The sequence below is a fragment of the Panthera tigris genome, chromosome D2 (assembly GCF_018350195.1).
Source record: "Panthera tigris isolate Pti1 chromosome D2, P.tigris_Pti1_mat1.1, whole genome shotgun sequence".
NCBI classification, from domain to species: Eukaryota; Metazoa; Chordata; class Mammalia; order Carnivora; family Felidae; genus Panthera; species Panthera tigris.
In genome coordinates, this window is record NC_056670.1 from 17,063,889 (window position 1) to 17,192,627 (window position 128,739).

The 128,739-nt window shown below is 44.1% G+C and overlaps 2 protein-coding genes and 1 pseudogene across 12 annotated transcripts; 1 reads left to right on the forward strand and 2 right to left on the reverse strand.

Annotated features, from left to right (window-relative positions):
* Positions 1-6,024: 6,024 nt before the first annotated feature.
* On the reverse strand, positions 6,025-21,841 carry ARV1 (ARV1 homolog, fatty acid homeostasis modulator). The gene is made up of 5 exons (XM_015539211.2): positions 21,581-21,841; positions 13,494-13,613; positions 10,847-11,000; positions 7,796-8,020; positions 6,025-6,995 (listed from the first exon to the last, which is right to left on the reverse strand). The coding sequence occupies exons 1-5, from the start codon at positions 21,788-21,790 to the stop codon at positions 6,853-6,855; spliced, it is 852 nt and encodes a 283-aa protein (XP_015394697.1). The 5' UTR covers positions 21,791-21,841; the 3' UTR covers positions 6,025-6,852.
* Positions 21,842-21,993: 152 nt separating this feature from the next.
* Positions 21,994-103,365, forward strand: TTC13 (tetratricopeptide repeat domain 13). 11 transcript variants are annotated; one of them, XM_042959766.1, is made up of 24 exons: positions 22,484-23,020; positions 40,595-40,689; positions 41,717-41,805; positions 44,465-44,540; positions 48,309-48,379; positions 57,925-57,990; positions 59,506-59,598; positions 62,280-62,396; positions 63,454-63,564; positions 68,755-68,837; positions 70,725-70,866; positions 71,364-71,538; positions 73,571-73,727; positions 80,871-81,001; positions 81,779-81,911; positions 82,746-82,838; positions 84,150-84,233; positions 85,058-85,142; positions 95,202-95,311; positions 97,261-97,396; positions 98,590-98,669; positions 101,317-101,395; positions 101,545-101,624; positions 103,079-103,365. In XM_042959766.1, exons 5-24 carry the CDS (start codon positions 48,371-48,373, stop codon positions 103,191-103,193), a joined length of 2,079 nt encoding a protein of 692 aa, XP_042815700.1. In that variant the 5' UTR covers positions 22,484-23,020; positions 40,595-40,689; positions 41,717-41,805; positions 44,465-44,540; positions 48,309-48,370; the 3' UTR covers positions 103,194-103,365. The 11 variants fall into 11 exon arrangements, with proteins under 11 accessions (XP_042815693.1, XP_042815694.1, XP_042815695.1 ...); XM_042959769.1 differs by having other exon boundaries at positions 22,484-22,986; positions 40,595-40,730; XM_042959765.1 differs by having other exon boundaries at positions 22,484-22,986.
* Positions 52,767-52,906, reverse strand: LOC122232239 (annotated as a pseudogene).
* Positions 103,366-128,739: the final 25,374 nt, after the last annotated feature.

Here is a 128,739-nt window from a genome sequence, read left to right on the forward strand (position 1 = left end):
TTTAACGTTTACTTTTGAGAGAGACAGGGAGAATGCAATGGGGCCGGGGGCGTGGGGCAGAGAGAGAGAGGGAGACACAGAATCCGGAGCAGGCTCCAGGCGCTGAACTGTCAGCACAGAGCCCGACGCGGGGTTCGAACTCACGAACTGTGAGATCATGACCTGAGCTGAAGTCGGGCTTTAACCGACTGAGCCACCCAGGCGCCCCTAAATATGTTGTCTTAAGCCCCCAAGCTTGTGGTAATTTGTTGCCGTGACCACAGAAAACTAACACACATTTCGGGGTACTGTTCGGTTCTTCCCTGCCTTTTCTATTTATGTGTGTCACCCGGGGACATCATCACTCAATCTGCTGGCTGAACACGACGTGCTAACTCCTCCAATGGATTCAGATACGTTTCCTGATGGGCTCTTGGAGTCATTTTAGTCCACAGACGTCTTCTAGCGTTAATATAAGGATAAAAGGACTTATTAATTATAAAGCCCCTAAAATAGTGCCTGGCTCCAGGTAAATATATACAGTGCTCAGCTCAGAGCGTATATAAATATTTGTCAAGTCGGAATAAATAAATAGGATCCTGTTTGGGGTCCTGGGGTTTTTGCTTTTGTAGTGCTTTTCCTCTGTTGACTCTTCGGGAGCCAGAGAGCATTTTAAATTTAGTCTTGGGTTCATAACATTTCCCTTCAGAACGTGTGCCCAATGTTATAAGGAAAGGTTATGGCTAGATGTGTTACATACCAGAAAGAGACAATCCAAGTTTTAAGGCTCACAGCTGTCCCACGGAGAAAAGTCTATGGTAAAATGCTCCTCTCTGTCTACAGTGTCTTCCCTTGGAGACTAATATCTGAATCCAGTCCTAGGGGCTCCTCGGTGGCTCAGTCAGTTAAGCGTCTGACTCTTCATTTCGGCTCAGGTCATGATCTCACAGTTTGTGAGATGGAGCCCTGTGTTGGGCTCTGATGGATGCACCATCAGACAGGGGTGCAGACCAGCACAGCCCCAGGGCCCTAGTTATGCTAGCAGAGGCCAAGGGTTTAGTCCCAACTCTGTCAGTTATCTGCTTGTGACCTTGAGCAAATCCCTTTACCAATCTAAGCTTCAGTTTCTTCATAGAAGACTGTGATTCAAAAAAATACCTGTAGGGGCTCCTGGGTGGCTCAGGCGTCTGACTTGGGACAGGTCACGATCTCGCGGTTCGTGGGTTCGAGTCCTGTGTCAGGCTCTGTGCTGACAGCTCAGTGCCTGGGGCCTGCTTCAGATTCTGTGTCTCCCTCTCTCTCTCTGCCTCTCCCCCCATCAAAAAATAAACATTAGAAAACATTTTTAAAAATGTCTAACTTTTCTGATTGATGCCTCTTTGTCTTACAAATATCTAAAAAAATGCCTTCTGTGACTCTTGTATACAGTGCTTTTGTCCCAACTTAGTTCAAAGGGCTTCATTCACTTTGCTAGAAGTCTTTTTTTTTTTTAATTTTTTTTAACGTTTCTTTATTTTTGAGATAGAGAGAGAGAGAGAGAGACAGAGCATGAGTGGGGGAGGGTCAGAGACAGGGAGACACAGAATCCAAAACAGGCTCCAGGCTCTGAGCTGTCAGCATAGAGCCCGACGCGGGGCTCGAACTCACGGACCGCGAGATCATGACCTGAGCCAAAGTCGGCCGCCCAACCGACTGAGCCACCCGGGCGCCCCGCTAGAAGTCTATTGACAAGACCACTGTCTATTTTCCATGTGCCTGATTAGTCTATATTGTGCTCTCATAAATTGGGCGCTTTCCTCTGGTTCTGGGTGACGTGGAACACTCCAGGGCCAGCGCTGGGGTCTGTCAGAGTAGCCACCGTGTGACCATAACCCATCAGACTGTGAGTAGGGGGCAGGTTTTCTTTGGTGGCTTGAATACATATACTTTTCAATGAAAGTGGGGCTATCTGAAAGGGATTTGATTTTTATAGCTTCCAGTGGATTTGCATATAAATACGTTTTGCTGTCGTTGTGAGACCACATCTCGATCTTGCAGGGAAGGGGTGTCTTGGAAATCACAGGCGCCTTTCTAAAGCTCCAAGTACCACCGCTACCTTGTAACTTCCCAGTGTAACTAACTGAGCGATTCTGCCGTCTCAGGACTTATCATATAAACAAACCTGAAAAGAAGTCAGGGAAAAATGTCACAACTGTAAAATGTAGGTGGTGGATATATGGGTTTTCGCTGCAGAATCCTTGTAACTTTTTTGTATCGTTGAACTCTTTTTCATTAAAACATGTTGAAAAATACGTAGGGCTGCTGACAGGCGAGAAAGATGAACTCCGTGGGGGTGGGGGAGAACTCATCACTAGTTCAAGTGCACCTGCCGGGCACCTGTGGGTGGCCTCTCTGCGGTGTTCCTGGAGTCTTACCCTTTCTGGGCTCGGTCCAAGGAGGATGTAATAACCAATATGCTGGGTGGACTCCGAGTGCAGATTTGGATCAGATGGGTCTCCTCTGTAGTCTTCTACCATACCTTGCACAGCCTTTAGCTGACCGGCTCACCAACACCAAGGAAAGGGTTTAAAAAAAAAAAAAAAAAAAAAATATATATATATATATATATTTTTTTTTTAAAGTTTATTTATTTATTTTGAGAGAGAGAGCAAGCGGGGTAGGGGTCCGCACTGTCAGCACAAAACCCCAATGCAGGGCTCGAACCCAGGAACCGTGAGATTGCGACCTGAGCCGAAATGAAAAGTCAGATGCGCAATCGACTGAGTCACCCAGGCGCCCCTCAGGGAAAGGGCTTCTAATAGTTGTTTTCATAAAAATAAATACCTTTATGGTGCTCAAGAAAGGTTGGGGATGTATCGGGTGTGGATTAAAAGATCAGTGATGTGTTCGTCTTCACTGACGAGCTGACAGGTCAAAGATTCGAAAAGCTGTGACCAGCATATTACATTGTCATTTTTTTTTCTACAGGCTCCATCCTATGGCTATTATGCGAGGTCATTCCAGTTGGTTTTACTTTTTACCTTGGCGTCTTTTTAGCGTTCTGTGTTGGTTTCATCATCCTTAGGATAAATTACAATTCCCGAGGCCCTCTGTTATCTGACCTTACGTAGCTTCCTAAGCTCATTTTAAAAACCCCCAGCACCCATGCTCCACCCAGTTGTGTGGGCTCTTCGGTTCCCTGCACACGTTACATTCTCTGCCCTCCAGGGCTTGGCATGCATGGTTATTTTCCCTCCAGGGACACTGGAAAGTTCCTTTCCTTTCCCCCTCCTCTCAGAGGACCTTCTCGACTTCTAAGGCCGGAACAGGTGTTCCTACTCTGCATTTCCCTAGATCCCCTTTATAGCACTTACCCATGCTCCACTGCAAATACCTTCTCAGGTTTCCAAATCTATCACTACTTCTGTAAACTTTAAGAGGCCTACTCAGCCCTGCATCTATACCATCTGATGCACATAGTAGGAGCTCCATAATATGTCACATGAATAAGTGAATGATGAACAAAAGGGTAAACGAAACAGGGAGAGAGAAAGTGGGGGGAGTGCTATCTTATCTAAAGGCAAGATTATCTTGCTTTTATCTAATATCAGTTTTATGGAGATAGAATCCACCCCTGTAAAGTGTCGAGCTCAGTGGTGTTATTTAGTTTGGGATCAGCCATTAAAAAAAATTTTTTTTTAATGTTTATTCTTATTTTGAGAGAGAGAGAGAGAGAGATAAAGAAGGGGAGGGGGAGACAGAGAGAGAATCCCAAGTCGGCCCCGCACTGTCAGAGTGGATCCCGACCCGGGGCTCAAAATCACAAACTGTGAGATCACGACCTGAGCTGAAATCAAGAGTCGGATGCTTAACCTGCTGAGCCACCCAGACGCCCCTGGGTCAGCCATTTTTAAACAGTAGCTTAGTCACAGGGGAAAATACTGAATTCATGAAAAATTCACAAAAGCTGTTTGACTTTATTAAGAGAAAAATATTTCTGCTGTTGTAAGAACACAATACTAAATACCTTATTTATAGCCAGTAACTTACCATTTAAATTAAAAAGATACAAACATGTCAAAGGAATGAAACGTAGATCTTTTATTATGTGTGGCTCATGGATTCACGTTCCTCCTCCATTTCCAGAGCTTCCCCGAAGTGGTCTAAAGTAGGACTCTCCCCTTGTCCTCTCCCTCATTCCCCAGGCAGCACCCCGGGCTCTGAGCTTGCCTGGGTCTGTGCCTATATGTGGTTCGGTTGTTTCTTATGGGGGCTATGTGGTAGTTTGGGGGGTTTCCGATGCCATAACCATAGCTTTCTTTTTCAGGAAGTGTATCCAAATCTTTGCGTCATTTTGCTCAACAGAAATGAGGAGCTTGGTTTGTATTTTATGTCTTCTCTGTTGCAAGGGCAGTTGGTTGTGCCACAGATTAATAAAGAACACAACTGGGGGCAGTAAAAGAAGTATGTAGGGTGACACATTCTGCTCAAAATCAACTCCACAAATTCTTCTTGGGGCAGGCCCTGTACTTTGGGAAACATGCTGTTTCCTCATGTATAAACCACCCAGTCTCTCCCAGAACCAACCTTTTACCCAGGCTGGGGGAGTCAGGCATAAACGCTTGGAATTGGAATAGAAGATGTGGACAATATAAAACATGAGGTAACGTAATAGGAGGACAATGGTTTTCAAACGGTTGCGAGGCAGGTGACTTTGTTTTCCTGACTGGAAATTACAGTGGATCGCGTGACAAGTGGAAGCACCTGGGGAAGGAGGACCAGAACAGTCTCCGGAAATCCTGGATACGACCGCTGTGGTGCTGGGCTGGGCCCTGGGGGAGGAGGGGGTCAACGGGAGTGAGCCCACAGACTCGAGTTTTTGGAAAGCCTTCCTTCCACAGAGAAACCAAGATGACTGACTCTATCTGGTTGGGCAGAGACGAGGCCACTCCAGGCCCCGGGGAGAGCAGAAGACATATGGGGAAGTGCAGAGGCTGTAATAGAAGATGGGGGTAGGAACACGTCTGCGGAGAACGAACTGGGACCGGAACATTGAGGACCACGCTTATGCTAAGAGAACACACAAAGTCGTTCCTCAGGAAGAGACAAGAACCTCCAGGGTCAGCAGTAAGAGACGATGACAGACACGGAGGGACGCCACCACGGTGCGTGGCGCCGGTCTGGGTGGAGGGCCTGGGAGGAGGCTGTTGTAACCTTTGGGGCAGGAGACAAGAGCTGACCCGGAGTCTGAGTGAAAAGGGACATTTCCAGAGAAAAGCTTCGGGCAAGGATTCTGTTTGGGTGGGTACAGGGCGGTGAGATGGGAGTTCAGCTTCAGAGGGAAAGGCGGGGCCGTGCTGGCACTGCCTGGGAGGCAGTGGACGGGCAGAGGGGCAAGCTGGAGGTGCTGGGTCTGGGAAGCCTACGTCCTGGGAGCTGAACGTGAACGGCAAGAGAGAGGAGAGAAGCTGAGGTCAGAGTCCCGGGGCTGGGAAGCCGGTGAACAAAAGACCGACGGAATGGGCGGCTGGTCTCAGAAGGAGGGGCTCTGGGTGAGCTTCCAGAGCAGAGCTAAGGGAGGAGTCTGACAAAGACCTGGCAACTGGCTTCCCTCTGATTTTTAGGAGGGCAGAGTCAGGAGACTATGGGAGAAAGTATGTCTTACAAAGAGGAAAGGTGGTGAAGAAGCAGGCTTGACCCGTTGTTCTAGAACAGAGAGCTGTGCGTGTACGGTTTGCAGAGGAGAAGCAGCCAGGGCACGGGAGAGGACAATGAAAAGAGCTGTGTCTGAAGACCTGGAAAGGAAGAGCATTGGCTGAGCATGAGGGGAGAGTGAGGTCACAGGAGGGAGGATGGCCTTTCCGCAGTGGAGAAGGTTCGGACCTGGGGTGCTCTCCTGCCACTTTTGTGCTTCCCTCGCTGCCTGCACCCCCACCCCCAAACTGCCCATTGGGTCTGCTCCAGGCCCCCCGCGGCCAGCACAGGCTGCAGGGAGGGCCAGGCTGTGGGCCGGAGCCTGACTGTGACCTGGCGCGGGGGGGGTGGGGGGTGGGGGGGGGGGGGGGGGTGGGGGGGAAGGACGCTTCCAGGGAGCAAACAGCCCAGAGAGGAAGACAAGCATGGGTCCAGGACCAGAGGGAGGGAAGGAGAGAAGAAGGCAGGCGACCAAACGAGTTTTGAGCTGAAGAAGGAACAAAGCTCTAGCAATAGCGTAACCAGCTTGACTCTCAGCAACGGGAGGGCAGACTCGGGAGGGAGGAGCATGGGGGAGGTTCACTGGAGGTGACCATGAAGGCAGAGGGGCATCACGGAGGTCCAGCTGAGGCTCTGTGCACGCGCAGCGCTGGCCTCGTGGGGAAGACGGCCGCGGACTCACCCCAACGGCTCGAATGAGGCGCGGCCGGCAGAAAGGCAAGGGGCTGATGGGTTCGGGGACTAATGGGGATGAATCGGCAGCTGCCTACATTTGCAGGTGGGTAAAAAGCGAAGCCAGGCCGGTCAGAAGTGGAGGTCGAGGCAAGGTGAAGAGGCAGCCCACAGCAGGGACCGTGGAAGGGAGGACGAGGGACTGGGGTGGGGTGGGGGGGGGACAGCGGCCAATGGGGCAGATTTCGGAGTCAGGTCCCGCTACAAGCGACATGGCGTGCCGGTGTCAGAGAGGCGGGGAATAGGGCCCCAGGAAGCAGCAAAGCACGGATGTGGATGTCCTTGACCTAAAGTGAAGGACCCAGAAGGATGTGCACTGAAGTCCTCGAGGGGGGCGGCTGAGGTGACCCAGAGGCAGTCAGGGGCTGGGTCACGTAAGGGCATCTACGGATTCTGCGATGGCGTTGGTCTCATTTGAGGAGGACGCCCGTCTGAGTGTGTGAAAGCTAAGAGGCTTTTGTACCCTCTTCAAAAGTCTTGAGATTTATAGATGGTGCAATCACTTCCCACGTCCCATTCCATCCTCTGGAAGAAGTAGACCATGGTGCTTTCCACCAGTAAGCCACTCACGATGGCCAGAAAGGAGAGCTTTCGGCTGATATTCAGGGTCACTGGAAAAGAACAGACAACTAGTAAGTCCTTAAGAGTTTAAGTGATGTCAGCATGTAAAGTACGTGGCATTCTGAATGGAACTCTTTTGTAAAGCTGTTTTTGAGAAAAATCTCTATTTGTTCTTATTAATTGGTGCTGGTATCCTCTCCCACTTTTTTAAAATCTACAGACCTCTGGAGAGAAACAAAGCATGTGCCGATAACAAACCCACGAAGTTTCTCCTCCTGAAATCAAGACACAGATTTCCATGAATACTGAGGGAGAAAATTAAGAACAGATTTTAAGGTTATAAAGAGATCGACAAAACAAAACAAAAACAAACCAACCCGGAGACTCTCCGTTTAACAGTAAGCACTACGATAAAAGGTATCAGGTAGCAGGCTCATTTAAAATAACCCTTCGTTCTCACAATGGATGGGGAAAACGAAGACCCCCAAGGCTGCTCATCCCTTCTTTGGTGTGGTAGGAGCTGTGCTTCCTGGCTTGACGACTGCCCCGCCACGTACATTTGGACAAGTCATCCGCAAGGCGGAGGTTAATGACGGCTGCCCTACTAACCCCACGGCACTGAGATGTTGCACATGAAGGCATTTTGAGAACTAAAAAATACCACGTGGTTAACGTGAACAAATACCGACTATGCGCTCTGAATAAGGCATTAGAGGAGTGCCAGGCCCTGTTATTATTCTATGAAGAATTCCAGAGTTTAACAGGTTTGGCAAGAGCGTGTCGGAGGTGCAAGGCTTTAAGCTTGTGTGTGGGCTGAACGAGGAGGAGAAGGAATAAAACATAAACATACCTCTGATTGCCTGAAAATTGGATGTAAGGACAAATACTTTGATGAGTCTGAGGCACAGGGATGTGTAGTCGTGCTCCCAAATGACGGCTGGAATCAGCAAGAGTTTTCCGTAGCTCGACAACAATAATGCTTTCAGCAGCAAAATGAAGTCGGGCTTTTTTTTCACTGTCGTCGGTCGTTCTACCCACAGGAAAGTAAAGATGCCAGTAAAAAAGGCAGCTTGTTCTAAGGAGGGAACGGAGGACAAACACATGAATGTCCCTATCTGAACCATATCCCTCTAAAACCAAATAAGCCACAATTCCAAAATACAACTTACTGGCTGACTTCATTAGAATTGCTTTATCAAGATCAAATTTTCTTTTTCCTCTCTCCTTTTTTTTTTTTTAAATAAGCCCCTGCCTTTTGTGTCAAATCCTGCTGGTATGATTTCAGAAACATAGTTCAACAGTTCTTTCGTGGAGTATTTCATCACCCACCGAAGCAAAAGTCAGTCCGTTAGGATTGTGATCATCAGCTCTCTGAAGTTCTTTCTAGGAAGTAAGACTCTGTTTAGGTATTTTCAGTGTTCGAGGCCTCCACAGAAAGAATAATACAGGAATACGGAGGTTTTTTTTTTAAGTCCGAAAGATGGGACCCAGCCTAAGAATTGCATATGAAGATGTTTTTCTTTGCTCATTCTTCCACGATTTATTGAGTACCTAGTATCTACAAGATTTTGAATACTGTTATCTAAATTTAAAACTTCCTTAATTCATGTTAACAAGCTTTCTGAGTGCAATTCCTTATCCTTCCAGAAAGTATTCATAGACAGAGTCCAGTACAGGAGAAGCCACAGTTCCACTGGGTCCACAGAACAGAGCACGGGCTGTTCTATTCCCATTAACTAGGATTTTAACATTTCTTTTGACTGTGGTATTATTTTTATTCAGACTCTTAGTCCTCTGATTACCCAGCTGCATACGTTTTGAGTGATCTGTCCCTAATTCTATTTTTTCCCATAAGCTATGTTATGTAGGTTTCTGCAGAATCTGGTTTTTCTGGAACACGTGTCATCTTATAGGAGAGACAACTGTATCCTTCCTAAAATGTTTTATAACCAGAGTCAAACTAAAGAGGTTCCAAACATAGGTGATTAGAATCAAAAATAATTTTGGCCGGTTGACCTACATGACAGGGACACCAAGGGCTTGTCAACTGCAAAGACCTGCTCAAATAGGCTGATCTTATAGCCTCAGATTTGGACCAAGAAAGTAATAAAAGCAACAAAGAATTCCCTAACAACAAGAACGATCTAATAGTGGGTTGTTTCCTGTGGCTGGAGGTACTCAAACAAAGCTAGATCATTTTGCAGAGCTGAGGGAAGGATTTCTAGCACTGGAGAGAAGGGTGGACCAGATAACCTCCACATCTATCTAACTCAGAACTTGAGAGATTTATGTGTTTGCACCAGCCCTTGGGCTCTGCACAGTCTTTCACAAGGCAGATACTATGAGGCTTTCATGGATCAGCCGGGTTCAGGAGGACCTCCCCTGCCTACAGAGTGCTGCACGGAGAAAACACCAGATGGGGAGCCCGGGGAGCCACCTGTCTCAGTGCTGACCTAACCTGCGGTGGGATTTTGGGGAAATCATTGCCTTCCTGCTTCTATGTCTCCACGGGAGAACCTAACCTATCTACCAAAGAGGATGGTTGTGAACATTAAGTTGATAAAATCGTAAAAGCAGTGTTTAAATTATAAAATGCTATATTTATGTAGGGCATTTTTTAATAACCTATTTTAGGGGGTCAGAACCTAATAGTGGATTAAAAAAGTAACAGTAGAAAAAAATTTCTGAGTGTCAAAATATCCACTATAGAGTAGGTGCTACAGCAATTCTGAACTATTTGAAAATAAGCCTGGTTTATTTTTTATATTAAAAATTACGGACACACAGGAGCTTATCCTCAGAAATTTTAAGAGGTTTTGCTTTAAAGCTTAAAATTACATTAGGTTCTAGTTCCTGGCGTAGGCAACGTTCTCAAGGATGTTTTTAATATTATTATATACGTTTGCGAATTCTTAAAATGTAAATTTTAAAACCTCGGAAACGGATGAGAGGACCAAGGAAGTGAGAACAAACAGAAGAAAATGGGACAAAAGAGGACACACAGTCCAGGAATATGACACTGCAGTGCACCGGAGACTCAATATTGCTAAAACAATATTTCATTATAATCAAAGAGTTTTAGAAGCAGAGCATGGAAGCCTGTAAGTAAGAAAACAGTGGCAGAAATTAATTCAACACAATTCTGACCTCAGTCACAAACTCGAATCCTGGAGAAAAGCAGTTCCTTGAACTTAAGGAACGTGGGACAGGAGTCACTTTTCCTGAATGCAGTCAGAGAAAGAACAAGTTTTCCCTATTAAACAGATTGCATGAGTTCAATGCAATTAGCACAACACATTGGATAAGGTCTGGCAATTATCAGTCTGTTTTAATAAAGATGAGACCTGGGGAGTCTTTCTTTTTTTTTTTAAATTTTTTTTTAACGTGTATTTATTTTTGAGACAGAGAGACAGAGCATGAACGGGGAAGGGTCAGAGAGAGGGAGACACAGAATCCGAAACAGGCTCCAGGCTCTGAGCTGTCAGCACAGAGCCCGACGCGGGGCTCGAACTCGAGGACCGCGAGATCATGACCTGAGCCGAAGTCGGCCGCTCAACCGACTGAGCCACCCAGGCGCCCCTGGGGAGTCTTTCAACTGGACAATCAGAAATTAAATTTAAGAATTTTATCGACGATGGTATGCCTCGACATATTTTACGAAACTCTCTAATCTGATAAACCTAACCATTTCCGTAGCAGATGTGTGGTAACAAATAAAAAAGCAAGCGAGCACATAATTTAGACAAACTCATCTAGCAGCTTAGCAGTAGAGCTGAACGTTTAAGTCTCAAGTCCTATGTTAACCCCCTCCTCTTACCAATGATTAAGCCCACCCACTTCACTTGTGATCAGAATAGTGGGGACTCGTTGGCTGAGAACAGAAAGCGTGGCTTCTTCGTACCTAGAGAAGCAATTGCGAACATTCTATAGAAATCCCACTCCTTGGCATATCTGATGAAGTCGTCGGGATCAGTGTTCTGGTTTGAATCTTGAAGCTGCCACCATCTCAGGTATGCTTCGCAAAGCAAACAAAATATGCAGAGTTTCCCGTGCATCTGGTAGTCAAAAAGACAATGCCATTTACTGGGTAGAGAAACACCTAATTACACGTAATATCGAGTAGGCACAGACGTAGCTAAGTACTTGTGGTTTTGAAGAACCTCCCATCCCACAGCTTTTCAAATTCAGGACTGCCCGGTTAAGCGTGTAATTGTGTTGCCTGTAAACCCGATGGCTCCTCATCAGCAATGACCATCAGAATCACAAGGGGAGACTTTTCAGATTGCAAATGTCGAGGCCCCAGTCCTGACTCAGAATCTTGGGAAGTAAATCCTACACATGCAATTTGGAAACAGTCCTGGGGGCAAGGCGGGATTCTGATGTATGCCCTTCGCTAAGAAATACCGCTCTAAAGAGTAGTTCACCCTTCACACTCTATTTTCAGCATCTGTCCTATACACAGAAGCAAGCACAGAATTCATGTGACTCGTGGACAGGCAGAAGCAGCAATGAGAACACATTTTAACCTGAAGATTCCATCATACCACATAGGAAACTACTAGTCTGAACATAAATTTTTATTTTTATTTTGTTTATTTAAAGTTTTATGTTTTTTAAAAATGTTTACTTTTATTTATTTTATTTTATTTTTTAATTTATTGTTTAATTTACATCCAAGTTAGTTACCATATAGTGCAACAACTGATTTCAGGAGTAGATTCCTTATTGCCCCTTACCCATTTAGACCATCCCCCCCTCCCAGAACCCCTCCAGCAACCCTCTGTTTGTTCTCTGTATTTAAGAGTCTTTATGTTTTATCCCCTTTCCTGTTTTTATATTACTTTTGCTTCCCTTTCCTTATGTTCACCTGTTTTGTCTCTTAAATTCCTCATGTGAGTGAAATCATATGATATTTGTCTTTTTCTGACTAATTTTGCTTAGCATCATACCCTCCAATTCCATCCACGTAGTTGCAAATGACAAGATTTCATTCTTTTTGAATGCCGAGTAATACTCCATTGTATATATATACCACATCTTCTTTATCCATTCCTCCATCGATGGACATTTGGGCTCTTTCCATTCTTTGGCTACTGTTGATAGTGCTTCTATAAACACTGGGGTGCATGTGCCCTTTCGAAACAGCACACCTGTATCCCTTGGGTAAGTACCTAGTCGTGCAATTGCTGGGTCATAGGGTATTTCTATTTTTAATTTTTCGAGGAACCTCCATACTGCTTTCCAGAATGGCTGCGCCAGTTTGCGTTCCCATCAGCAGTACAAAAGAGATCCTCTTTCTCCCCGTCCTCGCCCACATCTATTCTGAACACAAATTTTTAAAAAATGGCCCTATGCTGGATGAGTGTCAATTAATATGTGGAAAAAACAGCAATTAAAAGGTAGAAATTTTTAAAGCTGCAAGTTCTAAAGAGTCTGAAATTTTGGCAAAAATAAAAATTATCAGGTAACAAGAACTGGCTTTTTACAACACGTTTCTCCTGGGGTGCCTGGGTGGCTCAGTCGGTTAAGCGTCCAACTCTTGGTTTCAGCTCAGGTCATGATCTCACGGTTTGGGAGTTTGAGCCTTGCCTCAGGTTTCTGTGCTGACAGTGTGGAGCCTGCTTGGGATTCTCTGTCCCTCTCTCTCTCTCTGCCCCTCACTCTCTCAAAATAAGTAAACTTTAAAAAATAAAATAAAACCCAATACCCATTGGACTTTCTATATCAATATAAAGCGGGGAAAAGAAAGTGTGTGCAAATGCAATGCAGTCCCAGGATAGGCATCAGTGTGGGCTTCTGAGGTTCTTCTAGTTGGCACAGTGGTTCTCCTGGCTGCACTTCAGAATTACCTGGGGGTTTTAAGAAATACTGATGCCTGAACTCATCCCCAAAGATTCTGATGTAACCGATTCTGGGCGAGGCCTCGGCTTGGAAGGATGAACTGCTATCCACCCTCTCTCTCCCAGGTGATTCCATTGTGTACCAAAGTTTGGGAATCAATGCTCTAGCAATTTAAAAACTGCCCTGGTTATTTATTTTTATTTATTTTATTTTTATTTTTTATTTTTTTTCAATATATGAAATTTATTGTCAAATTAGTTTCTGCCCTGGTTATTTAACGTGGGGGAGGGGAAGGAATGCCCTCAATAGGATATAAAATGTAATACATTGTATTAAAATATTTCTCTTTTAATGGTCGCTTACTTCCTCTAGCTATATTTGTCTCCTTACCTGGATATATTTAATTTTATTCTGGTAGAAATAACTGGTATCTGTTTCAAAAGGAAATCCACTAAAAGGCAATATAGATTATAGTTTTTCAATTTCCTCCCAGTGAGTGTATTCTTAAATATTCACTAAACATTGTGTGCCTTGTTTATCAATGCCTGCTATTTCTAGAAACTTCCAGACACTGTTGAGATAAAAGACCCATGCTTAATAGACTTTCTTTTTAAAATAATGTTCTTTAATTCCGTTCAAATTATTCTTTAAAAATGCAAGAGCATTATCAAGTAAAATTAGAAAATAAAAAAATTAGCACAACTTACGTTTATTTTCGTATTGAAAAGAATATGTCTGTAGGCCTGGGCTTTGCATAAAATAGCATTAATCAAGATGATAACAGGATCATACTCGATATATTTGTCTACAGGTTTCTGGCAGGATTTCTGAAATAATGCAAGATAATATTAGAACAAGCAAACTCATACATTCTGAAATCTTAAAGGATTCTGAACTAGTAGAGTCTATTTTGGACTTGTATAGCAATAAGGACATGTCAGCATTTATTTAAATTAACTTCTCTTCAGATACAAAATGTGCACATAAGCTCTGGTTTCAGAAATGACTAAATGCAATCTTCTAGGCTAGAAATATTAATCTTTTTTTTAAAATATTTTCTTAATGTTTTTATTTATTTTTGAGACAGAGAGAGACAGAGCATGAGCAGGGGAGGGGCAGAGAGAGAGGGAGACACAGAATCCGAAGCAGGCTCCAGGCTCTGAGTTGTCAGCACAGAGCCCGACGTGGGGCTGGAACTCACTGTGAGATCATGACCTGAGCTGAAGTCGGATGCCTAACCAACTGAGCCACCCAGGCACCCCAGAAATATTAATATTTTAATCTCATATGTAAGGAAGCTAAAAAAATATTTGATTTTTTTTAGAAAATATTTTCTTAATGTTTATTTATTCCTGAGAGATTGAGAGAGAGAGAGAGAGCGTGAGCGAATGAGCAGGTGAGGGGCAGAGAGAGAGGGAGACACAGAATCTGAAGCAGGTTCCAGGCTCTGAGCTGTCAGCACCAAGCCCGACGTGGGGCTCGACTTCATGAAATAGCGAGACCATGACCTGAGCTAAAATCGGACACTTAACCAACTGAGCCACCCAGGAGCCCCAAAAATATTTGATTTAAAGACTGGATTAGGCAGAAAAGTATCCCAGAAAATGCTTTCACTTTGTAGGACTTGTTATAAAATAAAGAAATACATTTATAATGTACTTCCATTGATAAACTGTTGCCTATTGGCTAGATGGCCACCAACTCTGCGGTTCTTGAAACATGACTTGGAGAAAGGGGTTCAGAGAAGTAAGCCTGCACGCGGAGATTCTGAGAGCTAAAAGCAAGTAAAGAATGTGGCAGATACTGAGAAGCTCTTTTCTTCCCCCGCCTCCAATTAACATTGAGAATATGGGAGGAAAATGCTCTTTCTCTGTGATGAACAATGGTGAAAACGCTGGAAAATGCTGAGCTATACATAAGCAAATGGGGTGCAGCTTGGTTCCAGGTTACCGGAAGCAAGACACCTGGGCTCTCAGTAATTCCTACTACATTAACTTTTTTGGACACAGGTGATTACAATGTTATCAAAGTCCAACACCGGCAGAACACATAAAACAGGTGTACAAGAACGAGCTCATCAGAGGGGTGCTTGGGTGGCTCAGTCTGCTGTTAAGCGTCAGGTCATGATTTCACGGTCCGTGAGTTTGAGCCCTACATGGGGCTCTCTGCTGTCAGCAGAGCCCGCTTTGGATCTTCTGTCCCCCCCTCTCTCTGCGCCTTCCGCATGTATGCTCTCTCTCTCAAAAATAAATAAACATTAAAAAAATATTTTTAATAAAAAATATTTTAAAAAAGAGAACAAGCTCATTAGAAATGTGACATTTCAAAGAGTTTTGGTTACAAAGTTGAGTTAAGGCAACTGTTCTAATAGCTACAATTCAAACATAAAACATTTTGAAATTCTGAAAAGATAAAATAAAAATGGAAGTGATGGATATGCAAACATACTGGGATGGCCTTTTAATTACATCAAAGTGCTAGGGGAAAAAAACGAAGGGCGTTGAAAGATATCAACCCCGCATTCCAAAGGTGAAGAAAAACCACTTCCGACTGAAAGAGTTTCTCCACTTCATTCGTGTCATTTACAAGAAACGCGTATGTTTTTAAGTCATCAAGTGAACCAATGAAGAGAGACGTGCTATTACCTCATTTAAATACACCTAATCACACCGAGGCATAAGATGTTAACGATTTCACAGTTTTTCAGCTGGGCAAAGAGTAAGCCAGTGTCTAGACAGAAGCCGCGGAATCAGACATCCTATATTCATGACGAAGAGCTGTTTTCTAGACACCCTGCCTGGGCTGCCCCTGGGCAAAACACCTCCTCTCTACAAACAACACTGCAACACCGGGAGATGCTACTCCATCGTAAAATGGAACCGCTGGCTGGTCAAGGGTCTTATCTCTGTCCGTTACAAGTTCCCTCAAGGGCACCTGGGTGGCTCAGTGGGTTAAGTGACTGCCTCCTGGTTTCAGCTTAGGCCATGATCTCCCGATTCATGGGTTCGAGTCCCATGTGAGGTTCTGCACTGACAGCATGGAGCCTGCTTGGGATTCTCTCTCCCTCTGCCCCTCTCCCTCTCCTGCTTGTTCTCTCTCTCTTCCTGCTTGTTCTCTCTCGCTCTCGCTCTCTCCCAAGAATAAACAAATAAAACTTTAAAAAAAAGTTTCCTAAAACCCGTATGTATGGAGGCGGCAGTGCAAGTCGAGCTGAGCCAGGATTTGGACAATTTTTGGGAGGAAGTGGCAGAAGACAGCAGCCCAGTTTTCCCTTTTACAATCACTTGGCCGACAGATGTGTCTGTCGCGGCCACAGCGTTCATTGCAACAGCTCTCCCAGCCATTTCTATGGACCAGGCACTTCCAGGATGCTAGACACTCCCCTTGAGAGGTCAGTCCCTATCCTCAAGGACCTTACAGTTTAGAAGAGGACGCATAAGCACGCTACTGCAAACACTACAATGGAAAGGACACAGGGTGACAAGAATCCCCATAGGAGGGGCGGCTCCTGGTGTCACGTGCCCTGTGATGTGCTACGCCCACCTTCCCTTCCTAGCATTCTGAGTATTTTACAAGCACTGAAAGTTCATTAGAGCCCACTGGTTCCCTCCCTATCAGGTTAAGCCTAATTTGTCCCTGTTCTGCCTCTGCTACTTGCTTCTCCCACGAGGGCTCCCTCCACCTTGAATGCAAGGAGGAAACCCACACAGGCACAAAACAAACACACAGTAAAACATCCTAGTGGCAGATGGCTACGTTTAGATTATGTTTTCTTACTCTGGCAAAATCGTTCCGCTCCCTTTACTACTGACTGGACGAGTATCGCGAAAGAGAAAGTTGTCCTCTGAGAAATCCGTAAGCACAAGGGACTATGCACATCCCAGAAACGCAGATATTTCCGCCACCTCTATGTTACCATGGATACGAATTACTTTCTGCTGCTATGTTCTTCAGTGCCCTGGGAAATCACCTCTCCTTCAGCATATAAGCTGGCCGATATTTTATGAACGTTCTTGCTGCTTCTTCCTCCCCATCATCTCTAGGGCCGTCCCCTTCCCCACTCATTCTCAAACCTGTTCCATTTTAGCTCCACAATCAGCAAAACATGGATCTTAAAACTGGAGGCCCCTAGACTTGAAGCTCTTCAGGGTTAGGATACCCTCTCATCCATCTCTGCATCCAGCATGTAAGGGTGGAGGCTCCATACTGTTCGCACTGGACAGAACTCAAACTTGTGAGGATCTCAATGGAGTCTTGTCTTGTTACCATCGTGAACCTATCAAGTATCTGAGCACACAAAACTATCTGGGCACTATAGGATGTCAAAAGCACTGTATCTTTAAGCCTACTTATAAGAAACCGTGAAAAGCTGAAGGAGAGGGAGTGGCTGAAAGCAAGTGACATGCTTCCATTAGATGGAGAAAAATTCGGGAGACACAGGGGCAAGCTGCGGGGGACGGCACTGGAGAGATAAGAGCAAAGGGAAGGGAGGTAAGGATGAGAAATACAGGTAGGAGATCAGGCCGAGTATATTGCTGGTAGCTAAGGGACCGAAGCATGCGTGAGTCACCAGCTTATAGCAACTGTGGCTATTTTTCCAGAACAAATAGCCCGATGTGTAAGAACTGTTTACTTTTTACTCTCACGACTTGGAGGGCCTTTAAAAAATTATTTTGCAATTTAATTTTCAGAGCCCAGCATCAACGAAGTGATTTTCCCTAAATAATGCTACTATGCAGAGGCGCCTGGGTGGCTCAGTCGGTTAAGTGTCCGACTACGGCTCAGGTCATGATCTCACGGTTTGTGGGTTCGAGCCCCGCGTCGGGCTCTGGGCTGATGGCTCGGAGCCTGGAGCCTGTTTCGGAGTCTGTGTCTCCCTCCCTCTGCCCCTCCCCTGTTCACACTCTGTCTCTGTCTCTCTTGAAAATAAATAAACATTAAAAAAAATAAATAAAAAAAAATAATGCTACTATGCATATTACTATGCATTATCATGATAAAGGAGATTACCCACTCTTATCTCATCAGGAAATGGCTGTGTACAATATGTACTGTACCACCATTCATTACCCCAAATATAATTCTAAAATCTGTCTCCTAGGTGAGAGGGGGCAATGTTGGGGGAACGGGTGGGGAGCCAGATGAGAGTGTAGCAGCTGACCTAAACAGCTATCCAATAATTATTTTCCATAAAATTACTTTCCATAAATAAGGTATAGAGAAGCCAGCATCTGATGATTAGGAAAAGGATTTTGTTAGTTTAATGCCAAGAATTTAAAAAAATAGAGATTAATTTATATATAATAATTTGTTATATATATTATATTATTAAAGATTACTAACTTTAGTTAGATGGTTATGTGGTTGTCATCTTTAAGACAGATGACTTAATTGTGCCAGTCCAAAAATTATTAAGTTTAGATCCCATATAACTTACTATTCTCTCCCTTGTACTAGGATGGCCAGGGATATCACCATCTAAAAACATAGAAATGGCTCGTTCATTCAACAAATATTTATTGCATACTTACTACGTGTTAGGCACTGTTCTGGATGATCTAGCTACATTAATGAATAAATTATATGTAATCTCTTGTGTAGCTTGTATTTCAGCGGGAAGAGACAAGCAATAAACAACAAATAAGTCAGTTTTACAGAATATTCAAAGATGATAGGTGCTATGGGAAAGATAATGCAGGGAGAGGTGATAAGGCATACCAGACCTGGCAGGGGGAACCACAATTTGTAATAGGGTGGTCAGAATAGACCTCTCTGAGAGGCCAATAAAAATACTTGAAGGAGGTGAGGGAATTAGCCATGTCAGATCCTGACAGAAGAGTGTTCCAGGCACAGTGCAAAGGCCCTGAGGAAGGAACTTGCCTGGTTTAAGAGCTATCTGGAGGCAGGGGTGCCTGCCTCCAGTTGGTTGAGCATCCAACTCTTGATTTTGGCCCAGGTCATGATCTCATGGTCGTGGGACTGAGCCATGTGTTGAGTTCCATGCTGACAGCACGGCACCTGCTTGGGATCCTCTCTTTCTCCCTCTCAAAAAAAAAAAAAAACCCCAAAAAACCAAAACAACAACAATAACAAAACTATCAGGAGGCAATGAAACTGCAGTAGAATAATGGAAGAGTAGCAAGACTACATGAGCCTTATAAACCAGTGCAAGGATCCTGACCTTAATTCTGAGTGAGATGGAAAATCACTGGGAAGCTTGAGAAAACTTCAATTTTATTTTATTTTTTATTTATTTATTTTTTAAGTAGGCGCCATGCCCAACATGCAGCTTGCACTCACAATCTGGAGATGAGGAGTCTCATGCTCTACTGCCTGAGCCGGCCAGGTGCTCCTCTACCTTACATTAACAAAGAATTTTATATGTTTTAATTTATTTTCACGAGAAAGACAGACACAGTGTGAGCGGGGGAGGGGCAGAGAGAGAGGCAGACCCAGAATCGGAAGCGGGCTCCAGGCTCCGAGCTGTCGGCACAGAGCCCGACGCGGGGCTCGAACTCGTGAACCACGAGATCATGACCTGAGCCCAACTCAGATGCTTAATCGACTGAGCCACCCAGGCGCCCTGTCTAACTTACATCTGAAGAGGAACACTTTGGCTGCTGTGTGAAGAGGCTCAAGACGTTCAAGGGTGCTACAGGTTAAGAATTATGACAATAATCCCGGTGAGACATGATGGCAGCATGGACCAGCGCTGTAGCAGCAGAGGTGGTGAAAAAGCAGAGGATTCTGAACACGATCTGAAGGCAGAATTAACAGGACCCGCCGAGCACCCGAATAAGGAAATAAATGCGGGAGAAAGGAATCAAGGATGACTCCAAACTTGTTTCGTCTTAGGAACTAACACGGCAGAGCCGCCATTAACTGTGAACGTTTGAGATTAACTAGAAATATCCAACTGGAGAAATCAAGTCGTCAGTTGGACATTTGTGTTCTGGAATTCAAGGAAGAGGTTCAGGCTAGAGGTTCAAACTTGGGAACTGTCAAAGTGTAGATGGTCTTTAAAGCCATGAGCCAGAATGAGCTCTTCAAAGGAGAGTGTGTAGAGAAGAGGCCCAAGAACTGAGCCTCACGGCTAAGAGGTGAGGCGGGTGACACAGAACCAGAAAGGAGATTGAGAGGAAACAGCCAACAAGGTAAGAAAACTGAAGAGCCTGGTGTCCTGGCAAGTGCACGCAGCGTGTCCAGGGGAAAGTAATAAGGTCAAGTGTTGCTGACAGTTCACTGAGAATAGACTATTGGGTTTAGCAAAGTAGAGGTCTGTGATCTTAAGAACAGTTTCTAGTGAAATGCTGGGTGGGAAGAAAGTGTGTCTGAAGAAGATTCAAGAGAAACTAGGAAAGGAAATCGAGATAGCAATTAAAAATATCTCTTAAAGGACTTTTGCTGTCAAAGGGAAGGGGAAAAAGAGCGGGAGCCCAAACAAAGGAGGAAGTGCAGTCAAGTTGTGTGTGTGTGTGTGTGTGTGTGTGTGTGTGTGTGTGTGTTTAAATTAAGGAAAGACTGTACATGTATCGGTGGGAATGATCCAGTGGAGAGCAGAAGATTATAGTCACAGAGATGTCCCTAATGGAAGACGACAGGGAAGTCTAGTGCACATGAGCACATTGGTTTTGGACAGGTATACTGAACAGTTCATCCATCCTAACAGCAGGGAAGACAGAGCATATGAATAAAGGGTGCTAGGAATGGATTTATGTGGTTGCAAAGCTTGTGGAAGGTCTCCTCTTTTCTTTTCTTTTTTTTTTTTAGCAAAGAGGGCAGCATATGTGGGGAAACCTGAGGAGCGAAAAGGTTTGTGGGAATGGTGCATAGATCAGTGAAATGCAATGTGATGGTCAGATGGTATCATGGGCTACGTGAGGTTGGTGGTCATGAATTTAGGTGTCTTTTTCCTCAGTGAAATACAGCTGCAAGGGTGAGGAGACAGATCAGACAATATGCTGGACTCAACCAGGGTTGCAATTTTGCCAAGTGAGGGAAAGCACTTGAGACCGGAACAGTGATAATGTCGGCTGACAACAGATTAAATAGGTACACGTTCCTACTTTGTCTGCTCCCTGTGTATTAACACCAGGCCATGTGTTCCGAATGAGGATTATTACTAGCAAATCATCAGATCAGAAATGGGACAAAAACCTATTGACTGCCTACTATGCGGCTGGTTCTTTGCTAATACCGCAAAAAGAACCTCCAATTTTGTGACTTTTTAAACATAAAAAGTCCTGTTAACTCGTCATTTTTGGTTTTTGTGTCACCAACGTCCAGCTTAGTGCTTTGCACACAACACAAACTATACATTCGATCATCGCAAAGGATGAACCCGACATAAAGTGTTCTAGGAAAATTTAATACAGGTTATGGAGTGTATGGATGATAACATTTACCAGTGCAAGGGTGAACAGCTAAAACTTAAAGAGTTTGGGCGTGAACTCAAATGTCAACATAATCCGATTTTTAAATTTCTCTGCACAACGCCTACATCCATCTCCATTCGAGAATCCGTCCGCCGCGTTAGGTCTCACCAGCAAAAACGACGGGTATGAGAAAACCACTGCAGGGTAGTGAATTCTTTAACACTATGGATAACCGCAAAGGCTCGACTGACTCCGGACAGGAATGTCAAGTATTAAACTGAAGACTGTATTACAGGACCCTGAAACTCGTTGATTTTTCTGCCCTAAAACGCTGACATACATATCCCACTGCCTCTCATGGTCCCCAAATCCCGCCACGCCATTTTCTTCCCCAGGACACCCCACGCCTGACAACTCACGCAGATGGTTATCTTCAGCACTCCGTGGTTATAGTCTCGGTACAACTCCTTGGCCTCTTGGTTGCATTCGATGCACCTGTACTGGCAAGAGGCCGAGGCAGCAGTGGGAGTGGGAGTAGCTGCAACCCCATCGGTGTTCCCCTTGCCCGCGACCACCCCTTCTGCGTTGCCCTTGCCTGGCCGTAGCCCATACCGCCCACCGGTGCCCATTTCCACGCAACTGCAGCCGAGAACTTCCGATTCAGTGGCGGGGAAAGACGTCAGACATCAGACCGGAAAGCCTGTCCCTTGCGGTGCTTGCTGGGATTCGTAGTCTCAGCCTCGGAAAGGGGACTCGCGGCTGGCCGAGCCGGGACTACAACTCCCAGCAGGCAACGCCACACCCCTTCCCTCCCCCTTGCCACGGCCCACCTGCCCGCCGCGGGTTAAGGCTGGGAGGCCGCAGCGTGCGGCGAGGGCCGCCGCACATGCGCCTTGAGGAAAGATGGCACCTGCCGGCTGCTGCTGCTGCTGCTACTGCTGCTGGGGCGGCGCTGTGGCCGCCGCGGACGCCGCCCGGCGCGTCCTGATGCTGCTGTTGCTGGGGGTCCTGTCCGTCGGGCCGCGCCCGGGTGCGCTGGCCACTGAGCACTACTCGCCGCTGTCCCTGCTCAAGCAGGAGCTGCAGCATCGGCAGCAGCAGGAGGCCCAGGCAGGCGGCGGCTGCAGCCCGCAGTCCGGGGACTGGGGAGACCAGTACTCGGTCGAGTGCGGCGGTGAGTGGGCGGCGGGCGGGCGTCCGGGTCGCCCGGGGCCGCGGGGACGGCGGGGCCGTGGGGACGGCGGGCTCCCGGGGGCCGATGTGCGGGCGGCCCGGGCCTCGCCGCCGTCGGCCGCGGTGCGGCGTGTGCTCCTGGGGGAGCCGGCTCGGCGAGGTGTCATCCTGGGGCCGCTTCCCGCCGCTCGCACCCACGCCGCTGCGCGCCCTTCTCTGGTAGCTGCCGTGGGGAGGGTGGTGAATAGAGAAAAGAGCTGAAGCATGTTCCTGGGGACCAGGGCGGTCTCTTCGGAGTTGCAGCAATTGTCGAAAGGGTGGAGGAGGAGATGGCAAGTGGCCTGGGGCAGCCCCGGTTCCCGCTCTGTGCCCCACGGTTGCCGGGGGGAGCGAGGGAGGGGAAAACGGAAGGACGGAGGAGCACCGGGGCCCAGTGGGGGGCCCGCGCCCGGAGTGGGGGTCGTCTGGCCCTTCTTAGGCCTGGAAATCAGGTTCTCTGACCTGGGTTTGATGTCTTGTATTAAACATTATCTCTCCAAATTCGATCCCTGGAAGAAAGAAGGGAAGACAAGAGTAAGCCTATTTTATCTGCTCGATGACATCTTGCTGCCAGTTATTTAAGAGTGACCTGTGACCTGTCCGGTATCTCCCAGTGAGTAAGAGGGCCCCGCAGGCCTTCAGCCTGTGTAAGTCAGAGCCCGGGTATTGGAACTAGGCCATCTCATTGATTAAGTTGGGCGCTTTTGCCCCCAATTTAGTAAGTCGTGGCAGATGCCTTAGGGGCAAATACATGCTTGTGGCTTTTTGTTTTGACATTTCCATCGGATCTTTTCACCCTTCAATCCCCTCCCCTTCCTTTCCTTTTCCTCTTCCCCCTAATTCCCTCAAGGCTTGCTTTTGAAAGCTCTGGGTCTACCTAATTCACTAGAAGCTGGCTGGTTGCTTTTGCAGCCCGGACAGCTGTGTTCTTGAACATTGTGTAACTGGGAAGACAATAAGCATTTTTTAGTTGAGAGATGTCAAGATTAGCACACTCTGATTTCCTTTTAGCACAATCTGACTCCCTTGAGGAAGTCTCACTCATTGACTTTGTTTTGTAGTGGGCCTTGGCTAGTAACAGCGTAAAAAACTCGGCGGGCATTGTATAGTGGGAAAAGAATGGCTTTTTACCTCTGTGGCTTCCTGTGACTCTGAACAAGTTAATTGCTTGTCTTGGCAAGCGAAATTGCCGCCTCTGTAAGTTGAAGACACTGTTACCTAATTACCGGGTTTCATTTTCTTCACAAGAGTGCTGCGGGGAAAGTGAGAAATAGCCAACATAATATGGAGTGCTTGCCGTATGCCAGGTGCTGTCGTAAGAGTAGGTTGGTTAGCCTATTTTCTTAAGTCTTTTGGAACACCCGTCACTACCTCATTGAATGGTAGCTCCTTTTCCTCAGATGAGGAAACTGCGACACGGTGAAATCATCACCTTTCCTGCGGGCCCACCGCTGTAAAGGGACGAGGCCAGGTGGTCAGGCTCCAGACAAAGCTTTGTCTTAGACACTAAGTCATTATAGGTAGAAGAACACATCTGTAGTGAGTGCTAGCATATAGGACGTTATGTAAATCTTCATTTCCCCTGCCCTTGTATGGTCATGTGATGCTCACTGGCTCAAGAAGGCACAGATTCTAGGCAGTAGAAGTTACAAATTGATTTATATTATGAAATTGATTGATAGTATTGATCTAGGTGGCTCATTTCACTCCATAGCTTATGCCAGTCTTTGGAGTCCTTATTTGGGCCAACTCTGACCTGTATTATGCTTTTCCCCTAGGTAATATAAGTTTTCATGAACCGGGCGTTCGGAGGAGTTTTCCTGTCCATTCTACCATTCCCTCATATGTGGAAACCATTATCCAGAGTTCTTTGCGTCAAAGGATGAACGCAATCTTAATGAGGCTTTAAGCATAATTGGTCAAATGTTTCAGTTTTTCATTTATCTCCCCCCATGTAGTTTCTTAGTACTCGGTTTCTTAGTTTGGCATTCCACATGTGCTGTTGGAAATGTGTGGCATGAGTCTTTGAGCCAGCCTCCCCTGGGGTGACGTGAATGTCCCGCAGTTGCTGACAGGCGCCGAAGTCACTTGGCTGCTGCTGCTGTTCCCAGTTAATAATTCCCAAAGGCAACTGCTTATGCTACTTGGCACTCCAGCTGTGGGACGTGACAGGAGCCATCTCTGTCATGGTAGAGACTCCCCAAATGTCTCTCATTTCTCCCTCTTCATTTTGGACGAGTAGGTAGAAGCTGGACCCTGTGAAACTGCCCCATTCCCTCACTGTCCTAAGAAGAACAGATGTGGGAACAAATTCAGGATTTACAACTAATCATATCATAGCCCAGAGGTTCTGAATCCAGAACCCCCTTCTGATCAACAGAAGGGTCTAGATAAGTGCCAGGATCCAGAACGAATCAGTTCTTGAGAGCCTCACCATCCATTCATCACATCGTCATCACTTGCTGGCCTTTCCAGCCACGAGCCTGTCCGTGTCAAGCCAGTCCGTATGCAGAGGACAGACACAGAAGCACCGCCACTTTTCAGAAGCCTTCCCACAGCTTTCGGATTCAAATGGCTGAATTGACACCTGCTTGGGTCTAAATCTGCACACCTTCCAATGAGCTGTATGGGTATTCTCGTAAGACCGAACCCCCAGTGATTACAGGGCCAAAGACAATGTGTGTCTTCCTATGGTGGGAGCCCATAGGTCTGAACAGCGCACTGGCAATGGCTGATTGTGCTGTGTGGACCACCATCAAATGGAATCCAGTGCTCTGGGATCAGCCTCGAGCTCAGTGGGCTGAACCCCATCGAGGTCCAGCTGCACAGATAAGCATGGATGACTGGGGCACCAGCGGTCTCAGCCTGACTTTGCTGTTCCCAGGCCCCCTTCAACTTTCTCCCCTGGCACGTTTTTGTATTTTATTTGAAAAACATGTATAGCCACAAACATCAGGTCATCTGTTTTCCTGTGGGAAAAATAATCTTTTTTAAAAAAGTGAACACTGTAATGTACATATTTTTCAAATAAAAATCAATTTCCCGGGGCAGCTGGGTGGCTCAGTCGGTTAAGCATCTGACTTTGGCTCATGTCATGATCTCATGGTTCATGAGTTTGAGCCCCGAGTCGAACTTAGCACTGACAGTGCAGAGCCTGCTTCAGATTCTGTCTCTGTCTCTGTCTCTGTCCCTTACCCCCCCACCCCACAGTATCTCTCTCTCTTTCTCTCAAAAATAAATAAACATTAAAAAAAAAAATCATTTTCCCTTCCTTGCTACCTTTGCCCTGTTTGTAGTTTGGAATTGCAGGAAGAAATAAGGAACAGAAGGTTTTCCCCCAATTTTTCCCCCTGGTTTTATGTGTATACGCACTGTATGTTATTTAATCCTCGACACTGCAGCAGGTACTGTTTTTATCCCCATTTTACCTAAGGTGAAACTGAGGCAAAGAGAAGTTGGGGAAGGTCCCACAGAGGAGTGCAGAGCCAGGGTTTGAACCTGGCCTCCCGACCTTTTGTGCATTATTTCCTTAGTAATATCTGCTGCTCAGTATACTTTCTTATTACTGATCAAGTCCCACTGTCTTCACGTTTGTTGAAAGTTACATTCTTAAGTAACTTCTAGAATTTTTTTGTTTACGTACATGGAAGGATGCTTCACTGCACCGAATATTTTGGACGGTAGAGCTAGGATGGCTCTGTTCTTTTGCGGGGAAGCTATCTGTGTGCCTCCCACTTGCTCAGTGTTTTGGATCCTTGGGGATACAGTAGCAGTGGCTGGCTTCCCCCAAGTGGAGCCTGTGCCGGTGCAGGTAGAGACCAGTGTTCAGTAGGCCCGCTGCTAAGTGCCCTGAAGAAGGAAGAGGGCTTTGCTGCCTTGAGGGGGGCCAGGGAAGGCCTCTGATAAGGTGGCATCAACAGGGACCAGAGCAGAGCGAGCTTGGGAGAGGTCTTACCCCTTAACTTGGCACCGTAATGTTACAGATCAGGCAAGTTAAGGGCTAGATAAGCTGTAACCTGTCCCTTAAGAATTCATCTGTGTCCCCTCTGCTCTTCCTGGGAAAGCCACCTTGCGTCTTTCTTCAAAGGCGGCGTTCGTCCCGTGTGAAATACATCTTTGTGTGTCCTTTATGGACCAGGATGTATTGTAATAGTTCGAACCTGTGCACCTCTAGTCACTGTTTTTTTTTAACTTTTTTTTTTAACGTTTATTTTTGAGACAGAGAGAGACAGAGCATGAACGGGGGAGGGTCAAAGAGGGAGACACAGAATCTGAAACAGGCTCCAGGCTCTGAGCCATCAGCACAGAGCCTGACGCGGGGCTTGAACTCACGAACCGCGAGATCATGACCTGAGCCGAAGTTGGACGCTTCACCGACTGAGCCACCCAGGTGCCCCTCTAGTCACTGTTTTGAAAACACTTTCATTTTCCTTCTTTGAAAATGCAGTATTTATAACAACAGTGATTTCGGATTTTTTTTTTTTTCCCTTTTTCCTGCCTTCTTGAGACTTTTGTCTGCTCCTAAAAGTTAGGCAGTCCTTGTACCTGATGTCTTTCTGGAACCTTTGAAATGGCCACCTTCATCTAGCCAGCAGCATTAGTTCTCTCTACGCTTAATGTCTCAATGAAGTTTGACGGTTAATTTACAACCTGAAGTAATTTTCCTTAGTTTATTGAGATTAATAATCCAAGATTTGAGTTTATTTCCCCACGGTTCTGTGTGAAGAAAAGGGAATTCGTGTCTGATTCGGGAGCTGTTAACTGTCACAAAAATAAGGAAGTAACTACGAACCTGGTTGTGTTTTTGACAGTAAGACCTAAAGATTGTCTGTATCTTTCTAACTAAAGGAGGCAGTTATTTAAAATACATGAAATCAGTCTTGCTCACAGCACTTAAATCATTGCTGTGCCTTAACGGTGGCAGGGAATCAGTAGAGGGAAACTTTTATAATGAGCGCTATTTCCTTTTTTTGTTCTGGCTATGAGGAAGTTAAGAACCACATTTTAAGCCCAGTCATGGTTAACTGTGGTAACCCTTACTGTTAGTAGATTTGCTTGATCCCTTTTTTACCCTCAGCCCTGATTCTCTGTGCATGTTATCACATCCAGTTTTGTGGCAAATCTCTTCTAGTCTTTTCCTTAAGGTCTACAGAAGTAAGTTTGCCAGTATAAGATAACTCGCTTATTTTGAGTAACAGAGACTGAGGCATAGAGTGAGAAAGAGATTTCTGTATCGTCTCCCCCGGCCCTGGCCACTGGGCATCGCCTGGAGACTGCTTGCCTCTTTTGCATCTTTCAGACAGTCTTCTGGTTTAAGAGTTGCTTTTTATAGCATGAGCCCTATGAGGATGACAGCTCTGCTATTTGCAGACTTGTGAAAATTTCTCAAATAGATCTATTGTTCTTAAAAATTACATTTACCTTTTGAACGGTCTGTACCCCAGTAGACCAGTGTTCTGCTTTGGGTCATGCGGGGTCGTCGCTCTCTGGATGAGGGCAAAGGATAATGGGGCCTGGGTTTTAGAACCTACCCTGCATGAAACATGCCTACAGGAACGGCAGAGCACTTTGGGTATACGGACTTTTCAAGAAGTTCTACGGCGCGTAGACACGGCCTGGCGTCACTGGACTCCCTAAACACTTGGCGGACTGACCGGCCTCTGAAGCTTCCCCTTTTCACAATATGGTGTTTCAAAGAGGCCATTTTATCTTTTTTGTTCGGGCCTGTTATCTTGCAGATAGAATAAAGACAAAATTCATTGAAGTAGCAGAATTTGAATACTTCTCACTTCGGGGTTAATGCTTTCTGACATTTTCATTCTCTTATCTTTTTTATTTTTGCCTTTTATCGAAACATGACGTCTATGTAGAAAAACGTATCACAGCTGTTTTCACAAACTGAACCATCTGCATAACCGGAGGGGGTCCCCAGTACATAACTGGTATCTGTGTTTAAGCTTTGCTAATGAAGTCTCCTCCCCCGTTCCTCCAGTTTGGTTTGGAGGTAATTTGGTATGGCTTTATGTCTGATTCAGGAACCAGCACGGTGAGATTTGCTCTGACTCGGGTGCCGGCGCCCTTTACGTAGACACTCAGAAATCCTGGGTCAGACGGTCCGCCTCTTCGATGCGAAAGGCCAGTTGAGTTCGCTCGCCGTGGAATGTTCAAAGTGACCCTGTTCCCTTTTCACTAATGGTTTCACAGCATTGCTTTCCCAGTGGAGTTGATGGTATTTGACATCACGTATAGGTTTATGGACAGAGTCTTCAGCTCTTAAAAGTATGTGCCACCTTGAGCATCTGATGCGTGTGTAATCCATGTTACGACCCCAGGCTAAGTGAATAGCCTTTGTGGCTACAGCGCCCCCCCCCCCCGCCCCCCCCGGTTCTGCTCTTGGGTCAGTGCTACACGATTTACTTCCTTCCCTCTTTTTCCATTTTGTGCAGCTGACCAGCTCCTTTTTTTTTTTTTCTTAAGGTTTTATACATTCTTTACACCTGTTAATACTTTTGTTAAGGTTAATACAGCTTTGATCAGATTATGGTCATGCTTTGTTATAAAACTGCGAAAGATGGCTTTTGCAGATCTTTGTTCTGGTGGATTAATTATACGTTGGCTTTATAATCTCGTTCCCAGTGGGCAGCCTCTATTTGCAAGTTGTTTTATGATAACTTACACATCTGAGGTACTGATGAATGCGATTTTGTTAGAACAAAAGAAGCGTATGAATTCTGAGGAGAACTCTTCCTATTACTTTTCCTGTTACCACATTCTAAAAGAAATTTACCTTTTGGGACCATCAACCAAGGTGATGTGGAACGTCCTCAACGGTGGTTGTCTTACAAATGCAGAAATTGATCAAAGCAACAGACAGTATAACTGATGCTGCGTATCAGCCCCTTGGCCTTCAGGTCGCGCCTCCAGCCACAGTAATTATTTCTGCTCTTCCCAGGTCACCCCACACCTAGGACTAGAATTGCCAGTAAGTATCTGGCGTCTGACTCCCACGTTCCAGCCCATCGGTGGGAAAGGCCCCGTCATCCTGGTTTCCAGGTGAACTTGGCCCACTGTTCTAACTAGGGCACGGTGGTAAGTGCAGCCCAGCAGCTGTTGAATCCCTTATAAAACGTCTTCCTTCAGGGATCGGCTCTGAGCGTGCTGCTTGCAAACTTTCAGGCCCTTTCACCTGCCGACATGACTGTATGACAAATACGTGGTACTTCCAATGCCCCCCGCCCACCCCCCCGCCACCCCCGAGTCTCCTCTCCTCCCTAGGAGGTAATTTGATTGAGGAAGATGCAATCAGCAGAGAACTTCCGTGCTTCCCACCATCACAGCTGCAGCGTGCCTGCAGCCCTAGGATAGCTTCTGCCTTTGGTCCTGGCGCTGTGCGGAGCTGTGGGAGCCTCTGCGGAGCGGGGCACGCTCCCTGTGCGGGAGCGCTCATTCCCTCTTGTCTTCCGTCAGCATACAGATGGCTCTGAGAGCTCCTGTCTGGAAAACACAAGAAACCAGGACAGGACTCCCTGCCCCTCCATCCACCTCTTGTGTCTCTCTCTCCGCTTCCTTTACAGCAGAATTCCTCAGAGGAGATGCTTCTGTGCACTGTCTCCCCATCTCCCATCCTTTGCCGAAGCTACTGCAGTTGGCCCCTCGTGTCTTTACCGAAACCGCTCTTCTTAAAATCAGTGGTCTGTGGGGTTTGGGAGGACAGGAAGGAAGCCTGAGGGCGTTGCTAGGACCCAGCAGGGGCAGAATGAGTGGTGACAAGCGGACCGTGCACCTCTGTTGATGTGTCCCGGAGCACAGATGCGGGCAATTTCTTCGTCTTGTGACTTAAACACGCGCGTTAACACTGACCTCGTTTCCCCACGTGTGTGATCCGCCTAAGGCGTGTCCTCCCTGCCTCAGAGGAGGGAGGACCAGTGGACAGAGTGTTGCGAGGGCATTTCGAAAGCTGTCAAGTTCTGCGAAGACCAAAATAATCTTAAGAAGGAAGAAGAAATTAACAGAAAAAAATGGCAATTTCTGAGATATGTATATAGTGGACCCTTAGGGGGTTAGGGGCACCAACCAATTCCCCCCTGCCCCCCACACCATCAAAAGTCCATGTGCCACTTCCGACTCCCCCAAAACTTAACTGCTAATAGCCTACTGTTGACCGGAAGCCTTACTAATAACAAGCAGTCGAGGAACACATATTTTGTATATGTATTACATTCTGTATTCTTAGACTAAAATAAGCTAGAGAGAAGGAACCGTGGTTACGAAAATCACGAAGAGAAAATACGTTTGCAGCAATATCTATGTTTATTTTAAAAAACCTGCATGTAAGTGGACCCACGCAGTTCAATCCCGTGTGGTTCAAGGGCCGGCCCTACCAACCTGTGACAACCATTTCCTGTGAACTGTGGGCATCACGTCTATTCCTCGTAATAGGCCTGTGAGGGTATGTGGGGGTAGTCGTTCCTGTTCTATAAGTGAGGAAACTGAGGCTACGAGATACAGAAGGACTTGTGCCAAGTCAACCAGTTAGGCATCTGAGCCGGGTCAGTCCGGCTCCACAGCCCGCACTCTGAACGACTCTCCGACTTTGCCTCCACACTAATTACTCTTTCTCTGACTTCAGATTGAATCAAATTTCACTATCAGAGCTGGTTCTTCGAAAGTACTGGTGAAGTTTAGGCAGTTACCTCGCAAGGCTGGTCAAGGAAAATGAGAAGAAACAAATACTTGACTTCAGGAATAAGGGAGTATAATGAAGAATGAAAATCATTATAATAACTCTGTGTGTAGTTTTATGGCAAGGCTGCAGAACAATTCAAAAAAAGTAATTCTGTTTTTCTTTCCATGTTTTAGAGAGAGGGTACGTATGCGAGCAGGGGAGAGGGGCAGAGGGAGAAAGAGAGAAACTTAAGTCAGCTCCGTACTCAGCACAGAGTCCGATGTGGGGCTCGATCCCACGACCCTGCCTGGGATCATGACCTGAGTGAAAATCGAGTTAGGCGCTCAGCCGACTGAGCCACCCAGGCGGCCCTCAAAGAAATGACTCTAGACAGTTCTTTAGAAAAAGGTCATCGATTTGCCCTCCTTTTAAATATCTCGTCCCCACCAGGGTCAGCTCTTTTCTTATTACATTTAAGCTTCCTGAGCTGGCAGAGATCCTACCTACACCGCCTGTTCACTCATCCATCTTAAGTTAATGGTCATCACATTCATATCTGTAGCTCTTGCCTTTCTCTGGAGTTGGCCCTTGACTGCCCCCTAGAACCACTTTTCCTCTCAAACTTGCCATTTCAGTTAATGGCACTTCCCCTCTTGTTGCTACACAAAATGGAAAGCCATGCCTTTGTCCTCTTCCCATGCCTACTTTTTCTCAAAGCCCTGGCTTTTTTTTTTTTTTCCTCATATATCTCTTTGGAGTCTGACCCTCCCTTTTCAACCCGGTGGCCTCTATGTTTGCACTTTTTCCCTGTTTCAGCTGGCCATGGCCTCCTTGCTAGTCTTCCGGCCCTTCTCTCTCTCTCCTCACACAACCTTCCGTGATCTTTCTTCTGCTGGAGCCTTCCGTGGCTTCTTGGTATCGAAGAAAGACGGGAATAAATGAACTGGGTACTAAGCTTGAGCAACAAGAAAACGATTGGGAAATTGGAAGCTTGTCTAGAACAAAGCCAGAATAAATGAATTCGAAACAGAGCAACAACGGTATTGATAAATCGATCCAAGAGTTGTTTTTTTCTTTTTTTTCAAAAAAGAAGAAAATAGATAAACCTGATAAGGCTAACACATAAATAGGTGAGCAAATGCAAACGTACCTTAGGAATGAGGGGCTGTGTGGACAGTGGTAGAGGCCATTAGAATGAAGAGACAAATGTGAAGAAATTCCTGCTAATAAGGTCAAAAATATGAAGCAATAAATAAATGTCCAGGAAGATGATCTGGAAGAAAAAGATGAGATTCTGTAATGTGTTTTGAGAATATTTCTATAGTAATTTTTTTAAATGTTTATTTATTTTTGAGAGAGAGAGAGAGAGTGTGGGGGAGGGGTAGAGAGAGAGGGAGACAGAATCCAAAGCAGGCTGCAAGCCCTGGGCTGTCAGCACAGAGCCCGATGCGGGGCTTGAACTCACCAACTATGAGATAATGACCTGAACTGAAGTCAGACACTTAATTGACTGAGCCACCCAGGCGCCCCACATAGTAATTATCTTTAAATTTTACTTGCATTATCTGAGCAAGGAGGAAAACAGAGGCTTTTCCTAATTGTATGAAAACCTATTCCATCTAAACATAGATTGTTGGGTTGTTATTGTTAGACAATTAAAGCCATATCGAACAAAACAGTTTTAGATCAAAGAAGAAATTTAACCTGTTCCCAGAGAAGTCTAGGTACAACTGTAATAAGCTGTTTTTCTCTTACAGACCTTCTCAAATCAGTGAAAAACATTGATGACAGAACTTAATATAGTGGCAAGTATGGGTAGAAAACTATAGCACAGTTATAAAAATCCTAAGTAAAATATTAATAAGTTGAAACCAGAAATTAAAGTAATGATGTGCCTTGACCAATTAGAATTTATTTTAGAAGTGCAAAGGTGGTTCAACTTAAAAAAAAAAAAAATTGAATTAATCACCTTAGTATGGAGAAAAATCATATGATTACCTTAAAGAAATTCCAAAAGCACTTGATAAAGTTCAGCCAGCTTTCCTGATTTAAAAATTTTTGGTAAAATAAGGAGTAAGAAGGGACACCTGGGTGGCTCATTTGGTTAAACTCATGATCTCACGGTTTGTGAGTTGGAGCCTTGTGTCAGGCTCTGTGCTGACAGCTCAGAGCCTGGAGCCTGTTTCAGATTCTGTGACTCCCTCTCTCTCTGCCCCTCCCCTGCTCATGCTCTCTCTCTCTCTCTCTCTCTCTCTCTCTGAAAAGTAAACATTAAAAAAAAATTTTTTTTAAAAGAATTGCTAAAACTGTAGATTAACGAGCAGAGGAGTACTTTACAAAATTTAATCTATTCAAGTGTTTTATTGGCCTATGTGAAATTTTACAATTTTTCTATAGAATTTATACATTCAAATTTGTTGTGATTGAAAAGAAAATTGGTGGATGGCCATTGATTACGTGTTTGTTGCACATCTACCTTGTTCTATTCACTGCTCAGTGGTCCGCAAAACCAGAAATGACCCCTGTCCTTGTCTGCAAATACTATAGTTCAGGGAGGGAAACCAACAGTAAGCGAAATCACACAGAAATGTGAAATCACGGCAGCTTAAAGACCCTACGAACTAGAGCAGAGTCAGGGGAAGCGGCTGGCTCGGGGTGTTTCCTGCGGATGTGAACAACAGCATCACTGAATTCCTAGCAGCTCTTTTCATGCTTCCATTTATTCAGTGGGTGATTGCATCCTCTACACGTAATGATATCAGGGTCTTTTTAGTATTTATACTCATTTAGCATCTCGTTGAACTAGAGAAAACCTCCAAAAAAGTGTTCAGTACTAGTATTCCTGCTTATTCCTGACATTAATACTTCATTTACTGACCCAGAATTTCACCTTTTGATAAGACTTTTAACATGAGCATCCAGTGGGAAGATGCTCTATATGGCTGTGGGTTAACGTGGATGCATTTTACCATACGAAGGAAGGATTCTCCTATTTGGTTGTTTTCCTTTTTTATTTATTAAAAAAAAATTTTTTTAGTGCTTATTTATTTTTGAGGGAGACAGAATCCAAAGCAGGCTCCAGGCTCTGAGCTGTCAGCACAGAGCCTGAGGTGGGGCCCAAACTCACCAACCATGAGATCGTGACCTGAGCCGAAGTTGGACACCAAACTGACCGAGCCACTCAGGTCCCCCTACGGTTTTAACAATTCTAATAAAAATCACAAGAGGGACTTTTTGGTTTTGGATCCTTAATGACAAGTTTATTTGAAGGAAGAATGTTGATCCAAATAGCCAAGAAACTTTTGGGAAAAAAAATTGATGAGGCTTTCCTTTACGTTAAAATGTGTGCATCTATTTTAAGGATACGTTGTGAAACTATTGAAGTCAATAGGCAGATCATTAGAAGGAGTTAGTCTAGAAACAACAAAATACAGGTTTATCGTAGAGCACTGAAATCCTAAAGATATTAAATTAAAAATGATATATAATCGGGGCGCCTGAGTGGCTCGGTCGGTTAAGCGTCCGACTTCAGCTCAGGTCACGATCTCGAGGTCCGTGAGTCCGAGCCCTGCGTCGGGCTCTGGGCTGATGGCTCAGAGCCTGGAGCCTGCTTCCAATTCTGCGTCTCCCTCTCTCTCTGCCCCTCCCCCGTTCATGCTCTGTCTCTCTCTGTCCCAAAAATAAATAAACGTTAAAACAAAAAATTTAAAAAAATGATATATAATCTCACTAAGTTTAAATTTAAATAGTTTGCAGAAGAAAGTTTAATCAAATGGGGAAGTGTTTATATTATATTGTTACGTTAAAAGGGCAGGTTACAAAACAGTGTATCTCCTCACAACCTAATGGTAACAATAGCAAACATCCTCTGTCTCCTTCTTTGTGCCAGAAACTGTACCAAATACTTTACTTATATCTCCTTGTTTATTTTTTTAAAGTTTATTTACTGATTTTGAGAGAGAGAGAGAGAGGGAAAGAGAGAATCCAGGCAGACTCTGTGCTGTCAGCAAACAGCCTGACGTGGGGCTGGATCCCATGAACCCGGAGATCCTGACATGAGCCGAAATCAACAGATGGACACTTAACTCACTGAGCCACCCAGGTGCCCCTATAATCTTGTTTAAATCAACCACTCCTGTGAAGTAGATACCATCAGCGACCCTGTTTTACAAATGAAGAAACCGAAGATTGATGAGGCCGCTAGATCAGTGGCCAAGAGCTAGTAAGTAGTTGCAGAGAACGGGAATTCAAACCGAGTCTGTCTGATTTCAAGAATTGTCCCTCTTAATTACAGTAATTAACGCCAAGATTTTCACAGTGGATCTCAATGTACGGTAGTATTCTAAATGACTTTTTTTTTATGTTTTGTGATTTTTTTTCTATTTTCCAGAATGAACATGAAGTCCTACTGTAATATTTTAAACATCAGTGCCTGTATAGATTGAATAGTCATCTGTGAGAGCTATTTTAGTTGGATATAACTTATCTCAAAGCTCCCTTTAAGACCCCAGTGACTATAATGTATCGTACAGGCGGTGTTCAAAATCGTTCTGAGAGAACTGGAAAATAGATAGACATTCGCTTCTATACCTTAGGCCGGAATAGATAAAATGACTTAAAAATTAGCAGAGGAAACACGTGATTTACAAAAGAAGAGATACAAATGGGCAGTAAACCAAAAGTTTGGTCTCCCTAGTGCTATTGTCAGATTAGGAAGAGATGAAAAGAACAGAATACTCTGAGCAGAGTGAAATAGACCATCTTCTACACTGTTGGGTGGGAATGAAATTATTATTACATCCTGGGAGGGAAACGGGGCAGCATATGTGAAAGGCCTTAAAGTTATTTACACCCTTTGCCTCGGCAATTGTATTGGTTAGAATTTAATTGCCAGATTGGGTGAATTTAAAAAATACAGGTCAAGCATACTTGTAAAATACTATTTATCAGAAGGGGGAGAGGACAGCCTAATTACCCAAAGATGGTTAGGTTTCACAGAAGGGAATGAGTGCATCCACTTACAATTATACCGATGCGTGTTTATTGAAACCTCAGTGAATCCCACCAAGTGGAGGGATTGTTAGAACAGAATGAGGCCACGTATATGCAATGCTTACTGCAGCGCTTTGCATATGGCAAGGCCTCAAACGTTAGCTTTAAGAAGAAATAGGTTAGAAATTAATGTTATTTCCAACAACCATTACTGCCTCCTCACTCTGGTGAGACTAAAGCCTTTCTCTTGGCTCCAAGACTCCCCAGTCTGACCACTCACGTTCCAACCTTCCATCTTTTATTTTCCAACACCAGCTCCCTCTAGCCAGGGTCGCCTGCTTACTGCTCCTTCGCATTTTCTTACCTTTATACTTCTGTGTACACCACTCATCCCACTCGGAATACCCATTCTCTCTGTTCCCCAGTCTGAACCCACCCATCCTCTTATTATTTACTTAATTTTTTACATTTATATCCAAGTCAGCACATAGTGCAATAATGATGCAGGAGTGGAATCCAGTGATCTACCGCCTACGTATAACACCCAGTGCTCATCCCAGCACGTGTCCTCCTAATGCCCCTTCCCCATTTAGCCCATCCCTCCACCCTCCTCCCCTCCAGCAACCCTTAGTGCTCTGTATTTGAGTCTCTTCTGTTTTGTCCCCCTCCCTGTTTTTATATTATTTTTGCTTCCCTTCCCTTATGTTCATCTGTTTTGTATCTTAAATTCTACATATGAGTGAGGTCATATGATACTTGTCTTTCTCTGACTAATTTCACTTAGCATAACACACTCCATCCACAATGTTGCAAATGGCAAGATTTCATTCTTTTTGATTGCTGAGTAATATTCCATTGTATGTATATACCACTTCTTCTTTATCCATTCATCTGTCAATGGACATTTGGGCTCTTTCCTTCCTTTGACTATTGTCAACAGCACTGCTATGAACATTGGGGTGCATGTGCCCCATAAAAACAGCATACCTGTATCCTTTGGATAAATACCTAGCACTGCAATTGCTGGGCCATAAGATAATTCTATTTTTAATTTTTTGAGGCACCTCCATACTGTTTTCCAGACTGGCTGCACCAGCTTGCATTCCCACCAGCAGTGCAAAAGGATTCCTTTTTCTCTGCATCCTCACCAACATCTGTTGCTGCCTGAGTTGTTAATTTTAGATATTCTGACAAGTGTGAGGTAGTATCTCACTGTGGCTTTGATTTATATTTGCCTGATGATGAGTGATGTTGAGCATTTTTTTATGCATCTGTTAGCCATCTGGATGTCTTTGGAGAAGTGTCGATTCATGTCTTTTGCCCATTTCTTCACTGGATTATTTGTTTTTTCGGTGTTGAGTTTGATAAGTTCTTTATAGATTTAGGATACTAACCCTTTATCAGGTGTGTAATTTGCAAATATCTTTTCCCATTCCGTCAGTTGCCTTTTAGTTTTGCTGATTGTTTCCTTTGCTGTGCAGAAGCTTTTTATCTTGATGAGGTCACGATAGTTCATTTTTGCTTTTGTTTCCCTTGCCTCCAGAGACATGTTGAGTAAGAAGTTGCTGTGGCCAAGGTCAAAGAGGTTGTTGCCTGCTTTCTCCTCTAGGATTTTGACGGCCTCCTGTCTTATGCTTAGGTTTTTCATCCATTTTGAGTTTATTTTTGTGTAGGGTGTAAGAAAGTTGTCCAGGTTCATTCTTCTGCATGTCTCTGTCCAGTTTTCCCAACAGCATTCACTGAAGAGAATGTCTTTATTCCATTGGATATTATTTCCTGCTTTGTCAAAGATTAGCTGGACTTACGTTTGTGGGTCCATTTCTGGGTTCTCTATTCTGTTCCATTGATCTAAGTGTCTGTTTTTGTGCCAGTACCATACTGTCTTGATGATTACAGCTTTGTAATACATCTTGAAGTCCGGAATTGTGATGCCTCCAGCTTTGGTTTTCTTTTTCAGGATTGCTTTTGTTATTTGATGTCTTTTCTGGTTCCATACAAATTTTGGGATTGTTTGTACTAGCTCTGTGAAGAATGCTGCTGTTATTTTGATAGGGATTGCATTGAATATGTAGATTGCTTTGAGTAGTATCGACATTTTAGCAATATTTGTTCCTCCAATCCATGAGCATGGAATATTTTTCCATTTTTTGGTGACTTCTTCAGTTTCTTTTATAAGCTTTTTATAGTTTTCAGTGTATAGATTTTTCACGTCTTAGGTTTATTCCTAGGTATTTAATGGGTTTTGGTGCAATTGTAAATGTGATTGATACCTTGATTTCTCCTTTTGTTGCTTCATTATTGGTGTATAGAAATGCAACCAATTTCTGTGCATTGATTTTATATCCTGCGACTTTGCTGAATTCATGCATCTGTTCTAGTAGTTTTTTGGTGGAATCTTTTGGGTTTTCCATGGAGTATCATGTTGTCTGTGAAGAGTGAAAGTTTGATTTCCTCCTTGCTGATTTAGATGCGTTTTATTTCTTTGTGTTGTCTGATTGTTGAGGCTAGAACTTCCAATACTGTGTTGAATAACACAGTGAGAGTGGACATCCCTGTCGTGTTCTTGACCTTAGGGGAAAAGCGCTCAGTTTTTCCCCATTGAGGATGATATTAGCAGAACCCACCCATCCGTTTATTTATTTATTTATTTTTTTAATTTTTTTTTTTTTAACATTTATTTATCTTTGAGACAGAGAGAGACAGAGCATGAACGGGGGAGGGGCAGAGAGAGAGGGAGACACAGAATCGGAAGCAGGCTCCAGGCTCTGGGCCATCCCAGAGCCTGACGCGGGGCTCGAACTCACGGACTACAAGATCGTGACCTGAGCTGAAGTCGGACGCTCAACCGACTGAGCCACCCAGGTGCCCCCACCCATCCGTTTAAACTCTGCTTGGGCCTTGTGAAATTTAACCTTCCAGCTTCAGAAATCACTCACCATCCAGAGCTTCTTTGGTATATTAGCTCTAGTCTCCAGCTGTTAAGACAGACACAAATGAGAATTTATCTCTGTCGGTTCACATGGTCGCTTGAACACAATTTGATGCTCTTTAGTGACTGCTGAATTACAGTATAGGTTTAAAAATAATTGTTGAGGCAAAATTCACATAACATAAAATTAAATGTTTTCCTATGAACAGCTCTGTGGCATTGAGTACAGTCACAATGTTGTGCAACCACCCCAAAACCTTTCCATCACTCCAAAGTAAGCCCCTCACCCCTCAGCAGTTTCTTCCTCTTCCCTCCTTCAGCCATGGATGTGCATTCTGTCTCTATGGATTTACCTTTTCTGGTTATTTCGTATCAGTGAGCTCACACAATATGTGACTTTTTGTGTCTGGCTTCTTTCACTTAGTTTTTGTTTTGGAGGTTCTTACTCATTACATTTTGGAGGTTCTTTCATGTTATATGAACATGTAAAGTATTTCATTCTTTTTTAAAAAATTTATTTTTAATATTTGAATGTTTCCAAATATAGGCTAGCATTTTAGATGTAGCTTAGAGTGAAAAGTCTCCAAATTTTGAAATGGTTAAAGTATAAATGTAGATTTATTATTTGAAGAGTAAAGTGTACTAATTAATGGTGGTTGTAGTACTTTATTCTGTTTTAAGGCTGAATAGTGTTCCACTGTATGTATATACCACAGTTTGTCCATTGTTTGTTGATGGACATTTGGGCTGTTTCTACCATTTGGTTATTGTTAAATATTGCTTCTGTGAAGATGCATGTTCACATACTTGTTTGAGTTCCTGTTTTTAGTTCTTTTGGGTATATTCCTTGGGATGGAATAGTAGGACCATATGGTAATTCTATGTTCAACTTTTGGATGAACCAGTAAACTATCTTCCACAGTGGCCACACCATTTTACACAGCAATGTACAAGGGCTCTAATTTTTCTACATCCTTGCCAACACTTGTTTGCCTCGACAATAAAAAAAAAAAAAAAGCCGTTATTGTGGCAAACCTCATTGTGGTTTGATTTACATCCCTAATCAATAATGATGTAGAGCATCTTTCCATGTATTCAGTGGCCATTTGTGTATCTTCTTTGGAGAATTGCCTATTCCAGTCCTTTGCCCATTTTTTAATTGGGTTGTCTTTTTGTTGTTGAAATCAGGACTTATTTATATATTCTGGATTCTAGACCCCTGGTACATATCTTTTAACATTAGATCTCCCTGGCTCGACTTTGTTCTCCCTTTTGTAATATTTTTTAACCTATGGTAAACGCTGCCAGGTAGGAGATGTCTGAAAAAGGGATCTTAACAAGTATCGTATTAATGACTGGTTGTGAGGACAGTCATGACAGCTATGCAAGGTATTTGGAAACTGTAGAATGTGACACAGCTGTAAGGTGGAAGGCAAGATGCCCCTTTTGGTGCTTTTTTGCCTTGTCCTTATTTTGGTTTGGTAGATTGTGTGTGTGTGTGTGTGTGTGTGTGTGTGTGTGTGTGCGCGCGCGTGCGCGCACATGTGTGTGTTCCTAACATTATAATTCATAGTTAAGAACCTAAGAACCATAAGTTTCAGGTTCGGAGAATAACCAGGGATGTTTGCTTTTCAGAGTCATCCTTTCTGAACTTCCACGACTCAGACTGTGAACCCAAAGGGCCGCCACCCTGTGACTCACTGCTTTCCCTCAACACTGAAAAGATCCTGGTACGCATCTTCTGTCCATGCTTCTGTCTTTATGACCTAAAGTACAATGATACATGTTTCAAAAGGCACAGGTCACCTCTGTTTACCAACTAGGAGTTGGTTCTAGGTGGTCCTATTTGCATAAGATAAAGATAGGTCATCTGGTATTTTGTCACGTTACATTATTATGACTTATGGATTGGATGGTTGATCATTCTAGACCTTGGCCTTTTTACTTCTCAGTTCCAAGGAATAAAGGGGAGATAATGGCTGAGCCTTGCTTCTAGGAACCTAATGTATTTTAAGGTATAATATATTATTCTTCCAGCTTTTGCCTGTGTGGATATCTTTTATATCTATGTTTTTAACTGTCAGTACCCGCTGAACTGTATAGGAGGCCTCTCCACTCCAGGGATGAGTTCCTGGCACTACATAACATCTGTCTCTGCCTGTTCACGTTAGCACGGACACTCCTCCAGCCTAGCTGCCTCAGGTGCAAGGCTCTTTTTTTTGTTGTTGTTGTTGTTGTTCACACTTAATTCTCTGAGGCTGAGTTGTTCTTTCAGTGCCCAAGGTGAACATATTTTTTTCTCCAGGCCTTTTCCTTCAGCATCCACATAGATACTGTTTGCTTCTTGTGTTTAAAATTTCCCTTTAGGTTGCTCTCTCTTCTCCAGATAAAGCTTTGCCTTTGCATGTGAGAAACTACTGAAAATGGGTAGAGTTTGCAAGCCAAAGAATGATCAACAGATGTTACCTAACTCATTGCATAGCGATCAACTCGATATATGGAAGAACTTGAATTAGACTGGTCCCCAACCAGAATGGGCTAGCTTGTAGTGAGTTGGCCACCAATGAAAGCACTTAAGTAGAAATTGGGTAATCCCCACCTTGGGGAGGGGATTAGATTCTTAGAATTATTAGGGACCTACCGTCTTACTGACAGTAATTCAAATATTTTCTCCGTGTTGCATTTCTAGTTTAAGATGGCACTAGCTAGTGACCAATGGGAGAAAGCTCATCAATCTTGGCCTTTCATTTTCCCTAGGTTGAAAATATGGGAGTTCGACTATTCATTTCTTCATTAATTCTCCAGATATTTATTTTGCACCTATTATGTGCCAGGCGTTGTGCTAAGTAAGTACTGGGAATAATGCCACAGTGAGCCAGCTAGCCTCAGTCCCTGCACTCGTGACTCCTAGTCACTAACCAGATAATTATACAAATAAACATAGAGGTATAGCAAAAGATCAACATAATCTCCCTTTAAATTAGGGGGATCAGGTAGGACAGCTTTCAGAACTTGAAGCGTAAACAGTGACCTGAGGATGGGTTGGAGTTGGTGTCCCAGCAAAGTGGGGCTGTGTGCATTAACGTCTTTGATTGGAGCTTCTCCCCGCTGTCCACAGAAGATATCTACAGATGCAGTATTAGGTGGGAAAGACTCGGGGCGCTTGGGTGGCTCAGTCAGTTAAGCGTCTGACTTCGGCTCAGGTCCCGATCTCGCAGTTCGTGGGTTTGAGCCCCACGTCGGGCTCTGTGCTGACAGCCCAGAGCCTGGAGCCCGCTTCAGATTCTTTGTCTCCTTCTCTCTCCTGTTACTTCCCTGCTCATGCTCTCTCTCTCTCTATTTCAAAAATAAATAAAGATTATAAAAAAATTTTTTTAATAAAAAAAAGAAGTGGGAAAGACTCTTTTTGATCAAGAAGTTAATTTGTCCATATTATACTTTTCTGCCCACTTCTGTTAGATGTTATTTCTAGTAAAATAAAAACACTTTAACTCAGATATGCTCTTCAGTATACTCTTGATGTTGCTTGGTAATGATTTCTTTTTTTTTTTTTAAGTTTATTTATTTATTTTGAGAGAGAGAGAGACAGAGACAGAGGGAGAGTAGGGGAAGGGCAGAGAGAGGGAGAGAGGGAAACCCCAAGCAGGCTCAACACTGACAGTGCAGAGCCCAACACAGGACTGTGAGATCACGACCTGAGTTGAAACCAAAAGTTGGACGCTTAACTGACTGAGCCACCAGGCGCTCCAAGTAAATGATATCCTTTTATGGGATTTCATTTTTGTTTTCTTCCTGTGCCTTTCTGCCCAGAGCCTTGGCAAATGGGAAACTCTCATTGAGTACTGGATGAAACGATTAGACTTTTTAAGTACTAAAAGCAATATTCATAGACTCCTTTCCTTGGCTATATGTAACTTACTAAGCGGAAAAGTATTTTACATCTGCGTGCTTATCTGTGACCGCCTGACAAAGAGGAGAGCCTTGTGTCTGGTCACACGGGATGTATGTACTGTGATGCCTTCACATGTTGTTAAATCTGCCGCTTCTTAAGTCTCTCGAGGGTCTCACTGTAAGGCTCCCCATAGCTGTGTGGAAGCTTCCAGCTATAGAGCAAAATGCGAAAGAGCTGAGAGACTTCCTGTCTAGTCATCAGGTTTAACATTCAGTGTTAAACATTCCCATAGTGGTAGAAGTTTCAGACGTTCCATTTTGTCTGGAGTCCTGCATGGAATGAAGTGCGCATTCATCCCGACATGGGATGCCCTTCTGGCCTCTAGCTTTCAACCAGTGTTTTAACCAGAGGTAGATTATTCTTGACCTGTTTCATAGGCAGACTAAATACCACGCCGTATCTGAGTATCACTCTAGATTTTGAGAGTAAAGGGAGTATAAGCGGAACTGCCTTGTTACTCTGTTATTTGAGTCCATGAAGTCCAAGAGGCCACAGTTCGTCATCTGCTAATGACCACCAATGATGAGCTGGAAAGCACAAACAGCAATTAGGAGAGACTCTCCTGTAAAATTAGTTGGCCATCATATATGCCTATAGGCATCCGTACTATGCATTTTTAAAACAGAAGAACTCAGTTAATTAGGATGCCACTGAGTTCTAATCCTGTGGTCTTGCCCAAAGCCGCAAATCTTTAGTCCCTCACTGTCTTAGCTTCTCCTGTCTCTGTGTATGTACAAGTTTTAATTGTGTCTTAGGTGAATCTCACATGAAGTAATCATTTTAACATGTACCCCGGAGGCTAAGCATATCCCAACTTAGCATCAGCAGTTAAATCTTCTGGGGAAGTGGCCGCTGTAGCATCCGACGTGATTTGTCTCCGGCACCCTATAGAGCCGTCATTTCCCGTGCTGCTTGTAAAATCACTCCGGTTACTAAGCAAACTTACTCATTTTGTCTGCCCCTAGTTTCCACTTTTGGGTCCGTTTTCCTGCCAAATGGGCGTATGTCTGCAGCAATTCTTTGTAGGCAATTTACTGCATTGAGCAGGATGGAGATGTTCACCATCTGCTGTGCACTTTCTACTAGAATGTCTTGTTTCCTGCTCAGATTTTGTGGGTCCCTTTCTGGCGTCATCTCTGGACAACTGGTAGCTCTTTTTTCTAAAGTATTTTTAGAGTTTAAAAAGCAATATTCTATCATCCAGCCGCATCGGAGGACCGATCGCTAGAACGTGATCCTCGTAACCTAATCGAGGCCATTAAATAGTCTCTGAAAACATGGAGGGAGATGGAGCAGCCAGCAGGATAAATCCCTATGGGAGCGAAAAGAAACTTGTTCTTAGAAACAGAACCACTAATGGTAGGGAGGAGGCAAATCAGTTACACCATAAGCTATGTGCTTGAAGTACACAATTGGCATGACTTAAAGTGAACCTTTTCTCACTTCTGTATGAATCAAATGTAGCTTCACTTTGTAAAAATACAGGTTTTCATTGCAAGCCTCGTCTTCGTTTGTGAGAAGCTAACGTGTACGTTTGTTTGTTTTTATTTCAGAGCCAGGCCAAGTCTATTGCAGAACAAAAGAGATTCCCTTTTGCCACGGATAATGACAGCACAAACGAAGAGCTAGGTGAGATTTGAATCTGGGGGAGGGGGCGGTTCCTGGGGTATTTGCCTAGACTTTATGATTCGATGCCGAGCAGGTAGGCAAGGTGGTGGGGTGGGAAGAACACAGACACCGGCTCTGCCAACATGAGTGGTGTGGTGTCGGGTAGGGGACGTTCAGCCCTTGTGTGGGTCCGTGCACCCTATGTCAGGATAACATGAAATAGAGAAAATACAGTAAAACCTTGGATGGCGAGTAACTTGTTCTGCGAGTGTTTCGCAAGACGAGCAAACATTTCTAATAAATTTTAACTTGATAAACGAGCAGTTGTCTTGCAATACGAGTATTACGTGATGCCGAATGTCACATGATCACAACTGAACCAGTTGTTACTGAAATTCACTTTGATACACAAGTGCTTTGGATTACAAGCGTGTTTCTAGAGTGGGTTATGCTCGCCAACCAAGGTTTTACCGTACAAGGTTTGGAGGAAATGATCGGTAGGGACGTGTTGACCTCTGTGTTTCTCTGGAAAGTAATAATGATGGTCATGAGCCCTTAGGAACGGTTGTCATTCATTAAAAGGTCACTTGGGCTGTCATCAAATCGGAGCCGCACAGCAGTGAAAGCCGAGGGGACTCACACCTACTTAATCTTCTGTGTAATAAAATAGCTAGGTGTGGGTTAATTTTACCGTGAGGCCAGTCAGTTATTGTTGTGAGTGCAGAAAAGTTGAGTTCATTCAGATCTGCAAAGGGGTCCTGCAAGTTGGCTGGGTCGTGGCATGTTTTAAAATAGTCTGGTTTCACCAGTGTCTGACGTGCTTTGGGTGTGTCTCATTCATTGCCTAGTCAGCTTACACTTGAAGGAGTGGAAACAAAATTGAAGACCAGACTGAATGGTGCAGCTGGATGGACTTCCCATAAGCACGTGTTCCTACCTGGTACCTGGTGACCCGAGGCACCTTTGGGAATTTTTTCTATCTTTATACATAATTATTTTATCCTTTCTGTGGCCATATGCATTTTATATTAAGACTAAGCACTTCAGGACGTGTGGCTGGCTGAGTCGGGAGAGCACGCGACTCCTGATTTCGGGGTCGTGAGTTCAAGCCCCACATTGGGCCTAGAGCTCACTTAAAAAAATAAAGATTGAGTGCTTCTTGTATTGGCTTCTTTGCTCTGTTTGTGCAAGCAAAGAGTTGACTCTTTTAAAAGTATTAATCACTTCTTGGTGTTATTCTTTGAGTGGGCTTTGAGAATTAATTACCTGTTAAATCAGATTTGGCCTTTTCTGAAATCCTTGGATCTGTTCAGCCCTGTATTCACATACTAAGTGATGTAATTAAAGGCCTGGTATGGGGTCTAAGACTAATCCTAGTGGATCTGGATAGTATAGGCCCTGACATGGCTTAGGATCTTTCATATCACAGCATTTTTTTTCTTGGAAGAACAGCTTCTGTCAACACACACATTGCCAGGAGATGTAGAATTCTGGTCAGTAATGATTTCTGTGAGAATTCCGGTGTTCTCTTTATGTCTTTGTACTGCCACAGCAACATTTGGCCCTAATACTTATTTATATCTTTGCAAGATTTGGATTAAAAAAAATTTTTTTTTTTAACGTTCATTCATTTTTGAGAGACAGAAACAGCACGAGCAGGGCAGGGGCAGAGAGAAAGAGAGGGAGACACAGAATCCAAAGCAGGGCCCGAACTCACGAACCATGAGATCATGACCCGAGCCGAAGTCGGACGCTTGACCAACTAAGCCACCCAGGTGCCCCAAGATTTGGATTTTTTTTTTAATGGATTCTTTTGGGCTTTTCTCAAAACACATTTACTCTTAGAAAGATTTGAGAGCTGTGTTTGATTTTATTTGAGTGGGGTTCAACAGCCGAGCCACGGAGAACAATTGAAACATGTCCCCAAGTACAGTATTTATCCCCTCACACTATATTTGTTTTTATGGGTCGCTTATTCTTTTGTTCACTCAACAGATATTTACTGATTATGGGGAGATGGGTAGGAAATTCGAAAAATTTAGATCTGAAAGGAACCTAAGAAAATGTTCTGCAGGCTTGTTAGGCAAGACCCAGAGAGTAATGAGAAGTGACTGAGGTTCCCGTGATCACCGGTGTTTGGCAGAACGAGAACCTGAGCGCCTATCTTGGCCTTCCAAAACATCACCATCCTCCTGCATTCCAAACAGGATATGTTTATATTTCAGTCCCTGTTCATGTAATCATCAGGAAAGTCAAACCGTTTTGCAGGCCAGCCCGGCACACGGCAGTTTCGGTACAGCCGTGGTCTATGGCAGGGTATGTGTCTGAAGGGTGGGTCCCAGAGCGGGCAGCCTGGGACCTGTGTCACTGCGCATTCTCTTCAGACAGTTTGTTTAACTGCACTAAGTTTCATTTCCTTGTCTTTGAATGGGGATAATCTTCGTACCTGCCTCACTGCACTCAAGGAGCAAATGACTTAATACATGGAAATGTACAGAGTGCCATGCACGTCACCTATTACTCTTGTTGTTTTTCCCGCCAGCTGCTCCTGGCCCGCACCCCAAGGGTGTCTCTGGTCATCTGGTCATCTGATACATCTGAATGATATCCATTCTTATTATTCTGAATATGAGTTTGACCGTAATTTCTCTTTTCAAAGAAATTATGACAAAGACAGCCCTCTTCGTTTTGAAGAATGCCCCCAAAGCTCTTGTCTTGTTATGACATTCAGTGCTTTTGAAATTTGCCTTTTTCAGGTTAACTATAAGGATACTTAGTCTCTTTCTGCATTGAATGTTTTCACTGCTTTTAACTGGCAGGAAATTTAAGCTCTTCAGGACAAGAAAAGATTTAGTTGCTTGTCTCCTTGAACACCTGTTAGGGCCTAGAATCAGAGTGTTGCAGTAAAGCTTTATTTGCAAAGAAATGTGACCAAAATAGTATTGTTTTGAGCGAGGAATACAGTTTTTTGAGGGATATTTGGGGATTTAGGGAGTTAGGGCAAGTTTTAGAGATGAAATGTAATATAGAATATCAATAATGTATTCTAGTTTGGACAGGTGAAAAAATGGAGTCCAAATATTGCTGTGTTTTAGGAGGTTGTCATGGCTCTAATTTCAAAATACCGCTTACCTACACAATTTGACTGGAAACTATTCATCTTTAGTGTATATTTAGAGTAGTGTTTTGGCCCTATTTTGAATACAAGAAGTAGGAAAAAGACTGTTGCACTGCACTGTTGTGAATTGGCTACAATGAAGCATTCTGCTCATATGTATTAATTTGAGCCTCTGTTTTTGTTCTTACTGGGCAACTGGCAGTGAGTTCAGCACCACCACCGCCCCCCTGCCCCCCCCCCCCCCCCGCCCCAGAATTGAGACTTGTGCTGCTATTTGGGTGTTTCTCTTAACTTTCACCATAAAACCACATTGTCGTGTTATGTGGGTTTTGTTGAGGCTTATTACTACCTCTTTTGATGTATAGGTGGGAAACATCATAAAGGTTATTTGGTATTTGAAAGTGAACAATGGGCTTAGAAAAAGATAATTACTTCTGTAGGCAATGTTTTATAGATGGCTTTAATAATTTAAATCTAGAAAGCACCAGAAGACTGATAGCAAGTGGCGAGTGGTGGAAGGAATTCAATTACATCTTCTTAACTTCCAGGTTTTCTTTAACTGCTTCTAGCCCTTGGAGCTGCCTTTTAGGATTCAGCAAAGCATTTAGTCACCGATTCTGGTGTGAGATCCTTTGTTCTTTCTTTTAATATTTTTGTATTTTGTTTCATAGCTATTGCTTATGTGTTGATTGGCAGTGGTCTCTATGATGAAGCCATAAGACATTTTTCAACAATGCTTCAGGTAATTTCTCTTCTTAATTATGTAATTTCAAGCTTATAGTCACGACAGAAATACAGGCTTATGCGTAAAGCGCTACAAGAATACATTGACTTTAAGGTTATGTGAGAAAGTGAAAGAAATCAGCCCTGACTGAGCACTTTCTTGGCGCGGGCCTTGAAACACTGCTCTCATGTCATCTTTGCAGTTTTACTTTATTTTAAAGGAGGAAAATGAGATCAAAGGAGGTCAAGCAATTTGCTGAGAGTCTCCCCACCATCAGCTAGAAGAGATGGGACTCAAATGCAAGTTTAAAAGAAAAGAAAACCATTAGCTTCCGTTCACTTTGCTCTGTACCATGCCATCCCCCATAAGATACGGATGCTGGACATTCAGGTTCACTTTCCGTGCAGGAGGTGATCTGCATGGTTCCACTCGTGGGTTTGTTTCTCCCCTTGAAGTATAATTGTGAGACTCCTCAGTGGCCGCATTGAGCCTTCACTGATTGATGGCTGCATTAAAATCTGGTTAAGATAAAAGGCTTAAACAAACATGTGTAAGAGTTGCAGTGGAGACCCGTAAAATAGCCCAACGTTGTTAGCCTTACACCCTTATCTTTATTTAACGGTGTTCTTGTAGATGCTGACCATTGCCGATTGTCGATGTGCGTGTGTCCAGTAGAGTAGTGTAGTGAAGAAGCATGGTCTTTAGAGTTAAAGACTTATACCCATGTTCTAATCCCCTCTGCTGGTTGCTAGCAGGTTATTTAACCTCCTGGCATATGGGGATAATAACCATTACCTCCAAAAATATTCTTGTTAGGTTTAAATGACATATTCTGTAAAGTACTTAGGACTCAGTGCCTGGCACAGAGTAAGTGCTCAGTTCCTTTTAGTTACTCAAAGCAGCATTCTAGCATGTTCGTCTGTGCCAATACAGTGAGAACCAACAGATAATTTACAATCCAGCAGGTAAACTGAATTTTAGAATACTCATTTGGGAGTTTCTGCACCACTTTTGTTTTCTTTTTCGAATTGATTATATTGACAATCGTGCCTTCATCCTCGAAATCACAGAGATTCAAGCCGTCGTGTGTTTGAGTGCTCATATGGAATACCATTCTTCAGCAGAGTTTGAAGGATGAAGGGTAGATTACTAATGTTAAAAATCGCCTTTCTGTGAAGCCTTGCAATATTGGAAAATATAAGCGAGCACTTCACACAGTTAGCACTTGGCCCTGGTTTGAGAGGGAGGTTTTGGTACTTTTATAGAAGCAAATGTCAGTTAATCTCTGGTAACTGATAGCAGAAAACAGTGAGAGCTTTCAGACATATTATCAATTCATTCAACTTTTTGAAAACTACTTTTACCATTGTAGTTGAAGGCAGTATAAGAGTCATAAAGAAAAACTTTAACAAAAAATTTCCTAATTCTGCCACTGTACCGTTCATTGAAGTTGTTTTGCGTATGACCTTTCAAAGCGTGTATGCATTCGTGTTTTATAATCTGAATACACGTAATATTTCATATTACTTTTCACTGAATTTTATACTGTAAATGTTTTTCAGTAAGTCTCTGTAATCTTATGCTTCCGTTGGCTCTATGCTACTCCTCGTCTTATCTGTTTATTGTTTTAAAACGTATTTCTCTTGCCATTGCATTCAGAAAGTAGATCAAAATTTCTATATGTCCAGGCAAGGTCTTAATATACGGGTATTTGACATAGCATTTTTATCAGTCTGGGATACAATGGGCTGCTTTCAAGTGGGAAAGTTTTCTTTGAGCATGTGTGGTTTATACAGTTGGACTCCTTTTCTGGTGATTCAGGCTATTGATGGGGCAGGAACAGAGAATGGGGAACAGCAGAAATTCAAATACTATGGGCTCACAGAGGACAGACCCGGGTGACCGCTTAGAAACATTTTGATGTAGGAACAAGAATGCCTCTGGCTTTCCTGCTCGTGCTGTTCTTGGTGACTTCTGTCTTCTGTGCCTTTGTCTCGGTGCTTCCCAGCCTTATCCACATCAGGACACGTGTGGAAAAGCCTATTCGCACAACACACTGGAGTAAACAAGAGCAAACGCAGAGGCATTTGGATAGAGCTCAGTGAAAATTTGTTACGATGTCTTCGTGTTCCATAACTACGAGAAACACAGGATATAAAGATTGGTTAAAAAATGCTAAAATTCTTTTCAAAAATTTTAATGAGAGGGGCACCTAGGTGGCTCAGTCGGCTGAGCATCTGACTTCAGCTCAGGTCATGATCTCACGGTCCGTGGGTTCGAGCCCCGCATCGGGCTCTGTGCTGACAGCCCAGAGCCTGGAGCCTGTTTCGGATTCTGTGTCTGGCCCTCCCCTGCTCACGCTGTGTGTGTCTCTCTCTCTCAAAAATACACAAACATTTAAAAATTTGTTATTTTTTTAAATGAGAAACTCAGTCCTGCCTTTCAGGACAAAACTTTTCCGTGTCCAGGGTCCTGAAGAGCGGTTTGCTCACCACTGCTGCATGGATGCTGCCCTCTTGCCTTTCCCTGTCCATGTTAGGACTGGACTGAGTACCACTGCAGGACCATTTTTGTCAGTACGTGCCAGTGGGTGTTCACCTGTTCCCTGCAGGACCCTTTGCACGGGCAGAAACTCTGTAAGCCAGCACACGTCCTCTAGCAAACCTGCAGTGGTAACTGTTTGCACACAAGCGTTTCAGGGGTTTTGAGCTCCTGAACGCTTGGCAAGACTTTTCGTTTGGACAGCCCGTGAGCTCCTCCAGTATCCAGCAGCAGAGTGTGGAACCTGATTCCTTTCACAGAAAGCTGAAAACAAATGGGACCATGAGGGCTTGGATTATATGAGATTTATCGTTTTTATAAGATCGTTTAATGTGCAATTTGGATCTGTGCATGTGGGCTACTTAAATTCCAGCGTGACCTTTTGATGTAAAGCTTTTAAACCTTTTTTTCTTAGCTGCACCATGAGGGGCAAACTTACAAGATGTTTCCACAGTTTCTGTTGCCGTGAGGTATTTGAGTAGTTCTCTAACTAGGGGGTACTTGGTACAGCTATAAAGGGAGGAAAAAAAAAAACTCCTCAAGCATCCAGGTTTCTAACTGAGCATAATTTCAAAGCTTGATAGATCTATCAGACTGCACTGAAAATTCTTGGTTTAAAAGCTTGTGAATTAGTGCTCTCTCTGAGTGTCCTTCCGCATGTCCGTGCATCAAAGACCGTGTTTTTGAAAAGCAGAACCATTCCCTGTGCTTCTTTGGTCCCCAGGCGGGGCTCGGTAAGCTAAGTGCTACAGAAGTTTTATGAAGCCATTGGCCTTTGTTATTAATTGTGTGGGCTTGAGCTCATCTGCTTCGGGTGGAACTGAATCCATAAAAATGTTTCTTATTTCACACGAGCAGACAAAATAGGAAACATGCCTCTCTGTGTGATTTGTGAACATCCTTCATGTAATTATGTATGTGGGTCTGCAGCTCGGGCAAAACTCAGTCCTCATTACCTTGCTGTGCACTGACTTTTTTGACTTATTTGTCTTTGATCCAGTGACTTTTGAGTTTTAATCAGAAGGCCAGGCTTGGTAGTGGAAAAATAAATATTTGTAAAATTTAAAGCCACTCTATAAATGGTATAATGAGGATAGTAAATTAGACCTTTCTGAATTTAAGGAGATCGATGTCTTGGGACTTGAGACATCTAAGTGTACATGATTCCAGTAATGTAACTATCTTATTATACAATGATTGTGCATCCGCATAAAGTAAGTAATATTGGAAGATTGAAATCTTAGTTTTCATTGAAGTCATTTCAAATTCAGAACACTTAGGGGCACCTGGGTGGCTCTGTCTGTTGAGCATCCAACTTCGGTTCAGATGATGGTCTTGTGGTTCGTGAGTTCGAGCCCCACATCAGGCTCTCTCCTGTCAGCCTGTCAGTGCAGAGCCCGCTTCAGATCCTCTGTGTCCCTCTCTCTGCCCCTCTCCTGCTTGTACTCTCCTCAAAATAAATAAATATTTAAAAAAATAAAGTAAAATGCTGAACATTTGACAAAACGTAAATATTATTAGACTTGTAGTCTCAAAAATCTTTTGAAAAATGGGTGTTCTGAGCCCAATTTGTTTTTAGAAGTAAACATTGGTTTTTATCTGAAAATATAATGCATTATGACATTTCTTAAAGATCTTTGACTTCTTGTTAACATCCAAAGCCCATGATAGACAAAATAATAAACTTGTATCAATCAAGAAAGGTAAGAAAATCTGCCCTTTAAATTTAGGACCTCTTAATACTAGATTGTAACTGAAATAACAACCACAATAATCCCTTACAGATTCACACACTATTTAGGTTTCTGTATTCAATTTACTTTTTTTTTTAGAATTACTTTTTTTTTTTTTTTTTTTTTTTTTTACATGTGGCAAGAATTACTATCAAACTCCACTCACTGGACCAGAGACTCTCATGGTGTTAGGGAAAGACTTGCCCCTTATGTAGAACACTACTGACACTTGTGAGTTCGTTGGCCAGCCAGTGGCCTCTAGAATTTCTTTTTATTTTTTTTAAGTTTATTTATTTATTTTGAGAGAGAGTGAGCGCACAAGCGGTGGTGGGGGGTGGGAGGGAAGGGTGGTGCAGAGAGAAAGAGAGACAGAATCCCAAGCAGGCTCCACGCAGAGCCTGATGCGGGGCTCCAACTCATGAACTGTGAGATCATGACCTGAGCTGAGACCAAGGGTCAGATGTTTAACTGACTGTGCCACCCAGGTGCCCTAGAATTTCTTTTTAAACAGTATAGCAGGATGTATAATTACTGTTGTTGTTAAATAATAGATTTTGTTACTCGTCTTGATTGATACAACTTGTTATCTGTCACTGGCAGAACTGAAAGTCACCGCCACAAGCATCAGACCACGTGGGTGACCCAGAGGGAGGGCTGGGGAAGTGAGGCACGTGGGGCCACTGTAGGGTTCTCTGCCAGTGGCAGCCACATATAAAATCCTAAGGGCCAAAATAATGATGACCAAATTCAGGAAGTTGTCAGTGTTCAGATATTTGAACTGTTACAAACTGTTTAATGGCTATCTTTTAAAGGCTTGAAATCTTTTATTGCTATAAAATATTATAGCTGTGATTGCTGGTGGCCCACCTGGAGCCATTCCAATGGCACACGTGTCACCCTGCTTTGCCTTATGGAACTATGAATTGGCTTTTTTTCCAATCACGGTACCCCATTGTTTCTGGCCAGGTCATCTGCTTGCTCCCCCTATGAGAAGAGGAGGCCAGGCCAAGCTGACTTTGATCTGATAGTCTTTAATACTCATTAAAATCTTCTTGTCTGCCTAAAAAATGGCCAGTGATTGTTGTTAACTAACAACTGCTACATATTAAGACTCACGTGTCAGGCTAAGACTAAGTGTCACAAATCCCAACATGAGGATACATTCCCTTGAGGAGATTGTCACCATGGGTGACAAATGTGCAGATACAGTATAATGAGTAATAAGAGAATGACTTCAATGGAATTATATCCGTTAAGAGGCTCCAACTCGACTGCATGCTTTCGCCTGATCCCTCCACACACCCCTACCCATAACTGAGAAGGAATCCCTAGTTGTGTGCCAGTGCCGCCCGGATCAATGGGTGGCACCCTCTTCACTGGCATACGTGAGTCCACCTGCTCCACACATCTGTGTGCTGCTGATTTCAGCACCAACTCTCTCTGGATAGCTCCCAAAGGACCTCTCCTGTCCCTCTGCTTCTCCTGCCTCTGGTCAAACCACAGCCAAGCCACTGTCACCTGCCAGATAGCCGGTGCAGGCATGGTTGTCTGGCTTATCACCTCACACTCTCCACACACATGCACGCCATCCATACACGTACACTTTTGCACTTTAAAACACACACGTACTTTGCTGTTGTTTTTAGCTTAAAGATTAAAATCCTTAATAACGTCCCTGTCTACCTCTCCAAACTCATCTTGGAGCAGATGCTATACTTCCTGCTTGCCTTGGGGCCTTTGGCTCCCTCTGCCTGGACCAGCTACTCTGAGATGCCCTCACCTGTGACACATTTCATCCAAGGCACCTCTTCCTGGGGAAACCTTCCTAACCGTGTCTAGTCTTTATGCATTTGCTAACAGCACTATTTACTACTCTCGTTCTTACTGAACCCATGTAACTTTACATTTATGTTTGCGATTCTTTGGCTAAACTCCAAGAAGGCAAGAATCTTACCTTCTGTCTTTGTTTTTGGTGACTATGGTATTCCTCACACATGAAACCAGACATGGCTGAAAGCTGGCCCTAAGTATTTGTTGACCAAATGACTAATGTCTGTACGGTATACAGTAGGGACCAAGGCAAAGGAGCTTATTTATTTTCCAGGGGAGTCTGGAAGGAGTCAGGGGAGAGGTGGTGTTTGAGCTGAGGCGGTGGGTGAGTGTTCCTGGCAGAGGGACTAGCATGTGTAGCACGCTGAGCTTGGGAGAGCGTCTTGTATCTGGGGAGCTATGAAGTAGTACTCGTCTACAGAGTACGAATTATGAGTGGAAAGTGGAAGGAGATGAGACTGAACAAGGCAAGAAAATGACCGATATTTTCTACCAAAGCATTTAGATGTTATCTCATTGTTTTTCAAATTGTGAGTTGCTGCCTTTTAGTAGGGCCTGAAATTGATTGGCAAGTGAGGACAAACACCTTTTAAAAAAATGAAACACACTAGAATAGAAACTAGAAGACTGCATGTCAATAGGAAGACTAGGTTTGACTTAGTGCAACTCTCATTTCTAATGCGTGTATGTGTGTGCGCGTGCATGTCACGGACATAATGTATGTGTATCCTGGGTAACGACGTAAAAGGCATTTTACTATGAGTTAGAGCCACAGTATGTTTGAATGTGGCTGTTGTAGGTATATAGGGTGTATGGAGATGCCACTTCAGTAGAAGAACTATTTATTTACGTAAACTTTTTTTTTTTTCTGATTTGCCCCTTATAATTTTTTTTTTTTTCAGTTTTAGGAGAAAAGCTTCTTAGATCATATATTTTGAGACATTACACATCTGAGAGCAGGTGTTCCTCTCACTGGAGAATGTCCTCAGAGGGGAAGAGCCATGTGGGCTCACTGCCCCCTGCCCCAGCCTGTACTACTTTCTGTGGACTGTTCTGTCTCTTGGCAGGTGGTATTGCTATGGAAACACATGAAGTCAATCTTACCTTAATTCCTCATCAGGAAACTGTTTTCCCTGCTCTTCCTCTCCCTCCATGCCTGTATCCCTCTCCCTCCAAACTAGCCTCTCTGCCTTTTTTATTTTTATTTATTTTTTTATATTTGAGAGAGAGACAGAGAGTGCATAGGGGAGAGGCAGAGAGAGAGGGGGAGACACAGAATCCAAAGCAGGCTCCAGGCTCCGAGCTGTCAGCACAGAGCCCAACGCGGGGCTCGAACCCACGAACCGTGAGATCATACCTGAGCCGAAGTCGGACGCTCAACCGACTGAGCCACCCAGGTGCCCCACTCTCTGCCTTTTTTATTTTCCAGCCAGGGAGGATATTTAAATGTTTGAAGTGTTATTATCTCTGGGTGGCAGGATTATGGGGTGCCCTTCTCCTTTGTGCTTTTCCTCATTTTCTAGATTTTGCTGTAGTTTATAACAAGTATTCCAACTATTTATTTGAATAAAATGTTTTGTTTATAATAAACATGTCGATATTCTATAACGCATATTACTTAAAACATCTTTTTCCGACTATAAATGTATACATGTTTGTCTTGAACAAGGAAAAGGGATAGTAGTAAGTAGAGTGGGAACATAGCTCGTAATCCCACTCCCAAGAGAAAATTGCTGTTAGCATTTTGGAGCATTCTTTTCTGTGCACGTACGGACCCACACAAATCATTTATAAGTACTGTTTATAAAAGGAAGTGGCATTCCCCTGCAGTGCTATAACTTGGACTTTTTTCCCATGTAATGCATAGCATGGAGCCCTTCATGCCAGTCACATATAAGTTATAAATCCCAACTCCAAACAGAACCGTCTGGAGCCAGGAAAGTGGTTTAAGTGAGCAAAGTGGACTGCTGTGACGTAGAGGTGATGGGTGGGCTTCCGGGAAACTGATGAGTACACACCCCTCATCTAAGGAAGCCGCCAGTACTTAGCTCTAGTTTTTTTTTTTTTCATGAGAGAATGCAAAAAATATGGGCTTATCTTTGCTGCATGTTTTGATTTTTCAAGTGAAGCTAGAGATCTTTCACTGTTTACTTGAATTTTTCCCATTTTTATACACCGTGAGCCAGTCTGCCGGCTGGGTTGAGGCCACTGATGCACCAGTTTGCTGCTTGATACGGGTGTACCTGATTCTGTTTCAAGTAGTCTTTTTTGTTTTCCAATATATGGAATCTTCTCGTTTATTTTTTCTCGTTATTGTTGGAGTTGCTGTGTCTTTTTCTGCAATGCGGGCAGACAACCTATCTCACATTTGAAACCGAATGATAGACTAGTCTACAAAGTGCCTCATCTGGTACAATTCTGTTCAATTCTTTTTTCAACGTTTTTTATTTATTTTTGGGACAGAGAGAGACAGAGCATGAACGGGGGAGGGGCAGAGAGAGAGGGAGACACAGAATCGGAAACAGGCTCCAGGCTCCGAGCCATCAGCCCAGAGCCTGACGCGGGGCTCGAACTCACGGACCGCGAGATCGTGACCTGGCTGAAGTCGGACGCTTAACCGACTGCGCCACCCAGGCGCCCCCAGTTCTGTTCAATTCTTTAGCAGCATCAAGAGTTTCACCCCGGACGATATAGCCAGAAGCTGTATCTTCTTTCTTAAATGCAGAGGAAGGATTCCGAGAAGAGGTAGAAATTGCAGAGGCTAAATGTAGAAGAGAGACATTTCCCTCAGGAAGTGGGATGCTTCATACCACTGACCTGTTTGTGGGGACCTGGTGGCGAGGCAGAGGACCCTGTCCTTGGGCCTGAGGAGGGTTTCATCTAGTCCATCAGGGGGCAGCTTGCAGAAAGGGTCTGATTCCTATTCTGACATACAGCATAAAGGACTGCATTCACCCCAACCGATTGTGGAGTGGACTCGTTTCTTGTTGCTCGATGGAGTTGGCACTGGGAGGTTCTTCCCTTTTCAGATGATTTCATGACTGTGCGAGGGGACAAACTGGGAAGAAGCATTGCCCAGTGCTTCGCGCCTAACCGTTTATTTCCCCAGGCCTCCGTTTCCCCACCCAGAGCACACGATCGCGGACGCTGCGGGTCATAGGGTTGTTGAGAGGATGTTTTAAAGGAGATGACCGTGAGACAGAAACTAGCACAGGGCTCGTTAATGTTGGTTCTCTTTATTATTTTTTTTAACGCAAAGAACCTTCATCACGTGTCTCATTCAAATGAGCCCCAAGCACACTGACTCTTCTGGTTGGGGACCGCGTGTGGACGTATGTGTGGCAGTAGCATAAACTAGAGCTTGTTGCTTGCGGCGTTCACGCGCTTTACGCAGAAACTGATTTGTTTTGTTTTGTTTTGTTTATAGTTTTTGACGTGTTTCTGTTTTGGTCTGACTAGGAGGAGCCTGATCTGGTTAGTGCAATTTATGGCCGAGGGATAGCCTATGGAAAGAAGGGATTACATGTGAGTATGGAATAGCTCCTCTTGCCATAGTGCCTAACATGACCTGACCTGGACCAGGGTTCCGACAGAACCTCTCCCTGTTGATTGAGTGCCGACGGACACACAGTGGGGGCACGCCAGTTCCCGCCTGAGAACGTGGCTTTAGAGAATGTACTCAACATCACATGGCCAGGAAGGTGGGAGCGGGGGACTGGGGATCTCTACCCAGGGCTCCTGGGGGTCCGTCTTGCCATGTGCTCTAAAAGGACAGCCTTGCCAGCCTAAATTGTACTTCATGATGAGCTGGACATAGAGCAAGGAAAGTATGAGACCTTAACTGAATTCCCAAGAAATATTCATTGGTAGAAGTGGAGTCTAGGGATGCATCATGCAGGAGGACTTAGAATCTGAGTTTCTTTTACAATTTTTAAAGGTTGGATAAAAGACCAAAAGGGTTTGTTTGGTTTTTTTTTTTTGATAAAGATTATTTTTATTTGTTATCATGTATTATACTCTCCCCCAGATAAGTATATCGTTTTCACCTTCTTCCCCTTATTTCTCCGGGGAATGCAGAAGGAGGGTTGTAATAGACATATCTTACTCAACAAAGGCACCATGGTATAAACATGAAGATTTTCCTGAGACTATACGGTAAATAAGGAAATAGTTTAAGATTCCAATCTTTGTATTTTCAGTTAGAATATTATACACAAACTATTCTGTTGTCCTATTGTATATTAGAAATACTCAAATTAATGATGATTGAAGGAGAAGCATCACTTTTGTCTTTGCCAATTTAAAAAATTGTACGAATCAGGTGCTGGCCTATTGGTGAAATTTTATATAATATTTGTATACTTCTCAGACATAGAGGACTGAGAACGAACTCAGATCTGGGAATGACAGAGGTGTTTAGGAAGGAAGCAGTGTTACATTCAGAGCATCAATAAATGACAGAAGTTGTCAGCGATGAGCTTCTTCCCAATTCTCCTCTCTTTTAATTTTATATCTCGACATGAAATTTCCTTGTATCTTTAATGCATTTTTAATGTAAAAGTGACATGCTCATATTTCTAATATAAAAATAACATGCAAATTTTAAAGACAACTTACCTGGACTTCCTAAGGCATAGGTATGGAGGCTTAGGGGTTTTGACGGACACTGACTCGGTCCCTTTGTACCCCCATGTTGTCACTGGTCAGCATCATTTTGCATGCTGCTATCCATCCACATACTCATCCATTGAAATTCGTTGATTCAGTGTTTAAATAGGTTCAATTTAGAAAATAACCTACCATCAGTGGAACTTGTGATATGTAGCCAGGTCTAATGGGCTACTGATGGGTAGGTAGACTTGAGTGAGTTAAATAATCATAACTGAATTTAAACCAGCAGCTCTTTATCTAGAAGCTAAGTTCATATTTACTTCTAAGTAAGTAGTTATATCTTTACTAAATTTTTAGTTTTTTCAGAAAAACTATTGAACCTGATTTTGAGTAACAGTGTATCTCATACTAAGCTAATGCCTTTTCAAGGACATTAAGAATGCTGAACTTGCTCTGTTCGAATTGAGCCGAGTAATTACCTTGGAACCAGATCGTCCAGAGGTATTTGAACAGCGAGCAGAAGTGAGTGCGGTTTTCTTTTTCCCTCTGTCGTTATTGGATTAGTTGAATCTCAGATTTTTTTTCCTATTATTTTATGACTTATACATTTTAAAGCTCCCTTATCTATTGCATTTTTCCTCCATAGGTACTTTATGCCTTTAAACGTGGTTGAAATTACTAGAAAATTATGGACTGACTGAGAGATACTCCTGATTTAACATTTAATAGTAATATTTAGTATTAAAATATGTGGTTATAACATGTACTATTACTGTCAGTGTTCATGTTTACTCTATCTATGACATACTTTAGTCAAACAGTATGACAGTTTGGTCAGAATGAAATTTATAACCATTACAAGTGCGTGCGTGCGTGCGTGTGTGTGTGTGTGTGTGTATACGCTTATGTACAATTCTTGGGAGATGTACTTACCTACATAGAGACATAGAGCAGGTAAGGGTGACCAAAACCAGACCTTGAAGGAACTTAGGACTTGAAGTGGAGACAGAAATAACTTGGTGAAAACACCAGGTAGTATTTGTGATGGGAGACGGGAAGACGAAATGCTTCTTCGGGAACAGAGAGACGTGGTGTGTCAGAGCTTGGGGGAGGCTGGCAAGGGCAGGGTGGGGGTGTGTCTGCTGAGGCCTCACTGAACAGATGATGCTAGAGCCAATCAGAGCCCACGTCTTGGGGGACAAGGTGGAGAAAGGGTATTCAGATCAGAGAAGGGAGCGTGTGGTGAGGCATTCCTTTTAATAAAATGTGTTCCTCTTACCGTTTGCATAATATAATTATAAACTACCCAGATTTCATTTTACCGCTCATTTAACCATATCAAATGCTTTAGAATTTGTTAATGTGTTCACACTGGCTAAAACTTAACTTTTAGTCATCTGACATAATGGGATTTCATAGTTGAACTAAAGGAAAAATGACTTGTTTCCTCTTATGGGGGAGAAAACTTAGAAGTAAAGAAAACACTAAATGTGTTAGTAATTTAACAACTGTATTTGCGATGTTTGTATTCTCAAAATTACAGTGTCTAAAGTTATAGTTCAGTCTCACAAAGTGAATTTTATGTCTTATTGGGAATTTGGGTTTCTGAATAACATTCTTTCTCAGTTAATGATATAATTCCTTATCTCTTGTCTATTTTGGATTGTAACCGTAAGGGTTAAGGGACTGTAATTTGTTCGTTACTGCACGAGAGCCTTGTTGGTATTTAGGGTGAGATTTGGTGATATCTGCTCTGGGGAGGGGTGCTGATGCTCTTTCCCTCCATTACTCTGATGTCATGTTAAAATGTTACGGTAAAGCATGAATTCATTAAGTGTGCATAGAAAGAAGACTTGTTCAGCAGCTTCAGAAGTTTCTCAAAAGCTACTCAAAAAGCTTCTCATATGTACTCAAAAGCTAGTCGTGTACCCAAAAGTGATATTGGTAATCCAAAAAGTAATTTTCAAGGATCTTCAATATATATAGTGATATTCCTCTTTCCTGGCATCATTGGGCAACGATATCACTACAAAGTGGTTTTTCTAGCTAAATTACAGCTTACCGTTTACATACGTCTGAAATTATTTGATGAGAAATCTTTCTCTTTCATCCTTGCTGCGATAGTCTGTGTTTAATGAACATCATTCAACCTTTTTTGAGTTACTCAGGTCATTATTATGAATGTTGATTATTGTGCTGAGGTGTGGTGATTCAGTTACGTACATAGGGGTTATGAACTAGGTAGGGATGTTCTTTCTCCCAAAATCTAACCCCAGACTGCTAGGCTTTTTGAATTCTCAGGTGTATATTCCGTAATTTCTTTCTTTCCTGTTTCTGAGCTTCCATTCTTGCCACTGGTGATGTGCCTGCCAGAATCCTCTCTCTTTTGCTGGTTTTCGGTTCCTGCAGAGTAGGAAACCACGTAGTAGAACCTGATGGAAATGACCTATATTCTAAGAGCAAAATTAACCCGAATTTCAGGACATTTGCTCAGGATGAAATGCTTGAGCTTGATTGCATGAGTCCTGATAACCCATTTTGGATTTTCTCACGTCCTCTTGGTGTAGTTTTGCATTCTCAGCTGTCTTCTGTGTTGTCATTGTCACCTGCACACAGCTGACTGCTGCATCACCAGGGTTTCCCAAACAAGCCTGTGGACCTTTGTTCTTCCGCCGTGCAGATCTTGACCGATGAGCTGAGAGCTAACACAAAGGGACTCCCAAAACACCTGGAGTCTTAGATTGTCAGTCAGCCCTTAGTGCCACAGAGGTCATAGCTAAAGACCATGAAGGACTCTAATCTGTGTCTGTCAGTTTCTCTGCTCTTAATGGCTCAAAGTCATCCTTCAGATTAACTTTGAAATGCTAAATTTTGTTTTGAAAGATAAGGATAGGTTGAGAAAAAAAGGGTCACATTTCAAGAAAAGCGACATCTGTTGTGACCCAGACCACGAAACCGTGACAAAGCCATTGCTGTAGTTCTAGTTTGTCAGCCTCCCCGTCTGCGGGACAAAGATCGGCAGCCCCTCGGCCTGTTGACTTTGAACGTCACTGCGTAGTATGTGGGGTCAAGGATTCTTGCTGCCGGGAAAGTAATCTTGTGAGTGGGGTGTGGTGAGGTGGAATTGAAAAGTCAAGAACGTTGGCAGTTTGGGGGTTTGTCACTGGAAGATTTCTCCGCTAATGACATGTTTGGGTTTATAGATTCTGTCCCCTCTGGGACGAATTAATGAAGCAGTGAATGATCTCACCAAAGCTATTCAGCTGCAGCCCTCAGCACGGCTGTACAGACACCGGGGGACCCTGTACTTCATATCAGAGGTGAGTTATTTTTGCCTTGAAATGTTTCTTTTGTGATAATAGAGACTTCGCTTTTCTGTTCACTTCAGAAAGCTGCTCTTTGATAGATGTGGGTTCGGGGCTGCATAATAATATGCTTGTGACACAAGACAGTCATAAAAGCACTTTCTTTAGCTGAAATTGAACCCAGCGGAGAAACGTTAAGTACCAAGAGTACATTGTCTTGTTTGAACTGTCAGCAGTGACTAATTCTAGACTCGGGGAAAAAGAAAGAGAAAATGAAGAGATTTGGTTCATTGATTGTACTTCAGCCTTTTTTGCACATGTCAGCACAGGGAAACAGGTGCACATGTTACCGACGTGATTGTGAAACTGAAAGGCACACTTGGAATTTCCTCGGGGAGCAAGAGCCATAACTGGAACCAACGTGGCTTCTCAGACCGTAGCTTGCCGGTGGCAGTGACCCAGATCTGGCAAGATTATCTTTTATCATCATGGTGGTATCTCTGATTGCCGCCATTATTTGCGTGGGTTTACGTAACTTCAGGAACAATTTTCTATTGCAAGAGAAAATGGGTATGAAAACAGTCTCAGCATAACACACGTTAAGGTTGACCTATGGCACGATCGTTTTAGAAGTGTTCAGTGTAGTAAGATGCTAGGACCAGAAAATAATTTGTTAAGTTTCTCTGACAGATTATGACTTTAATACTGTTTTTATAAATAATCTTTTTTTTAATGTTTATTTATTTTTGAGAGAGAGAGAGAGAGAGACAGAGCATGAGCAGGGGAGGGGCAGGGGCAGAGAGACCATAAATAATCTTTTTGTAGTTGAGACAGCATATTTAAATTAAACCTTTGCAGGATTTTCCCCATCACTTTCTTAAGAAAACCCAGTGTTTCAACGAATAGGATAAGCATTCAGCTGATATTTATGGTCATGAAATGTTCCCTTTAAAGCCGAAGAGGGCATAGAATGAAATGGGATTTTTTTTTCCCTCTACCAATCAAAAGTAGGAAATGTCTAAATATCTAATGAATGCTACTCTCTTTTTTTCCCTTGCTCTCCTTTCTGTAGGACTATGCGACCGCCCACGAAGATTTTCAGCAGTCCCTAGAGCTGAACAAAAACCAGCCTATAGCTATGCTATACAAAGGTCTAACTTTCTTTCACAGAGGACTTTTGAAGGTGAAAGTATTACACAATATGTGCACCATATAATGATTCTGCTTTTCTCTCGAGGGTGGGAAGACTTTAATGGGATTCCACTTGGCCTGTTTGCAAATGGCATCTCACGTGTCCACCTAATTGGTTTATTTTAGGAAGGAGTTTGAGTCAGTGTATTTATTGAGCTCCTACTATCTGGTGCAGACGGGAAAAGGATAAATAGGGAGAAAGAATTCTTTGCACTTTATGCTTAGGAAGGATACAGTTCACCAAGTTCCCCTCTCCCCCCCACCCCCCCGACGTATAATTTATCATATGGTAAATACACGAAAAAAAGTAGTGTAAACAAAGCGCTTTGGAAACAGGGATAGGAAGGATTCACTTAAGCTGCGGGGTTAGAGAAGGTTCCAGAGAGCAAGTGGACGTTGTCCTCGGCCTTGCAGGCGGAGCGGATTGGGGACAGCCAGCTACTTCAGGCAGAGAGAAAGCATGAGTGCTGGCATAGAACATGGAGGTACGGCCAGTTTGCGGCGTAGCAAGGAGATTTGAGTGGAAGGGAGTTGAGCTGTCAGGTCGGCAAAGTGTCTAGAGTGCTATGCTGAGCATCTTGATTTTAATTTGTAGGCCCAGAGAGCTGTAAAATCTAGCTTTGGGGGAAAGGATGTCATTGAGACCCAATCTGCTATTTAGGATGTGGATTCTGACAACCCAGTGGCTGGGGGGCTTAGGGGCAGAGGACCACGGGGAGACACGGGTAGCTGGAGACCTGATCGGACTCCTGGGGGCTCCAAGAGTGGGTCTGGAGACATTACTACAACGAGCACATTGCTGCTGCCGCCTGGAGATTGCTGTTGGGGGCAAGGAGTTGAAGGAAATAGAAAAGGTGTCGTCCAAGCCGATTGATGTGTGGAGAGGCAGTGTCACCTCTGGCCTGGCCCTGCCTCCTGTCCTTGGCCTGGCACTCTCTGGGCGTGTTGAGGACCTATGGTGCAAGAGCCTTATCTTGGGGCAGAGACCTGGCTGGGAGTCGGGAGGGGAGCTCTGGTCTCTCACCGTGGCCTCCTCGGCGCCCACAGCCGGCACAGGGTCAGAGCTCTGGTGCAGGACCCACCCGAGCCGTCCGTTTGAAGACAGGCCGGCCTAAGAGTCAGCCTGGGTAGGTGAAAAACGCTTAATGCTGTCTGGCAGGTCAAGAGAGCCTGCAAAAGAGAAGGTTGTTCTTTACCTTAACTTTGAAAGCTGTGACGAATCTCAGGAGCGCGTGGCAGGAAAGAGTGCTCTGGCAGAAAGAACGTGCATTTTATTACGGAATGTGGTTCCGAGGATCACGCCCACACTCTTGGGGGGTAGGCACAGTTGACCTTTAAAAAGGCCACATGTTGTAAACCCTCAGCATCATGGGCGGTGCCTGTCACATAGTAGGTGCTCAATAAGTACTAGTGGACTGAATGAATTTCAAGGACAGAGCGTTGGGTTTGGAGTTGGAAGGCCGTGGCTGGAGCTCCCGCTCTGAACCCTGTGAACTGTCCCACTGGACAAGCTGCTTAAACCTTTTTCAGCCGCTCCTTCCCTTATCTGTCATGTAGAGATGATTCTGCCGTCTGCCTCTTGAAGGGGTTCAATAAAACAATGTGTGTGAAAGGTACTTTAAGAGCTATGAGCACGAATCAGGTATTAGTTATTATAGATCGTGTTACATGTGAACATTTAATTTCATCTAAGTGTCATAGACCTTAAAAAAATAACTCCCATCCACAAACTACCAAACCAGAGGGAACCGGGGAGATTTTCTTTCGTCCGCCTCCCGTCCTTCCTGCCGGGGTGTGGTGGGTGGTCCTCACAGACCTCCCGTCTCCCCCCGCCCCCCAGGACTCAGGCCAGCAGCCCTGGGTGTAGAGAGCAGTTATTTAAAATGTGCTTTGAGCAGCTGCCAGATGGGCGTTTCCAGTTTTATTTTGCATCTGCCTCTCACCTTCTCTCAGTTACCTTAAATTTTAAAAAAACCTCACGGTCACAACACCAGATGCAAAGTCTGTCCCTCGAGTAGCAACCTCGCCGAACTACGTGGTGCTTTCTCCTCTTCGGTGTGCTCGTAAACCCAGCATGAACGTGTGTAATGGATGGGAACCTTTCCTTTGCATTTTTATAGATCTGCTGTCCGAGGAGGTCAGAGTGTTGACGTATTGTCTCACTCGTCCCAACGGCATCCCCACGAAGTACATAGAAGGGGCAGAGGGTGTCCCAGTTACACAGAGTGGAAAACTAGCGGTGACACCTCTTCCTTAAACTAATGAACTTAGTGTAGATATCTTTAGGTCTCTTGTTAACTGTAGAGACAACGTGTTAAACGGACCCATGAATTGGCGCTGTCTTTATATCCTGAAGCTGGTCTGCCCAGGTCAGCGGCAATTCAGAAATGAATTACGGGGGTGGTTTGCTTCTTTACTTAATGAGGTAATACATGAGAAATTCTGCAGGCGATATGACCGGACAGATTTCGCAGCCGTCCAGCTTGGTAGATCTGTCAGCCATTTTGGATTTCTCTGGGGAAAACACAGCAAACGCTTGTCTCATATTTGTGTCGCAAGGATATTTCAAATATGGTACACTCCGAGCGCATGTTTTTTTATCAGCCTTCGCTTCGAGAGGTCCCTGCAACTGTTCTCTTCGTTGTAACGAAGCAGGAAGGCCGGAGTGATGGCCACCCACCACTGGTGAGGGAGGAAGATGGCGGCCCAGGTGGGGTGATGCCCACCCGCGCTGCGCAAACAAACCCCGAGCCGGTTCGTGTGCTTGGAGACTGATTCATTTCGAACGTAGTTTCTTTGTTCCGAGTGGCTTCAAATCTTGATTCTGCTATGTCCCCTCTTTGGCAGAATGAGGTAGAGAGCTGTGCAGTGATTAGACAGGAACCCCGAAACCAAAGACTCTTAAAAGCTGAAGAGAAATCAGACTTTGAAGAACTGTGGCGTCCCAGCGTGCTGTAAGTGCAGTGGGCAGCAGATGTCGCCCGGGCATCTCCCCCAGACGTCCACAAACACCCCAGACTTCCCACGCCCCAGCTGGACTCATCACCTCCTCCCACCCCTGCCCTGCAGCCGGCCCCCCTACTTCCTCACGTTGGCTAACGCTCTCGCCTTTCACCCGGGCTCTTCAGCTCCTAAGCTTCCTGCCCTCCCTTCTCCCTCACCACCCCCTACCCACGGCCACTGGATTCTTAGTTTGCCTTTCAGGATACCTCCTGAGTGTGACCCTTCTTTTCTGTCCTCAGAGACACCGTCTCAGTTTGAGCTTTCTCCTGCCTGGGCTCCTGCAGTCACCTCCTCACTGGGCTTCGTCCCCTCCCCTGTCCCACCCGCCTGCTCTGTTGTGGCCAGTGGCAGTCATCTCTAGAGTCAGTTTTGTGAGGCCGCACACCTACTCAGCCCCCAGTCCTCATTGCTGGCAGGGTGACGCCCCCACTGCAGAGCACGCCAGAGGCCCTTCCCCTCTGGCCCCGGCTCGCCGCAGGGCCTGGCCCCCTGTCTCTTCCTTCCCTCCACTCCCACCCAGGCACCCGCACTCTTGCCGTCCTGCCTCCCCCACCGCTGTGCACCCCCACCCCCCCGTCCAAGATGCCCTCTTTCTCTGCCACCCTCCTTCTCATTCTCCCAGACCCAGCTCAGTTGTCATTTGCCCTCCTGGTGAAGCCTGTCCCGGTGTCCCAGGCTCAGTTAGGTGTTCCTTCTTCTTTATTCGCAGAGACTCTTACTTGTATCTCTCTTGTAGCTCTTAGTTTATATTCTAATAACCTGGTTAAGTAATTGGCTTTCTAACTAGACTGAGTTCTTCGAGGACAGAGAGTGATTTGCTCGGCTTTGTGTCCCCTGTGCCTCACCCTGCCCCCGGCACATAGTAGGCGCTCAATACATGTTTGTTGAATTGAAAACGTAGTTGTAAAAAAACTCAGAGGATCTAGACTGTGCCAGGGCCAGAAGCCTAATGAAGAGTAGTCTTTCACATTTAAGTGTTAACATTTATCTGTTCTCATCCTTCCGCTGAACAGTACAGTCAGTGGGACTCCTTAATGAGTAGGTTGTTGTCCCCGTTGTCACCTGAGGAAGGTTTGAAAGCCCGCCCCTCCTACCCTGCTGCCTCCTACAGAGAAAATCAAGAAGCAGGGAATGAATGATTTTTTTTAGAAAAGAATTAGGATTATGTGCCTACCAGATCACTAAATATTTATTGAGTGCCTACCATGTGCAAGGCATTTGACATGTTAGTAGTTTTTGTGCTATGAATTATCTAATCAGGTGTGAAATACACAGAAGTTTTAAAGTCTTTCTCTTGAAAGCCTTCAGAGATCCTTTGTAGCCATTAACTTAAGTAAGACACATCTTTTCCTTGGGAAATGTGTGAAATGTCTTCATCACTTTTTATCACAGTAAATAATCAAGTCATAATGGAGAGCACCCTGAATACAGTGTAAGCCCAGGATGTTTACTGGGAAGCAGACTGGTGCATTGTAGTAACAGTTTCCAGAGGATTCCACAGCGGCCAGGTGCACTGTGCATTCCCGGCAGGCTGCTCCCTAGAGCGTAACACCCGTGCCACCTTCTCACTCCGTCAGCCACAGACCCGGAGTGGTGCTGGCAGAAAACTAGGTCCCCCCAGACGCCCCCACCTCAAGGTCTCTGTTTTGTTTTACTGTATCTTTTTCCTATAGATCATGAGATTCATTCACAGAGTCCATCTAGGAGCCTTGGTGCCTTTTGTCTTTTTTTAATGAACAATCTCACTTTGGGCTTGCTTTTTTGTCTCTTTCACTGGTTCAGTTTAAATGCTGCTAGTTTGATCATTTAAAATTGTATACAGCTAGTAGGCTTACTTTTATTCCACAAGGCCTTTGTTGATTAAACAAATGATATTGACACAAAGGTGATATCGTTACCTGATGAAGTAGATGGAGGGAAGCCGTTTCCCCGTTCTGAAAGGGGAGAAACTTGCAAGGCTCTGTTATTGCCCACAGCAGAGCATTTGTTTACTGTTGAAATCAAATCCTCCTGACTCAGTTTGTCAGGCTCTCTACCTCTTTTTGTGAAGTCCTCATATTAAAAAAGGAAAATCGCTCCAAGACCGTGTACATTATATATTTAAGTCCATTAGTGATTTAAGTGAAACTCAATTTTAATAGTCATGCACATGACATAATTTCCCACATACTTTTTTCAGGAAGCTATTGAGTCCTTCAAAGAAGCCTTGAAGCAGAAAGTTGATTTTATCGATGCGTACAAAAGTCTGGGACAGGCCTATAGGTAAGAAAAGGAACAGTAGTCAGGGTAGGAGGGAGGGTGTAGAGTGGGGAGACAAGAGAGCCTCACATAATAGTGATATTTTATTAAAAAAAACTTTTTTAATCTTTATTCTTGAGAGAGAGAGGGTGTGAGCAGGGGAGAAGCATAAAGAGAGGGAGACACAGAATCTGAAGCAGGCAGGCTCCAGGCCCTGAGCTGTCAGTACAAAGCCCGACATGGGGCTCGAACTCACGAACCACAAGATCATGACCTGAGCTGAAGTTGGACGCTCAACTGACTGAGCCGCCCAGGCACCCTGTCATAATAGTGATATTTTAAAAGAAATTGTATTTCTTAACCAGAAGAGATTGTCCTTCTAAATCACATAGGCATTAATATGCTTGTTGAGAGCTTCTCTGGAATATAGAAAGACCCGTGGGTCAGAGGGTATCATGACGTATATATCATCTTTTAAAACGACTTCACTTTGTATATATTGGTCTAGAAAATGTTCGTCCTTCAAAATTTATTGTTTTGAATAGCAGCATTATATGCTGGTTGAGTCATAGACACTGATGCTTTTCTAGACCGTAAATAAGGTTAATTCCCACATCACTGTGATTCGTTTGAAGATTCCTTGATTAAAAGGATGGAAAATTATGCTGCATAGGATGATATCGATGACCATCAATATGATCAACTATGATATACAGTCACTGTGCATCTCTATCAGGAGTGAGAAGTTGTGCTTTGACCCTGGCGTCCTGACTCCTGGTGTTACCCTGACCAGTAGAGCTACTTTGACTTTTGGCTTTCAAAAATCTTTACGGTCTGACCTGAAAAGGAGATTGCATGGCTTGACGGAAGGGCTCGGGATTCAGGAGTCAAGAGATTCGGTTCTGGTTCCAGATGGTCCATTCCACACTTGTGTCTCCTCACCTTCCCTGAGCGTCAGGGTTCTCCCTTACGAGGTTCTGTGAAAGTTAGGAAAGAGACAGTAACCGAGATCCTTGTCAGAGCTGTTAGTCACCTCCCCCAGGAAGGATTGAATTCAAGAGCTTATTTATCTGATGCAGTCATTGGAGAAGCTCTCTTACCACTAACTTGAAGAAAGTGTCTTTGCATTCGTTTTTAATTTAAATGATGATATTTATCCTTGCTGTCCCACAGAATGGTTCAGGACATACGTTGAAAACAGATTTGAAAGCACCTAGAGTAACCAGTAAAGTGATATGTAAATGTAAATGGGTAGTATATTTTTAAAAAATATTATTTACAAAAAATAGACACATGGCATGTTTTTAAGGTGTTTTTGTTATTTGTAAAAAATTTGATAGGTAAAAGAAGCCTAATAATATTTCTACTCTGAAATGATTACTATCCTAAAATATACTTTCTTTCTGATGTTTTAAATTACAAAATGATTTACTGGATTTTAAGGGAAGTAACTTCTGTGACAGGAAAAATACAATTTTCAGCCTATGAATTTGATTCAGAATGATATACCTATGTATGATTGTAACCTACATACTCCCCCCCCACCACCCCCCCCCCCCGCAAAGGAGAACCATGATTTTATCTAAATACTAAAATCTACACATAGTTTTTTTAAGGGTTGGAGCTCGTCATGAATTGGGGAAAAGGATTTGAATAAGCACTTGCTTTTGGAAAGCAATAAATTCATTTTCCCCAAAGAATTTTAAGGGCTTTGTGGTTATCCTGCAGTCGAGTAAAATTTGAGAAAAGTAAGTGAGATGTGATGTGTCAAAGTGAAAAGTGGTAAAATAGAAAAGGGAATCCCTATCAAGGTATCTGATTCTCATATGGGATGCAATTCTGAGGCTAACTTGTTCTGTGTGTTTACTGAAACGTTCTGCACTGTGCTCATAACTGTTGTCAAATACCTAGAGAACTGGGCAATTTTGAAGCCGCCACCGAGAGCTTTCAGAAGGCGCTGTTGCTCAACCAAAATCACGTACAGACCCTGCAGCTGCGGGGAATGATGCTCTATCACCACGGCAGCCTGCAGGAGGCCCTTAAGAACTTCAAGGTGAGCATCCATAAGTGAGAAGCACTGTAGCAGCTCGTGGAGTCTTTTTCTTTTCTTTTTCTTTCTTTTTTTTTTTTTAACTGTTTATTGACTTTGAGAGAGGTTGAGGGAGAGAGAGAATCCCAAGCAGGCTCCACGCTGTCGGTGCAGAGCCCGATGCAGGGCTCGATGCCACGAACTGCATGGATCGTGATGTGTGCCCAAATCAAGAGTCAGACACTCGACTGACTGAGCCACCCAGGCGCCCCTGGGATCATTCTGCAACAAAATTTAGTGAAACGACTAGAGAGAAGGGCAAGGTAATGTTTATACCCCCGCAAAAAGAAAGAGAAAAAAAACCACTGCTGTGTCCTAGAGACTGATGTACAGAGCATGCATTTGGTCGGATTTAGCCTGGAGGGAAGGCCCTTCTAATTCCAGATTGAAGAATAAAGCACTTAAGAGTTATCTGCAGCTGTATTGAAACTAATGGGGCGTTTTCTCCCTCCATGCCTCAGCGATGTCTGCAGCTAGAACCCTATAATGAGGTGTGCCAGTATATGAAAGGACTCAGCCATGTTGCGATGGGACAGTTTTACGAAGGAATAAAAGCACAAACTAAAGTTATGCTAAATGATCCTCTTCCAGGCCAGAAGGCTAGCCCAGAGTATCTGAAAGTGAAATATCTCCGAGGTAAGTCACAAAATTGCTGAAGCATTGAATTTGGATGCTCAGAGCCACATAAATCATATTGCTTGTCGCTTGTGTCGTACGAGACAGCTGAGTCTCGAAGGCACTAGGAAACATGAACACGGCCATCCCTTGGTGGACTAGATAAGACCCCTGTCTTCTAGAGACCAGTCGCGTACTTTGCCTATCACTTCCTATGGATTTTTTTTTTCTCTTTAATGTTAAAAAAGTTAAAAAAATTTTACTCAAGTCAAAAGAAACCTATTTTGAGCTAAATGGGACAACCATCTGGTTATGGGATGGGTCTCATTACACCTGGTCTGGAGACATAGGAGTAATAGGAAAGTAACATTTTCTGAGGTTTTTGTTGTTAAATGTAAACTTGGTAGCTTTGACGTATCTCCTTCATATCAGAATTCTCACCTACTTTGGAGATATTCAGTTGGGATGAGGAAGAAAGCAAATCTTTGTGTCATCTTTTGATTAGGCAGAATCTCACCTTTTCTCTGCCATATAAAACTATATTTTTGTTTTGTTGTTTTTTTGTTTTGTTCCAAAATGGATTTGTTTTTTATTGAAGCATACTTAACATACAGTGTTATATTTGTTCTAGGCACACGGTGCAATGATTTGACGATTCTGTATACTTTCAGTGCTCATCACGATATAACATTTTTGTTGTTCGTGCAGAGCTCAGATCTTTACTCCCCTTTTTCCTCTTTCCTTTGTCATCAAAAACCCTCTCATACCACTACTGCCCAACTGTAAAAATTTATGAGCCCTGCAGTTTTAAGTTTTTAGTAGTCACGTTAAAAAAAGTAAAAATAAACAGGTGGAATTCATTTTATAATACATTTTATTTGATGCGGTGTATGCATAATATCAGTTCAACATGTAATTATTATGAAAACACTATTTGTTAGTATCATTAGATATTTTACATTATTTTTTTTTACTAAGTTTCTGAAATGTGTATATTTTATATTTACACATCTTATACTTACATCTTTATACTTACATTGGATGTTAAATTTTTATTGGAAGTTCTTTTGTCAGATACCTTTTTTTTTGTCAAAAACTTTTTTTTCTTAAGTTTTTTAGAGTGTGGGGAGGGGCAGCGAGAGAGGGAGAGAGAGAATCCCAAGCATGCTCCTCAGTGCCAGCATGGAGCTTGACGTCGGGATGGGACTCACGAAACCGTGAGATCATGAGCTGAGCCAAAGTCAAGAGTCTGATGCTTAACTGGCTGAGCCACCCAGGCGCCCCGAATTTTTGTTGGAAATTCTTAATTTGAAGTCTAAATTTTAAATTTTAAATTCTAAATTTAAAAGTAAAATTTAAAGTTGAAAAGTAGGTTCATACATGGGAGTTGTTCCAAATAGACTAAAGTTTTCTAATAATTGACTCAAATATCAGGTTTTAGGTTTAGAGTAATTAAATTAACATTTAAAATACAGTTTCTTGGTTACACTGGCCACATTTTAAGTGTTCACTAGCTAGGTGGCTGGGGGCTGCCTACTGGACAGCATAGCTCCTCACTGTAAATTACAATTTCCTCTTGTTTCTCGGGTGAGTAGAACATGGGAGCTGTAGATTGAAGGAGGGGCACTCCATGTCCTGGTCTTTTTCTGCACTGCTTCCGTAGAGATAAGCAGCAGTCAGTTGATGAAATCATGTACATGGTCAGTTGATTCATATCAGTTGACAGAAAACCAGCCTCCGACACTGAACTCGGATTCTCAGACTCTGCAGCTAAAAAGTGAGATCTTTGATGGTGTCCATGGAAGGATGATTAAAATTTAGCCAAAGTGGACCCTGATTGACTGGCTTATATTTGACCCTGGTAACTTGAGTTACCCTGTATCATGTGATGATAGCAACTTTCTAAAATTTGGAGCCACCCTTTAGGATTCTGGGAATTAACAGTTTGTCACAGAGCAGTTGTATGACAGCCAGCAAGAAGAAATACTTCTGGAGCGATATTTGGGGGCGTGTGTCCGATGTGGGTGTGTCAGATCTCGTCTCATACCTGCAGAGTATTCTCGGTATCTTCACGCACACCTCGATACTCCCCTTACGGAATATAACATTGATGTGGATCTGCCTGGAAGCTTTAAAGACCACTGGGCTAAAAATCTGCCTTTCCTCATAGAAGATTATGAAGAGCAGCCAGGGTTACAGCCCCACATAAAGTAAGTGCTTTAAATAAAATGACTTTTTTCAAGACTGAACTATAAGCTTATCATGATATCTCTTGCTCAGTAAACGGCTTTCTATCCACGTCTCTCAAGTATTTATTTTTGGATTTGATATGTCTGCAAATAGTTTAGTTTTATACGGCACCTTGAAACTTACCTTTGGATATCATCTCTCCTGCTAGCCTGGCCTTCCCTGCTAATTTTATGCAATCTTCAAACTTCAAATGTACTTACTGGCAGTTTTTGATATGCATTATTATTACCATGTTAGTTTTTATTTTATTTTATTTTATTTTATTTTTGAGAGAGACGGAGCATGAGCATGAGCATGAGCAGGGGAGGGGCAGAGAGAGAGGGAGACACAATCTGAAGCGGGCTCCAGGCTCCCAGCTGTCAGCAGAAAGCCCGACGTGGGGCTCAAACCCACGAACCGTGAGATCATGACCTGAGCTGAAGTCAGACGCTTAACCTGCTGAGCCACCCAGATGCCCCACCATGTTACTTTTGAAACAAATTACTTAAAGCCAGAAGTTTGAAATTACACTGCTGGTCAACTACTGCTTGCATTATGGCAAAACATTCAGGCTAAAGGGCTATCCCATTACAAAAACAATTAGAACAGAAATTAATTCCTGGGAGTCTAGCAGTGCCTTAAAAATTAAGAAAAATCTGCAAAGATCGATCCCCTCATGCTGTAAAAAGAAAGACAAGCTGGGGTGGGGGGGGGGTTGTTGGTGGCAGATTCAAACTAGAGTGGTGAATGATAAGCACATTTGAAAAGCAAAAAGTGTCCTGGAGGTAAAGGCATGTAACAGCCACTACAGTGGGAGGCCTTAAGGTCTAAGCCAGATAGGCTTGCTAAACTTTTTCAAGGAGCTAAAGCAGCCCCATATTGGGGGACCATATTCACAGGATCTCAACAAGAGCAAATGCAAACCTGCGTGGAAAGAAAGTAGTGCCAATTTGGGGTCCAAGTATTTCCGCAGATTAAGATCATTAGAATGAGAGTCAAAAACCAAGATCACCAAAACCATATGTCAAAATCAACAGGAATAACAAACAACAGACTTAGACTCTCAAGGGCTTCAAGTATTGGAATTGTTGAATACAGTCTCTGACACCAAATGAAATTGTTGAGAGAAATTATGAAGAAATCAGAAACATGAGCAAGAAATAAGAGATTATCAAAAATGACCAGGCAGATTAAAAATAAATTGGAAGCTTTAAAAATAGGAAATACTGAAATGAAGAATTCAGTATGTAAGCTTAACAGCAAATTAGACATAGGTGAGAAAAACTTGTTTAATTGGAAGGTGGAGCATTAGGAATTAATCTAAACTGTGGCACAGAGAGTCCAGGTGTTAGAAAACATGATATAGAAGATGTGGAAGATGTAAGAATGTCTAGCATATATCTGATTGAAATCTTGGGAGAAGAGAATGGAGGAGAGGCAGTTTTTGAAGAAATAATAGCTAACAATTTCCCAGAACTAAGGAAATATAAATCCATAGATTTTTTTTAAAAAGTTGCATAAATGACAAGAAATCCATATCCAGACACACCATAAGTAATAGGAGAACACATAAGGAGAAAATTTTTTAAACAGAAAAATCCTATCACCTTCTTATGGTCAATAATTGGACTGACTATAAACCCCTCAACATCAAAATGGCAGTGAGAAGATAATAGACTATCTTCAAAGTGCTGCAAGAAAAAAAATAACTTTCAACCTAAAGTTCTGTACCCAGCAAAACTATCTTTTATGAATATAGACCAAATAAATATATATTCCATAATCAAAAACTGAACTAACCATCACCTGCCATTCACTAAAAATCTCTTAAGGAATGTAATTAAAGAAAAAGGTAGTTGGCCACAGGCAAAATTTGAGATACAAGAAGGAATAATGAGAAAAGAAAAATGGTAAGCATGATAAATTGGTAAGTCTAAATAAGTATTGTCTATTTAAAATAATGCCTGGTTTGGGGGCTTTATAAAATGGACAGAAATAAAATACTGGGAACAATAGCAAGTAAGTTGAGAGACAGTAAGAATTAAGTATGCTGAGGGAATATGAGTTAAATATTATGTTGAAGCTTTAAGTTATACATAAATATTTAAAATACTAGAATGAGTACTAAAAGTTAGAAACAAAGTGTATAGCTTCTATATTAGTGGACGAGTAAAAAAATAAAAACTAAAGTCTACAATCAACCAGAAAAAAGGGGAAAGAGAGGAAGCATAAAAAAGTAGGGCAAATAAAAAGAAAAAAGTAAGAATAGGTTGAAATAAACCAGGTATATTAATAATGACAATCAATATAAATGGATTTTTAAATGTCAAAAGACAGACATAGTTGGATTTGAATTTTTTTTTTTAATGTTGATTTGTTTTTGAGAGAGAGGGACAGAGCGTGAATCTGGGAGGGGCCGAGAGAGAGGGAGACACAGAATCTGAAGCAGGCTCCAGGCTCTGAGCTGTCAGCACAGAGCCCGATGAGGAGCTCAAACCTACGAACTGCGAGATCATGACCTGAGCCCAAGTTGGACGCTTAACCTCTGAGCCACCCAGGCACCCCTGACTGTTTTAAAAATCCAGTTAAATGCTTTCTACAAGAGACATGTAATGCCTAAGGACACAGAAAGATTGAAAGTAAAGGGATGGAAAGAATTCTACATGGGAAACACTAAAAGATTCCTGATGTGGGTATGTTTATATTAATGGATTTAAAATTTGTTTTAATTACTAAGAACAAAGGTTGTTACTACATAAGGACAGAGGTTCAAATCACCAGGAAAGATGTAAATTTAAACTTATATACACCTACTAAAATAACTTTACAAATTGATAGAAATACACAGAGAAATCAATAGATTCAGTATCCTAATGAGAGATTCTAATTTTTTATCAGTCACACACACACACAAAACTAGTAAAGATTTAGACTTTCTGAACGTCATGATTAACAGACTTGGCCTATTATTCTGCTATAGAACTGTGTACCCAATAATCAAAGAATACATAGTCTTTTCAAGTACACTTTGGTCATTTATAAAGACTGACCACTTGGGGCACCTGGGTGGCTCAGTCGGTTGGGCGCCCGACTTCAGCTCAGGTCACGATCTCGCGGTCCGCGAGTTCGAGCCCCGCGTCGGGCTCTGGGCTGATGGCTCAGAGCCTGGAGCCTGCTTCCGATTCTGTGTCTCCCTCTCTCTCTGCCCCTCCCCCGTTCATGCTGTGTCTCTCTCTGTCTCGAAAATAAATAAAAAAAAAAAAAAACGGTAAAAAAAAATAAATAAATAAATAAATAAATAAATAAATAAATAAAGACTGACCACTCACTCATATTTAAATACATTTCAAATAACTGGTGCCATAGTAGATTATGGTAAAATTTTCGTTATTTGGAAATTTAAAAGCACACATATTAAAATATAGATTAAAGATAAAATCCACTCTGGAAATTTGAATATACTTTAAAAACAAAAAAAGATGAAAACTCCACATACCAATACTTGTGGAAGCAGTGAGACCATTATTGTATAAAACGTTAATATCTTTAGATGTTATACTAAAGGGGAGCCGAGGTGGCTCGATCGTTGAGTGTCTGACTCTTGATTTTGGCTCAGGTCATGATCCCGGGGTTGTGGGGTCGAACCCCACGTTGGGCTCCGTGCTAAGCATGGAGCCTGCTTAAGATTCTCTCTGTCTCTCTCTCCCTCTACTCCTCTCCTGCTCACAGAATCTAGAATAGAATAGAATAGAATAGAATAGAATAGAATAGAATAGAATACCAGAAAAAACAAGCTAATAGATAAGTATAAAAATTAAGAAGTAGGAAAAACAGCAAAGAAAGCAGAAAGAAGGAAAAATAAAGCTGAGGAGAGAAATTAATGAAAACTAAATGTAAACCAGACTTTTATCAAAGGTAAAACTTTGTCTTTTTTTACTAATAGAAATTTCTGGTCAGATTTTTTTTAATGAAAATAACTAAAAAACTCAAACTTAGAAATTATAAAAAGAAAAATAACCACAGATGTGCCAATATTAAAATGCTGAGGATGCCATGAAAATTTACATGCACATAAATTTAAACACAAAAAATAAATGGACTGATTCCTAGAAAGTCACAATTTGTCAAACTGACTTGAGAAGAAATAAAAAAAAACCTGAATAGTTCTATAATTATTAAAGATATCGAATTGGTATTTATTTTATTTAATTTTTTTAATGTTTGCTTATTTTTGAGAGAGAGAGTATGTGCACATACAAGTTGAGGAGGGGCAGAGAGAGAGGAAGACAGAGGATCCAAAGTGGGCTCCAAGCTGACAGCAGAGAGCCTTCCCCATTGCGGGTCTCGAACTCATGAACCCTGAGATCATGACCTGAGCTGAAGTCAGACGCTTAACTGACTGAGCCACCCAGGTGCCCCTTGAATTGGTATTTAAAAATATCCCCACTTAAACCAAAATCACCAAACCCAAATGGTATCACAGAAGTATTCTATCAAACTTTTAGGAGACTAGAAGGTTAGTATTCCCAAATCATTTTGTGAGGCTAATAGAACAATGATCCCAAATCTGACGAGTATTGTACATGAAAGGAAAATTAGGGGCCATTCTTAAAAAAAATTTTTTTTTAACGTTTTATTTATTTTTGAGATAGGGAGAGACAGAGCATGAACAGGGGAGGGTCAGAGAGAGGGAGACACAGAATCTGAAACAGGCTCCAGGCTCTGAGCTGTCAGCACAGAGCCCGACGTGGGGCTCGAACTCACGGACTGCGAGATCATGACCTGAGCCGAAGTCGGCCGCTTAACCGACTGAGCCACCCAGGCGCATGGGCCATTCTTACTCTTAAGTGTGGATGTAAGAATCCTAAACAAAATACTGGTAAACCAAACTCACCTGTGTATAGGAAAGATACTATCATGCCAAATTGGGTTTTTCCTAGGAATAAAAAGGGGATCTAATTCAGAAGATGTATAAATATAATTTCCAGTTAATCGATTAAAGGAGAAAAACCACATTAATTATGCCAAAAGATAGAGAAAACCAAGTAGAAGAAAAAAAATAACCATCTACACTTAAAAAAAAAATTCATCTGGAAAACCACAGTACAATAGTCCTCCCCTCTTATGTGTAGGGGATATGTCCCAAGACCCCCAGTGGATGCCTGAAACTGTGGATAGTACTGAACCCTATGTATACAGTTGACTTTTGAACACCTTATGGGTTTGGACTGCACAGATCCACTTTTATTTGGATTTTTTTGGATAAATGGTGTAAATGTATTTTCTTTCTATGATTTTCTTTATTGTAAGAACACCGTCTAGAACACATATAACATAAAGAGTATGTGTTAAGCATCTGTTTTTGTTATTGGTAAGCCTGCAGTCAACAGTAGACTAGTAGTAGTTAAGTTTTGGAGGAATCAAAAGTTACACACGGGTTTTCAACTGCAGGGGAGTGGAGGTCATGCCCATGCTTCTAACACTGACATTGTTTGGGCCAACTGTACCCATGTTTTTTCATGTACATGTAGGCCTGTGATAAATAAAGTAGGCACAATAAGAGATTAACAACAGCAGCTAATAATAGAACAGTTATAATAGGGTACATAATAGAAGCTATATGCCATTTAAAACTTATTGTTTATTTCTAGAATTTTTTATTTAATATTTTTGTACTGCACAGGATCCCAGGTGACCGAAACTTCAGAAAGCAAAACAACGGATGGGGTTGGGGGGCACTACTGTATTTTCTTAGCCTGATAAGTGATAACTATCATAAACCTACAGCAAACATCATTTTAATTAATAAAGTGTTAGATATAATCACATTAAAATCAGGAGCAAGACCAAAAAGTCTAAAATCATTGCTTCTCTTCAGCAGGGAAGTAGAGGTTTTAGATAATGTATAACAGAAGACAAATCAAATTTATATAGATTTGCAGATTGCATGATTTATTTACAAAAAAATATCCATAAACGAATTACAAGAAATGGTAATTTCACAAGGTGGTTGATTATAGTTAATGTACTTATAAAAGTCATTTGCATTTCTATACACTAGCAACAAACAAACATACCATTTATAATAGCAGTAAGTACTTAGGAATGTATCTTACAGATGATATGCAAAACCTGTATGGAAATCATTATAAAACTTATTTTATAGTTTTTTAGTAACTTTATTGGAAGTTACTAAGAGAAAACAAGGAGAAATACTATGTTCAAGAATAAGAAATTCAGTAGTATCGATGGGTCAGTTCTCTGCAAATTAATTCTAGAATCAATAAAATGTGATTCCAAATCCCAACAGTTTTTTGAGGGACTTGATAAACTAATTGTATAAATTGCATGGAAGAACAAAGAACCAAGAGTAATCAGGATACTCCTGAAGAAGATGATGCCTAGGCTTGGAGGGGAGGGCTCTTACTCTACCAGACAGCGAGGCTCAAGATAGTAATGAAGACAGAGTGATATTGGAGCAGGGGTGGCCAGGTAGACCAAAGGAGTACGATAGAGAGCTTAGAAGCATTTATCTAGAGAGCCTAGTTTTTTGTTTTTTGTTTTTTGTTTTTTGTTTTTTGTTTTTTGTAATTTTAGAGCACAAGTGGGAGAGAGGGGCAGAGGAAAAAAGAGAATCTTAAGCCAGCTCCACATCTAGCATGGAGCCTGACACGGAGTTCGATCCCATGGCCCTGGATGTTTAACCCACTGAGCCACCCAAGCACCCCTAGAGAGCCTGGATATATGGCAAAGGTGGACCACAGATCAGAGAGACATAGGGAGAGACATAGGGCAGAGATCTGGTTGCTTGTTGATAAAGTCAGTCCATGCAGGTTATGTATCCTGGGGAAGTTTATGAAGCAAGTAATGGCCAGAAGTGCCTTCTGAATTGCACTCTAGTTACCAGTGTTACTCACAAGCATGTGATAATAATTGTGCGCATACACGCGTAAAGATTCTTCTAATTTGTGTAAGATTGGGTGCCAAGCACTGGGGTCAAGATTCTGTGGTCATAGGTTTCTCGATCAGTTCTCCAGTGGAGGAAATGACTGCTCTACAGGTAAAATTGGATTAGCAGACCTCTGTTGTAAAGTCCCTAACCGCGTATGTCGTGTTCCTTCCAGAGACGTGTTACATCAGAACTTTGAGAGTTATAAGCCAGAGGTACAAGAGCTGATCTGTGTAGCTGATCGTTTGGGATCCCTGATGCAGTATGAAACACCTGGCTTCCTGCCAAACAAGAGAATACACAGAGGTATCCTGAAACCATCCGAAAACGGACAGGTTGCTGACATAAGAGCAAGAATCGTCAAACCATGTTGCGCGTAAAAAAAAAAAAATCATTTGTGCCAACTCATAAATCCCCATTTGATCCAGACAAAACCGTAGAGATTCATTCACATTGAATTCTGAAAGAGAGCTTCCCGTGTGGCCTTGGTGCTGTCGCCACCCTGTTGATGTAGAATATGGGTCTTCAGTTGTGGCTGTGGATGCGATGGCTCGTCCACGGGAGCGGTTTGCTTAGTGTGGGAGCGAGGGAGAATTTGAATCTCCAGTTGTTTAGGAGGCAGAGCTGGGAGGAGACAGCTTCGGCGGGGGGGGGGGTGCCTCTAATTTCCTCTGATAGATGTTAGTTTTATGAAGACTGACACGATTGTAGCGTATCTCTGGTCTTGTTAAATTACCAATACGTACAATTCTTTTTTTTTTTTTAAGTTTATTTATTTTTGAGACAGAGACAGACAGAGCATGAATGGGGGAGGGGCAGAGAGAGAGGGAGACACAGAATCAAGCAGGCTCCAGGCTCCGAGCCATCAGCCCAGAGCCCGACGCGGGGCTTGAACTCACGGACCGCGAGATCATGACCTGAGCTGAAGTCGGACGCTTAACCGACTGAGCCACCCAGGCGCCCTACAATTCTTTTTTTATACGGTGGCTCAAGTTATCACCGAGACTCTGCAGAGTAGGTGAACATCAGTCCCTCGGAAGTGAACTCACAAACCCTTGTTTTCTCAATATTTCCTTCTTTTAGCCATGGGCTTGGCAGCGTTGGAAGTCATGCAAGCTGTACAGCGTACGTGGACCAACTCGAAAGTTCGAATGAATGGGAAAACACGGCTGATGCAGTGGAGAGACATGTTTGACATTGCAGTAAAGTGGAGACGGTAACTAATTAAACTCATGTTTAAATGAAAATAAACTAGAAGGGTTATCATTGTAAAATAATAGAAGGCTCCTCTGGGTAACAGGTGTCTTTGGCTAGTGGAGCCGACATGAGGTATTACGCGAGTCTAGGCACATCTGTACATTACGCTGTGTTCACCACAGATGTAGCTCCCGTCTGTCCCACGCAACACCTTTACAGTAGGACTGACTGTGGTCCTTACGCTGTACCTTGCACCCCCATGACATATTCATTCCATTACTGGGAGCCTGCCCCTCCCACTCAGTTGACGGGTTTTGAATTCTGTTTTGATTACTAACAGTATGCCTTGTAAGTTACTTTTTCCTCTCTACAGTTTGTCGGAAATTGCTGGCATCATTATTCTCTGAAACGCCTTCAGCCGATGTTTACGAAATATAGGAACTGACTGCTCTCAAGTTTCCGAGCACATTTTTAAGCGAAGTGTTTTAGAAAAAGCAGTCTCTTGGAAAGAACGCATTATCTGGGGTGTACCTTTGAATGAACTGTAGTGTACTGGTCCCTTGATAGTTGAAGTGTGTGCCTGGCTAACCAGCTATGGCTTGGGGGGAGCTACTGATATTCATTGACATGAGAAAAATACTACTCTTCTAGTAAACCTATACTGACTTCCTACTGGCTCCAATTGGAACATTTATTTGGAGTTAGCAGGTTGGTGCGGCATACTTTTAGATAATGGGCCGAGTACTTGCTTTCTCCCCACTCTTTGCAAAGACTCATCCTGTTTCATTGGTAATGCTTTTGAACATTTCTAGGTTTTATAAGGCCTCCATCTTTAACAAGCTCTGGTTTACAGGATTGCTGACCCGGACCAGCCGGTGCTGTGGTTAGATCAGATGCCAGCACGAAGTCTTAGCAGAGGTTTTAACAACCACATCAATTTAATCAGGTAGGAACCCTTTGTGCATCTTTCCTGTTTGCACAGGAGTTTGTTCTAAATAGACAGGTCATGGAGACCGTGGACGAACGACCCTTGATCCTCTCCCGGGGACTTTTTGAAAAGGGCCCACACGGATTAGTTCTGTACCTGCAGGGTCCTGCCTGCACTCCTTAGAGTGAGTCCAGCTGCAGGAAGAATGAAGTGCGTGCCATGTTCCCTCTCCAGTCTCTCCTCTTAGGAAGAGACTGTGTGATAATTCAGGTGAACAAGTGTGCAAGGGAGGGGGAGCGGAAGAGACGGAGGAGAGAGTGCAGAATCAGGAGCACTGGCACCAGGTTGGAAATGGAGGAGAGCGTAGGGACCCACAGGGAGGCGGTCCCCTCTCTGGCTCAGGTGCGAGGTCCTTCCAATAGGCCAGGTGACAATAGGACAGAAAGGAGATGGCCACATTTGGGGGCTGGCACTGGGGGGGAAGTGCAGGGTACGGGAGTGACTTCCTGTGCACGGTTACGAACCTCAGGTCTGAGATGTCTGTAGGGAATCTGGGGAGCGATGCCCAGGGAGCGGTTGGGTGTGTAACACGTTGTACACACGCATGCCGGTTGGATGTGTCCATCAGTATGTCGGCTGTACATGAAGTTCTGGGAGAGAGTTTGAAAACTAGGAGGCGGGGACAGAAATGTGAGTAAAATTTATTTATTTATTTCACTTTTGAGAGAAAGACAGAGCGCTAGCAGGGGAGGGGCAGAGAAAGAGAGGGAGACACGGAATCCGAAGCAGGCTCCAGGCTCCGAGCTGTCAGCCCAGAGCCCGACGCCCGGCTCGAACCCATGAACCACGAGATCGTGACCTGAGCTGAAGTCGGACACTTAACCGACTGAGCCACCCAGGTGCCCTGAGTAAAATAATATTTAGAGTGGGCAGAGGAGATGAAGCCTGTGTGTGAGCTGGACCACAGGAGAACTACCAGGAGAACCAAAGGAGAGGAGAAAAAGTCCAGGGATTCATGAAGGAAATTGGCATAAAAAGGCTGAACGTCGTAGAAGTACTTGAGGATTTTTCTCCTCATTTTGGCATCTCCGGGCCTGAGTTTGGTGCCTCTCCTACCAGGAAAAGCTGCAAGAGCTGACGGGCAATCCTGCCAAGACAGTTCTCTGCTTCTTCCATGCACCGGGTGCAAATAAGCACAGTTTCCAGACTGTTTTGCTACACTATTCTCACAGCTCTCTTACCGTTCTCTTGAATTCACTTGGAAGTTAGATGTTTCCGATACAGTCCTTTCTAAAACGATTCTTAATTTTTTTTTTTTTTTTCTTTCAGGGGCCAGGTGATCAACATGAGATACCTGGAATATTTTGAGAAAATTCTTCATTTTATTAAAGATAGGATTCTTGTTTATCACGGGTAATCCTTCAATTTTCTTTTTCACGGTAATCGCTAGCTTTGGTAGAGTTTACAGCAGTTGTATCTGTGAAACTTGAAAACTAAGCCTATTGACAGACTAAACAAAGTCTATCAAATGTCGACACAGTGTTTGGAGTCGTAAAGCCTTTCGGTAATGACTTACCAGCCTTCTTTTAACAGGTTTACAGAATCCATGAAATGTTTTAATCTTACGATACTGTGACTTTTCTCATCTCCTTCTCTGAAAAGCAGGACGTTTCTTTGAATTTCTTTATTAGGGGTTTCAGCCGTAATATTCATTCTCTCTCACCTGAAAGGCCATAGAGTGAACCCACAGTGAACAGAACATGGGGAAGAAAGAATTCTGAATGGATAGTTATCACCAAGTAAATATAAAAGTGGCACAAAAACCTAGCAGGATATTTCCGTTTGAGCAACTGTAGAAAGGAAAAAAAAAAATCACTTCTAATTTCAAAATTGGTCTATGAGAATGAAGGCTTCATCACCAGATTATGACCAGAGACCCGTGCATGTATATACGACCACCAGCCAGCAATCTGTTCTGTTTCTCCGTTTCACCTTCTAGATGGGCTTCTATCTGTTTTCTTAATTGTCATCTGCGGCCCCAAATTCATTAGGATTAAACCATCCCCATATTTAGAAACTTTTGTTTGGGCCCACCATTTTGACTATGGAGCTACTCATAATTGAGGTTGATTCATTAAAGCTTAAGGTAATAGCAAGTAATAGGATTGTATATTACATTTCTGTATTAATTTTACTTGCCATCTGCCTCTGTCTCTGTCTCTTTTTCTCTCTTCAAGAGCTAATAATCCTAAAGGATTGTTGGAAGTCAGAGAGGCTCTGGAAAAGGTGCACAAAGTAGAAGATCTCCTGCCAATTATGAAGGTAAGTTTATCATCAGAATCCTGGTAGGTGTTTTTAGGGAAAAAACACAACTAGAGCACTTTTTAAAGAAGAGCTCATAACCGTTTAATGCATGTGTATTAATAGTGTGCTAGAAGCACTTTAAAATTATAAGCATTCTGAGGGGCACCTATGCGGCTCAGTCGGGGGTGCGTCCCACTTCGGCTCAGGTCGTGGTCTCACCGCTCGTAAGTTCAAGCCCCGCATCGGGCTCTGTGCTGACAGCTCAGAGCCTGGAGCCTGCTTCGGATTCTGTGTCTCCCTCTCTCTCTGCCCCTCTCCTCACGCTCTATCTCTTTCTCTCAAAAATAAATAAATGTTGGGGCGCCTGGGTGGCTCAGTCGGTTAAGCCTCCGACTTCAGCTCAAGTCACGATCTCACGGTCCGTGAGTTCGAGCCCCACGTCGGGCTCTGGGCTGACAGCTCAGAGCCTGGAGCCTGCTTCCGATTCTGTGTCTCCCTCTGTCTCTGCCCCTCCCCCGTTCATGCTCTGTCTCTCTCTGTCTCAAAAATAAACGTTAAAAAAAATTAAAAAAAAATAAATAAATAAATGTTAAAAGATAATAATAATAAAATTATAAGCATTCTGAAAACACTAACGTAAACACCCTCTGAATAATAACCCAAATCACATAAAACACAGGCATCAGTCTCAAACATAAAAGCAAGGCTGTGAGGAAGCAGTTGATACAGGAAACAGAAGGCAACTTAAAAGTATATACCGTTGAATTCTGCTTCTGGTCACAGTGGAGTACTTGATAGTTGACCTCCTTTCCATACTATAACAGTTATAAAACTCCACAAAATACAAGGCACCTGTTTTCAGGGGTTGGCAATTACAAGACTGATTTTTGAGGAAAGGGAAACACTTTCTGTGAGCCCCGTGTTCACCCCAGCCTTCTACCTGGGATTATTTACTAAACCGCTGTGTATGTGGAGCCTAAACAGAGTTTGGCGGTCTTGTTGGGCTAAGGAGGCAGAGATTGGGGTTGGGGTCTGCCGAAGTGGCTGGAGTTTACAGGGCAGAGTACAGAAGAGGAGAGAGCTGCTCCAGGTGAGAAGTCCCCAGAGGTCAGCATGGGCATTCCTTGTCACGCTTGGCTGAGAGCTGAGCTCTGCTCGCTCGGTGAGACCCAGAGGCCCTGCAGACAGTGGCTGCTATGGGCGTGAGAGCTGAACGGAGGTATGAGCGGTTTTACACCAGGGTGTGAGAGCCGAAGGGAGGTAGCCTCAGTTTTACACCACTGAGAGACATTGGAGTTGTGACCTTGCCAGAATGGAGGGATCCTGGGAGCACCCTGGGCATTTACTCACAACCCCAGAAAGGACACACCGTAGGTATAAGACCACCTAGAATGAGGTCCACATTCTAGGACAAAGGACAATTTCTTTTTCTTTTTCTTTTTTTATGTTCATTTCCTGAGAGAGAGAGAGTGTGAGCAGGGGAGGGGCAGAGAGAGAGGGAGATACAGAATCTGAAGCAGGCTCCAGGCTCTGAGCTGTCAGCACAAACCCCTATGCAGAGCTCGAACCCACCAACTGTGAAATTATGACCAGAGCCAAGTTGGACGCTTAACAGACTGAGCCACCCAGGCGCCCCGAAGGACAATTTCTGAATAGATCACCCTAACAGAAAACCAAGCCTAAGAGGATTAAATGGATCTGCTAGTGATTGGATTGCCTGCCAAAACAAAACTCAACACCCTTTAAAGGAAGGAAACATAGTCTAGACTTCTTAATTATTAGGCAAAGGAAGAAGCAGGAGAACGTGATCCATAACCAAGAAACCAAAACCAGTTAACAGGAACAGACCCCAGGAGATCCAGAAGTTGCAATGAACTCTTTTAAAGTCTTTGTTTCATTAACATGTTCGAGGACTTAAAGGAAAACATGAGCACAATGATGAAGAACCTGAGCAGGAGAATGGAAACTATAAAAAGAACCAAAAGAAAATTGGAGGACACGAAAGTCAGTGGTGTCAGAGAAAACACTACTTTAGTTTTGCAAATGGCCCCAGGTTTGTGTGCCAGTCCTCAGCTTTCCTTGTCCAGAGGCTGTCTTCCAGGTCAGGACGCCTTATGAGGGTCAGTCGTCGTTCCTCAGAGGAGGCCAGAGATGGAACACACTACTCAATAATAATACGGAGAAAGGGTACTGCTAACACACAGCAGCAGGGGGAACTTTAGAAACATGTGGGGCAAAGGAAGTCGCATACAGAAGAGTATGATTCCATTTGTAAGAAGTTTGACTGATCTAGAGAGACAGCAGAACAGTGATGGCTTCTGAGGAGTGAGGTTTACCTGAAAGGGGTAGGAGAAAACTTTCCAGAATGATGAAACTACACTATATCTTGACTAGAATAGTGGATACATGGGTGTATATATTTGTCAAAATGCATCAAATTATACACAATACACATGAGGTTCATTGTATATAAATTTTACCTCAATGAAACATACATAAATTAATTTTCTGAGAGATTCGAGCCAGTATCATATGATAGGTAGATAGGTAGACAGATAGTAGCAATAAAAAGGAAATAGAATACTCATGATTAAAAAAAAAAAAAATCTCCGCTAGTTAAGACTAGTAGATTCAAGACAGTTGAATATCAAATACATGTGAGCTGGAAAATCCAATCAGTAAATTCTCCCAGAATATAGTATACAAGGACAAAGAAATATAAAATATGAGAGACGATGAATGCAGAAGATGAAGAACGGACCTGATAGAGATCAGAAAGGAGAGAAGAAAGATAAAGAAACAGAGCGGTTAGTCAACAAAATAATAGAAGGAAAGCTTGTGGAGAGATGAAAAGATCAATGCAGGGCCTCCTAGATGTTCAGCATGATGCTCAATATTGACACCTAGACACATTCTGATAAAATTTGGGGACTTCAAGATTAAAGAGAGTTCCTCAAAAAAATTAGATGTAGAGGGGAGCCTGGGTAGCTCAGTCAGTTGAGAGTCTGATTCTTGATTTCGGCTCCAGTCATGATCTTTGTGCTGAATGTGGAGCCTGCTTAGAATTCCCTCTCTCTCTCTCTCTCTCTCTCTCTTCCTTTCTCCCTGCCCCTCCCTCTGACTCCTTTCTCAAAAATAAATAAATAAATAAAGGTAAAAAATTAGACATAGAATTATGATAAGATCCAAAAACTCCCCTTCTAGGTGTATATTCAAAAGAATTAAAAGCAGGGACTCGGATATTTGTACACCCACGTTCATGGCAGTATTATTCACAGTAGCCAAGAGACAGAAGCAACCCAAGGGGCCATTAATGGATGAATGGATAAATAATATGTGGCATGGCCATACGATGGGGTATTATTCAGCCTGAAGAAGGAAGGGAATTCTAACACAGGCTATAGCACGGATGAAGCTTGAGGACATTAGGCAGAGTGAAATAAACCAGTCACAAAAGGACAAATACCCTACGATTCCACTTATATGAGGTGTCCAGAGGAGTCAAATTCATAGAGACAGAAAGTAGAAAGATGGTTGCCAGGGGTTGGGGGAGGGAGACAGAGCTTCTATTTGGGATGATGAAAAAAGTTCTGTGGAAGGTTAGTGGTGATGGTTGCAAACAATGTGAACTTTTCCTTTTACTGCTATTATTTTATTTAAATCCCAAGTTAACATATAGTGTAATAATGATTTCAGGAATAGAATTTAGTTGTTCATCACTTACTTACATATAACACCCAGCGCTTATCACAAGTGCCCTCCTTAATGCCCGTCACCCAGTTAGCCCGTCCCCCCCCACCCAGCACCCCTCCAGCAACCCTCAGTTTGTTCTCTATATTTAGAGGTCTCTCATGGTTTGTCTCCTTCTCTGTTTTTATATTATTTTTGTTTCCCTTCCCTCATGTTCATCTTAAATTCCCCTTATGGGTGAAGTCATATGGTATTTGTCTTTCTCTGACTAACTTATTTCACTTAGCATAACACACTCTAGTTCCATTCACATTGTTGCAAGTGGAAGGATTTTATTCTTTTTGATCACCAAGTAATATTCCATTAGTAGTGCAATTGCTGGGTCGTAGGGTAGTTCTATTTTTAATTTTTTGAGGAGCCTCCATGCTGTTTTCCAGAGAGGCTGCACCAGTTTGCATTCCCACCAGCAGTGCAAAAGGGTTCCTCCTTCTCTGCATCCTGGCCAACATCTGATGTTGCCTGAGTTGTTAATGTTAGCCATTCTGACAGGTGTGAGGTGCTATCTCGTTGTGGTCTTGGTTTGTATTTCCCTGATGATGAGTGATGTTGAGCATTTTTTTCATGTGTCTGTTAGCCATCTGGGTGTCTTCTTTGGAAAAGTGTCTATTCATGTCCTTTGCCCATTTCTTCACTGGATGATTTGTTTTTTCGGTGTTGAGTTTGGTAAGATCTTTAAGATTTTGGATACTCGCCCTTTATCTGATAGGTCATTTGCAAATATCTTCTCCTATTCCGTTGGTTGCCTTCTCCTACTCCTGTTGGTTTTGCTGATTGTTTCCTTCACTGTGCAGACACTTTTTATCTTGATGAGGTCTGAACGTTCTTAATGCCATTGATCTATACATTCACAAATGGTTACAGTGGCAAATTTTATGTTACATATTTATTTTAACACACAAAGAGTAAAAAGAACATCTTCAGGCTTCCAGAAAAGAAAGAGAAAGAAAGAAAGAAAGAAAGAAAGAAAGAAAGAAGAAAGAAAGAAAGAAAGAAAGAAAGAAAGAAAGAAAGAAAGAAAGAAAAACTAAGGAAGGAGAATTTCACTGATGCCCAACTTCCTTCCAGCAGCAGTAGTGGATTCTAGAAGACAACGAAGGGAAATTTATTTGAACCTACTCTACCAGCGTTCAAGTGTGAGGGTAAAATAAAAACTGTTTCAAACATACAGTTATTTAGGAATTTCACCAAGTGTAGATTTTCTTTGTCAAAATGATTGAAGGGCATATATACTCTCATCAAATAAGCCCAAGAGAGAAGAAAACACGAGATGTAAGAAATCGTGGTGAACAAATAAACCAATGAAATGAGTTGTTAACACCTGATGTTTAAAAATATGTATGTCCGGAATTAAAATACTGGATAATGTCAACATTAGAGGTTAGAGAAAGTAGAGAAAGGAAGTAAAACTGTTACTAAGGTATTTGTTTTTTCAGTGAGACAGTATAATCACTGACCCATGATATCGACAGAAAAATGCGTGTTTAAAATATCTATACTAAAAATTTAAAGGCAAACACTGAAACAACAGAGATGCGACGTATCATCGTCTAGACCTGTAGAAGGCAGGAAAACGGCATAAAGAAAACAATGTCAATTCAACTCAAAGCTTAGAAAAAGAGGGGGATAAAAAAGGGTGGGCTAGGAAATGTAGGGAATGACAGTGACAAGTCAACGTGGTGTTATAATTGATCCCCTCAGTGAAAGACTGAGGGTTTCGGATTGGTTTTTTAAAGTCCAGCTACACGCTGTTTGCAGGGAGAAAGGCGTACCAGGCAAATGCTAATGAAAAGAGAATGTGAGTGTAGCATGTCGCTATCAGAAATATTGCAATTCAAGATGAAGTACACTTACGGGGACAGAAATCATTGTTTAAAAATATAATCTATTAAGAAGTTACAATTTTACAAACATTGCCTCTACCCCAGATTATAACTACTCAACAATTTGGCAACAGAAGGTGGATATTTTTTTTTTCAATTAATGGTTTGAACTTTAAAACGTGAATCAGTGTTCTCCTTGTAGCTATAGTAGAGAGGTTTGATGTACATCAGATGAAATTTAAGAAATTGACATGAAGAACCAGAACTTATCCATTTCTTTTGTTTTTTTTAAGTTTATTAGGTTATTTTGAGAGAGAGACAGCGTGCGTGGGGGAGGGGAAGAGAGAGAGGGAGAGAGAGAATCCCAAGCAGGCTCCACACCGCCAGCGTGGAGCCCGATTGCGGGGCTCGAACTCAGGAACCGTGAGATGGCCTGAGCCGGAACCAAGAGTCGGGTGCTCTACCAACTAAACCACCCAAGCGTCCCTCCATTTCTTTCTTTCTTTTTTTTAAATGTTTATTTATTTTTGTGAGAGAGAGCATGATAGGGGAGGGGCAGCGAAGGAGGGGGACAGAGGATTCCAAGCAGGCTCCATCCTGACAGCACAGAGCCCGACACGGGGCTCAAACCCACCAACCATGATATCATGACCTGAGCTGAAGTTAGACGCTCAACCGACCGAGCCGCCCAGGTGCCCTCTGATCTTACCCATTTCTGAGGAATGAGAGCAGGAAGGATCAGGTCATGAACAAAGCAGCGAGCTAATCCTCTGCACACCAGGGTCCACATTCACCTCTTCCACTGTCTAAGTCCCAGGCTCTTGTCTGCTAAGAGCACTGATTCTGTCCAGGCCTGTTTCAGGGGTTATTGCAAGGGCCTGATGCACTGACGCAGTGGTTCCCAACCTTCTCAAAGCTACTGTAGTATTGGGGTGCCTGGGTGGCTCAATTGCTTAAGTGCCCGACTCTTGATTTCATCTCAGGCCATGACCTTGCGGTTTGTGGGATCAAGCCCCACGTCAAGCTCTGTCCTCACTGAAGAGCTTGGAGCCTGCTTGGGATTCCCTCTCTCCCTCTCTCTCTCTCTCTCTCTCAAAATAAACTTAAAAAAAAAAAATCTATTCTAGTATCAGACGCCTTCTTCACTGCATTCAAATGAAATTCATAGAGAATATATCACACCTACGCAAAATAATTCTTTAAAAGGCCAACGTAGTGCCATAAAGGAGGTCTAAATGGTAAATCATTTGTAATAGAATAGCGTCTGTGTTAGGATGTTGGATTCAGGCACGTCTTCACAGAAGCCAGAAAGAAGTAGCTGGTTGCTTACTACACCTGCGGAAAAAGGGGGGTGAACAGGGCAGCTACAAACGCAGCCCCACATCAGTGTGATTTGCTGACTCTGGTATCACGAGCTGCTGGTGACAGCGTTTTTTGAAATGGTAAACTTCCAAACAGTGCCTAATATCCTGTTTCCCCAGTTGGATGTGCTATTCGCCTTCATGGAAAATTCAGCGTGGATTAAAACTATGTTAACAAATGTTTAGTGTCTAAGTGTGAAATAGAGTCTGGTTCTAGGCCCAAGTAACTATTAAAATATTATTTTAAATGTTTTTAATGTTTATTTTATTTTTGAGAGAGAGAGAGAGAGACAGTGTGTGTGTATGTGTGTGTGCGTGCGCGTGCGAGTAGGGGAGGGGCGGAGGGAGACACAGAATCGGAAGCAGGCTCCAGGCCCTGAGCTGTCAGCACAGAGCCCAATGCAGGGCTCGAACTCACAGACCTGGAGATCATGACCTGAGCCGAAGACAGACACTTAACGGACTGAGCCACCCAAGCGCCCCAGGAATTATTAAATTGTAAATAAGTTCGTCATCTACGTGGCAGTCCAGTGGGGCATTGGCAGTCATGCATAACGCGTGACTGTTCCCTGACCCCCTCCCCCCGGGACATGTAGTGTTTTCAGCCCCACCTGCTAAGTTCCGGTGGTAGCCTCCCCGCCACCCCCACGCTGTAGCCACCAGACTCTCCCATAAATTCCCCAGATGCCCCCCAGAGGGCAGAACCGCTCCACTGAGGGCCGCTGGGACATCCTGTACAGAAAGAAAACTGGCGCATGTCTTCGTTTTTAATCTCCCTCTTGTTGGTACTTTAGGCTTTTAAACTTACTCTTTTGGGAAGAATACCAAAGCAGCCTAGGGGGATTTTAACTTTATATTCTCTTTGTTTAAAAAGAAAAGCATAGTGGACTCCAAGCCTGCAATTTACTCAGGGTGCCGCCAAGAGGCCGGGCGCCCGCCCGGTGTGAGGTCCCCGCCTGTCTGACCGTGGTCCGGAAGTGACCATTCCGTCGGGGCCCTGGACACCCAGCTTTCACCCGGGACTGTGGGCATATTGATATTTTTAAGGGCACGCATGGAAGCATATAAAACACCTTTGGTTCTCCAGTGCTTGGTGCGATGTGATGTCACGACAGCTTCCACTGAAACCTGCTTTCAGTGACAAACCAAGTTAAAGTACAATTGACTGTTGAACAACATGGGTTTGAACTGCGTGAGACCACTTATGTGGATTTTTTATCTCTAAAGGTGGCACAGTGCTGTAACTGTATCTTCCTTGGGATTTTCCTTTTTCTAGCTTACTTTATTGTAAGAATACAGGATCCATACAACATACAAAACGTGTGTTAATCCAGCTTTTATGTTATCAGTCAGCTGCCCATCACGTTGTTCAGGGTCCACTGGCTACCTCAGCTTCCCTTGAGGCAGCTTATCAGCATATAATGTGGTCTGGAGGCCACTGCCACTCCCGGCTCAGTAACTCCTGCCGGGCCCTCCCCTCCCAGCTGGTTTCCTCCTCTGCAGGATTGAGACTATGCCAGGAAACATACCTGTCTTACCGGTATGTTGTAAGCATCAGATGAGAAAATAAGTGTTAACGCATTTCTTCCCCTAAAAGTCCTTTCTTGGGGCGCCTGGGTGGCTCAGTTGGTTAAGTGTCCGACTCTTGATTTTGGCTCAGGTCTTGATCTCGTGATCTGTGAGATCGAGCCCCACGTCCGGCTCTGCACTGAGCGTGGAGTCAGCTTGGGATTCTCTCTCTCCCTCTCTCTCTCTGTCCTGCCCTGCTGAAGTGCTCACACACACTGTCTCTCTTTCTCAAAATAAACTTTAGGGCGCCTGGGTGTCTCAGTCGGTTAAGCGACCGACTTCGGCTCAGGTCATGATCTCACAGTTCGTGGGTTGGAGCCCAGGGTCGGGCTCTGTGCTGACCGCTCAGAGCCTGGGGCCTGTTTCGGATTCTGGGTCTCCCTCTCTCTCTCCGCCCCTCCCCCACTCACGCTCTGTCTCAAAAATAAATAAACATTAAAAAAAATTTTTTTTAAAAAAATAAACTTTAAGAAAATAAAATAAAAGCCCTTTCTTCATGGAAGAGTTCCTGTTCCTGTTCCCAGTGCTGGCTCTGATCACCTGTGCCTCATGTCTGTTTGACCGAGGTCCTTCTCTGGACCATTAGTGACCACCCGCGGGGTCTGCCTAGTTTAGACAACCTTTCCCCTGGTAGTGGCTTATGTAAAGCACAGCGTCTTCTTATTTTATCCTTGGTTCCTTATCAGTTCGAACAAAAACAGCTGGCAACACTAAATAATTGAACCTGGGGAGGATTTTTCCGGACTGGTGACAAAATCTATTAGCATTTTGGTTTTGCCAAAAATATTTTCCTCTGAAACTGCCTTCCTACTTGTCACCCCTGAAGGCCATTCTTGGCCCTGTGTCGTCCCTCTAACATACTTTTCTGTGGTCTGCAGAGCTGTGTGTGCACATGTGTGAAATTCTCGATTTGACAGATGGAATTCTGAGTACTTTTCGGGACAAATCAGACTGCCTCGAAGGAGCGCGAGCATGAGCACAAGGTGTTTTTCGAGTTTTGGGGGTATTAGGCACAACTGTCCTGCTAAGAATCCCAAGGTGCTGCCAGTTAAGATGATGAGAAACCCAAAGGCGCTCTCAGAAGTGAGCAGCGCGCCCGCTGACTCGGGGAGCTGTGAGCCTGGTGTGCTGAGCTTCTGTGCTGGCCTCTCGTGGGGGCCCCGGGGCAGTGCAACTTGACCCTGGGCTCTGTGTGGGGCCATAGGGACTGGCAGAGGGCCCTCGGTCACTGTAGAGGTAGGCGTGGTCATGGTCACTTGTGTCGGGAACTTCGGTGACCCTTCTGAAAAACATGGAAATCAGGGGGCGCCTGGGTGGCTGGTCGGTTAATCGTCCGATTCTCGGTTTCAGCTTAGGTCATGAGCCTTACAACTGGCTCCGCCCTGCTTGGGAATCTCCTTCTCTCTCTGCCCTTCCCCTGCTTGCGCTCTCTCTCTCTCTCTCTCTCTCTCTCTCTCAAATAAGTAAATAAATAAATAAACTTCAAAACACGGAAGTCAGAGTCAATGCTACAGAATAGCAGTTGGGGGTTTACAATGAGTTATACACTAGTAATGTGAATTTGTTTTCCCCGAAAGCAGTTTAATACTAAAACAAAGGATGGGTTCACTGTGAACACGAAAGTTCCCAGCCTCAAAGATCAAGGCAAGGAATACGATGGATTCACAATCACGATTACGGGGGACAAGTACGTATGCTTCCTAAGCGTGGGCGTGAAGGCGGGCTGGTGTGACGAAGTGCGCATGCACCTGATTATTGCCACGGGAGGTTAGACCTACCAGACTTTTGCTTTATCCTGAAATGAAAATTGTCAAGGTCCAGAGTGCAGCTATAGCCAGTTATGTTTTTAACGTGACTTTTAGAGTATTACGCCAGCAGACATTCGACTGTGCTGCTATCTAACAGCTTTCTAGATATTAAGTATAATGTCTAATGTGCTTCGTGGAAAGCATTCTTCTGGGTTCTTAAAGTTCCTTGTGGGCAACACTCTTAATGACAAAACGAAAAAAGATGACAGATCGGCAGATAGAAAGCCATTGTAAGATTTTTTTGGATATAGGTTTTAATATGTTATGAGATTAGTGCAGCCTTATTATGGAAAATTTAGAGGGGCGCCTGGGTGGCTCAGTCGGTTAAGCCTCCGACTTCGGCTCAGGTCATGATCTCGCCGTTCGTGAGTTCAAGCCCCACGTCGGCCTCTGTGCTGACAGCTCAGAGCCTGGAGCCTGTTTCCGATTCTGTGTCTCCCTCTCTCTCTCTGACCCTCCCCCGTTCATGCTCTGTCTCTCTCTGTCTCAAAAATAAATAAACGTTAAAAAAAAAATTTAGAATGCACAGATAGGCAAAGATAAAAAAGAAAATCATTAGGTTGTTTTCCTTAAAAACTGAGGTTGTACTCCACATTGTTTTATAACCTGTTTCTTTTCTACCCTTACCATTACCTGATCATGAACATTTTCTCATACTCTTATAAGCATTTGTAATGATTACAGAGTATTTCATTTGATGGATATTTTTGAGTTTCTCTTACTACTTTTCTGTTACTGACCATTTAGAGTGTTTCTCATTTTCACTTTATAACATATAGCACTGCAGTGACCGTTTTCATTAACCAGTCTTACTTATATCTGAACTCCAAGCTTCACCTAGGAGCCTCCATATCCCTTGAATTTTGGGTGTACCCCCCCCAACCCATGTGCCACCCTCCCCCACAGCACAAGTAGATTCAAAACTGGTGTCTCCGTCCCGTCCGTCCCCGTCTCCTGGTGGCTCCCCACTGCAGACCCTCCACTGCCTGTAGATACCGAGACCACCTCCCCTGCCAGACACGAAAGCCTTTTGTGATGCAGCCTCGAGCAACATTTCCTGCTTGAACTTGGCCTGCTGATTCAGCTGGGCTGCTTGTTCCCTGCGGTCACCTCCCACCCCCTGCTTCTGAGCCTCTCTCACTCCCGTCCTGATTTTCAAATTCAGGCCCCTTCCTCCATGAAGCATTTCCTGTTTTCGTCCATGTCTTTCCAAATTAGACCTAATCTCCCTCTTTTGAACCCTGACGAACTAGGTGATGCATATGGTCTTATAATGATTGATGGCCTCAGGGCTCTGTCCCTTTCCCAGTAAATGCAACAGCTGTGCTGTGTTCTTCTTTACAAGATCTAAGAACTGTTTAGTTATATGATAAACGCCTGTTGCCTCAACTTTCTATCCTCCGTAGTGCCTGACGTGTAGCCAGGTGTGCAGCAAAAGCTTGAAAAGACATCTTGGAGTCCTTGAACTTCTTCTGCGCACAGTGCTGGCTCCCGATCTTCAGTCATAATAGGGTGGCTGTCTGAGAAAATATTTACTATGCCCTCATTTTTACGATGTGTAGTTTCCTTCTATATTAGCTTAAGCTCCTATAATAGGTACACGTGGTTAGACTGAACAGAATATTGTATTTTGTGAAAAAATTGCATGCTTAGGGAACACGCCTTAATCTGGCTGTAGTTAGGTGGGATACACTCACACTCTCACACGTCTTGTGCCACATCGACCTACTGGTTCCTTCCTTTTTTTTTTTTTTTTTTTTTTGCTTTCTGTGTTTGGCTCTTTGAATTGTATGATACGTGCCTCTGACACACATTGTTGTATTTTTAGGGTTGGCAACATACTGTTTTCTGTGGAAACACAAACCACAGAAGAAAGAACACAATTATATCATGCCGAAATAGATGCACTTTATAAAGATCTAACAGCAAAAGGAAAAGTACTGATCCTTTCATCAGAATTTGGGGTAGGTTTTTTGGTTTTTTGGTTTTTTCCATTTTATCCATTTTATCCATGCTTCCTAGGATTCTTTTGTAACCTTTTTAAAGCCTCTACCCTTTCGCTGGTATTGTGCGTGCACCTTATGCTTGAGATCGGTTTTCATTGATGACCTATAAATACTTCTTTTTAATATTCTTATGGAAACCATTACTGTATTTAGTAATGATAGTGACTGAGGAAGGGCAATGATACATTTATATAGTTGCTATAAGTCTGGGCTTTCTCAAGATTGAAGTGAACAAGTCGGTCCAGAGTGACAGCGGCCCATGCTGCACTCAGTGGGCCTTTCCTGGTCTGTGACCTCTTCCCTCCGGGTCCCACCCCAACTCGAGGGGTCTCCTTGGAGGCAGGATCTGGCCTGCCCCCTTGGTGATAGCAGCTACTGCTGTGCTGAGAGTATCCGCATTCTGGAGTGGATATCCGTGGTCCTTGGGAAGTCCGTTCATTTCTCGTGCATTCAATCAGTGCATGCCTACAATTAAGCATTCAGGTTTTTACGTAATTAAGTGTATTTATCACCTAAATCTCGGCGCAGAGGGTGTGCCTATCAGAATCTTGGGAAACCATCCTCAGCATTAATAAGCGCTTTGTTTTGTTTAAATCTTAATATATATTTTGACGTGTCAAGTAACATTAAAGGAGGCTGAGATTTTTATGTTTATCAGAGAAGGTTTCAGTTTTAACAACAGCTCAGAAAATATTGCTCGAAACCAAACTGTATGCATACCCTTTCATTAGGAAGAAGTGGTAGCGGGCGCCTGGGTGGCTCAGTCGGTTAAGCGCCCGACTCTTGGTCTGGCTCAGGTCACGATCTCGCAGTTCATGAATTCAAGCCCCACGTCGGGCTCTGCACTGACCGCGGGGAGCCTGCTTGGGATTCTCTCTCCCTTTCTTTCTGCCCTTCCCCTGCTCACACACACACGCTCTCTCTCAAAATAAATAAATAAACTTAAAAGCATTTTTTTTTAATAAAAGGAAAAAATGGCAGCAAAGAGTATGAAGTATTCAAGAATGGGAACGTAGGTTCCTGTAGGAGAGGCATGAAATAACCCTTTCCTTGATGTAAACGATTCTTATGTCTTGTCACCTCGTAAAAAACTAGTGTATAATCTAGTATTTAAATTCATGAGCACATGTCTTTTTTTTTTTTTCCCCTAGGAAGCTGATGCTGTTTGCAACTTAATCTTATCCTTGGTTTACTACTTTTATAATTTAATGCCACTCTCTCGAGGATCCAGGTGAGTGATACCCTATAATTTAAAACTGTTTTTAAATAAAAGTTTTTACATTGAAAAAACATACTCTTTTTTGCTTGCACTACATACCCCCAGGCAATGGCAAGAAACTCCCTTTTGTCTTTTCCAAAATCCACCCAGATATTATGTCCTCAATCTACCATATCATTTAAAGAATTATGAAAAATTGTTCGAAGATAGTGTGCTTAAGTTTTACAGGTTAGGGGGGCGCCTGGGGGGCTCGGTCGGTTGACTGTCCAACTCTTGATTTCGGCTCAGGTCATGATCTCACAGTTCATGAGATTGAACCATGCCCTGGGCTCCGTGCTGACAGGGCGGAACCTGCTTGGGATTGTCTCTCTCCCCCTCTCTTTCTGCCCCTCCCCTGCTCGTTCTCGCTCTCTGTCTCTCTCTCAAAATAAACACACCTGAAAAAAATCTTAAAAAAAAAAAGTTTTACAGGTCAGGGATTCATTCATTCAACACAAGTATATTGAAGGCCTACTATGTGCATGCGTTGTACTCACTGTATTTTAACTTCTCGTATCGGCCCAGACTGTTACCCTTCCTTCTTCTCCCCTTCCTCCCAGTTTTTGCCCATCAGTTTTACACTTTTTGATTACCAACCATTCCATACTACTTTTATTATTGTGAACAAATTCTCACTACTTATGAATCCATCAGGGGCCTTTCAGGTGTCATTAAGACGGAGGGGTGAGTCTGCAGAGTTTTCTGTTTATTCTCTGAGCCGTAGATCAGGGAAGGGGCATGTGCTGTTGCTGGCACAGACTTGAATTCACGATATTTTGGCCAAAATAATATACTTGAATGTCCTTAGCTTCAATACTTTAAAAGTAAAGCTCTCCTAAACATGGAAGTAAGTTTTGCTGTGTTGAGAAGGCATGGAGACAAACCAAGAGCATAAATATTGTGACCTCAGCCTAACTGTTATTAGGGTGCGCACTGAACGTGTGATGTGAGCACGCCCCTGCCCGCCCCCTTTTATCAACCACCTAAGCAGGCTCCGCGAGGATAGCCAGCATCTTCCCTTTTGTCCTCACAGCAGCTCTGCTGGCTCGTGGTGACACAGGAGGGGGGTGACATACAACTATAATCACCTGCACTTCTCCCCCCACCCGCCCCCACCCCCCCCCCGGAGCCTACATGTGTTCAGTCCCTAATCCGGTTGGGTCTGTCCTCTCTACTGCTCGCAGCTACTGCCACAGTTCAAACCCTCGTCACCCGTACCTTTCTGGCTAGTCTCCCTTCTTCCAGGCTTTCCTCCTTCCCCTCTCTGCCCCAGTTCTTTTGTTTGTTTGGTTGGTTGGTTTTAATTCCAGTACAGGTAACCTACAATGTTACCCTGGTTTCAGGTGAACAACACAGTGATTCAGCCTCTCTGCCCCCGTTCTTCGTACCTAGCGGCTCAGGTGCAAACTCGGGGTCGTCACGCACAGTGCCCGTCCCATCTGATCCTAGCTTGCCTTGGCCTCCTCTGCCCTTTTACTGCCCTGCGGAGCTTCTCGAGGGTCTTCCCGTTGCCCTGTCCTGCGCGGCTGCCCGCCATGCCTCACCCCTTCGTGTCCACGCGTGCTCTCCCTCTGCGCCAGCTACTTCCCTTCCTTCTTCTCTGCCCCCTTTGCTCCACCCCAGCCCTGAAGGTGTAGCCTGCATGCATGCCCTTGGCCTCCGTGGGGTCGTCCCCTTGGGTGACCCCCAGGCTTCGCTCACTGCACACAGGAGGCTTTGTCTGCAGCTCTCTTGCTGTCTGCCTCCCAGGTCTGGCTGCTTGCTCTCAGAGGCCAGAGCCTCATGCTGGTTATCTTCGCCCAGGGTGCCCTGCACAGGGGCACACATAGTCGGTGTGTACTAAATGTCAGAAGCAAGAGAGAGTCTGTTACATGCCAGGAAGGAAATTTACATGACGCGTCAATTTTCCAAGCAGGCTGTTAGCGCAATCTGAGAAGGTGTTCTGCTTTTCTTCTTTGTGGGCCAAAGGTTTTAATGCTTAAACAATACGATTAATATGTTTATATTACAAAGTGTATTGTATATATGCATTTTAAAAGCCACACTGGGTGCAGTTGCTGGAAATAGAAGCAGACACATTTTCTAATTCATTACTTTATAAGAATAGAAAAGCCAGGTGGGAAGAAAACTGCTAAATAAAAGAAACACTTTTTCCTCAGAAAAAGAATATTCTGGGGGCGCCTGGGTGGCTCAGTTGGTTGAGCGTCCAACCCTTGATTTCAGCTCAGGTCATGATCTCACGGTTCCTGGGTTCAAGCCCAGCATCAGGTTCTGCACTGACAGAACGGAGCCTGCTTGGGATTCTCTGTCTCCCTCTCTCTGCCCCTCTCCTTCTTGTTCTCTCTCTCTCTCTCCTTCAAAAATAAATAAACATTGAGAAAAAAAAAAAGAAGAATGTCCCGAGTCACATTTACCCTTAAAATAGCGAATCTGTAAATATTTTTATTGGAGTAAATTAGTAAATATTTTAAGACAAACTATTTTGAAGTTTAATTTCTAGAGAATTCTTAAAAGAGATAAAATGCCGTCTTCCATGGTGGAAAATCCATAATGAGGTTTCACACAATACCTGTCCGTGGACTGGGACTGACTGACTGGTCGTTGTTCTTTGTTTAAACAGTGTGATAGCTTACTCCGTGATCGTGGGAGCGTTGATGGCAAGTGGAAAGGAAGTAACAGGAAAAATTCCCAAAGGGAAGGTACGTTGACGCTGGAAGGGCGGATGGCGGGCTGAGTGCTGAAATTCCAGTCCTTGGGTTTTTGCGGTGCGGTCCAGAAGTTAAACAGATCTCCGAGGGAGCCTTTCTCCCCCACACTAATGCCATCCCTCAACTTCCTTCTTTTTCAGTTAGTCGACTTTGAAGCTATGACAGCCCCGGGTTCAGAAGCCTTTAGCAAAATAGCCAAAAGCTGGATGAACCTGAAAAGGTAACTGTTTGGTGGGGGGTCAACAAAAAGACGTTTCCTCCGAAGTAGGGAGGGGACTTCCTGCTCCTTTTGGGGCTGTGCGAGACTGGGGCTGTGCTCCCTTCGCGAGTTCTCACTCTGCCTGTGATGGAATCCACGTTGCCAGGGGGCGTGTAAGACCCCCTGAAAAGGGGGAGTCCACGGATGAAAAACAAATAACGAGTAAAAGGCAAGGGCACTGGTGTGGGAGAGAAAAGCTACAAACGTCTTCCTTATATAATCAGGGATTTGTCTCTCTTGGCTAATTTTTACCCTTTATCCCAAACTCCTAGGGTTCAGGAGGGAATTGGAGGAGGGTGAGCTGGACCCATTTCAGACTTACTCTGAGTGGGTGCACTTTGCCCGTTCAGCCGCATTTTTACTGCACTGTAGACTTTGAGAAGGTGGCACTGCATTGTAACGTAGGCAAGGAATACACGTGAGTGGTTAGTAAATACTAGTAAATGCTAACCGGACATCATCCCCAGCGGCTACCAGGAGAAGTCCAGCACCCTCCTGCCCTTTCCCGATTCTTGTTTCCAGGAAATTTGGGACGAAATTAACCTCGTAGGTGCTTTAATAGTTCATGAACAACAAGCAAATCTCACTGTTTGACCCCATTTATTCTTGCTCCTTCCCCGTGTGTTTTATGTCACCTCCAACTTTGCCTGTCCCATCTATTAGACATAACAGCTGCTCTAAAAATTGCTGGGTGATTTGCGCTCTGTTTCAGACAGAGAAATCCATGTCTGTAGTGCACTCTTGTTCGATTTGTAAGTATTCTATTAGCTTTGTAACGATCGCTGCTAACGGTCACCCTTCGTTCCAGTATATTCTCGTTTCAGGATTGCTCTTCCCACATGTTTTAGTAAGAGGACCAGAAGGTCAATGATCTGGCTTCTGTTAACACGGTTTCACAGTGTTAACCCTTCAACAAGTCTTTAAGGAATGAATAAAAAACTACCTCTCACTGAGCAGGTGCCCTTTCACCCCACCCGTTGGCATCCATTGTCTCCTCCTTTGCTCAGGGTGACTCTGTGAGTTAAGGAGACTGTCCCCATTGCTACTGATAAGAGCAGGGGCTGGAGAAAGCCCCCTTGCCAATAAGGAGCGAGGTGGGCCTGGGCCCCGTGTCTCTGATTCAAGTCTAGCACACGCCCCGACGGGACGTGTGTGTGTCACAGTCACATGTACATCAGAGTTTAATTTTCCTTCCCGAAGACTCTGGTTACACTCTGCGAGCAGCTCGTTATGGGAGCCGACAGGTATCCCAGCCCACCGCAGTAGAGACATCCGTTCTGTTCACAGCGCCTCTGACGTTACACACATGGGGTTGTTGGAAAGAGAATAATGTCATAGGAATAAATATAAGCTTTGCCGTTTTTGGTAAATCTGTGTTAATTTTTCTCTTCCTTCTTTGTGTTTCTCTTTTGCAGTATTTCACCTTCTTATAAGAGTCTCCCATCCGTGTCAGAGGCGTTCCCAACGTTAAGATCAATGATCGAGGTGCTAAACACTGACTCCTCTCCACGTTGTCTTAAGAAACTCTAGTCACGCTGTGGTATTTATACAAGTAAAGGGCCGGACCTCTTGCTTCCTAAGTTATTTTTTAAAACATGGCATTCTAAAGAAACTAGGTCCTTTATTACTTTTGATACCAATTTTTGATAGGAATTGAATACTTGAAATCATTTTCTTTACTTTTGTGAACCATAACAAAAATCACGGAAGAGGGTTTTGGGGGGAAGAGAGCTGGCTCCGTGTCAGGGCAGGAAAGCGTGTCTAGAGGTCACCAGCCTCGTCGGCTTCCACCCACAACGTCATACGGCTCCTTCCTTACGGCCGAGAAGTTCACTTGAAAAGCCAAACATCGGTCATTAAAAGGAACAAAACCGGCCACAGCACAGGAGTGTTTCCATTCCTTTAGAGATCTGGGTATTTTTCAAAGACCTCCTTTATGTGCACATCGTGGTAGGCCATCTTGTTTCCCCTCACGTGACCTTCACGCGTGCGACCCCCGTTTTATTCGAACGATAGGACACTCGCGGGCCACCACCGTGCCCCACAGCGCTCACGGCCAGGGACGTCTGTTGTGACTGATGCAGACTGTATTGCCAGTGACCCAAACACTGGATTATGGAACCATGTTTTGTTTCGTTGTTGTTGTTTTTTTTTTTTTTTTCTCTGTGTTGGAAAAAATAAACGAGGGGTGGTTTCTATAACTCACCGGTTTTTGACACTGGATTACGTATGTTTTTATTCTGCGAACTAGTGTCACTTACAGGTGTAAAAACCTTCGGGAAATGAATGATTCCCCCCCACCACCACCCGAGGCAGGGTAAATGACAGTAAAATGGGTTCATTAAATTGTTGCCATTTCCAGATCAGAAACTGTTCGCTGCTCCCTGCTATTTACTCCTTGTCTTGAAATCTCACGTAAGGGGTAGCACGCCAGGACATCGTGCTTGACTTTAGTGACGCTGGACGTGAGCCGTTATGTGCCCGGCTCGGTAGAACCCAGCTTTTGATCAAGGTGACCTGTCCTTCGGACACACGCTGTCCACGCGTTGACACGGCTTCACAGCAGCCACTGAGTGTGGCTCCCGTTCGTGTCTCATCTGGTGGCCACCAGAAGGGGAGGGAATAAGGGTCTACGTTGTCAGGCACACCCCATCTTGTGAACAGATTTCGCCTCCACAGGTCAGTCTTCTCCTGACGCCGGCATTGCGCCCACAGAGGGCAAGCGTCTGTTCTCATTCCACAGGGGGAGGGAGTTGAGGCTCTGGGCCGGGAATGACTCTCCCAAGAGATCGAGCTGGTGAAGCCATGGTCCTCGCTAAACCCAGGGCCTGCCTTGCCCCACCACGGTCTCCGGAACCACAGACTCAATCCTCGGGCTTCTCCCAAGACTCAGAGACGATGTCACACGGCACCGTGCAAAGTCCCATATATTCCGTTTCTTTGTACTCTCAGCTTCATGCTGTTCGAGCAGACGGGTCTACCTGCAGACTCTGAAACCACAAAAGAGCTCCTCCAGAGATGCTGTGCGTTGCACAGCAGGATGGCGCTGGCGGGGGTTAAACAAAGTAGAAAGGTACAGGCTTTTAACCTTTCTGCCCTTTTTGCTTATTTTCTCAAAGCCAGAATTCTTCACTTTTATCAAAGACCTCCCTTCACTTTATTGCTCGCTCTTTAAGATTTTGAATTACGAGATACCGATGTTTCAACTGGGGGAAATGGTCCAAATAAATTAGCTGACTTTTCTAAAATGCAACGATGCGTCGAACCCCCAGAATTGGAATATATCTTTCTTGAAACTTGGTTTACCAACTCCAAATGCCTACCTTTGCATTTTTATTTCAATAGCCCCGTTTCGCTTCATTCAAGTAAGGTGATTATCACATCATCAGAAATACTGACGTGCTAAATTCTGTGATTTCAAGATGTTTTGGGAAAACATTCCGTCTCCTGCCCCAAGTCCCACAACGCTTGGGCCAAGTTGACTGTGGTCCGAACTGTGTTACGTGCAGTTTTGTTTGGTGGCCAAGAAGGTACTAACCGCTGGGGCGCTGTCACGAGAAGCTTTGGAATGCATTTTTATATCATGATATTTCAAGTTTTCGCCTCTTCTATTAAATTGAAAAACTGTGCCTAAAAATCAACCAGAGTTGCATCATGCAAGTTATTCTCTGTTTAAAGCTTTTTTACAGAACATAAATCTCTGTCTTAAAAGTCAGAATTTGGTTTGCTTTTATCCTTAAAATTTCACATCAAAACCTTTTGATCATTCTGAGGAAACAAGACTGCTGTTTGTTTTATCTGTTTCGTTTTTATCTTGGTAGCTACACGTATCCTTTTGGTTTATGGCATAATGTTAAGCCCTTCCTGATAGGTGTGTGATACCCTCAGCCTCGTCCCCCTCCACCTCCGTGATGAACTGGAAATCCCATGTTTGAGGTCATCTCTGCCCAGGTCAGATGCGAGTGAGAGGCTGTGTTCCCAATGCCCTGCAGGTCGGGCCACAGGTAGCTAGTGGCTATTATATGGGATGACACAGCCTGGAGAGACCCTAATTAGACTTTAGGATTAAAGTTTTTTCCACAGAAATATTCCCAAGTGATGTTCTCTGGTGGTAACTAATATTATTATGAACTCAATGTCACAGAACTTGTAGGAGTAGCTGAGCTTTATTTGTAAAATTGCTCCTAAGAAACAAAAGATGCAAACTTTCCAAAGACTTAAAAAGATCTTCTAGATAAGACGTGTTGGTCAAGTAGGAATTTTATGTGGAATTTTCCTAATATACTTATCTTCCAGTAATTTGGAAATAAGGAAGTGAGATTTATGTGGATCAGACCAGAGATTAAAAGGCCAGTATGTCCCCAACCAGATTTGGCCGTATTCATGAACATAGCTTAAGTTGTCCATAATGGAGCTGCTCATTCCTTGCCCTGAAGTCTGTCCCTTCCCCACTCTTCCTCTTTCATAAATGGCATCCTTCCACCCAGTGGCTCCAGCCAGAAACCCAGGTGGCCTCCTTGGGTCTACACTGGCTCTTCCCTAGTTTCCAAATCACCACCCAGTTCCACATCCCATCCAATACAATTTACTTCTCTAAATACCCCAGAAAGGTTCATGTCTAGCCGTCACTGCAGTCCTGCCCCAGCCTAAGCTATTTAAATGTTCTTTAAAATTAAATAAAAGTAGGGGCACCTGGCTGGATCCACGGGTAGAGCATGTGGCTCTTGATCTCAGGACCATGACTTCTAGCCCCACATTAGCGTCGAGGTTACTTTTAAAAATTAAAAGTGAATGCTTTTCCCTCACCTGCACTAGCCCCATTTCAAGTGCTCAGTATTGGGAAGGGCAGATCCAGGACATTCCCATCATCACAGAAAGTTCTACTGGGTGGTGCTGTCACCCTAAAGAGAGGAACAGCCCCTCCACATTTCTGTGGGACAGTAATTACAGTGGGAGTCCCTGTGGTTGGAAGCGAGTCCAGGCATACACCGCCCATTCCCCTTCCCTCTTCCAGCTGCTGGCAGAGTCCTGGCGTCTACCGGGCGCCATGATGACCTGCAGGACTGGGCCGAACTGTCCAACTGCTGTGGAGGTTCCCCTGTTGGCCATCGCTTCTCCATTCTCAGTGCCAAGGTTTGCCGCCATCTTTCCTGGGGGGACTCAAACCTGATGCTTCCCTCTACAGGGTGAGAGACCCTTTTGGAACTAACACATTGTAGCACTTAGGTACCCAGGTTGGCATTTTTCTTAGCGTTGTACATTATTAGCTTCTTTAATCCTCTTGAAAACCCCCATGAGGTAATTAATGTGTGCCTGTCATAGTCTGTCAATGACCAATGTTAAGGTTGGACCAGCCCTTGTGGTTCTTACTGTGATTTCAGGGGCCCTTCAGCGATAACCATTGAGGAACTCTGAAAAAACCAAGGTTTATTATTTACAGGACCTAAAATTTACATAGGACACACAGAACCACGCAACAAGGTTGTGGCAAGGTCCAGCAAGCATGGGCCTAGGGTTCTGCTCTTATTGGGGTTGAGGATGGGAGGACGTAGGGTTTCACGGGCTCACTCTTTATTATTATTAAATGCAACTCTACAGATACCGTAAAAAGGAGCAAATTTGTCAAGGCTTATGATCTCAGCCAGGACTAGGAATTGTCACTTACTAGGGTCAGAATTTAAAATAATACATCTCTGTCCAGAAATGGATTCTGAATCGGTGAATCCTTTCATTAGCAGGCGTTAAGTCTAGAGCGTTCTATACATGCACATTAAGTCCTAAATTACCGGTTTGGTGTAGAAGTAACTTCCGAAGTAAAGCAACCTTCTGCTTCAGGCAAATATGTGTGTTTACCCACCCCACTTCACAAAGGTTTAAAATAACGCGTACAGATACATATGACACCAAAGAATAATATCAGCGGCGGAACAATAACTCCATAAACTGTACGCTTAAACGTGTTTTGTATAGACACCTTGTCATGTTTCTAGCACTTGAATGGCTTCTCAAGGTCACGCGAGCGGGGCCGATAGGGCCGGTGGCAGCCTACAGTAAGTTGGCACCATCGCCCATCCTGTCGCACAGAACGTCCCCAAGAATCCCGCCCCCGACCTCCACTCTGCCCCAATCGCGGGCCTTATCGGTTTCAGGCTAAAGAGCCCCGCCCCCCCCCCCCCATAGTGCTCTTGGCCATTCACTTTCTCCTTCCACCTCGTCTCCGTACTTCTTAAGAGGAAACACTTGTACGTAACAATAACAGTCCTGATGCTGCGCGGCCAGTGTGGAGTGTGAAGGAGCCATTCTTTTCTCTCTCAAAATCTCGAGGCAAGTACCGCACACGTTTGAAGAAGGCACACGTACGTTTACGCACTGAGGAAACGCCACAAACCCAACCCACCTTTATAGCCACCATCGAGATGAAGAAGCAGCATGTTACCAGCACCCCCAGAAGTTTACATCCACCTGCGTATACAGGCATCCATGAATACAGGTCATAAATTCTATAGAAATGTAACGAAGGCTACAAGCAGCTCTTTAATGCCATTTCATCACACTATTGACCCAAGTCAGTTAAAACCTTCTGACCTAAGTCTTCCTTCCCTGGCTGTGAACTACATTTGTTTTCTAAAGCCTTTACAAAGGCTTTATGAAGCCATTTGCTCTTCTCCATAATGCATCATCTTATTAACATCGGTCCATTCTTCCTTACAGATGTTTTCATTTTTTTCAATACATGGCAGAGTCTGGCTGACACCCAGTGCATTACCTACCTACCCTTTCAGTTTTGTGTCGGCAATAAATGATTTCTTAGTGGGATTAGTCCAATAAGAAAAAGCGTATGTTCTCTCAGGCTTATTCCAGACCTTATGCCTCTAAAACATTTCTTTAAAAAAAAAAATTTTTTTTAACGTTTATTTATTTTTGAGGCAGAGAGAGACAGAGCATGAACGGGGAAGGGGCAGAGAGAGAGGGAGACACAGAATCCCAAGCAGGATCCAGGATCTGAACTGTCAGCACAGGGCCCTATGCGGGGCTCGAACTCACGAACCGCGAGATCATGACCTGAGCCGGAGTTGGACGCTTAACCGACTGACCCACCCAGGCACCCCTAAAACATTTTTCTAAAGTTCTTCTAACATGACATAACTGATATTCTATTTCTGATTGTGATTTTAAAAATGTACTGCCTATGAACATTTGCGTCTTCAGTGCCTTTAGGTAACCAGTAAAATCTTGGCTGCTGCAATTCATTTAGTATCCACATTTTCATTAAAAAGATCTTCATCTGGGGCGCCTGGGTGGCTCAGTCGGTTAAGCGTCCAACTTCGGCTCAGGTCATGATCTCGCGGTTTGTGAGTTCGAGCCCCGCGTCGGGCTCTGTGCTGACAGCTCAGAGCCTGGAGCCTGCTTCCAATTCTGTGTCTCCCTCTCTCTCTGCCCCTCCCCCGCTCATGCTCTGTCTCTCTCTGTCTCCAAAATAAACAAACATTAAAAAAAAAGATCTTCATCTGTCCATCCCCATGCTGCTTGACCCCTCTAATGTCTATATCTTGGGTCAGAAAATGGGTAACATACATGCCCAGTAGTGCAGCTGCAGATCACCTAGTGAACTTGGCCTGGTACAGCCTGAGCCACCCCAAGCTTCCCAATACCCTGTGCATGTGATGAGGCCAGGCAGCATTGAGATTACGCCCTACAACATTTCTCTTGGAACTTTTTTAAGCAGTCAATATCTTAGATAAAAGAGAAAACCTGTCTTGTCAAATTCTTCCCTTCACATAGTGTGAATTCTTCCGCGGGGAGGTGTCTTTTCTTAGCAGTGCCTGACTCCAGAGGCTCTCATGATCTCACGGCCTTTGTGACAGTTGCTCGTGATAACTGGTAAGCTATGCTGGCAAGGCACAACTTACACAGAACATGATACCAATTCTTCACAGTGTGAGCAGGGGAGGGGCAGAGGGAGAGGGAGACACAGAATCCCAAGCAGGCTCCGGGCTCCGAGCTGTTGGCACAGAGTCCGACGTGGGGCTCGAACTCACAGACCAAGAGATCGTGGCCTGAGCCCAAGTCGGATGCTTAACAGGCTGAGCTACCCAGGTGCCCCTAGAACTGCACGTTTCTTTTTTTTTTTTTTTTTAATTTTTTTTAACATTTATTTATTTTTGAGAGACAGAGTGTGAGTGGGGAAGGGGCAGAGAGAGAGGGAGACACAGAATCCCAGACAGTCTCCAGGCCCTGAGCTGTCAGCACAGAGCCCCACGCGGGGCTCAAACCCATGAACCGTGAGATCATGACCTGAGCCGAAGTTGGATGCTTAACCGACTGAGCCACCCAGGTGCCCCTAGAGCTGCACGTTTTTATATTTAAAATTGAAGCTATATTTCAAAACTAAATGAAAAATTCAGCTCTACAGAAGTTTGGTTTTAAATTTGATATTTATGAACTCTATTGCCTTTAATTGCATTAGATGATGCTGAGCATTGTAGAAGAAAACGTTGAGAACCAAATATTTTGTTTACAACATTTTTACATTGACTTTAACTGACACTTTATGAAAATATATGCAAATTTTGTATACGTTGACTTCAATTACATCTTCCAAACCTTTAATCCTTTAGATTATTACTAGAGCACAAATTAAGTGAAAATCTTGACCATGACACTACTGATTGTATTAAAAGAAGGCAAGAAAGGGGCACCTGGGTGGCTCAGTCGGTTGAGCATCTGACTTCGACTCAGGTCATGATCTCACGGTTCATGGGTTTGAGCCCCGCGTGGGGCTCTGTGCTGACAGCTCAGAGCCTGGAGCCTGCTTTGGATTCTGTGTCTCCCTCCCTCTCTGACCCTCCCCTGCTCATGCTCTGTCTCTCTCTGTCTCAAAAATAAATAAACATTAAAAAAATTTTTTTAAAAAGGCAAGAAGTATAATTTTATGGAATTAATACGATTTATGAATCATGCATGTCTGTATTACTCAGGTGGACTTCTCAGTCTGTGGGAGCACCCAGACATGTGTAATTATGACTACATTCAACTGTTTTTGGTATTGTGCAAATTTCTGAATATATAAAACCTGTCGCCTTACATATTTATCTATCTTTGTTGTCATAAAAATGCATTCCGCTAGGAGGACAGAACATATTCTATTTGACAAGGGATGTACGATTTCCAAGTGTTTAAACACGTAGACTTCCATCGTAGTCTTGCTTGGGGCCCTCACAACGTTAGAGGTGGGCCACAGGGGCCCGTCTCTGTCTGTCGCTTCTAGTCCTCTGGCAGCCCCGCCCCGTCCCCACGTGGTGGGTGCATGGCTACCACGAGCATTTGCATCAGGGGCCCAAAGACATCCGGTCCCCCTCGGCTGTAGGCCCGGAATCTCAGGGGGAGGGCTCTGATTGGGCCATCTCAGGTCAGGTGACCACTCAGACCCATCAATCCCCACCACAGGGTAGAGTCACGTGATAACCTTGTAGCAAGGACGGAAAGGCAAGATCCGGGCAGGGTCTGGGCTGGCACTCCGATTTGTCCAGTACGTGTTGATAGAATGTGGTTTTATGGATTCATTAGAATGTGGTTCAGCAGACCTCTTCTTAGTGGTTTTCAGGTCATGCATTTAGTAGTGGGTCTCCCGTGGAATGTAATGTCCAGAGGTAAAACTTTTTAAACCTAGGTTAGAAGGATAGCTGTCCACCCCAGTTTTCTGGGAACAGTCTCGATTTATGCCAGTTGTCTCATTGTAATTATCGGTAGTGTCCCTCCTCATTCAAGGGTATACTGGTTTAGGTGATAATGCATATGATGCCCCTAATTTTAGTGACTTTATGTTTGGTAGTGTGAACGTTCATTTGAATTCCTGTTCGGCCCACGTGCCACCTTCCTCCAAGACCCTGCTGGCCATCATTTGGTCCCAAGAACCGCTAGAGGCCAAGCAGGGTTCTAGCTGCTGGAGATGCAGCTGAGTAAGTCAGAAACCCTGTCTTGAAGGGGCTCTTGGTTCCACTAGGAGAAACGACACAAATTAGGTCATTATAATACAGCCTAAGAAATCTGGTGCAAACAGAGGAGGAGGGAGGAGCTCTGCTTGAAAAAAATTGAGAAAGACCCAATAAGGGATAAAACATTGGACCAGGTGACATGAATCTCCACATTGGTGACTTTGGCATATTGGGAGATGCCTCTTATTTTTATTAGCTACCTAATCGAAAACCAAGAAGTTCATCATTGCTCAGATGATTGCTGGTGGGCGAATCGTATCCAGGATGGCTTTCTGACCATGAACGTGGGCCACGTCATCCCCAACGTCAGTCCTGGAGCAGATGCCTCAAGTGCCTGTAGTCAAGAGAGCCGGGTGGGATGTGCTTGTGCCACAGGTAGGACCCCCAGAATGCCCTCGAGTCCCAGGAAGAGGCACCTGCCAGATTTCATAGTCGGCATCCCCCTGAGACTGATCTAGAACCAAGGAAGGGACACAAACCACACAAAGTGTTTGGTGTGGTGACCTGGGCTCCGATGCCAGCCCGGCTGCCTACCATCAGGCAAATCGCTTAATCTCCCTGGCCTTAATTTATCTGGAAAATGCAACTGTGAAACTAAATCCACAGCCTTTCTTCCAGCTTTAAATTTTCCATTTGTGGTATAGTGAGCTAACTACAAATCCTTAAATCAAATTATCGCTAATGAATTAGCTAATTTGAGAAGACTCTCTTGGAAAACTCAGAGCCAATTTAAAATAGTTTCTCCTGGGGCATCTGGGTGGCTCAGTCAGTTAAGTGTCAGACTCTTGATTTCGGCTCAGGTCGTGATCTCACGTTCGGTTCACGAGATGGAGCTTGCTTGGGATTCATTCTCTCTCTCTCTCTCTCTCTCTCTGCCCCTCCCCTGCTCTCTCTCAGAAATAAATGAATTAAAAAAAATAAAAATAAAATAGTTTCTTTTGTATATGCATTTGGTATAGCCACAAAGGCTTTTACACTGATACAGACTTTATCAAACAGCCTCTGCATTTTGAATCCTGTGTGGAAGATACAGGGGAGACCAACCACAGGAAAACTGTTGTAGAATAATAGTTATGGCTCTTACTTTCCTTAAACCAGATTGTGTTGGGTGTAAGGGCCAGAAATAATGTCACAGTCTAAACTTTACTTCTCCCCCCTCTCCCTCCCCAGAGTAGACAAGCAAAACTCAAGCACCCTCAGGAGAGGCTTTCAAATCCCTCACTCTGTCCTCAATTTCAGTTGGAGGCAAAGTGTGTGGGTCTGACTCATTGCCCTGTCCTCCTTGATCCTTCCAGAAGCACAACGAAGAGGAAAGCTAATGCTGCGGGCTACTTCCTGTGGTTGGTAGAGCGATTATCTGCTTTGTCTAGGGTTTTTCTCTGCTTGATCTCTCTCTCTCTCTCCCTCTTCATCCCCCACCCAACTTGAACATCTCTTCATGTGTTTACTGGCAATTTGTACTTCTTTTCTGAACCGTCTTCGTGATCTTTGGCCACTGCTTTCGATTTATTAAGAAATATTTGAAACACACAAGGCGTATAAAAAATGATACATGAACCCCCAGAGGCTCACCACCTGGCTTCAGAAACCATCCCCCACCGTGCACTCTCCCTCATTCTCATGAGCAGCCCTTGCCATGCCCAAGAGGTAACCTTGACCCTAAGTTCTGAGATCATGGGGCCCATGCATCTCTTTATATTTTTACTACACGTGTAGGTTTCTCTCCTATTTCTTTTTTGCCTATGGCTATCTCTGTAGCAATTTGCATCATTAGAAAACAGATCCTGGAGAACCATGCTTTCCATGAGATGGCTTAAACCCTATATGTAGCTCGCTACTTCTCCTACCTTCTTCATCATAGATGCAGACCATTAAGTTTTGTCTAGGGAAAACCATTGGTGATTGCGGCAAAAAGATGGTTCTCAGGTCATCACATAACAGACAAGGGACATACTGTCTACCTAACAGAGGTGCAGAAGAGCCCTACATGCCATGAAAACCTTTCTCTGTACTCCATTCTCAGTGTTGCACATGTCTTTCCAATATAAGGAAAGCAACAAGATGGGGGACGTGGACCCTGCTTACACAAGTTTGTCTCTTCCTTCCTCCTTTCCTTTCCTTCCTTCCTTCCTTCCTTCCTTCCTTCCTTCCTTCCCCCAACCAACAAATGTTTGTTGAGAACCCACCTTAAGTGTCAGGCACTGAGCTAAATGCTGGGGAATAAAACCAAGAAAGACACAGTCCCTGCCCACCCATAGCAGAGTTAAGATAATAGACAAGTAAACAACAATAATAATAATAAGAGCTCAGAATTGTTGAGCATTTACTCTCTGGCAGACCACTGGACGAAGCACTTGCTTCTGTTATTTCATTTGGTCCTCACGTGAGACATGCCGCATGGGACATCGAATAGCACCTATGAAAAAAAGGGAAGCAGAAGAAACACAAGATCACGGAGCTGGGATTTGACCCGTGGCAGACTGAGCCAGAGCCTATGTATCTTTACAAACTTCAGCAATCGTCACTGAAGGAAATCGGTCATTAGGATCGAATGGGAGAGGGCGATGACAGAGGGTGAAAGGTACCATGGGATGCGGGCATCTTGAAATGCTTCTTCGAGGGTGGCTTGGTAATAGGGTTCAACGAGACACCTCTTATCTCAAGCGTAGACAGGTGATTCAGTCCATGCCCTAACAGAGACTTCTGGTATTCATTTCCTTTCATTAATTTGGTGTCGGGGCATTATAAACAAGCTAGTTTCAAGGCCTGGGGAAAAGGTGATGCACCAACATTGCTAACTTTGGCAATAGAGAGATTCCCTGTTGGCGAAACGCAGGTGATTCCTGCTAGATGTCCCTGCGCCGATACGTTGAGACCCCGGGGAGCTGCAGAGGAATCTCTCCTTTTAAAAGGGACATGAGGAGGGGTGCCTGGGTGGCTCGGTTGGGTGAGCATCTGACTCGTGGTTCTGGCTCAGATCTCCCAGTTCGTGGGTTTGAGCCCTGTGTCGGGCTCTGTGCTGACCGTGTGGAGCTTGCTTGGGATTCTCTCTCTCCTCCTCTCTCTATCCTTCCATTTGCACGTGCTTTCTCTCTCTCTCTCATAAATAAATCCACTTGAATGAATGAATGAATGAATGAATGAATAATAAAGAAATAAATGGAACGTGAGGCAAGCAACCTGAGTGGTATGGTCCAGCCAGACCCTAATAATTACGTACGTGAGGTCCTTTCCCTCAGCGTTCTTTACTTTGCCTCCGTGTAAAGTCAGAGTGCCCAGCTACTAAACAAACGGGTGGAAATCACGAGAGCAAGGCGGCAAGTTAACAAAAGAGCAAGTCATGGAAGGTCTGACTATGAGGCCTCATGAACAAGGGAGCATAACATCTATAGTCCGTGTGGTGGGGGTGGCTATGAAAGGCTCTGCAGAAACCCGCCTCCGCTCTATGCTGTTTCGGTCCTTCTCCGGCGGGACCCCCTTACCAGGAACCAGGATGTAACATTTCATGACAGAAACAAGCCCCTAAGTCTTTGCCTCTTGGCACATGGGCTCGGATTACTACAATCTACGGGAACAGTTCTCTGTTTCAAATTCGTGGGGAGAATTACCCCCCACCTCAGCCCCTCAAAAGGAAAATTCCTCCTATACTCTGAGTCCTGTGCCTACGCATGTCAACTACGATTATAGCATGCATCCCTGTAAATGCAAGTTAAGTCTCTGTTGATACCTTGCAAATGGATATGTTCGCCTCTTGCCCTCTGCTAGCACTTAATATTAAACAGTGGACTTGCTTCTGAGCAAGACCTGTCTCCAGTAAAGATCCTCTGTGCCAAAACTCAAGAAACTCACGAGGTAGACGTGACTTTTTGGAGGAAAGCGTTACAATACGTGTGTTTAAAAATGTTTGCTCCTTTATCATTATATAGAACCCTTTGGATGGCAAGAAATAGAAACCTATCCAAGTTAGCTTAGGAAAAAGGGGAGAATTTCCTACAAGGACAAAATACGGTCCTTGCGTTGGCTATAGCCAGGCCCCAGGAAAGGACCAGAAGTGACGGGGTGGCTATAGAGAAGCCGGGATGTTTATGTCCTCTCCCTGAAACCACGTTTTCAAAGAATAGGACTCTGTGTGTGTGTGTGTGTGTGTGTGTGTGTGAATCTTTACTGCCCAGGGATTGTCTCACCTGTCTCTCAGCCCCAGTTTTGGGTTCCTATGTACAGTGCTCTGATTGGCCCTGCTCCGTTGCCAAGGAGACAGGGTCACAGGTACAAAACCATGGCCTATCCACGGAGGGAGAGGGAGATACGGTTTCAAGAAAAGTGAATTGTGCTAATAAGGACCTTCCTTCTGGCATTTATACAAGTTCCAACATATGGTCTTGGTTGAATAAATTATGTATTCCCTCATTTTGGAATACTGACTATTAAGATCATGTTTCAGAATATTTAACAAAATTAGAAAAATGCTCAGAATATTCTTGAGTGTAAGGGGCAAGTCACAGAGTAATATTTAATTTTATATTACGTAATAAAAAGAACTTGATTATATAATGAAAATAATTTTACTCATATGTCTAGTTTGTATACATATGCATGGAGAGAAGACCAGTGTACAAAATAGAATGTTTACATAGTTATATTGTGTGCGTGTGTTTTCTCTATTTCTCAAATATTTTTATGTTGACGTTTATTACTTTTATGATCAAAGTTAATTTTTTAATTTTTTTTTAATGTTTATTTATTTTTGAGAGAGAGAGAGAGAGAGAGAGAGAGCAAGCAGGGGAGGGGCAGAAAGCAAGGAAGACACAGAATCTTAAGCAGGCTCCTGGCTCTGAGCTGTCAGCACAGATCCCGATGCGGAGCTCAAAGTCACCAGTGGCGAGATCATGACCTGAGCTGAAGTTGGACGCTCAACCGACTAAGCCACCTAGGCGCCCCAAAATTAATTTTTAAACTAATTAATTGACAAATGATATAAGTAAAATTGCCTGAGATGGAAATGAAAAAAAAAAAACACCTCAACTTATATCCTGAATCAGATATTTTGTAGTTTTTAAAATCACAGAAGTTTAAATTTTTTTAATGTTTTTATTTATTTTTGAGACAGAGAGAGACAGAGCATGAGCAGGGGAGGGGCAGAGAGAGGAAGAGACACAGAATCCAAAGCAGGCTCCAGGCTCTGAGCTGTCAGCACAGAGCCCGACGCAGGGCTTGAACTCACGGACTGTGAGATCATGACCTGAGCTGAAGTCGGACACTTAACTGACTGAGCCACCCAGGTGCCCCCAGAAGTAAGTTTAATAAAGTTTACCTAAAAAGAGTAGGTGGCTTGGGGAGCCTGGGTGGCTTACTCAGTTAAGGGTCCAACTCTTGATTTCGGCTCAGGTCATGATCTCATGGTCATGGGATTAAGCCCCGTGTTGGGCTCTGTACCGACAGCACAGAGCTTGCTTGAGGTTCTCTCTCTCCCTCTCTCTCTCAAAATAAATAAAAATAAACATTAAAAAAAAGTGTAAGTGGCTCTTTTTAGGAACCCTTTGAGGAAATAATTAACTGCTTTAAAGTTTTGTAATGTCCTATTTAAATGCTTCTTTTAAAGTCAAGATTTTGAAAAAGCTCCCAGCCTGTAATTACCTTGTTTGAGAAATCAGCTCAAAGAGCTGTGTCTTTAGTATTTACGACACAACTTAAACATCGCATGCAACTTAGGAATAATAAATCTAGTGATAGATACTATTGAAAAAATGTGGGCAAGTCAGAAAGGGAAACATATTTGAGGGTAAGATGACAATCACCTTGTTCCACCTAAATCACTGGTTTTTCTTTCTTTACAGTGAAGTGAGAGAACCATGCAGAGGGAGTTTCTCAGTTGATGAGCCCTAACAGAGGGGTTGAGTTAAATGGACCCTTCTCCCATTGCTTAACTGGCACTTGAAGCCTCCCAAAGAATAAAGCCATTGATGGGAGCCTCCTATAGGAGGTTTGGGTACAGATTTTACTAGGAGTCTTGGGGATGTGACCAAATCTGGAAAAGATCAGCAAAAGCATCAACATGAGTTAGAAAAGTATGTTATCAAATCTCAGAAGAGACTAGTATGTCAGGCCTCATTCTGTTCCCCAATCCCATGAGGGCAGAGCTTCTGGAAGATCAGAGAGGACTTCAAGAAGCCCTTCTCACCAGCTAATCAAAGTAATTCAAAGTCCAAATGCTGTCACTCACTCCCAGATCTACCAGTTCTAAAGCATGTTCCAGGATCAGCTTTAGGTGGTCTCTCATCTGAACCTCTGATTTGTTGGTTTTTTTTAATGTTTATTCATTTTTTTGAGAGAGAGAGAGAAAGAGAGAGAGAGAGCGCAGGAAACTGGTAGAAAGAGAGGGAGACACAGAATCTGAAGCAGGCTCCGGGCTCTGAGCTGTCAGCACAGAGCCTGATGCAGGGCTCGAACCCACAAGCCATGACAGAGGCTCACCTAACTGAGCTACCCAGGCACCCCTTAGCCTCTGATTTGATGCCTTCTCTTCCTCTGTCCATGGTCCTAGCGTTGCCCTGGCTTCTGCTGGCTTCTTTGGGTGCCTTTTCTTGCTTCCCTAATCTGGACTGCTTGATCTTGGGCTTGATTCAGAAAGAAGACATAATAATAATAATAATAATAATACACAAAACAACAGTGAGTGTTAAAAACAACATAAAAAGTATTGTGGGAAAACCAAAAGGACCTAATTATTTCTACCTGCAGTGGATTGCTGGGAGCTGGCTAACCAGAGGAGGTGATGAGTGTTTGGTATCTTGGCGGGTAAGTAAAAGTTTGCCAGGTAGGATGGAAGGAACTTCCCAGAAGAAAAACTGGGAAAAAAAGAATCAGAGGTGAAAAAGTGCATGGCATCCTTGGGATGGCTTGTAGATGGAAGCATGGAGCAGAAGAAGGTGGAGAGTCTTGCAGTTGTGGTAAGAAATTTCGACTTCATTCTCTGAAGGTAGATTTTATTTGTTTTTATTTTTTATTTATTTATTTATTTTTTTAAAAAAATTTTTAACGTTTTTTATTTATTTTTGAGACAGAGAGAGACAGAGCATGAACGGGGGAGGGGCAGAGAGAGAGGGAGACACAGAATCGGAAGCAGGCTCCAGGCTCTGAGCGATCAGCCCAGAGCCCGACACGGGTCTCGAACTCACGGACCGCGAGATCGTGACCTGAGCCGAAGTCAGACACTTAATCGACTGAGCCACCCAGGCGCCCCTGTTTTTATTTTTTTTTTTAACGTTTGTTTATTTTTGAGACAGAGAGAGACAGAGCATGAATGGGGGAGGGGCAGAGAGAGAGGGAGACACAGAATCTGAAACAGGCTCCAGGCTCTGAGCTGTCAGCACAGAGCCCGACGCGGGGCTCGAACTCACGGACCGTGAGATCATGACCTGAGCTGAAGTCAGACACTTAATCGACTGAGCCACCCAGGGGCTTCATCTGAAGGTAGATTTTAAAGTGTGGGAAGGATTTGATCAGATTTGCTTACAAAGATCATTAGGCTACATCACCAAGGCTGGCTGAAAGAGGGCAGGGGGCCTTGGCCCCTATCCCTGACTCCTTTTTTGCAGCCTCAGCCTTCTCGTTCCCCAGCCAGATCCTTAACGGGGACTACGTTCTGCTGTTCTTCCATGGTTTTGACCTAGGCCTTTTCTTGTCCCACATCTGTTCTCATGGTTTAACCATCATCCTGATGCAATTTCTGGCACTGACCTCCCTGTCAACCCTAACCTTGCATTTCCAGGTGCTACTAACTCTATGTACCTGCATGCACCCCCAGCCCCTCAAACTCAACATGCGTATAGTAGCCACACTCTTTAAATCCTTCCCCCAACACTCCATTCTTCCCCCTGACTCTTCATTTCTGCCCTTTGTCCCACCATTCTCCAAGTTTCCTGAGCTTAGAGCTTGCTGGCTGTTACCGCCACCTTCTTTTGGTCCTCATGTTTAGCCCATTTTCAAGTCTGTCAAGATTTCTTTGTGATTTCTGACATCTGTGCCTTCCCAGTCTAACTGCAACCATCCTACCTGAGACCCTCTCCACGTTTTGATTCTGTTATAGGAACAACAGCATCCAGCTGGGGTCTCAAGTCTCCAGTGGCTCTCCTGGATGGTCCTATTCTGGTATAGTTTCTATTCTGTCTTGATTATAGAGGACCACATGTAACGTAAATATTGAGCATAGTCCAAATTACTTTTGAAAGTCCCTTAGGAAGATCCCATATTGGAGTCTGACAAACCATCTCTCCAAAAGTCCAACAGCAACAACAATAATTAAACACAATTGTTTTCTTCCAACGTGGGAATAGATTGTGCTTTCTTCTGTCCAGCACTACGTAATATAGTTGACTTGTACTTTGGACTTATTTTGGGAGGGAAAATGTATTTTTAAATATTCCTTCTATTAAAGGTGAACAAGAAAGACTTGAAACGTAGGGGAGGAAAAATAATTTCCCCTCTACCACTCTCAGTTCTTGGCTGAGATTCCTGTAATAATAATAAAAAAAAAAAACAAGAAAAAAAAATCAAACAGAGATTTATTGACAGTATAGCGCATGTATACATGGAAGATACTCAGGAAAAAATGAGTAACACTCTGAGGTGGCTTAGAACTCTGGCTTAAAGACCATCTTCAACTAATGACAAGGAAAAAAAAAAGGTATGGGGGAGGAGAGTATTTAGCAGTTACTAGGAAAAGCACAGAAAACAAGAGTAAGGTTTGTTATGCAGATCTGCATCTGTATCTTCTCCAGGGATAAGGGTTTAATGTTATTTCAGGGGATTAGCCTTTGTCTTTCCTCAGGGCAGGGAGAAGGGATGCCTTTGTAAATTTATATCCTGCTTTCAGGCAAAGAGAGGGAGGCCAGGGAGCCTTTCTTGTATCAGCTTCTTTTCAATTGCCTTTAGCTAAAAATAATCCTTATGCCACTGGGTTTCTGGGGGCGGGCATATTCTGCCACCCTTCAGGATTAACCCAGAGCACAGCTGATTCATGCTCACTCTGGGCACATGCTTATGGAAAGGATGTCATGTCACATCTCCCATACTGGCCCCGTCCTTTAAATTCTTAAAAAATATTTGCTATGCAGCTGTAATTCGATAGGAGGGAATCAAGCACAGGTTTTGCTGACACCGCTCAGGTAGGTGGGCCAGTGTGTCCCACGCCTGCATGTGAGGCCCCTCACAGTGCTGGTCAGACCTGGGTGGGCAGAGAAGGTACCTGGGGCCTGCCACCCTGCGCCACCAATTCAGGTGAACTCCAAGGATTTCAAAACTTCTAAATTCAAACTTGGTCTTCTAGGTCTTTATATAGGAATATTTTTCAAGTTAAGAGAATATAATATATAATTTTTCATATGTAAATTTTTGGTACCCTGATTGATAACTTTTAGCTATTTAGACATATGGTAGATGAGCCCCTCTCTGTATTCTTGCTCTGGCCCTCATGAACATCAGGATGGCTGGCCATATGCAACACATTTTCCTGAACCAGAGGGCAAAACAGCAGTGGGGGCTTTACTGCACAACGACACAGCACACACATCTTCAAATTGTGGGTAGGAATTGTGGGAAGTCCTATGGCTATTCTCTCTCTCTCTCTCTCTCTCTCTCTCTCCATATCTTCTGGGTCCTTCTGGCTCTCTCTCCCAGACCCTTTTACGCTGCAAGGAAACCCCAAATGCTCCTGATTTTGCTAGGCAGAGAATTTAGATGTGTGCATGGCACCCTGAATTCTCAACCCTTGCTACTCACTAAGGTTCACAGGTCCTCAGCATCAGCATCGACTGGAAGCTTGGTGAAAATGCAGGCCCTCCGCTGCCTGAGTAACAACATTCACTTTTCCTCGGAACTCTCAGGGACGCATTTGGGAAATGCTGGAGGAGAGGCCATCGATGCTATAGTAATCCTGAAGCAGGGAAGGTGATGAGAGATGAGAAGAGAAGGGAAGGAGAGCAGCACGATCCTGAGAGAAGAGTTACCTCCCAGGACCAGAGCCACCAAGAGGTCTCTGTCTCATCCAGCAGAGAGGGCTGAGGAGGGTGAGGGCTAGAGGAGCCCTGAAGCTGGGCACTCAGGGGGCAGAGAATGACAGCCAGTGATGTGGAAGGAGGCCTTGGCTTTAGGGACAGAGGGCAGGTGGAGAAGATGAGAGCCTGGAAGTTTTAAGAAAATGAGACGAAGTGGATAATGGAAACAGGAAAAGTTGCACACACATTTGAATGGGAAAGGGACCGAATGCCACCCAAGCAGCCCTGTGCTGCTCAGGATGCAGAGAAGAGTCTTGGCAGAGGGAGAGCACACAGCCTATGTCCACGCAAACCAGAGCTGGGCAGTAGTTAAAGCGGTTAAAACAGATCCTATTCAGGACTGTTGCAACAGGGAAAAGAGACCTCAGCACAGACCCGGGCGCAGTTCTAAATACAATATGGGTCAGTGGGGATTTACAGCCAAGGAGCAGGTGAGGTGGGGGGGGGGGGTGGGGTCAGTGGATGGAAATTATTACTAAGAGGAGACATCGGGGTGGGGGTGGGGGTTCTGCCTGAACAGATTCAACAGGATTCTTGCTGAAGACAAGCCAGGGCGATCCAGTGTCCCCTGGGGGAGGGGCATGAGGAACCCCATTCGATACCGAGGGGGTTCTGGTTAAACTGACTCAGCAGGGTTCTTTCTAGCTGAAATCTGATTTTACAAGCACACAGATGAACCTAGGAGAAGGCTCAGGAGCCTGACTAAAGTTTGGTCGAGCAAATAATCTTTGTCACCTGGAGACAGATGGGCAGCTTGGGTTCCTCGCAAGGTATAAATGCCTGGCCCTCCTAGAATGACCCCTGGCACCCCACGCTTCTGCCCACATCAGGCTGCCATGTCCACAGCGTGTGCCTTCCCCTTGGGTCCACACCCCTGAGCCTTCAGAGGCTCCCCCAGCTGAGCCACAGGGGACCTTCCTCCTGTGCCCGCTTTTTGCTGGGCTAAGGAAAGACATTCTGGGGCTGAGGAAGCTAGGACAGGATCCACGGCAGAAGGCGGTGCTCCTTGAGGTGGGTGCCGCCTGAGGACCTTCCTGGGGGCCACATCCTTTGCCTAAGGTCCTGAGGTCACCTGTTAGACGCATTCCACATAGCTCCTCTGGGCGCCCATCCTCAGCTCCGGCCTCCCTGCTCTGTGGCGGGCAGCCCTCCTCCTGGGAAATCGTCCTCCCTTCCTTCCCACCCTCCTCCCATGATCCCAATCTCTTCTTGGACTGCTTGCCTCCTCCACCCTTCAGAGCCTCTTTATAGCTTATGTGAAGCCTTTAAAGCTTATCTGAAAGCAGCTCCCACGCTTCCTCTCTGATCCCTAAGAGTGGGGAATTAGGGGGGGTTGGGGGGAGGAGGGCGAGAGGGGGCGGGGCAGGCCTTGTAAACACAGGCCATCGCCTTGTAAACACAGGCCATCCAGCCACATCTGCTCTGGGCGTGTGGTGGAACAGAATTTCGTGAGCCTCATAGCTTTCAGCGCTATGTGCCGGGAACTCCCTTAAGTGTTTTTACATACGTGGCTTCTCTCCATTAACCCAAACCCAAACTTTGGGAAACGGTTGATTCCGAATTGTTATCCTTGCAGAACACCTACAGAAACTGAGGCACCGGGAAGGAAATCGCGTCACGCCACGCGTGCCAAGAGATGCAAGGAGTGGCGGGCAGGCGGTGTGGCTCCAGAGCCCAGCCCCTGCCTCTGTGAGGTCGCCTTCCCTTCCAGCCGGCCACCTTCTCCCCCAGGAAGGGAGGGACCCACAGCCCTGTGGCTGGGGAATGACGGGCACCAAGGATGGCGAGCCACGAAAGCACCCAACAGAACAAAGGGCCAAGTGTCTTTCTCAACACGTTTAAAGCTCATAGACACAGCAGGAACGTTGACAAGCAAGATGCACTCGGTCTCTGGGTACCAGGCTCCACGTGTATACAGGAGAAAGGAGTTTTTGTTTTGTGTCATTTCAGCGGCTTAGCGCCGAACGTCACGAGGCCAACGCTTTATGTGTAGAGCTTGGCCCCAGCTCCAAGCCCCAGCGGTGGCGACGCAGGGAGCAGGAAGGCTCACTGTTCCAGAAGGAGGGGTGGAGGAGGCAGAGCGCCCAGAGGAGAACGCCACCAGCCCCGCTTGCTCTCACCAGACTGTGGAGACCCAGTGGGGCTTCAGGGAACGTCCAAGGATCTGCTCTTGCTCTGCTGGCTTATTCTTTGGAGAGGGAGTTTGGAGAGTGTCCTGCCGTCTCCCCCAAGGCGGTGAGGACAGAGCCCACGAATGGGGAAGAAGAGACTCATCCCACTAACTGCTAAGAAAAAGCAGGGAGCTGTTGCCCAGACCCTGGGCTTCTCTGGCTGCCTTCTGGAGGCAGGTCCTGTGAGTAGGGTGAGGTCACTTTGGCTCCATGGTGGGCGGATGTTGGGGGTCGACAGCAGTGGGTCAGATTCCTGTTCTGCACTGACTAAGGGGGAGGCTTTGGACCCGGGCCTGACCTTTTCGGGCTTCTGTGTGCTCCCACGTCAGATCCTGGGCACACGGAGATGCTATCAATGAGAGCGCAGTAAGGATTCAGGAGATACGTGTTTCCTTCCCACACATTCTGGGAATTCTGTCTGCTGTTCGTTTTCTGCCTCACCCATTCGGCGATAAGCTTGGTGAGGGCAGGGTCTAGCCAGTGTTGTCTCGCAGCGAGTAGCACAGAGTCCGGCACGTATGGGGTGAGTGACCGAGTGAGTGAGTGAGTGAGTGAATGAATGAATGAATGCTTACCAAGTGACACGCTGTGTTGGCACGCTAGCTGGGGATTCCCATTTCAACACTGTAATCTATGAGTTTGAGCAAATCACTTTTCTCTGTCTACGCTAGTTTCCCCAACCATTGGGGGAGAGAAATGCAACTTTCTTCTTCTTAAATTTTTTTTTAACGTTTATTCGTCTTTAAGAGACAGAGAGGGACGGAGCATGAGCAGGGAAGGGGCAGAGAGAGGGAGACACAGAATCCGAAGCGGGCTCTAGGTTCTTGAGCTGTCAGCACAGAGCCCGATGCGGGGCTCGAACTCACGAACTGCGAGATCATGACCTGAGCCGAAGTCGGACGCTCAACCGACTGAGCCACCCAGGGTGCCCCAGCAACTATCTTCTGCTTAACAGGCATGTCAGCATGTCTATAGCGCTCAGAATTTCTTAGATGAAAGTTTCTACTAAACACATAGGATTCATTTCAGGAAGTTCCTTGACTTTGCCCCCAAATATATGATACACAGAAAGCCTGGCTTTTGCTCTTTGTGACGGGTTTAGAAAAGAGTGCAGAGATTAGACACAGTTGATGCTATCTAGCTATTGGTAATTGATGTAGGAACATGAGTAATACTTCTGAAATGTAGCTTTCCTGACCTCTCTGGTCTCTATTTTATGATGTTTTCAAAACAGCTTAATCGGGGTTGTCCATATTGCTGGGTCTTCAGCCAGAATGGAGAATGTCCTGCGGTCTCCCCCAGGGGTGAGGTCTTAAGCCACGAGGACAGAGCCCATTCCCCTTCTAGCGACCAAAGGAGCTCCACCATACCCTGTGGACAGGGAGTTCACCTTGGCCGTGTGCAAGGTGGCAGGCTGGAGGCACCAGACCAGCAGAGAGAAGGGACAAAGAGGTGGGCAGAGAGGCTCCCTGGGCCACCTGTGTGACCACTATGGCCTTCTTGAAGTCTCTTGGCTGCCCCTGGAGCCACTTGACCATTGTCCTTACGGGGCAGTCAACAGGAGAGGGGATGTGGTGACGTGTGGCCAGATGGCATTTAAAACAAATGTTCAAGAGTCAGTAGAATTTGGATGGGTGGGAATGAGGAAGAAGGGCTTTCCAACCAAATGGACTGATGGGCACAGAGCCAGGAGGGAGAATGCACCTGCCCGTCTGAGGCTTTGGTGATGTGCTGGGAGGCAGGGAGGCCAGTGAAGTCCAGAGAGAATTTAGGTCTAAAGTGGTAACAAAAAGGGAGACATCCAAGTTACTGGCAAGTTTTTCCCTTTCATCCACCTCTCATTCATTTACAAAGTATTTATTGGGGCACCTGGGTGGCTCAGTCAGTTGAGTGTCTGACTCTTGATTTCAGCTCAGGTCATGATCCCAAGGTGGTGAGATCGAGCCCCACGTCGGGCTCCACTGAGCACGGACCCTGTTTAGGATTCTCTCTCTCTCTCCCTCTCAAAAAAAAAAAGTACTTATTAAGGTCTCCCCTTGGGCACCGGCCAGTGACTTTCATTTGCTCGGAAGAGGGAGCCCTTAAAAGAGGTGTGAGCCACCCTCCTTTCCTGTCTTGCATTAGACAAGCATCAGGTTCATGGATACCAACACATATTTCATACATTCAGTGTTCTGAAGCGTCTCACCCTCTAGAAATGTGAATAACTCATGGCACTTGATAATTTCAATGTATCTATATTTTCAGAGAATTTAAATCCATATTTTCACAGAAATTAAAAAAATAAAATACAATCTTGGAAACCGAACAGACAACCGTTTTCACTTTTCCATATCTGTTTCCTTTTTTTTTTTTTTTTTGTAACATCTTGGTATTTCAATGGCATATCTGGTTCAAGGGATTCGAGGACACGGATTCAATCCAAGCAGGGACAGTATAGTGAAATATTATGAGAGCCAGAAGGCTATCTTTTTTATTGCATGAAGTTTTGACCAAGTCCCTGAGCTCTGGCTAATGATGAAAGAGGTACAAAAACAAACAGACTCGCATCTCCTGCCAAGCAGAGAGCTCTAGTGGATTCCACTGAACTCCCCAAGAGAGCTGGGATGACCATCTACAGATCCCAAAGTGGTGACGTGCACAAGCCAAGAGCCAGGAGCCCATTTAACTAATGTCGGGGCAGCCTGAAGAGAAGGCAGGAAAATGCATTCCCCATCAAAGAGTGCTTAGGTGTCGAGAGCAGTTTAGAAGAGCGAGCGGAATTTCCTTGACTTCTCAGTCAATAAATCACTGCCCATTCTTTTATACCTTCTTCCCCAGCAGCCATTTTTATCTCTCCCATTCTCTCTCCCTCTCACAACATTTATACGTTCTTGTTAAACCAAAGACTTTATATGAATTTGAAGCCGTTTTCACATTGTCTTAGTTCAGTTCAGGCTGCTCTAACAATAATACCATGGATTTGGGGGCTTGCACAACAAACATTTATTCCCATGGCTCTGGAAACTGGGAAGGCCGAGATGTGGGTATCTGGGGAGGCCCGCTTCTTGGTTTGCAGATGGCTGCCTTCTCCCTCATGTGGTGGAGAGCAACGAGAGAGGCATGCGATTTCCCATTTTCTTATGAAGGCAATATACCATCATGGGGGCCCCATCCTCATGACTTAATCGCCTCCTGAGAGCCCCACCTCCAGATGCCAGACACTGGGGATTAGGGATTCAACACAGGAATTTGTTTTGTTTTGTTTTTTAATTTTTTTTTTAACGTTTATTTATTTTTGAGACAGAGAGAGACAGAGCATGAACGGGGGAGGGTCACAGAGAGAGGGAGACACAGAATCTGAAACAGGCTCCAGGCTCTGAGCTGTCGGCACAGAGCCTGACGCGGGGCTCGAACTCACGGACTGCGAGATCGTGACCTGAGCCGAAGTCGGACGCTTAACCAACCAAGCCACCCAGGCGCCCCTCAACACAGGAATTTGGATGGACACTGAAGTTAATCTGAGATCAAGCTATAAAGGAGATGAACTGTTTCTTTCGTGTCTACTGCTACTTAAAAAAAAAATTTTTTTTTAAGTTTATTTATTTATTTTGAGAGAGAGAGAAGTGGGGAGGGGAAGAGCCCAATGTGGGGCTAGAACTCACAAACAGTAAGATCATGACCTTACCCCAAACCAAGAGTCAGGCGCTTAACCGACAGTCACCCAGGCACCCCTCTACCCACTATTTTTGAGTGATGGCAATCTTGAAGACTTCATGAAGAAGGGGGTATTTGAGATAGATCTTAAAGATGGGATTTCTATTTTTAGAGATGGTGGGGTGGGAATTTCAGATGAAGGGGAAAAAAAAGAATGAACAGTTGCTTCTAGACTTATTCAGATTCTTATAGAGGGCTGAAAATCTCAGAGGCTTTCCAAAGGTGTATTTTCAAGCAACTAGGAGATATTTGTTGTTGTTTTCGAGAAGCCTTTTAGCATTTTCAGAGCAGTTAAGCTGGTCGTCTTTGCTATGTAAAATACGATGTCAACAGAGAAAGATCCACTTTTGAGCCTCATGCGGGTCATGTGGCTTTGCCTGGAGAAGATGATTGTGCTCCTGAAGGGGCAGGGAGTGCCTCACACCTGCCTGGACTTGGTGACAGACCATGGTTGTCTCAGTGAAAGCTCTCCCTATGGCCGGAAAAATAACCCAAGCACATTTTTTTCTGCCAACAGAAGATTTGTAAACTCATCTCCTTGTCTTTCCTTCGTTCTCCCTTGTCTTAGCATGAGCGTTGCCCTCCAATGGCCAGGGTACTAGTCTTCTAAATAAACCAGAAGCACTCTGGCCCATTGCCCATTCTTTCTGGGTGTGGGAGTGAATAGCAGAGAACAGTCCTCTTGCAGGGTAGCATCTGGAATAACTAGTAACAGATGTAGGAATGAATCATCATGCTCAGGGAGCCTGCCTGCAACCAAGCTGAAAGCATCTGTAAGGAAGGCTGGCTTTATCCACCGGTACACTGCCCTGTCACGTCATCAAAAGAATCCCTTCCCCAAACTGTCAGCTGTTTGCCACAGTGTCTGGAATTTCACCATTAGGTTCAGCAACCGAGCTGGTCAATCACCTCTTGGAAGCAGAGCTAGAATGTTTGTCCTGTGGTTTTCCATTACCCTGCAGGGCATCTCCATGGGGGGAGTGGGCACACAGATTGCGTGGGTGGGGGGCGCCTGTGTGTCTCAGTTAGGCATCTGACTCTTGATATTGGCTCAGGTCATGACCTCATGTTTTGGGAGATCGAGCCCCAAGTGGGGCTCTGGGCCTACATGCTGCTTGGGATTCTCTCTCTTCTCTCTCCCTCTCTCTGCCCCTTCCTGGCA

Excerpts from the sequence above, each read along its gene's own strand:
- ARV1 (XM_015539211.2), bottom strand. The coding sequence starts at position 21,790 with ATGGGCACCGGTGGGCGGTATGGGCTACGGCCAGGCAAGGGCAACGCA. Across the intron at positions 13,614-21,580 it reads TGCTGAAGATAACCATCTGC|AAATCCTGCCAGAAACCTGT; the intron begins GTGAGTTGTCAG and ends GCATTATTTCAG. Across the intron at positions 8,021-10,846 it reads GTTCGCAATTGCTTCTCTAG|AACAAGCTGCCTTTTTTACT; the intron begins GTACGAAGAAGC and ends TTCCCTCCTTAG.
- TTC13 (XM_042959759.1), top strand. The coding sequence starts at position 22,065 with ATGGCACCTGCCGGCTGCTGCTGCTGCTGCTACTGCTGCTGGGGCGGC. Across the intron at positions 81,002-81,778 it reads AAACAAGAGAATACACAGAG|CCATGGGCTTGGCAGCGTTG; the intron begins GTATCCTGAAAC and ends TCCTTCTTTTAG. Across the intron at positions 82,839-84,149 it reads AACCACATCAATTTAATCAG|GGGCCAGGTGATCAACATGA; the intron begins GTAGGAACCCTT and ends TTTTTCTTTCAG.